Below are 116,010 nucleotides of genomic sequence, written 5' to 3'. Positions count from 1 at the left end.
TTTCTACTTGCATTTTTTACATGCTTTCGAACTGCTAGGTTGGCAGAAGCTGGGACAAGTAACGGAAGCTCATCCTGTTACACGGCACTAGGGATCCAAACTGCTGAACTGCCGACCTTTCGATCGACAAGCTCAACGTCTTAGGCACTGATCCACCATGTCCCTTTTCCGTTAGTGCATTTGGCTGCCCATTTGAGCAAAGCAAGAAACAGAAAATACAGATAAAACAGTAAGACAAACAACGAAGATGGCACACAACAATAATCAATTTCTCAAGTAATGCAATAAGTTACAGAGACCAGGCTTCAATTACTATTCTGTCCTTACGTCTAATGGAAAAGTTGGGTTTTAAACGCCTTACAGAAAGCCAAAAGGAAAAGCCATCCTGACTGACTGAGTAGGCTGTTTCACAGGACACATACCAGGACAGAAAGGACACATTTTCTATCTAAGTTCTCTAAATGACATTGTTTCGCACAAGGGTTCTGGAACATGTCCACTTTACCAGACAAAAGGTGTCTCCAATGGCACACACTGCCACTTCTGGAGCAGCTACAACTTCCAAATGATCATCATCATCATCAACTTCCATCTCATTCTGGGCACCCCTTTTTTTTTTTTTTTGAACTATTACCATCTGGCAGACGGTACAGGATAATAAAAACAAGGACAAATAGGCTGAAAAACAGCTTCTATCCTAGAGCAGTTGAACCACACTGAACTGTATAGTGCAATATTAATGCAATTATCAGGGGTTTTCAATTGTATAGAATGTTTTATGTATAATGTACACTGAAGATGGTATTTAATTTCGTTGTAAGAGGTGCAATGACAATAAAGTAAACTAACTTAACTTTCAAAGTCAGCCCCCTATAAATACATTTGAGCCCATTCAGAAAATAAGGCATGAATGGCCATAAATAGAGTCACTTGAATTGAGAACACATCGGGCACATGAGGTAAGTTAATACAAAGGTCTTCCTGGCTGTGAGGACCCCCAGATTGTGGACTAACCTGACTTGGAGAAATGGTACTCCATCAAGAAGTAGGTCTCCATATCCGGGGAGGGAACAGTATTAAAAACCCTAGTCACTAAGTTGCTAGGTTTGACGGAACCTATTTCCTCTTCATCCAGACTCTGACAATCTCAACACCAGCATCATCTCTCTCTCTCACACACACACACACACACACACACTACATACATACATACACATTGACAAACATTCTCTAGTCCAGTGATGGTGAACTTTTTAGAGACTGAGTGCCCAAACTGCAACCCAACATGGCAAAGTGCCAACACAGCAATTTAATCTGAATACTGAGGTTTAGAAAAAACAACTCATACATTAACATCTTTTGTCTTAAAACAGAGCTTTCAACGAAAGTAACAGAGCTTTCAACGAAACAAAACAACTTTTTATTGAAAGGTGAACAATTAATGTGATGTTTGCTGTCGTATGCATGCCGATAATTTGTCTAACCTTGGCTCATACTTTGTAAGTTGGAGAGAAACACATGCAGCACTCAGGTCATCTGTTAGTCTGTTTCTGCTGTCAGATTTGACATTATTCAAAACTGAAAACACCTGCTCACAAGCATAAGTTGATCCAAACAAAGTAAGGAAAGCAATCCCAAGTGCTTTCATTGACTTAAAACAATTTGGCAGAAAATTCCACACTTTAAGGATTTCATTTTCAGAACAAACTCTGCTGCCCTTTGTCATCCCTTCTATCTTCTCAAGTGTTTCACGCAGGTTACAGAATTTATTTGTCCATATAGTGTTTTCTTGAAATTCCAATAGCTCCATTTCCAGATTTTCTAAATCTAACCAGTGTAAGCAGGAAAGATCAAGTTCTTTAAATTCGACTTTATCTGGAGAAGTAAGAAAACACAGGGTTGTCCCCATCTTACGGAACTGTAAAAATCTGTTACTCAAGTTCACCTTTGCAGCTGCTACAATGCTAGAAAATTCCTTGTAGATTTCCTGATGGCTTGTAGGATTCTCTGCAAATGTAGAATTTTCTAAATGCATTTTTAGATTTGGAAAAAATTTCAGCTGCCCACTTTCAAGGTCTCTTTCAAAAACTTGCAGTTTTTCCTCAAATGCTTTGATATCACAAAACATCCTTTCTGCTGTTTTCCCTACACTTTGTAGTTGTTTGTTCAGTACACTGAAGTGTAGTGTAAAATCTGTAAAAAACATGAGGTTGGTAAGCCAGGCAATATCAGTGAGCTGTGGATATTCCTGCCCTTTTTCATTCATAAACAACCTAATTTGCTCCAAGCAGGCTACAAATCTCTCCAGGACTCGTCCTCTGCTCAGCCACCGGACATTATTGTACATAAGTAAACAATTATACTGTGCCTGAACCTCCTCAAGAAGTGCTTGAAACTGTGGAAAATTCAGAGCATGAGCCATCATGTAATTCACCACTATTGTGACGTCTTTGAGAACATCGTTAAATTTTTTACAGCTTTCCCTGGCACAGAGAGCTTCTTGATGTATAATAGAATGGAACTGAATAACTTGATGTTTTGTTTCTTTAACAAACAACTGTATGAAACCAGATGTTGTCTCCACCATAGAAGGTGCCCCATCACTAGTAATTGAAACCACTTTTTCTGGTCTTATGTCTTGTGACAAAAAAGCCTCCATCACAGCATTGTAAATATCTATCCCTTGTGTTCTTTCAGGCAAAGACACCAGTTTCACCAGCTCTTCTCTCATGATGTCACCAACAGCATAACGCAAAATTATTGCTAGCCTTGCTTGATTATTTATATCTGTGCTTTCATCCAAAAACATAGAGTAACAGGCTGCCTTTTGTAAGTCTGTGGTGAGCTGCTGATTAACATCACTTGCCATGCGCTGGACTCGATCTTCAACAGTATTCCTGCTAAGTGGCATCTCAGAGATACGTTGAATAATTTTATCCTTGTTTGGGAAATCATGAAAAAGAGAATTACTCCCAGACAACATGGCCGTTTTGATAATATCCCCATCAGAGAGGAACTTACCACGTTTTGCTATGCACAGTGACATTTGAAAACTGCTTTTAAGAAACTCTTTTCTTTCAGTTTCACTAAGCTTGACAATACTTTTGTGGTTGGTTTCAAAGTGCCGTCTGACACTTGACGTGCGACACACAACACTTTCATAACACAGAATACATAACGCTTTCCCATCGCGTTCAATCACTCCAAATGACTCTGTCCAGGCCTCTTGGAATGATCTTCCACTATCTGCTTTTGCTTTTTTTGCTGTACTCATTTTTGGCTGTTTGACTCTACAAAAACACAATAAAAAAATTAATAAAATAAAAAAGCACCCAATACAAATCTATCCCTATACAAAAAATAGCTAACACAGTAGCCCACATCTATAATAAGAAGGTAGTTTTGTTTGACATTCTTACAGATAAGCCTCCAGCGGGCAACAAGGCAGGGCCAGCAGCACGTGCAGGGCTGGCTCTGCAAAACCTGCACTGTGGCCCGAGTGCTCTGCTCCCCTCCAGCTATGCCATGCTGTGAACTATGCTCCCCTCCAACCCCACCATGAGAATCACCTTCACCACAGACTCAAGTTTTTTAATAAATGAATGCGGTAAATTATTTTTTTTCTCTTTTGCTGGGTGGAAGGTGGTTGGTACACCAGCAGAATTGTAGGCATTTTCTGAATACAGATAGTCCTTGACTTACAACAATTGATCCCAAAATTTCTGTTGCTAAGCTAAACAGTTAACTGAGTTTTGCCCCATTTTACAACCTTTCTTGCTACAGTTGTTAAGTAAATCACTGCAATTAAATCAGTAACAGTTAAATGAATCTGGCTTCCCCATTGAATTTACTTGTCGGAAGGTCACAAAAGATGGTCAAATGACCCCGGGGACCATCTTATGAGCCAGTTACCAAGGATCCAAATTTTGATCATATGACTGTAGGGATGCTGCAATGGTCATAAATGTAAGTCAGTTTTTCCAGTGCCGTTGTAACTTTGGTCACTAGATGAATTGTTGTTGAGGACTACCTGTATTTGATACGCCCAGCCCAAAAGGTTTGCCATCATTTCAGGTAGGCGGGCATCCAGCCAGTTTAAAGACCTCTGGCAAAAACTCTCAGCATATCATGTGGCAATCTGTTCCACAGACAGTAGAGGTAGTCTTCAACATACAAAAGTTCATTTAGTGACCATTCAAAACACTGAAAAAAGTGACATGACCATTTTTTCTAGATATGACCTTTGCACCATCCTCCATAATCCTGTGATTAAAAGTCACAGGCTTAGCAACCGATTCATATTTATGGCTGTTGCTGTGTCCCCAGGTCATGTGATTATCTTTTGTGACTTTCTGACAAGCAAAGTCAATGGGGAAGTCAGATTCCCTTAACAGTATTGCTGACTTAACTGCAGCGGTTCACTTAACTATGGCAAGAAATCATAAAATGGGGCAAAACTCACTTAACAATAAATGTCTCCGTTAACAACAGAAATTTTGGGCTCTTTTATGGTCATAAGTCGAGGACTACCTGTATGTAGTCAGGATATTCCTCCTAAAGTCTGGCCTGTACCTACTTCCTTCCATCATACAGCCAGAATCCACAGGTTCTGGCCCCTTGCTTTACATGAGAAACCTCCAAAAAACGTGCTATCAATTTTTCCTCACACACACACACAACCAGTCATGGCCTCTAAGAGCAGATTTTTCCCAATCTTGCCCATTTTTAAGACCTGTGGATTGAAGAAAGTAAGCACTCACCCCTCTAAGAAGAATGAAATACTTAAGGAAATATTAAAAAGGCAGAATATTATATTTTCCCTGTTGGAAAAAATGTCCATCTGGGTTCAGTTCTAAGTTGGGACAAAGACACTGGAAACATGTTTGGAAAGATGGTTTAATGGTGGATAGGACTACATGGTTTGAGGTCCTGGGCAATCGAGCACATAGATGAGAGGGAGGGAGGGAGATAGATTTATACCCTCTCTTGGGCCCCACCTTGGAGCTTCCTGTTCCTGTATAAGAAATTGTTTGTCAGACTCCCCTGGGGCCATGCAGGGGTAACTTTGCAGGTTATCTTAAGTCCCAGGCTTGGTTGAATCTTGCTTGGTGATGTAATGAAGGAGCTTTGGGCAATTCCTATTATAGCTTAATGGCTTTGTCCTGGTTTGGATCTTGAGTGAGGGCTAATCCTATCTAATCCCCTGGAGTGAAGGTCTTTTGTAGATAAGATGGCCCAGTCTTTTGTCTTGTAGACAGGTTGGCACCAGTCTTTCTGGGGCTATTAGCAAAGGTGGGGGCTGCTTTCCAAGAGCATGTTTCTCTAATTCTAATTCTAAAATTCTAAAAATTCTAATTCTCCTTTTCTCATCCAGGAAGTTAGCACCCACACCTCTCCTAGGAAAATGAGATATTTTAGGAAATAGTAAAGGGACAGAACATTTTCCCTAAAAGCCATAGTAGTGTTGGAAGAAATGTCCATCTGGGTTCAGTTCCAGGTGGGGAGAAAGACACTGGAAACATGGAGACTGCTTGGAAAGAAGCATGATGAATAGGATCAAATAGCTTGAAGATCTCGGGTGAAGAAAAAAAGGGCAGAGATGCTGAGAGTGCCTGGGTTTTATGCCCTCTTGTTGGGCTTTGAATTTGAGTTTGTGTTCTGATTGGTTGTCACTCCCATAGCAGGGGTAGGTTTGTAGGTTTTCTTTTGAGACCCAGGCTTAGTTGACTCTTGCTGGGCGATGTAATGAAAGGGCTTTGGGCAATTCCTACTATGACTCGGCCTGAAGGAAGTAGATCTTTGTTATGTAGAATAGACTGGCCCAGGCCTTAATGGCCCATTGACAAAGGGGGGTGCTGAGGGGGGTGCTGAGTTTCTGCCTCCCTTTTAGGGGAAATATTCTGCTCTTTTAATATTTCCTAAAATAGCTCATTTTCCTAGGAGAGGGATGGGTGATAACTTCCTACAATAATATTCTGCCTTCTTTAATATCTCCCAGAATATTTCATTCGTCTAGGAGAGAGATAGAATAGAATAGAATAGAATTTTTATTGGCCAAGTGTGATTGGACACACAAGGAATTTGTCTTGGTGCATATGCTCTTCAGTGTACATAAAAGAAAAGATGCGTTCATCAAGATACGTGCTAACTTCCTATATCTAAAGGAGAAACATGTTTCTAAAGATCGAAACTCAGAGACTCAGCTCTCTGCCCCAAGTAGAAACTATACAGGGGCCAAACTTTCAGAAATGCAGATTGGGTAATCCATTCAAGACAGGACGAAAGCCCCAAGGAAGCCAGCATCTAGCATTAAATGACATTTGTTAAACGAGGTTAATAAAACCCTAATAAAACTGTAGGTTGTGTTTTGAGTCCCAAGCTTGGTTGAGCCTTGCTGGATGATGATGTAATGAAATGAAATATGGCTCTGCCTGAAAGAGGTTTTGTTAGCTGCGAAGTCGTGTCCGACCCATCGCGACCCCACGGACAACATTCCTCCAGGCCTTCCTGTCCTCTACCATCCTCTGGAGTCCATTTAAACTCATGCCGACTGCTTCAGTGACTCCATCCAGCCACCTTGTTCTCTGTCGTCCCCTTCTTCTTTTGCCCTCAATCTTTCCCAGCATTAGGCTCTTCTCCAGTGAGTCCTTCTTTCTCATTAGGTGGCCAAAGGATTTCAGTTTCATCTTCAGGATCTGACCTTCTAGAGGTAGATCTTTGTTATGTAGAATAGACTGGCCCAGGCCTTTATGGCCCATTGACAAAGGTGGGGCAGATGAGTTTCTGCCTCCCTTTTAGGGGAAATATTCTGCCCTTTTAATATTTCCTAACAATATCTCATTTTCCTAGGAGAGGGGTAGATGCTAACTTCCTACACCTGCTTCACCATCAAACCATCTTTCCAAGCAGCCTCCATGTTTCCAGTGTCTTTCTCCTCACTTGGAACTGAACCCAGAGGGACATTTCTGGATTTCACAGGATTTCAATTCCCAGAATTCCCCAGCCAGCATGTATTCTGGATTTCTACCTGAGATACTTTTTTTTAAATCTCCGAGTCTTTCACCATCTGCTCTTTTCAAAAGGGGGACCTCACTTCCTTCCCTCAACAGCTTCTCTTTGGTAGTTCCACCTACCCCGCTTTTCCTACCAAAAGGAGGACGAAATTCCTCCACTACCACGTCCCTCAACCTCACCCCACCCCCATAACCTCCTTTCTCCTCACAATCACTTTTCCACAGGCTAAAATAAAATAAAAATCAGAAAAAGTGTGGCGGCAGCTGTTCCGCTTAACTAGTTATGCCAAAAGGCAAAAATTTTCCTCAGTTCTCTTCATCAAACCCGCCAAAAAATCCAACCCGCCTCCATAACAAACCTCCTCAGCTGGTAGCCCGCCAAAATGCTCCGCCTGCCTTGTTGCTACGCGGGAAGGCCCTTCTGATTGGTGGAGGCCCGCCAGCCAATCGGAAGCAGGAGTGTGGGTGGCCGGCCGGCCAACCAGCCAATCAGAATGAAGTTGCTGTAACCGTCGCGATAGTCACGTGCCTCCTTAAAGCAGTCAGGGTTGAAGATTCCACCTATAGGAAGGCTGGGAGGAGTTAGCCGAACCTATCATGCTGACATTATTGCCCGCCAGAAATATGGCCGCGCTTCGTCTAGAAAGCAACAAAGATGGCGGGCAACGGAAAAGTCGAAGTGCCCGCGACAAACATGGCCGCTCCTTAACCTCAAGCCTGACCTTTACCAAGCCGTTCGATTCTCCGAGTCACATTTTATTTTTTTCTTTCCGCTCATCAACTCAACGGATCTTGAAGGAGGAAACTCGGGAGATAAGGAACCCTTAGCGTAGGGGAGCGCCTCTCGCGAGAAACGGGAGGGGGGGGGAAAGCCGCTTTGCCCGTAACCAAGATGGCCGCGGCGGCACCGGAAGAGCGTCGCGTTCCTTTCCGGCCCGCGCTCCGTTGACGTCACCAGGCGGCCGGTTCCTCCTCCTCGGCAGCGGCCAAGCCGAAAAGGAGACCATGGCGGCTTTCGGGGCGCTGCGGCGAGCGTGGATGGCGGCGGGGGGGCTTCACGCACAGGTGGGTAGGCCCGGGCGCTGTGACGTCACGCGCCCCTGGCGTTGATGGGAGATGTAGTGCCCCGGGGCCGCCTCAGGCCTGCGCTGCTCGTCCTTTGCGGGCGGAGTGGCCGGTTTGACCCAGGAATGAGTTAAATGTCGGTCTCCTCGGGTATCGGACGTCCCAAGGACGAGAGAGAGGCTCCGCTGGCCTCTCCCTCCTCCTCCTTCTCCCCCCCTCAGGGTCTGAATTTAGGCCCAAACCTGGCCTGCGTGGGGGAGGTCGTGGAGCTGGGTTGGTTTCCTTGCATGCAGACGTTTCATGACCAGACTAGGTAACATCATCAATGTTAGAAGGGAGTGTGGGTTATGTGACGAGGAGAAGGGCAAATGTCTGCTCCTTGGGGCTCTCTCTATGTGCTGGGTTGGTTTCCTTGCATGGAGACGTTTCGTGACCAGACTGGGTAACATCATCGGTGTTTAGAAAGGAATGGAGTTTGCTGAGAAGAGGATCACTGAGACTGTTTTTAAGTTTGACTGGTTTATTGCAGGCGTTTTCCAAATGGTAGTGGGTCTCCTGCTTGAGCAGAGGGGGGCTGGACTAGAAGACCTCCAAGGTCCCTTCCAGCTCATTCTTTCATTCTAAACCTTCAAGGTCCCTTCCAGCTCTATTCTGATGATTCTGACTAAGTAACATCAGAAGAGAAGAGAAGAGAAGAGAAGAGAATGTTGGAAGGGACCTTGGAGGTCCTCTAGTCCAACCTAGGATAGGATGTTGGAAGGGACCTTGGAGGTCCTCTAGTCCAACCCCAAATAGAATAGAATAGAATAGAATAGAATAGAATAGAATAGAATAGAATAGAATAGATGGAAGGGATCTTGGAGGTCCTCTAGTCCAACCCCCTATAGGATAGGATAGGATAGGATAGGATAGGCCAGAACAGAACATAGAATAGAGTAGAATAGAATAGAATTGTTGGAAGGGACCTTGGAGGTCCTCTAGTCCAACCCCCTATAGAATAGGATAGGATAGGATAGGATAGGCCAGAACTGTGGGGGCCCCTACCCTCTGGAACGAGCTCCCTCTGGGGCTTCGTCAACTCCCCGATCTCAGGTCCTTCCGCCGCGAGCTGAAGACATTGCTGTTTCGAAGAGCAGGACTAGCTTGAACGTAGTTTTAAATTGGGGTTTTTAAATCAGGGGTTTTAAATGGGGTTTTAAATTTGTATTTAAAAGTTTTAGGGCATCAATTGAATTTAATTTTCTATTCTTTTTTGCTGTTTTATATGTATTATATGTTTTTCTGTTGTTTTATTGGCTGTGAACCGCCCTGAGTCCTTTGGGAGATGGGCGGTATACAAATATAATAAATAAACAGAACATAGACCAGACTAGACTAGACTAGACTAGACTAGACTAGACTAGACTAGACTAGACATAGAATAGAATAGAATAGAATAGAATAGAATAGAATAGAATAGAATAGAATAGAATAGAATAGAATAGAACAGAACAGAACAGAACAGAACAGAACAGAACAGAACAGAACAGAACAGAACAGAACAGAAAATATGGAATGGAATAGAATAGAATAGAATAGTTGGAAGGGACCTTGGAGGTCCTCTAGTCCAACCCCGGATAGGATAGGCCAGAACAGAACAGAACATAGAATAGAATAGAATAGAATAGAATAGAATAGAATAGAAGAATTGAATTGAATTGAATTGAAACCAGCAACAAAGTTACAGTCCTATTCTATTCTATGCTATTCTATTGGCCCCGCACCAGGAAGCTGAAGCAGACCCTGAGTCAGAATTTCTGCCCCCCCCCTCCGACCTGCACAAAAAGACCCCGAAGGGGGAGACACTCTGCAGCAACACAAACATTCATTGCACGTATCTGGCCTAGGGGCCATAGTTTGAAGGACCCCGAATTTAGTGCAATATAAAAAAATGCAAATATTTTTTCTGAGGACCGCCAAAATTTTCTCGCAGACCACCAGTGGTCCATGGACCACCAGTTGGTGACCACTGTTCTAGTCCAACCCCCTGCTCAAGCAAAAGACTCGGTTTCTTGCTATAGAAATGGCTACGACCGTGATGGTGAACCTATGGTGGCATGCGTAGCCATATCACTGGGCATGCGAGCTCAGCTCCGGCCAACTGATTTTCAGGCCTTCTGGGCCCATCAGAAGTGGGGAAACAGGCTGTTTCCTGCCTCCGGAGGGCCTCGGTGGGTAGTGGGGAAGTCCTGTTTTTCTCTCACACCTGGCTCCAGAGCCTTTCTAGGAGTCTGGGGAGGGCAAAAATGGCCTTTCCCACCCCTACCCCTCTGGAGGGCCTCTGGAAAGGGTGAGGAAAGCCATTTTCAACCCACCCACCCACGACACCTAGAAAGGTCTGGAGCCAGGTGAGAGAGAAAAACAGGCATACCAGGCCATCACGTGCCAGGAGCAGGGGGGGGGTCGCACACACGTGGGGGCGGGGCGCATAGAATTATGGATGTGGGCATGCATGCGCACGCCCCCCCCGGCACGCGATGGCAAAAAGGTTAGCCATCGCTGGGCTACGATATAAAGGTAAAGGTTCCCCTCACACATATATGCTAGTCGTTCCTGACTCTAGGGGGTGCTGCTCATCTCCGTTTCAAAGCCGAAGAGCCAGCGCTGTCCGAAGAGCCAGCGCTGTCCGAAGATGTCTCTGTGGTCATGTGGCCAGCGTGACTCAACGCCAAAGGCACACGGAACACTGTTACCTTCCCACCAAAGATGGTCCCTATTTTTCTACTTGCATTTTTTTATGTGCTTTCGAACTGCTAGGTTGGCAGAAGCTGGGACAAATAACGGGAGCTCACCCCATTATATAGCACTAGGGATTCGAACCGCTGAACTGCCGACCTTTCGATTGACAAGCTCAGCGTCTTAGCCACTGAGCTACCGCGTCCCCCTCCTGGCATGCGATGGCAAAACAATTAGCCATCACTGGGCTACGATATACAGCTGTGTAAAAGTAAAAGTTGGAAGTTGTGATGTTAGCATCCACTGTGCTAAAGAGGGTTGGAAATCGATGCCTTTTTCTTTTTCTTTTCTCTCTTTCTACATCTTTCTTCTCCCTCCCCCCCCCCCAAGTTTTCTATTACATTTTAAACTTCCTCTTTGCATTTTGTTTTTTGATAAACTAATAAAATGCATTACGGGGGAGAAAAAAACCCAACAGTGGCAAGGAAGGTTGTAAAATGGGGGGAAAACTTGCTTCACCACTGTCTCCCTTAGTGTTATGACCCAGACCCAAGTAGGTAGTAATAAACTTAGTCCGTGAAAAAACAAACTTTATTCGAACAGCTGGGAATTACTTCATTCCCAGCATCGTTCAACTAGGAAGTAAAACAAATGCCTCCCAACACAAATTCCTCAGTTATCTCACATACCTTAGTCCAATTAGGCAAACTGCCAAAGGCCCTTCCTGGCAAACGTCCAGAAGCCACAAAAGCAAAGACGTAGATGAAGCAGAAGACGCAGCTACCAACATTGTTTTCTGGCAAAGCTGAAACACCGGTGCTGGTCTGTTTTTAAGCCTTATGGCAGGGGCCAGTCATCTCCTGGCCTTACTCCCGAGTTGTCCTTTTTGCTTGAGCTGCTCTTGCCTTCTGGCAGCTCTTCTCATGCATGCATTAAGAACAGATTCCTCCTGTTCCTCTGCCTCACTATTGACAGCCTCTGGAGTCCGCAAATCACTCCCCGATGGCCCTGGCCTCATCTCAGCCTCATCAGCCAGCTCCGTAGGCGACGCTTAGCAACGTAAATTTTGGCCTCGGTTGTGGCCGTAACCCAAGGACCGCCTGGTATAAGTCCTTAAGGTCTATTTGCTGTTCCTTTCCAGGTTCACAGGACGTCCATCTCTCCGGGGTGGTCCCAAGTCAAATCCCGGTTAGCTTCTCCGCAGCATCCTCGGAACTGTTACGTTGTGCTTTTCAGACCCGCCATCCGACATCAGAGCACCGCAGCGGCGGCAGGGACGCAGGTAACACACCTGTAAGCTTGGAAGCAATGAGAGATCAAAGAGACATGTGAGTTTGGGATCCCACAACCATCTATATCAGGGGTGTCAAACTCAATTTAACTGAGGGGGCCAGAACAAGGCTGTGGTTGACCTACGGCCTGTGATGGTGGACCTATGGCACGTGCGCCACAGCTCTTTCTGCAGGCCCGCAAGCCGTCGCCCACCTCAGCTCCACCGCGCATGTGCTTCCCGCCAGCCAGCTGATTTTCAGGATGCGGGGGGGGGGGCAAAGCAAATGCAGGAGTCACACACGCATGTGCGGGGAGGGTAGGGATTGTGCACGCATGCGCAGGGGGAGCAGCGCGCACACACACACACCCTTGCGGCCTGTTTTTGAGCCCAGGAGACTGCATGGAGGCGTAGTAGGCTGAAAACAGGGTGTGGGGTGAGCGGTGCACACACTCACCCCCCCAAGGCCTGTTTTGGAGTCCAGGAGGCTGCAGTGAGGCCTTCTAGGTCCAAAACGGGGTGGCGGGGGTTCGTGTGCGTATGCATGGGGGCGTGTGTGCATGCGCAGGAACCGCATTGCATCATGGGTGCCGGCACGAAACAACAAGAAAAAGGTTAGCATGGCTGGCTGGGGAGGCGTGGCCATCTGGATGCCACTACCTAGGTGTGGCCGGATGGATGGGCGTGGCCAGCTTGACACCACTCCCCAAACTGCTGGCCCGGATGTTTCCTCTTCGCATTGGGTAGACCGGGCCGAAGCCACGCTGGCCTGATCTTTCCCCTTTGCGCCAGGTAGACCGGGCCGAAGCAACGTTTTCCAGGACGGCCCCGTAGGCCGGATCCGACGACATCGCAGGCCGGATCCAGCCGGCGGGCCTTGCGTTTCACACCCCTGATCGAAATCCTCTTTTTTGCCTCTTTTCAGGTTGCTCAAGCCGCAGCAACTGCGCCAGTAGAGACGGTCCTCCCTTTGGAGCAAATCAGCCAAATCGCGGAAGAATCGACTTTGGCCGAACTGGGTCTGGGAAGCTTCAGTCCAGTGGGTCTAATCATGAAGATCTTGGAGTCTTTGCACTTGGACGTGGGGCTGCCTTGGTGGGGCGCTATTGTAGGAGGTAAAGAGGACCGCCGGGGTCGTTAAGCAGATCGGGACACGGAAGACGTTTTTTAGCTTGATTGACAAAAATAAATAAAAGATTTGTTCGTCGGAGAATAGCAATAGTACTTAGACTTATAGATCACTTTCCAATGCTTTGCAGCCCTCTCTTAAGACAGAGGTTACCAACCGGTGGTCCACAGACAGAGAGAGACAAAGCTGGGAAGAGGAAAGAGAGATGAGAGACAGACGGGGGGGGGGGGATTACAGACAGACAAAGAGAATAGAATAGAATAGAATTTTATTGGCCAAGTGTGATTGGACACACAAGGAATTTGTCTTGGTGCATATGCTCTCAGTGTACATAAAAGAAAAGATACGTTCATCAAGGTACAACATTTACAACACAATTGATGGTCAATATATCAATATAAATCATAAGGATTGCCAGCAACAAGTTATAGTCATACAGTCATAAGTGGAAAGAGATTGGTGATGGGAACTATGAGAAGATTAATAGTAGTGCAGATTCAGTACGTAGTTTGACAGTGTTGAGGGAATTATTTGTTTAGCAGAGTGATGGCCTTCGGGAAAAAACTGTTCTTGTGTCTAGTTGTTCCGGTGTGCAGTGCTCTATAGCGTCGTTTTGAGGGTAGGAGTTGATACAGTTTATGTCCAGGATGCGAGGGGTCTGTAAATATTTTCACGGCCCTCTTCTTGATTCGTGCAGTATACAGGTCCTCAATGGAAGGCAGGTTGGTAGCAATTTTTTTTTCTGCAGTTCTAATTATCCTCTGAAGTCTGTGTTTTTCTTGTTGGGTTGCAGAACCGAACCAGACAGTTATAGAGGTGCAAATGACAGATTCAATAATTCCTCTGTAGAAAGGAATTATTGAATCTGTCATTTGATTTAGATAGATAGATAGATAGATAGATAGATAGATAGATAGATAGATAGATAGATAGATAGATAGATAGATAGATAGAGATTTAGATAGATAGACAGAGACAAATAGATAAAGAGATAGATAGATTTAGATAGCTAGATAGACAGACACAGACAGAGTTAGACAGAAAGAGGGGGGAGAGAGATGAGAAAGAGAAAGACAGGAGGGAGAAAGATGAAAGAAAGAGAGAGGGACAGAGAGATGAGAGAGAGAGAGACAAAGGGAGGGGGAGAAAGAGATGACAGACAGAGGGTGAAGAGAGAGAAATGAGAGAAAGAGCAATGAGAGAGAAGACAGACAAAGAGGAGGGAGAGAGAGAGAGATGAGAAATCCGGGCGTTTTGTTTTCTGTGGGAAACTGGTCCAGTTGGTTCTTTGAGTGTTTAAGGTTGCAGAAACAGGCAGCCAAACTAAGTGCCTGAAGGATCCCATCCCCTCATTGGGAGTCCAGGCGTTTCAGCGAGCAGCGCGCTGGATTCGTATTAGTGGTCTGCGGGATTCAAAATTATGAATGTAGTGGTCCCTGAGGACCACTAAAGATTGGTGACCCCTGCTCCCAACAATCTGGGTCCTCATTTTACTGACCCCGGAAGGACGAAAAGCTGAGTCAACCTTGAGCCAGTGAGAATTGAACTGCTGGCAGTCAGCAGAGTTAGCCTGCAACACTTCAGGTATTTATAAATCTCCAAGTGGCCTCAACGACTCTCTTAAAAAAAAGGATACAAATGACCAGCTGTCTGCAAGGAATTTAAAACCTTCCATTCCCCACCATCCGGCCAGAGCTGAAGAAGCTTCTTGGATGAGAAGCGAAACATCTTCAAAAAGAAAAACCAGAAAATCTAGTTGCTTCTTGACAAAAATAAAAATAAAAAAAAACCTTTGGGACAATCACAACCTGGATGACTTGAGAATCTCCATAGACACTTGTCCCAAAAGTCCCTAAAAACGGCGGTTTCGTCAGTAGGCTCAGGGCCCCCCGAATTGGAGACAGATTTGCTTTGTGGTTGATCTGATTGTGTTAGCTGCCATGGGAGTGAAGTGGGTTGTTTTGTTTTTTTAAAAAAGAAATGATTTTATTATACGGTGGATGGGGTTTTTATTTTTCAATTTTGTAAACCTCTCCTCGGTGTGTGTTGGGCAGCTGTATACATTTGTTTGAAAATTAATAAATCTGTGTGTGTGTATATATATATATATATATATATATATATATATATATATATATATATATATATATATATATATATATATATATATATATATATATAGGTCTTTGGTTGTTCGGGTTTTCTCCGTGTAAAATTGGAAGTGTCTTGGCGACATTTCGAAGTCTCATTCGTCATCTTCAGGCTTCAACCGTGCTTCTGGGAGCAATGTGTGATCGCAGCTGTTTCTTCCTTTTAACTGCTAGTGGGGATTTGAACTGATTGGGTGGGAGTTTGGCTGTGCTCTGATTGGATGGGGGGGGTTTTGTGCTCTGATTGGCTGGGGGTGTGTCCTGTGTTGGTGGGGGCTTGTTTGTGCTCAGTTTAGTCTGTGTTGCAGGGGGATCTGAGCCGGTGAGCTGCATAGCTGCTGTCTGGCTTCGCGGTCGTGCTACATCATCATAGTGGGTGTTAGTCTGCTGCATGTATGGATTGGAGGGGTTTGAAATGGCTAATGTTGCAGCTGCGGTCTGGCTTCTGGTCCTTGGTCGTGCTTCATGATCAGTGTGGGTTTGGGTCTGCTTTCTGGGTGGATGTGCGGTGGTGACATCCTGTGTGGACCTCGTGAGTGTGGGTCTGGTGTCATTCCTCGTGTTAGGGACTCGTTTGTCAATAAGGGCGGGTTTCCAAATGGCTGGTAGGCGGGAGGTGTCATCTCGTTTGTTCATGCTGTGTGGGCGTTTTTCTATCTCAATGGCTTCTCTGATTATTCTGTTGTTAAAGTGTTCAGTTTTGGCGATAGTTCTGGTCTTTTTAAAGTCAATATCGTGTCCTGTGACTTTAAAGTGTTGGACCAGGGAAGAAGTTGGTTCCTCTTTTTTGAATGAGTTCTTGTGTTCTTCAATGCGTGCACTTATTCTTCTGTTGGTTTGTCCAATGTATGTGGTGGGGCAGGCGGTGCATGGGATTTCATATACTCCTTGATTTTCTAACTCAATTTTGTCTTTGGGGTTTCTTAGGATGGTGGATATTTTTCTGTTTGTGCAGAATGCTGTCTTGATGTTGTGTTTGTGGAGGATCTTGCTGATTCTGTCTGTGGTGCCTTTTATATATGGGAGGAGGGCTGTGCTGTTTTCTTGTTCTCTGTCTTGGATTTTAGTGGGGGGTTCTTTTTGGATTAGCTTGGTAATCTTATTTCTTTGGAATCCATTGGATGTTAGTACGTTAGTGAGAGTGTCTAGTTCGGGTTTTAGGTGTTGTTCATCAGCTAAGCATTTTGTTCTCGAGATGAGTGTCTTGGCTACGGAGTTGATCTGTGCTGGGTGGTGGTGTGAGAGTGCGTGCAGATAGCGGTTTGTGTGTGTTTTCTTCTGGTAGATGGTGTGTCCTAGGGAGCCATTGGGTTTTCTGTAGACTAAGACATCCAGGAAGGGAAGTTGGTTATTAACTTCTGTTTCCATGGTGAACTGTATTTTGGGGTGTAGGCTATTCAGGTGTGTGAGGAAGTTGTCAAGTTTTTCTTTCCCGTGTGGCCAGATTATGAAGGTGTCGTCTACATATCTGAGCCAGAGTTTGGGTTTGTGATCAGATTTTTCTAGAGCTTGGGTTTCAAAGTGTTCCATGTAGAGATTGGCAATGACAGGTGAGAGGGTGATCCCATGGGTGCTCCTTCTACTTGTTTGTATTTTTGTCCATTATAGATGAAGTATGTGTTGGATAGGCAGTGGTTGGTCAGATCTAGGATGTGCTTGGGGGGGTTATATTTGTTTTGGATAGCTGTCAAGGCTTCTATGATTGGCACTTGGGTGAAGAGGGATATGACATCAAAGCTCACGAGTAGGTCGCTGGGCTGTAAGTTTTGTTTCTTTATGATCTCTATGAACTGGAATGAGTTTTTTACGTGTGAGGTGATGGATTCTGCATAGGGCTGTAGTTGTTTGGCGAGAAATTTGGCTAGGTTTTGTAGAGGTGAGCCTATGGAGCTGACTATGGGTCTGAGTGGGGTTCCTTCTTTGTGTATCTTGGGGAGGCCATAGAGCTTAGGGCATCTGGATGATTTCTCTCTGGGAATGATTCTTTGTTGGATTTCTTCACTGATGGGGGAGGCTTTTATTTTGGATTTAGTGGTTTTTTCTAGGTAGGTGGTGGGGTCAGACAGAATCAGCAAGATCCTCCACAAACACAACATCAAGACAGCATTCTGCACAAACAGAAAAATATCCACCATCCTAAGAAACCCCAAAGACAAAATTGAGTTAGAAAATCAAGGAGTATATGAAATCCCATGCACCGCCTGCCCCACCACATACATTGGACAAACCAACAGAAGAATAAGTGCACGCATTGAAGAACACAAGAACTCATTCAAAAAAGAGGAACCAACTTCTTCCCTGGTCCAACACTTTAAAGTCACAGGACACGATATTGACTTTAAAAAGACCAGAACTATCGCCAAAACTGAACACTTTAACAACAGAATAATCAGAGAAGCCATTGAGATAGAAAAACGCCCACACAGCATGAACAAAGCGAGATGACACCTCCGCCTACCAGCCATTTGGAAACCCGCCTTATTGACAAAGCGAGTCCCTAACACGAGGAATGACACCAGACCCACACTCACAAGGTCCACACAGGATGTCACCACCGCACATCCACCCAGAAAGCAGACCCAAACCCACACTGATCATGAAGCACGACCAAGGACCAGAAGCCAGACCGCAGCTGCAACATTAGCCATTTCAAACCCCTCCAATCCATACATGCAGCAGACTAACACCCACTATGATGATGTAGCACGACCGCGAAGCCAGACAGCAGCTATGCAGCTCACCGGCTCAGATCCCCCTGCAACACAGACTAAACTGAGCACAAACAAGCCCCCACCAACACAGGACACACCCCCAGCCAATCAGAGCACAAAACCCCCCCCATCCAATCAGAGCACAGCCAAACTCCCACCCAATCAGTTCAAATCCCCACTAGCAGTTAAAAGGAAGAAACAGCTGCGATCACACATTGCTCCCAGAAGCACGAAGCTGAAGCCTGAAGATGACGAATGAGACTTCGTCGAAACGTCGCCAAGACACTTCCAATTTTACACGGGAGAAAACCCGAACAACCAAAGACCTATATACAAACACCCGTGAAAACCTCAGAAAACATATATATATATATATATATATATATAAATGGTTGTGTGTCTCTGTGTTTGTGTATGTATGTTCCAGCATAACTCTGGAATGCCTTGAGCAATTTCAACCAAACTTGGTACACAGATGACTTACTCTTTGGAAAGAAATACTGTGGGGGTAAGACATCCTTAACACCCCTTGGGTGGTGGTGTCTGTGTGTGTGTTCCAGCATAACTCTGGAACGCCTGGGCTGCTGAAATGAAAAGGAATGAATAGAATAGAATAGAATAGAATAGAATAGAATAGAATAGAATAGAATAGAATAGAATAGAATAGAATAGAATTGTATCTATAGTGTCAAACTGCAGTACTTTTGATGGTGATAACGTGCATTTTGGATTCTGTTAAGATATTTATTTATTTATTTTATTTTATTTTTCAAATTTATATACCGCCCTATCTCCCTAAGGACTCAGGGCGGTTCACAGGCAGTTAAAATACATATAAATACAGATTAAAAACCACAATTAAAAAACTTATTCTATTGCCCAAATTTAAAATAGTATAAATAATAAAAACCCCTTAAAACCCATAACTTTAAAATCTAATCCAGTCCCGCGCAGATGAATAAGTATGTTTTAAGCTCGCGACGAAAGGTTCGGAGGTCCGGAAGTTGACGAAGTCCTGGGAGGAGTTCGTTCCAGAGGGTGGGAGCCCCCACAGAGAAGGCCCTTCCCCTGGGTGTCGCCAGACGGCACTGCCTAGCCGATGGCACCCTGAGGAGTCCCTCTCTGTGAGAGCGCACGGGTCGGTGAGAGGTATTTGGTAGCAGTAGGCGGTCCCGTAAATAGCCCGGCCCTATGCCATGGAGCGCTTTAAAGATTGTCACCAGCACCTTGAAGCGCACCCGGAAGGCCACAGGTAGTCAGTGCAGTCTGCGCAGGATACAGCCTGTTGTGCCTTAAAATGGCTTCTACTGTACAGCACAGTGGAGTTGCCACAGTAACAGCTTAACAGTACTCCGCAAGGGGGCTCCTTCTGCTAAGGGGAATTGATTTGACACTATAGATATAATTTATTCCTTTTCCTGTCTAATACAGGATTGGGATAAATCCTGTATTAAGTAAGTAAATAAATTTATTTACTTACTTACTAGCTCATAACCCGCAACGGCGGGTTATGAGCTAGTAAGTAAATAAATAAATAAATAATCAAGAAAGCGCTAACCAGAGAAATTTTGATCAGCTCAGTCAGGAATTGCATTCTCGGGAAATTCCAGCCTGCCGAAATTCTCCTGGAAAGCCAACTCTCCAGAGTCACTCCTCTCCATCTCGTTTTTTTTTTATTATTATTATTTTATTTTATTATTTTTTTAGGAACGCTCCTGGCCCGCTGTTTGGTCTTCCCCATCATTGTGAAATGCCAGCAACACGCAGTGATCCTCAACAACCATTACCCCCAAATGAGCGAGATTAATTCCAGAATCAGCGACGCCAGGAAGTCGGGGAATCAGAAAGAATGTAAGTTTAGAGGGCGGGTTAAAAAAAAAAAAAACCCGAGGATGCAGGAGACGTTCTGGATTGAATAGAAGGATTGGATAAAACTGGGGAAACCAAAAAGGGCTGGTGGGGGAGGGGACTGCCAAACCTTTGAAGGGGACAGGAGGTTAAGAGAATTGGGGCGATCTGAAGGAGATGGGGCAGTTGAGAAGGATGGAAAAGGGAGGGAGGGAGGAAGGAAGGAAGGAAAGGAAGGAAGGGAGAGAACTGGATGAAGAAAGGAAGGGAAGAAAGAAAAGGAAGAGAAAAGGAAGGAAGGAAGAAAAAACGAAGGAAGGGTAGAATGGGTTGAAAAAGGGAAGAAAAAAGAAAAAGGAAGGAAGAAAAAGAAAGGAAAGAAAAGAAGGGGGGAGAATGAGATGAAGAAAGGCAGGAAAGGAAAGAAAAGAAAGGAAGGGAGACAATTGGATGAAGAAGGGAAGAAAAAGAAGGAAGAGAAAAAGGAAGGAAAGAGAAGGAGGAAAGAAAAAAAAAGAAAAAGAAAGGAAAGAAGGAAGGGAAAGGGGGAGAATGGGATGAAGAAAGGCCGGAAAGGAAAGAAAGAAAAAGGAAGAGAGACAATTGGATGAAGAAAGGAAGGAGGGAAGAAAGAAAAGGAAGGAAGGAAGAGAAAAAAGAAGGAAGGGCAGAATGGGTTGAAAAAGGAGGGAAGAAAAAAGAAGAAAGAGGGAGGGGGAGAATGGGATGAAGAAAGGAAGGAGGGAGGAAAGAAAAGAAAAAGGAAGGAAGGTAGATAGATAAAATTAAGGATGTTTACTCATCCTGAAACTATTTCTCCTTTCATCTCCCAGTTATGAAGGCTTACACCGAGTTGAACCAGTATCAGAAAGCCCATAATCTTAATCCTAAAGTAGGATTCCTCGCACCCTTGGTCCAGGTCAGTTTCCACAAAGGGCCCACCTGCCCTTCTTAACCTGCTTGGAATTTGTATTAGCTACACGGCTTACGGGCTTGACCTCTTCTTCCCTCCTCTGTCAGGCGCCCATTTTCATCTCCTTCTTCTTCGCCCTGCGCAAAATGGCGGAGTGTCCGGTGCCCAGCATGCAGACAGGAGGAATATTGTGGTTCACAGACCTCACAGTCTCGGATCCTTACTACGCTCTGCCTCTGATAACAACTGCCACCATGTGGGCTGTTCTGGAGGTAAGACTCGGTTATGGGGCTAGACCAGAAACCGGGATGCTGGGAATTCTAGTTCTGCCGTAAGCATGAACGCTGGCTGGGTGATTTTGGGCTGATCGCCAGGCAACAGAGAGTTCAAGTCCCGCCTGAGGCAGGAAAAATGACTGGGTGACTTTGGGCCAAGTGCCAGGCGACGAGGAATTCTACTCTACCCTTAAGCAGGAAAAATGACTGGGTGACTTTGGGCCAATTGCCAGGCGACGAGGAGTTCTACTCTACCCTTAAGCAGGAAAAATGACTGGGTGACTTTGGGCCAATTGCCAGGCGACGAGGAGTTCTAGTCCCACATTAGACGTGAAAACTGACTGGGTGACTTTGGGCCAATCAGCAGGCAACAGGGAATTCTAATCCCACCTTAGGCGTGAAAACTGACTGGGTGACTTTGGGCCAATCGCCATGCAATAGGGAGTTCTAGTCCCGCCTTAGGCATGAAAACTGACTGGGTGACTTTGGGCCAATCAGCAGGCGATGAGTTCTAGTCCCGCCTTAGGCATGAAAGTTGACTGGTTTGACTTCGGACCAATCAGGACGAGGCCGTGAGTTCTAGTCCTGCCTTAATCATGGAAGCTGGTTCAGTGACTTTGGGCCACTCTCTCCCACTCAGATCAACCCACCTCACAGGGTTGTTGTTGTGGAGAAAAGAGGAGGAAGGCGGAATTTTAGTGATGTTCACTACCTTGTTTAAGAAAATTAATAAAGGTGGAATAAAATCTCTTTTTAAAGAAAGGGAGACAGTCCTCGATTTCAGCTACCCCTTAAAATTACCACAACTCCCTCCTCTCCGATATCTGGATCCGAGATCGAAATTGGCAGAACCTACCAAAACATTAACCATTTTTTTTTCTGTAACAGCCAGATCAAATTTTAGAATGATCCCATTAAAGGAGAATTCAAGGAGGGGAGTTGGAATTCCAAAGGTCTTAAAGCTAAAGGTGTGGGCTGCTGGGGGTTCGCAGAGATTCAGGAGAACCTCTAGCTAAGATTCTGTGCAATTCGGAGAACCCCCAAATCCCACTTCTGGCTGCCCTGCCCCTCCCAGGAGTCCCCATGCGGCCCGTTTTGGATGCAGGTAAGTGCAGGGCACATACAGAGGCTCAGGGAGGGCGAAAAACGGGCTTACCGGAAGTTCAGGAAGGACAGAAATAGGCCCGTTTCCTGCCTCTAAAGGGCCTCCAGAGCCTGGGGAGGCTGTTTTCGCCCTCCCGGAGTCTCGAGGAAACCCTCCAGAGCCCAGGGAGTGCAAAAAGCCCACCACCACCACCATGGTGCAGGAGGCTGACTAGACCACGCCCATCCAGCAACCGGGTATAGAACGTTGTGACTCAGGCCCAAGTAGGTAGTAATAAACTTAGTCCGTGGAAAAAACCAAACTTTATTCAAACAGCTGGGAATTACTTCATTCCCAGCGTCGTTCAACTCAAAGTAAAACAAAATACCTCCCAAACACAAATTCTTCAGTAATCTCGCAAACCTTGGTCCAATTAGGCAAACTGCCAAAGGCCCTTCCTGGCAAATGTCCAGAAGCCACAAAAACAAAGACTTAGACGAAGCAGAGGACGGAGCTACAACATTGTTTTCCAGCAAAGCTGAAACACCGGTGCTGGTCTGTTTTTAAGCCTTATCAGAGAGGCCAATCATCTCCTGGCCTTACTCCCGAGTTGTCCTTTGTGTTTGAGCTGCTCTTGCCTTCTGGCAGCTCTTCTCATGCGTGCATTAGGAATAGGCTTCTCCTGTTCCTCTGCCTCACTACTATCAGTCTCTGTAGTCCGCACCTCACTTCCCGATGGCCCTGGCCTCTGCTCAGCCTCATCGCTGTCCGATTCCGTTGCCAGCTCCGCAGGCCGCTGACAGACCACAACAGAGAACCCCTGGCTAAAATTTTTGAAGCCCACCTCTGTCTTAAAGGTGCCAAGATTGGGAAACCTGTCAAAAAAAATATCAAAACTGCCCATGTGATAACATCATCCCTCTCCTTTGCAGTTTGGGGCTGAAACGGGTGTCTCAAACCCGAGTTTCCACGTGATGAAAACCGCGTTCCGGGTGATGCCTGTCCTGCTGTTGCCGATCACGATCAGTTTCCCAACGGTGAGAAAGAAGGAGCATCTTCCTTCCTCAATACGTGGTACAAGATGCCACCGATTTGCTCGCAGGGACCACAAACCACGTGACCTTGGCATGATTTGAAACCAGCATATTTTCTGGATATGTCTGTTTATTTGGGGTTTTTATGGGGAAATGCTTGGCTGGCGCTCTATGAGAGGGGTGGGGGTTTTTGCAGACGTTTCACGACTCAACTAGAGAACATCATCAGTGCTAGTGTGTGTGGTGTTTGTAGAAAAGAGGAAGAGGAGGCAGACTGTGGGGTCCTTGATGCTCTCTGAGCTTGGTTGTTTTCTTGCAGATGTTTCACTACCACACTAGGTAATATAAGCAGTGTGTTGTGGCTCCAGCCTCCTCCCCCGCCCCCCCCGGGCCTGGCCCCCTGCCAGAGAGTGACTCAAAGAGTGAAGGGAAGGGCTGCCAGGGCTCCCCTCCGCAGGGCTGGCCTCTCTGGCTCAGCTCCAGGAGCCAGTGGCAAGCCAGGTGGAGGAAGTAATGAGGCCTCTATTTCCTATATCTTCCCCTCCCAGGCAATGCTCCCAGACCCAGCTGTGGACAATCAGTCCTGGCTAGATCCCAGGTTTCATAGACAAGAGAGGCGGAAACAACAGAAGAAGGGGTGGAGCAGGCCTAGAAAGTGCTGAGTCACGGAGCCACACCCTACAGGGTATAAAAGCAGGAGGGGCTGCTCTACTGCTTCGTGACGGACAAATCAAACTGACTGGAGAAAACTTGAGCTGAACTATTTGACTGAGCATTTGGCTTGGATTGCTGTTTTGTTCCTCACTTCCTGGTTTGCTCCGGTAACGAGCTTCTGACACACCAGCATCCAGGAAGATAAAAGAAAACCTTGGCAGACGCCAGCTGGTTTGCTGCCAGAGCTGATAGCTGCCGTGGACTAAATTGCCGGCTAATTGAGTCATTTCACGTGCCTCCCGGACTGAGGTGGGGGGACAGAACACAGTGCTAGAAGTGTTTGGAGTGTGCAGAGACGAGAAGGAGGAGGATTGTGGGGTCCTTGGGACTCAGTTTGACTGTTTTCTTGCAGACGTTTCATGACCCAACTAGGGAACATCATCAGTGTTACAAGGGAGTGGAGTTTGCAGAGAGGAGGAGGAGGGCTGTGGGGTCTTTGGTGCTCTCTGAGCTTGGTTGTTTTCTTGCAGATGTTTCATTACCAAACTAGGTAACAGCATCAGTGCTAGAAGTATGTGGGTTTGCAGAGACGAGGAGGAGGACTGTGTGGTCCCTGAGGTTCTCTTGAGTTTGGCTGTATTCTTCCAGGTGTTTCATAACCCAGCTAGGGGACATCATCAGTGCTACCATGGTCTGACCAAGGGTTCCCCAGCAGCAGGAAGCCGAGTCCTTGTCCCGATAAACCCCCTTTATTTAATTTACAGTGAATTCCTCTCCAGCAAAGTCTTTCCCACAGTTTTTCAAGATAGTTCACAATTACCGACCTTTATCAGGCTTGGCCAGGCCGATACCTTTCAGACGCCCTCACTACTTGGCAAGAATGCAGGAATGAACTAATTGTCTCCTGCAAACTCCACTCCCCTTTCGCTCCTCTTTTATTCCCTCTGGGAGGGGCCATTCATCATCCACCTGTGGCCTTACTCCCAAGTCGACCCTTGTTCCTTAACTGTCCCCTTCATCTGGCAACTCTGCGCATGCAGACACTGGGAACAGGCTCCAGCTGTTTGTCTGTCTCACTGATGTCTGATTCCAAAGGCAACTGATACCTGCATATGGCCCTGGCCAGACGCAGAGCCCTCATCAGAGCCTTCCCTAGACTCCAGGACTGGCCCATATTCCTCCCCAACCTCCTCACCTTCTGAATCTGCTGCCAGCTCCACTGGACGCTGGCGGGCCACAACATACTAGTTGAAGTGGGTGGGATTTGCAGAGTAGAAGAGGAAGACTGTGGGGTCCTTGGTGCTCTCTCAGCTTGGTTGTTTTCTTGCAGATGTTTCATTTCGTTACCCAACTGCCGTATTTTTCAGAGTATAAGACGCACCTTTTCCCCCCAGGAAAGATGGTGAAAATCTGGGTGCATCTTATACTCCGAATGTAGCCCCGCCCAGCCTCTCAAACTGAGGTTTCAGAGGCTGAAAAAAGCCTCAGAAACAAAGCTTCAGGAAAAAAGCCTCAGAAACAGCGTCAGGGGAAAAAAGCCTCCAAACAGAGCTTCAGAAAAAAAGCCTCAGAAACGAAGCTTCAGAAAAAAGCCTCCAAACAGAGCTTCAGAAAAAAAGCCTCAGAAACGAAGCTTCAGAAGAAAGCCTCCAAACAGAGCTTCAGAAAAAAAGCCTCAGAAACAGATCTTCAGAAAAACTAAGTTTCAGAGGCTTTTTTTCTGAAGCTCCGTTTCGGAGGCTTTCAGAGGCAGGAAAAAAAGTTTTTTCTGAAATGGAGTTTCAGAGGTTTCAGAGGCTGGGAAAAAAAGCAAGGCACAGAGCTCACAACCAATGAAGCTGTTGCTAAAATTCACCTCTGGGAACAGCTGATATTCTGGGAGACTGATCCATTCGCCAATCAGCTTTTTTCTTATTTTCCTCTCCAAAAACTGAGGTGCGTCTTATACTCCGGTGCGTCTTGTACTCCGAAAACTACGGTAGGTAACATCCTTAATGCTAGGTAACAAACTACAGGTAGGTGACATTATCAGGAACATTAGTTTGTGGAGTGGAGGAGAAGAAGGGGGTGGGAGGAGGAGGAGAAGGACTGGGGAGTCCTCTGAGTGTTGTGCCTCGCTCCCCCCGCCGCAGCCGGGCCCCTCTTATCTCCTGCCGGACGCTGATAGTACAGAAGAATTTCCTGGCATGCCTCCAGCCCCCAGCCCTGGCACCATGCCCGGACAAACCGAACAAACAAACCTCCCTCCGATAGCGTGCGCCTGAAGCCAGCCACGAGCTGGGATTACCAACAGCTGGAGATGAAACGATTCAATGGATAGATCCACGCTTCCGGAGAATGGAGAGGCGACGTCAGCAAAAGGAAGGGAGGGGCAGGCCTGGATAAGTGGTGAGTCATGGAGCCACCCCCCATGGCCTATATAAAGGATCTGCTTTCTGGCATTCTCTGAGTCAGGCAAAGTCTAATCTGGATTGCTGAAGTCATACCTTGGATTCCTGCCTGCCCTGAGGACTCTGATAGGACTTTGGCAGAGCTGCAGAGGCACGCTTGATACGGACTTCCCCGACTCGGCCGTCAGAGGAGGAGTGGGACACGACACTGAGCTTTGTTATTTTCTTGCAGACGTTTCATGACCCAACTAGGGAACATCATCAGAGCTAGAAAAGACTGGCATTTGTGGTGTAGAGGAGAAGAAAGGGGGATGGAACGAAGAGAGGAACAGGAAGAGGAGGAAGAGGACTGTGGAGTCCTCCGAGCGTGGTTGTTTTCTTGCAGACCTTTCGTGACCCAGCTAGGTAACATCATCCGTTGTTTCCTGTCGGATGGTTTGTTCGAGTTAGTTTGTTCCTTGATTTCAATATTGTGTTCGTTGTATTCTACTGCACTGGGTATTGTGTGAAACCCTTCACTTCCTTTACCAGCTACCGAACGAGTTCCTCGAAGGTCATAACCGTGGAAAAAACAGTCCTAAGTCACTTTTCTCTTTGCCGGGGTTGCTTTGAACAGTCACTAAACGAGGAAACACACACACACACACACACACCGGTATTTTTTATTATTACAATTATTATTTTTGCCTTTCCTGCAGGCCGTCTTCACCTACTGGTTGACGTCCAACCTGTACTCGCTGGGACAAGTGTTGCTGCTACGCGTGCCGTCCGTTCGCACTTTTTTCCGCATCCCGAAACAGGAAATTCACAAGCCTGCGACGGGACAGACGCAGAAAGGATTAATCGATAGCTTCAAAGAGGGTGAGAGAGAGAGGAGAAAAAGGGGTTTGAAAGCTGGGATGGGTTTGTTGTTGTTGTTAGTTGCGAAGTCGTGTCCGACCCATCGTGACCCCCCATGGACAACGTTCCTCCAGGGCTTCCTATCCTCTACCATCCTCTGGAGTCCATTTAAGCTCACGGCAACTGCTTCAGCGACTCCATCCAGCCACCTCGTTCTCTGTCATCCCATTCTTCTTTTTCCTTCAATCTTTCCCAGCATTAGGCTGTTCTCCAGTGAGTCCTTCCTTTTCATAAAGTGGCCAAAGTATTTCAGTTTCATCTTCAGGATCTGGCCTTCTAAAGAGCAATCAGGGCTGATCTCCTCTAGGACCGACTGGTTGGATCACCTTGCCATCCAAGGGATCTCACAGGAGTCTTCTCCAGCACCAGAGTTCAAAGGCCTCAATTCTTTGGCGCTCAGCCTTTCTTATGGTCCAACTTTCATAGCCGTACATTGCAATTGGGAAAACCATAGCCTTGACTAATCGCTCTTTTGTTGGCAGGGTGATGTCTCTGCTTTTTAGTAAGCTAAAAGGTAAAATGGAATGTTTACTGGCTGGATGCCCTTCCCGTTGCAAATGCGGAGTTATATTCAGCAGATATATTCTTATCGTGCCCAGAGAGAGAAATATCTGCCTCTACCTTAGGATCAAACTCACAGCCTCCTGATTGTGAGGTGAGAGCTGCACCCCTAGGCCATCGCACCACTCATGTCTAACCCTTGATACTGTGGTTTAGTCCTGGTTTATTTTGGGGTTTCTCCCAAGCTTCTGGCTAAGCCAGTGGTCCAAGTTAAAGAGCAGCTGGAAAGTCACGGATCCTCTATCCAAGCCGAGGTTTCCTTGGTTTTCTTTGCAACATTTTTTTTTTTGTCCTCCCTGGCAGCCATTTTGTTTCCCCATTTTTCCTCTTCAGCACGTGGCAAATGACTTTCATGTGTTACATCGCAGTTGGAAACTAGTAATGGCTAAAAAAAAAAGGACATACTGTGTAGGCAAAAGATACATTCTCACTCCATGATGTACAGTAAGATAAAGGTAAAGGTTCCCCTCGCACATATGTGCTAGTCTTTCCTGACTCTAGGGGGCGGTGCTCATCTCCGTTTCAAGGCTAAGGAGCCAGCGCTGTCCGAAGACGTCTCCGTGGTCATGTGGCCGGCATGACTCAACGCCAAAGGCGCACGGAACACTGTTCCCTTCCCACCAAAGGGTGGTCCCGATTTTTCTACTTGCATTTTTTACATGCTTTCGAACTGCTAGGTTGGCAGAAGCTGGGACAAGTAACGGGAGCTCACCCAGTTACGTGGCACTAGGGATTCGAACCGCTGAACTGCCGTCCTTTCAATCGACAAGCTCATCGTCGTATAGTAGCGGGATTCAAATAATTTAACAACCGGTTCTCTGCCCTAATGACTGGCTCGTTGGGCGTGGCCATGGTGGGCGTGGCCAGGGGTGTGTGACAGGCAGCACTCAGCCTCCTGCATGCCCCCCAGGAGCAAAAATATGACATAGGGGGGTGCCAAACACAAACACCGCACACCCTGTTTTGGGCCTAGGCCTCCCTGAAGCCTCCTGGGAGCGAAAAGAGGGCGCGCCGGGACTCCTGGAGTGGGAGGAGTGGAGCCAGCCAGGAATTTAACTACCGGTTCTCCCGAACCGGCTGAATCCCACCACTGTTGATGTACTACCTTGGCCTTCCTTCTCCTCCGCTCTCTTCTAGGGTGGGAGAGCCTCCAGGCCAAAAGACGACTAGAAGAACGAGAGGACCGCATCAAAAACCACCTGACATTAGCGGCATCAGGTAAGTCGCTTAAATGGACAGTCCTCGGTTTTACGACTGTTCGTTTAGCGAGCGCGCAAAGTTAAACCACGGTACTAGGGGGGAAAAAAGCGACTTGCCAACCGGGGCTCTCACGTAGGGTCATCGCAGCATCTCTACTGTCACGTGAGCAAAATTCAGGGCACTTGGCAACCCGCATGTGCAGGCAGTCCTCAACTTAGTGACTGTTTTGTTTAGTGACCGTTTGAAGTTACAATGACACTGAAAAATGGAGTCATGGCTGTTTTTCACAGTGACGACTTTCGCAGCACCCCCATGGTGATCGCGTCATCAAAATTCAGATGTTTGTCAATTGGCTCACACTTATGACCAAATCATGACTTATGACGGAATCATGACTTATGACCATGTCCCAGGGTCATGTGATCAAGCAAAGTCAATAGGGAATCTGGTTTCACTTAACAACAGGGTTACCTAACTTATCAGGTGCAGTGATTCCGTTAACGACTCTGGCAAGAAAGGTCGTAAAACAGGGCAAAACTCACTGAACAAATGTCTCGCTTAGCAACAGAAATTTTGGGCTCAGTTGTGGTTGTAAGTCGAGGACTACCTCCACTTACAACAGTTCATTTAGTGACCATTCCAACACAACAATGCTGAAAAATGGACTTAGGATCGTTTTTCACAATTATGACCGTGGCAGCCTTCCCCCTCCGGTCATGTGATTTACATTTGGATGCCTGGCAGTTGGTTCACATTTATGACGGTTGCAATGACCCAGGGTCACGTGATCCCCTTTGGCGTCCTTCTGACAAGCAAAGTCCACACAACCGTGTGACTAACTTAACAACTGCAGTGATTCACTTAACAAGTGCGGCCAGAAAAGTCGTAAAATTGGACGAGACTCCAGTTGACCCATTTCTCACTTAGCAACACTAAACTTTGGGCTGAATTGTGGTCATAAGCTGAGGACTACCTGTATTTAATGCTTCAAGGTTTGAAATTTGGGAAGGAAGGCGGATGGCTTGCCTTGGGGAGGAATTCCTATTTTTCACGAATGAAGGCAAATATACATCATCCTCTTTTAATGACTCCATAATCCCTTGCGGGATGGAGTCTGGGCAACTGAATGGCCAAGTGTTTACTGGTTGGATGCCCTTCCTGTTGACAATGCGGAGTTATATTCAGCTGATATATTCTCATCGTGCCCAGAGAGAGAAATATCTGCCTCTAACCTAGGATCGAACTCACAGCCTCCTGATTGTGAGCCGAGAGCTCCACTTCTAGGCCACCGCACCACTCCAGATATACTTGTCAAATATACAAATAAATAAATATATTGCTGATAAAGAAATAAAGGGAGACTAGTATAGATCTATTTCAAGCTATTTAGTTCTCCTCAGCTAGCCATACCCTTACTCGGATTCGAACTTGGGCTGCCTGCATATTAGACAGTTGTATTAACCTCTGAGCCACAAGTTTTCTGTTTATCAGCTGACCCAGGGGAAAGATTAAGGATAGCAGTATGCTCCCTCCCATATTGGGGCAGACCAGGTGCTTTGATAGAAAAACAATCTCTCCCCTGGCTCAGCTGATAAAGGGAGAATTTGTGGCTCAGAGATTAATACAACTGCCTAATATGCAGGCAGCCCAAGTTCGAATCCGAGTAAGGGTATGGCTAGCTGATGAGAACTAAATAGCTTGAAATAGCTCTATACTAGTAAAGGTTCCCCTCTCACATATGTGCTAGTCGTTCCCGACTCTAGGGGGCGCTGCTCATCTCCATTTCAAAGCCGAAGAGCCAGCGCTGTCCGAAGATGTCTCCGTGGTCATGTGGTCGGCATGACTCAACGCCAAAGGCGCACGGAATGCTGTTCCCATCCCGCCAAAGGTGGTCCCTATTTTTTCTACTTGCATTTTTTTACGTGCTTTCGAACTGCTAGGTTGGCAGAAGCTGGGACAAGTAACGGGAGCTCAACCCATTACGCGGCAGCACTAGGGATTTGAACCGCCGAACTGCCGACCTTTCGATTGACAAGCTCAACGTCCTAGCCCCTGAGCCACCGCGTCCCTTGGAAGATCTATACTAGTCTCCCTTTATTTCTTTTATTAGTAAAATATATTTGGTACAAAATAGTTTGTCGTGAAAGCGACTGCCTGAGGGCTCCTGGATTGGAGTTGAAAGGTGAAAGGGAAGCAGTTATGCTCCCTCCCATATTGGGGACTTGTCGTGTCCCACTCCTCCACTGACAGCCGGGTCAGGGAAATCCGAATCAGGCGTGCCTCTGCAGCTCTGCCAAAGTCCTAGCAAAGTTCTCAAGGCAGGCAGGAGACCAAAAAGTGATTTCAGCAAGATAAGGTAGACTTTGCCTGACTCAGAGAATGCCAGAAAGCAGATCCTTTATATAGGCCATGGGGTGTGGCTCCATGACTCAGCACTTATCCCGGCCTGCCCCTCCCTTCCTTCTGTTGACGCCGCTTATCAATTCTCCTGAAGCGAGGGTCACTCCAGTCTGCAGCTGTTGGTAATTGACCTTCCTCAGGCTGTGGGGGAGGGGGAGGGGTCTAGTTGCTCTGTTTGCCTGGGCATGGAGCCAGGGCTGGAGGCGCTGCTTCTTCCTCAGCCTGTCTGGGCATGGAGCCAGGGCTGGGGCCGGGAGGCATGCTAGGACATTCCTCAGCGTTCGGAAGCAGATAAGAAGGCCCCGGCTGCGGGGAAAGCGGACGAGGCACAACAGGACTCACGGGGACCAGAGTTTTGTCCTCTGAGCTTTTGGATTCGGGCTGGAGCCCATCTTCAGGGACACTTCCTACAAAGCTAGTTTGCCTTTAATGCCCTTGTGATTCTCAATCCTCACAATTTTCTGTATAAGTAACCAGGTTGCCTACCCAACTCACAAACGAAGGCACGTACGCGTATCCCAGCATCATGTTGCAGGAGGCCAATCTGGGTCCTGGAACGTTCAAGTTTACCTACATTCAATTTTGCAGCTACTAAGATTGTTGGCTGAGCGGGGACAAAACCAGCCAGGGAAACGACCGAAGCCTGGGAAATGTTCCCCTTGTCTGTCAACAGGAGAGTTGATTTACATCCACCTTATCAAGTACTTAGGAGCCTTAACAGCCAATGACATACTAGCTGGCTATCAAGACCCCAATCAGCAACTAAAAAGCCACACCCAGCCAGGCGCCACGTAAATACGACACATAGAATAGCCCACACACTCCACTAGAGAGAAGTTCCCTGAGGATCAGTGATGGGATTCCAAATGTTTTCCTACCGGTTCTAGGAGAGAGTGCTTGGGCCGCCCGCACCTAATGCGCGCTTTGTGCACATACGCACATGCGCAGCACTGAAAAACCGCCCTGGGTGTTAGCGCTGGTGAGCTGAGCTGTTGTTTTGCTCAGCTGAGGTGTGTCGATCCGCTCTGCTGCGCAAATCAGCTGAGCTAAACAACAAGGTGGGGGGGAAAGGCCAGCCAGAGGTGGTATTTGCTGATTCTCCAAACTACTCAAAATTTCCACTACCGGTTCGTGTGAACCGGTCCAAACCGGCTGAATACTACCTCTGCTGAGGATAGGCTCCAGTACGAGTCCGAAAGCTCAAAAGACGAAACCTCTAGTCCTGGGTGACCGGCCCAGATTGAATCCTGAAAATTCTTAATTTTTTGTTCGCTCGCAGGGCCGTTGCGTCAGACTTTTGCCGAGAACCCTTTGAAGGATGTGCAGCTCGAGGCTAGCAAACCGCCACCGAAAGAGAAACCCTGGGAAGATACGTTAATCTGAAGGCCACAGGACACTACTCCAGTTCCCCTCTAGTTCCTTGTCCCCTCGTCGTTCCGTTCATCCCCAATAAAGGATGCTCTCTTTGGTTTGGTTTTCTTCTGCCTGTCGTTGCACGCTAAGAATCTGAAGGAAGTATCTCGACTTACGACCGTGCATTCGCTGACCATTTGAAATGACTCGGATACGAGTTTCTTCCTCCAACCGGCATGCCAGTTCCTTTTCCTGCCTTGTACAGGGAGTCGACTTATGACCATTCATTTAGTGACCGTCCGAAGTTTCAATGACACTGGAAAAAGGGGACTTACGACCGTTGTTCACACTTACGACCATCCCGCATGGTTACAGGATGAAAATTCAAGACGCTTGGCAACTGATTCTCACTTATGACAGTTCGCAGTATCTCGGGGGAGAGGGGTGTCACATGATTTCCCCTTATAAGACCAGCAAAGTCAACAAGGGAAGCCGTATTCCCCTTAAGGACCCTGTTACTAAATGAACACCTGAAGTGATTCACTTAACGGGGGCAAGGAAAATCGTAATAAAACGGGGCAAAACTCCCTTGACGAACGTTTCACTCAGCAACATAATTTTTGGGCTCGATTGCGGTCGCAAGTCGAGGACAACCTGTACTGCAGTGGCTTTTGTTTCTGGGACGGTGGGTGGTGGCCTTCAGGGAAATTTGGGGAAGGGCCTGTTGTGAACCAGGCCCAAGTAGGTAGTAATAAACTTAGTCTGTGGAAAAACAAACTTTATTCGAACAGCTGGGAATTACTTCATTCCCAGCGTCGTTCAACTCAAAGTAAAATAAATGCCTCCCAACACAAATTCCTCAGTTATCTCACAAACTTTAGCCCAATTAGGCAAACTGCCAAAGGCCCTTCCTGGCAAATGTCCAGAAGCCACAAAAAGAGGTACGCGAAGCAGAGGACGAAGCAAAAGACGCGGCTACAACATTGTTTTCCGGCAAAGCTGAAACACTGGTGCTGGTCTGTTTTAAGCCTTATGGGAGAGGCCCATCATCTCCTGGCCTTACTCCCGAGTTGTCCTTTGTGCTTGAGCTGCTCTTGCCTTCTGGCAGCTCTTCTCATGCGTGCATTAGGAACAGACTCCTGTTTCTGTGCCTCACTGCTATCAGTCTCTGGAGTCCGCACCTCACTCCCTGATGGCCCTCGCCTCACCTCAGCCTCATCGCTGTCCGACTGTTGCCAGCTCCGTAGGTTGCTGACAGACCATAACAGGGCCTTCCTGGCAATTGTAAGGCTGTTCGTTGTGGAGTTTAACAAAGCAACAAAAGGAATCTTTACCGAAGCCTGCTGCTGCTTAGGCGACCTGGGTCATAACAGAAGATTGGTTTGAAATCACCCAGCTGGCTTTGGGCCGAAGGTAGGAGTCGGTCTTACAGCGTCCCCCTTTCTAACTTGATGCGTTTAATAACTACACTGACTGACGCCATCAGTGCTAGAAGGGAGGGTTTTGTGGAGTGGAAGAGAAGACTGGGAGGCGGAGAAGAGACAAAGAAGAGGCGGAAGACCGTGGGGTCCTTGGTGCTCTCTGAGCTTGCTTGCTTTCTTGCAGACGTTTCAAGACCTAAGTAGGTAACACCATCAGTGCTTGAATGGAAGGAGGTATGTGGATGGGAAGAGAGGACGACTTTGGAGTCAGTGGTGGATTTCACTTACCTTTGCTACCGGTTCGCTCGTGTGGGTGACCAGAGCATAATATGATGACGTCTGGGCGGGTGGCCAGAGCCTCTTGCCGCCGCTGCTGCTACCGGTTCACCCAAACCGGGGCGAACCGGTAGCAACCCACTACTGTATGGAGTCCTTGCTGCCCTATGAGCTTGTTTTCTTGCGGACGTTTCATGACCCAATTAGGTAACATCATCAGTGCTAGAAGGGAGTGGGGTTTGTGGAGAGGAGGAGAAAGGGGAGGAGGAGGACTGAGGGGTCGTTGGTAATCTCTGAGCTTGTTTTTTTATTTTGCAGCTGTTTCTTTACCCAACTAGTCCTTACTACGATAGGACTGATGATGTTACCTACTTTGGGTCATGAAACATCAGAAAACAGGCAAGCGCAGAGAGCAGCAAGCCCTCGGGTCACCCCTGAGCTACAAATGCTATATTGGTACTATACCGAGTTTTTGTTTTGTTTTTTAAGTTTTTTTTTTCCATAAAAAAGTTTTATTTTTACAATCATGTCAAACAACTCATCCAATGTACAGTTATATACAATTAGTCAGGCCTGCCCAGTCACCACCCCCCTTTTTAACACTCTTCCCTCTTCTACCTTCTACTTTCCAGACCTTCCTCTCCTTCTCTTATCTACATCCTCTCCTCCCTCTACCCTACACCTTCCTTCTCCCTCTTCTACCCCTCTTCCTTCCTCTTCTCCTCTTTCCTACCTCCTACTCTCTCCTCTTTTCTCCCTCCCCACCATTCTAAAATGGCAACTGGGCAGACCCGACCTTATATTAATTATATTTATACATCTTCAATAATCCCTGTACATTAACTATCACTCCATCTCTAGCCTCAACCCCCCAATTCCCCTCCCCCTTACCCCCCACCCCGACTTCCCAGAACAAAATGCAGGGTATCAAAACTAACAATCATGATCTAAAATAATTCCTAAATTATAATCTCTAGTCTCTCCATACTTAATCACACTACACCGAGTTTTAATTGCTAGTCTCTTGCACCGGGTAGAAACTTTGCAATGGTTCAGAACCAGTTCTGGATGTGATCAGAGCTTAGTTGCGGGTTCTTAGTTGTGAGTTCAACCCTGGACGTTTTTTTCTTATTTAACAACACTTTAATTTTTCATTTTTTAAAAACACTGCCTTACAATCTCCCACAGTCCTCGGTTTACAACGGCAAGGGAGCCCAACATTTCTGTTGTTTAGTGAGATGTTTTGTCAGGTGAGTTTTGACCCCGTTTTACCGGACCTCTCTTGCCAATAGTCGCTCAGTGAGTCACGTCCGTTCTAACACGGTTGTTAAGTGAATCAGCTTTCCCCTTGACTTTGCTTATCGGAAGGTCCCATGACCCCAGGATATGGCGATGGTCACATAAAATGAGTCGGATGCCAAGCCTCTGAATTTTGATCACGTGACCACGGGGATGCCGCAACAGTCGTAAGTGTGGGGAAACGGGCCTAAGTCACATTTTTCTGTGCTCTTGCAACTTCAAACGGTCACTAAACAAACTGTTGTAAGTTTACGACCACAGTGGAACCCAACATCCCTGTTGCTAAGTGAGTCCTTTGTTAAGTGAGTTATTGCCCATTTTACGACCTTTCCTGACACCATTGCTAAGCGAATGCTTGCCGTTGTTAAGTGAGTAACACGATTGCGAAGCGAATCTGGTTTCCTCATTGACTTTGCCCATGAGGAGGTCGCAAAAGGGGATCACATGATCCCCGGGATGCGACAACCGTCGTAAATGTGAGTCACTTGACAAGCCGTCTAAATTTTGATGACGTGATCACGGGGCTGCCCCAACGGTCGTAAGTGCGGGGAAACGGTCCTAAGTCACATTTTTCTGTGCTCTTGTAACTTTGAACGGTCACTAAAGGAAACATCGTTATTTGGAGGACTTCCTGTACGTTCGGGAAGAAAAAAAAAAACCCAGAGAGTACGGGTGAATATACGGCAGGAGAAATGAGGGGGGGAAAAGAGGTTTAATAGGAGTAACCTACATCTCTTCGGGCCCTCCAGATGTTCTGCATCGTGGCTTCCCGTAAACGTCAGGATTTGAACATCTGGAAAATAGATGGCGCAACTGTGGATGGCTGTGTTAAAAAGTAAAATTGCAAAAAAGGAGCCAACACTGTATTGGAGAGTTGTGTTGTGGTCCGCCAGCAGCCTGCGGAGCTGGCAACGGGAGTCGGACAGCGATGAGGCTGAGGAAGAGCATGGGCCAGTCCTGGAGGCTGGGGAAGGCCCGGATGAGGGCTCTGCGTCGGAGGCAGAGGTGGGGCCAGGGCCATCAGGGAGTGAGGTGCGAACTCCAGAGCCTCCGGAGACTGACAATAGTGAGGCAGAGGAACAGGAGGAGCCTGTTCCTAATGCACGCATGAGATGAGTTGCCAGAAGGCAAGAGCAACTCAAGCAAAGAGGACGACTCGGGAGTAGGGCCAAGAGATGATTGGCCCATCCCACAAGGCTTGAAAGACCAGCAACGGCGTTTGGGCTCTTTGCCGGAAAACAATATTGATAGCTTCGTCTTGTTGCATTTATTTTGTAGCGGTGTCTTCTGAACTTTTGCCAAGAAAGGCCTTTGGCAGTTTGCCTAATTGGACCAAGATTTGCGAGAGAACTGAGGAATTTGTGTTGGGAGGAATTTGCTTTAATTTAGTTGAACTACGCTGAGAATGAAGTAATTCTCAGCTGTCCGAATAAAGTTTGCTTGTTTTTACACTGACTGAATTTCCTACTATCTACTTGGGCCTGGGTCACAACAAGTTGTGACAAAAAACGACATTGCATCCCGAAGACCATTTTTTAAATAATTAAAAGAAATTTAATGTGGCGCGCTAAGCGTTTACTGAGCGTGTCCACCCCACACACCCCGAACGACAGGTTCACTCTGCCCCATAACAACTACAAATATATTATATTTATATATATATATCTCCCTCTCGTAAGTATAAGTCTCAAATAATAAATTAGAAAGAGTCCATGGCAAGGGATTGACGGGAGAAGCCGGCCTCTCTTTTGGATGGTCATCTTTTGCATCACTGAGATTTGATTTCGGGATCCATCTCCGTCAGAACAGACAGGGACACTAACTGGATAATCCGGGTCACACAGGCTGGGAAGGAAAAGAAAATCGGTCAGCATTCGGGCAGGGATGGTGGTGAAGAATGATTCAGTTAAGAAAAAGATGCAGAGTTGGAAATGTAAAGATCATTTATGGCAGACGTGTGATAGCAGTACAGGGGTGAAATGCTACCGGTTCAAGCCGGTTTGTCCGAACCGGTCGTAAAAAATGCTACTGGTTCGCCGAACCGGTAGTAAAAAAAGTTTTTAAAAGAAGTTCCAAAGATCAGCTGAGCGACGTGTGATCGTCGGAACTTTTTTATATATATACATTTGAAAGCATTTTTAACTACCGGTTCCGGAGAACCAGTAGTAAAAAAATGTTTAAAAAGTATTTTAAAAAAGTTCTGACAATCGTGTATCGCTCAGCTGATCTTCAGAATTTCTTTTTTTTTACTTTTTAAGCATTTTTTACCACCAGTCCTCTGGAACCGGTAGTAAAAATGCTTTAAAAAGGAAAAAAAAAAGGTTCTGACAATCACAGCTGTGGCACATGATCGTTTGAACCTTTTTAAAACTTTTTAAAGCATTTTTTACTATTGGTTCTCCAGAACTGGTAATTAAAAATGCTTTCAAAAGCTAAAAAAAAAAAAAAAAGGTTCCGATAATCGTGCACCACAACTGTGATCATCGGAACCTTTTTTTTTTTTTTTACCTTTTTAAAGCATTTTTTACTACCGGTTTTGGAGAACTGGTAGTAAAAAGTGTTTTTAAAAAGTTTTTAAAAAGGTTCCCCAGTTCGCCTGCCACAGCAAATTCCCCCCCAGCTGTTCTACCTACCTTCCAAAGCCGCCTTCTGGTACATATTGCATATGCACGTGTGCCGTGCACATTTGGTGTGCAGCACGCATGCACAGCCAGCGAACCGGTAGTAAACCGGTTCAGATTTCACCACTTAACAATAGCCCTTATATACTGCTTTACAGTGGTTTACAGCCCTCTCTAAGCAGTTTACAGAATCAGCATCTTGCCCTCAACAATCTAGGTCCTCATCGGAAGTGGGTTTCACATAATTTTACCACCAGTTTGCCGCACACCAAAACAGCACAGTGGCAACCCCTGAGATATTGGAAGACAGTTATCATGTCTCCCCTTATCCTTCTTTTCATCAAACTAGACATACACAATTCCTGTAACCGTTCTTCTAACGTTTTCGCCTGCAGTCACCTCATCATCTTTGTTGCTCTCCTCTGCATTCTTTCTGGAGTGGCGACCAAAACCGGATGCAATATTCCAATAGTTTTGCTCACTGCGATATATGTAGAAAAGATGTCGAGATCTTTGCATGGTATGGCTTAATTTGTCGAATTGTCTTGTGTTCCTCCATCCTGTTGTGGTCCGCCAGCAGCCTGTAGCGCTGGCAACGGAGTCAGACAGCGATGAGGCTGAGGAAGAACATGGGCCAGTCCTGGAGGCTGGGGAAGGCCCAGATGAGGGCTCTGTGTCAGAGGCTGAGGTGGGGCCAGGGCCATCGGGGAGTGAGGTGCAGGACTCCAGAGCCTCCAGAGGCTGATAGTAGTGAGGCAGAGAAACAGGAGGAGCCTGTTCCTAATGCACGCATAAGAAGAAGGCAAGAGCAGCTAAAGCAAAGAGGACGACTCGGGAGTAGGCAAAGAAATGATTGGCCCTTCCCATAAGGCTTAAAAGACCAGCAACGGTGTTTGGGCTCTTTGCCAGAAAACAACATTGATAGCTTTGTCTTGTTGCATTTTTTTCGTATCGGTGTCTTCTGAATTTTCACCAAAGTTGGTGATTGGACCAAGGTTGGTGATTGTATTGGGAGGAAATTGCTTTAGTTTAGTTGAACTACACTGAGTATGAGTTAATTCTCAGCTGTTATAATAAAGTTTGTTTGTATAATAAAGTTTGTAGATTAGAGTTTCCTACTACCTACTTGGGCCTGGGTCACAACACATCCCCTGCAAAGGTTGATGTTCTTTTGAATATTTGCAAGTCTGGGAAAAGTGGCCGGGGGGGAAAAAATTGCTAGCCAATCTATTCATTCTCATTTTTGCAGCTTCTTCTCCTTGTGGCTTTTTGGGGGTTTTACCATTGAATGGAGACATTAGAAATCCCTGCAGTGGAAATTCCGATTCACTCACCCGTCATTCGCCGTAAGCAGTTTGGTTTCTTTTGGTCTGGGACCCGTACCACCAGGAAGTAGACCGGAAGTCCAGATGCCGCGATAGCAATGCCGATGGCCGAATTGATGGGGTCGGTGTAGAGCGGTACAGCCACCAGGAAGATGGTGCAGAGGCAGAAGATGATGGGGAAAACAATGGTCAACTAAAGGAAACAGAAGCGGGAATTGGTTGAAGTCTTCGGTTGCCACAGAACTCACATAACTCCATCCATCATACTAAGGTCTCGCACCAAATTTCGGGCTCACTCCAGTGATGGAGCACCAAGAACTTCTGTAGGGAAGATGTGCCACTGATGAATTGTTCTCACTGTCAGGAAATTAGCCCTTCATCTAATTTTGGAATGGGACAATTCGCCATGGCCAACTGGTCACAGTCAATTTGCCGTGGCCAATCCAGCACAACCAGCTTGCCACAGTTAACTCGCTGTGGCCAACTCAGCACAACCAACTTGCCACGGTCAACTCAGCATGGCTGACTCACCGTGGCCAGCTCAACACAACCAGCCTGCCACAGTTACTGTAACTCACTGTGGCCAACTCAGCACAACCAGCTTGCTTTCACCGTGACCAACTCTGCACAATCAGCTTGCCACAATTAATTCGCCATGACCAATTTGCGTGGCCAGTTCAGCACAACCAGATTGGCATGGTCAACTCGCCGTGACCAAATTGTGTGGCCAACTCAGCACAACCAACTTGCCAGGGTCAACTCACCGTGGCCAATTCACCATGGCCAATTCAACACAACCAGCTTGCTATGGTCAACTCACCGTGGCCCAGTGACTCATATTTACGACAGTTATAGCCTCCCCGGGTCAGGTGATTGCCATTTGTAACCTTCCCAGCCGTCAACAGGGTGGAAGATGGATTCGCCTAATGACTGCGCGATTTGCTTCGCAACTGAAGCGACTCGCTTAGCGACCGTGGCAAAAAAAGTCATTAAATGGGGGGAAATTCACTTTGATTAGTAATGGAAATTTTGGCCTCCGTTGGGGTCATAAGTCAAAGACAACCTGTATAGTTAGCATTGCCAGTTTAACGGTGTCCTGTGGGAATGGAGATTTCCCACAATGGTGGGATTCAGCTGGTTCTCACCTATTCGGGAGAACCGGTTGTTAACTTTCTAAGCAGTTCGGAGAACCGGCTGTTGGAAGAAATCTTATTTTGGTTTTTTCCCCACTTTCCAGGGCTAATCCTGTAAGGAAGGCAGGAAGGAAACATTCTGGTGTTATTTCTAGCCTAATTTTTATTGCCCTGCTTACAGAAACTGCCTCTCTGGTTAACCCTTGTTACAATGCAACAGCTAAGGCGAAGCACCCATCAACGTAAGTGACGTAGAGTTGACCACGCCCACATAGTCACACGACCATCGAGCCACACCTACCCAGCTGGTCATTAGGGCAGAGAACTGGGTGTTAAATTATTTTAATCCCACCATTGATTACACAGCTAACAATCCCCTACCTTGAGTGGACGTTCTCTAGATGGTTCCTTCCAGCGAAGATACAGTTGTCCTGCAATGGACAGGCCCACAAAGAACCAGTAGCTGAAGCTGTAGTAGTTGATGAGTTGAAAGATGTCTTCCACGCAAAGATAAATCAGAGCCATGGCTCCCTGCGAAGGACAGACATCAGAAGGAAAGCTAAATTCAACAGGATGAGCAGAATATATTTTGGTTTTTCCAATAAAACATCTAGAAACGAGTCAAGTAATAACCAGACGTCAGCCACGGGTTCATTAAAAACAGATCGCGCCAAACCAATCTTATTTCAGGGTTCGACCTAGTGACTAAATTAGTAGACCAGCGAAATGTGGTGGACATAGTATACTTAAGACTGCAGTAAGGCATTCGACAAGGTAAACCACAACCTACTTCTTGGTAATCTAGAAAAAAGTGGGACAGACAGCATCTGTCCGGGTTCCAAGTAACAGTCCCAATGCAATCAAAATTCCAAGGCTGAGGTGCTCCTCAAAGTCCAAATTTTGTCCTGCTTGAGCAGGGGGTTAGACTGGAAGACCTCCGCGGTCCCTTCTGTGATTCTGTATTCTTCTTTTCAAACCATGGAACTCCCCACTTGATGGGTCACTTCTCTTCCTAGGGAACGCCTGCTTCCCCTCAGATTCCTAAAAAGCTCTGCAGTGGGTTTTGTTGTAACCCAGGCCCAAGTGTGTAGTAGGAAACTCAAGTCAGTGTAAAAGCAAACAAACTTTATTCGAACAGCTGAGAATTACTTCATTCTCAGCGTAGTTCAACTAAATTAAAGCAAATTCCTCCCAACACAATTCCTCAGTCCTATCACCAACCTTGGTCCAGTTAGGCAAACTGCCAAAGGCCTTTCTTGGCAAAAGTTCAGAAGACGCCGATACAAAACAAAATGCAACAAGACGAGGCTATCAATGTTGTTTTCCGGCAAAGAGCCCAAACGTCGTTGCTGGTCTTTTAAGCCTATGGGAGGGGCCAATCATCTCTTGGCCCTACTCCCGAGTCGTCCTCTCTGCTTGAGCTGCTCTTGCCTTCTGGCAGCTCATCTCATGCGTGCATTAGGAACAGGCTCTTCCTGTTCCTCTGCCTCACTACTGTCAGTCTCTGGAGGCTCTGGAGTTCGCACCTCACTCCCGGATGGGTCTGGCCCCACCTCAGCCTCCAATGCAGAACCCTCATCCAGACCTTCCCCAGCCTCCTGGACTGACCCAAGCTTTTCCTCAGCCTCATCACTGTCCAACTCCGTTGCCAACTCCGCAGGCTGCTGGCGGACCACAACAGGTTTGCAGGGTGAGATCATTAGAGTGGATTCAGGAAATTCAAGCGATAAAAAGTTATGGGCTAAGCCTGTGGCCTCCAGATGGCTAAGGTTGCCTTAGTTGGGAGAAACTTCAACTAACCGGCCAATTCCTACATCAGCAGGAAGAGTAGGTGTGAACAGTCAGCCGGCGGCTAAGTGAGAAACCACAACTTCAGCAACCAGGAAGGGAGATGAATATCAAAACATCTTGAGTCATTCTCTAGTGCGATTCTAGTCATCCATCATGGAGTTCCCGGCGGTGTCTTGGGAAAAGATATCAGGCAGAATGGGTGTCATGAATTGTAGCTCCTCGGATTGGTTTTATTTTGGAGACGCGTCTTGCGCTTTCTACGTGATCAATCAATCACAAGAGAGCTGGAACGGACCTTGGAGGTCTTCTAGCCCAACCCCCTGCTCAAGCAGGAGACCCTTGACCCGTGATGGCGAACCCATGGCACCAGTGGCATGCAGAGCCATATCGGTGGGCAACGCTCACTCAGCTCCAATATGCATGCACCTGCTGGCCAGCTAATTTTCGGGCCTTCCAGGCCCACCGGAAGTTGGAAAACAGGCTGTTTCCGACCTCCGAGGGGATGGGGAAGGCCGTTTTTGCCCTCCCCAGGCTCCTAGAAAGTCTCTGGAGGCTAGGGAGGGCAAAAAACAGGCCTACCACGTCCATCGTGCCATCGTGTGCCAAGAGCAGGGGGAGCGTGGGGTGGGTCACGCGCACATGTGCTGGGGAGCAGGACGCATTGAATTCTGGGTGTGGGCACGCGCGTGAGCGACCCTCCCTCCCCCCCCCCGCACTCTCCTCACTTTTGGCACACAACGGCAAAAAGGTTAGCCATTACTTTCAGACAGGTGGCTCTTCGCTCTCTTCTTAAAAACCACCAGTGATGAAGCAGCCACAACTTCTGGTGGCAAGCTGTTCCATTGGTTAATTGTTCTCACTGATAGGAAGATTCTCCTTAATACCAGGTTGTTTCTCTCCTTGATTAGTTACTATCCATTGTTTCCTGTTTTGGCCTCAGATGCTTTGGAATATAAATTTTGAGTAGTTCGGAGAACCGGTAAATACCACCTCTGATTGGCCCCGCCCCCATCTATGTTCTGCCTCCCGACTCCCAGTTGATCGGGAGGAAATGGGGATTTTGCAGTAATCTTCCCCTGGAGTGGGGTGGGAATGGAGATTTTAAAGTATCCTTCTCCTGCCATGCCCCCAAGCCATGCCCACAAGCCACACCCACAGAACCAGTAGTAGAAAAAATTTGAAACCCACCACTGGACGACACATTGAGTAGTTTGTCAGCCAGTTAGAAATCCATCTGATGGTGATGCTATCTATCCCACTTTGTTCTAGCTTACCAAGAAGTAGGTTGTGGTCTACTTTGTCGAATGCCTTGCCGAAGTCTAAACATACTATATCACATGTACCATTCAACAGTTAGGGAAGATCATTGCTTCTTCCACTCAAGGGGTCTCTGTGGCTCATGCAGTCTGTTATTAACAGCAGCTGCCTGCAATTATTGCAGGTTCAAGTCCCACCAGGCCCAAGGTTGACTCAGCCTTCCATCCTTTATAAGGTAGGTAAAATGAGGACCCAGATTGTTGGGGGCAATAAAAGTTGACTTTGTATATAATATACAAATGGATGAAGACTATTGCTTAACATAGTGTAAGCCGCCCTGAGTCTTCGGAGAAGGGTGGGATATAAATGTAAATAAAATAAATAAAAATAAATAAATAAGATAACCAGGAAAAGGGATTTAAGGCTTGGACGGGAGATTGGACTAGACCCATGATGGCGAACCTATGGCACAGGTGGCACATGAAGCCATATCTGTGGGCACGCGAGCGTTGCCCTAGCTCAGTTCCAGCACGCATGAACGTGCCGGCCAGCTGATTTTCAGACCTTCTGGGCCCACCGGATGTTGGGAAACAGGCTGTTTCCGGCCTCCAGAGGGCCTCCGCGGGGGTGCGGAAGGCTGTTTTCTCCCTCCCCAGGCTCCTACAAAGGCTCTGGAGCCAGGGGAGGGGGAAAAACGGGCCTTCTGGTCCAACCGGAAGTCAGGAAATGGGCAATTTCCAGCCTCCGGAGGGCCTCTGGGGCGGGAAGGCCATTTTCGCCTTCCCCAGGCTCTAAGAAAGTCTCTGGAGCCGGGGGGAGCGAAAAATGGGCCTTCCGGTCCCACCGGAAGTCGGGAAGCAGGCCATTTCCAGCCTCCAGAGGGGCTCCAGGAGGGTGGGAAAGGCTGTTTTCGCCCTCCCCAGGCTCCTAGAAAATCTCTGGAGCCAGGGGGAGCAAAAAACAGGCCTTCTGGTCCAATCGGAAGTCAGGAAATGGGTAGTTTCCAGCCACCAGAGGGCCTCCGGGAGGGCGGGAAAGGCCGTTTTTGCCCTCCCCAGGCTCCTAGAAAGCCTCTGGAGCCAAGGGGGAGCGAAAAATGGGCCTACTGGGGCCACCGGGCCATCGCGTGCCAAAAGCGAGGGGGGCGTGTGGGGGTCACGCGCGCATGTGCAGGGGGGCAGGGCGCATTGAATTATGGGTGTGGGCACGTGCGTGGGTGACTCCCCCATGCTTCCCTCGCTTTTGGTTCCCCCGGACTAGACGATATACAATGTCCCCTTCCAACTCTGTTAATCTGTTAAGGCTGATTCCTTTCCCGCCACCAAGCCAGCTGGATCCGTGCACACGCACTCTCACACTGTACCCTAGGACTCACATTAAAAAGCAGGGCGGGCACAGGGGTGAACCGTTCCACGTGGATCATGCAGATGGCATCTGGCAGGTGTCCTTCCCGGGAGCCAACGAAAAACAATCTGTTGAGAGAGAATGAAGGAGGGTCTTTATTTATTTATTATTTATTTATTTATTATTTAGATTTTTATACTGCCCTTCTCCCGAAGGACTCAGGGCGGTGTATAGCCAGATTTAAAACAATTCAATATACAAAATTAAAACAACAGTTAAAATACATATTTTATAAGTGGCCGAGAATTAAAACCGTCGAATTGACCCATACTAAAATACCCCCATTAAAATTATTAAAAATTCAAAAATTTTAAAATTTAAAAATCAAGCCAGTCCCGCTTGAATAAACAGATACGTTTTCAGTTCACGGCGAAAGGTCCGAAGGCCAGGTAATTGGCGCAAACCGGGGGGAAGTTCGTTCCAGAGGGTAGGTGCTCCAACAGAGAAGGCCCTACCCCTGGGGGCCGCCAGCTGACATTGCTTGGCGGACGGCACCCTGAGAAGACCCTCTCTGTGTGAGCGCACGGGTCGGTGGGAGGCATAAGGTAACAGCAGGTGGTCCCGTAAGTACCCGGGCCCTAAGCCATGGAGCGCTTTGAAGGTGGTAACCAACACCTTGAAGCGCACCCCAAAGACCACAGGTAGCCAGTGCAGACTGCGCAGGAGCGGTGTTACCCGGGAGCAACGTGTGGCTCCCTCAATCACCCGCGCAGCTGCATTCTGAACTAACTGGAGCCTCCGAGTGCACTTCAGGGGTAGCCCCATGTAGAGAGCATTGCAATAATCTAGACGAGAAGTGACGAGAGCATGAGTGACCGTGCATAAGACATCTTAAGACCCTTAAGCAGGTCTTAAGTTGCCCTGCTGACCCTCGAGGCCAATTCAGAAGGCTTCAGGGTTGACAGCATCATCATGCCGTTGCCAGCACTGAAGGAAATTAAGAGCGCATTGAAAAGAGGAAGGCAAGGGTTCTGGATAGCTCTACCCACAAGCAAAGCAAATATTGCAGGCAGAAATCCATTCAAGACAGGGTTATTTTGAAACTCCTTGGCAGAACGGTAGCCATATTGCTGGGCACGCGAGCTCAGCTCCGGGGGGCATGTGCGCACCGGCCAGCTGATTTTCGGGCCTTCTGGGCCCACCTGCAATAGGGAAACAGGCTGTTTCCTACCTCTGGAGGGCCTGGTGGGGGTGGGGAAGGCCTGTTTTTTGCTCTCCTCATGCTCCAGAGCCTTTCTAGGAACCGGGGGGGGGGGGGGGAAAGAGGCCGGAAATGGCCCATTTGCCAACTCCCAGTCCCACAGGAGGTTGGCAAGTGGGCCGTTTCAGGCCTCCAGAGGGCCTCCGGGCGGGGAGGCCATTTTGCTCCTCCCAAGACTCCTAGAGAGGCTCTGGAGCATGAGGAGAGCAAAACACGGACCTTCCGATCCCACCGGAAGTTGGCAAATGGGTCGTTTTTGGCCTCCAAGGGGGTGGGGAAGACCGTTTTTGGGGGGGCCGGCTCCTAGAAAGGCTCTGAAGCCTGATGAGAGTAAAAAATGGGCCTACCTAGCCCACCGGGCCAAAAGTGAGGGGGGGAGCGCGGGGGGACGTTGTGTGTGCATGCATGGGGGTGAGGCGCATAGAATTATGGGTGTGGGCACGTTTGCAACCCCCCACCCTCCGCGCAACCCCTGCTTTTGGCCCGCGATGGCAAAAAAGTTCATCATCACTGACCTAGGATTTGCATTTCCTCTTTTGCCTATAGAGCCAGCTATGACCTCTACCTGACCCCCATAGGAATCTGACAACAGCCAACAGAATATTAAAGGACATGTTCTTGCCCAGGAACAGGTAGCTCAAACGCAAAGCCCAAAGAAGGTATCAAAACCCATCCACTCTCAACTCCATTTGGTTCAGCTGACCCGGAATCACATGTGGTTGGGTTGGTGCAGGGGTGGAATTTAAAAAAATTCCCCTACCGGTTCTATGGGCGTGGCTTGTTGGAGGGAGGCCATGTGACTGGGTGGGCGTGGCCAACTCGACATCACTCACATCGAGGGGCTCCTCACCTGCCACTCCCCTCCCAGCCACTCCTTGTCGTGATTGGCAGGAAAACGGGGAGGGGAATATTCCTGCCTAGGAATCTGTTGTGTCTCGCCCGCTTTCACCGCAGCCGGGGCCTTCTTATCTGCTTCCGAACGCTGAGGAATGTCCTAGTATGCCTCCCAGCCCCAGCCCTGGCTCCATGCCCAGACAGGCTGAGGAGGAAGAAGTACTTCCAGCCCCCAGCCCTGGCTCCATGCCCAGACAGGCTGAGGAAGAAGAAGTACCTCCAGCCCCCAGCTCTGGCTCCATTCCCAGGCAAACGGAGCAATTAGACCCCTCCCCCACAGCATGTGAGCCTGAGGAAGGTCAATTACCAACAGCTGCAGACTGGAATGACCCTCGTTTCAGAAGAATTGATAGGCGGCGGCGACAGAAGGAAGGGAGAGGCAGGCCTGGATAAGTGCTGAGTCATGGAGCCACACCCCATGGCCTATATAAAGGATCTGCTTTCTGGCATTCTCTGAGTCAGGCAAAGTCTAACATATCTTGCTGAAGTCACTTTCTGGTCTCCTGCCTGCCTTGAGAACTTTGCTAGGACTTTGGCAGAGCTGCAGAGGCACGCCTGATTCGGATTTCCCTGACCAGGTCGTCAGTGGAGGAGTGGGACACGACAGAATCTCAGATCTGTGCTGAGATTGAGGAATGGATGACAGGCAGGAAGATCCCCTTCCCCATTTTCCTGCCTTTCACAAAAAGGGCTCCATTCCAGCTGCTCCCACCCCCACCCCCGTTCCCCTCCCTCCTGGGGACTAGCTTATAAGGGACAGGCTGCAGCAGCTCCATTCTGAATGGAGGGGGAAAAGTTAGCATTCTCTCTGCTGCATTGAACATTGAATTCTGTGGAATATCGAGCAGCCAGAAGAGGTGGGCGGCGACCAGCCGGGTGTGGGTGGGGCCAAGGAGGGGTAATTACTACCAGTTCGGTGAACTGATGCCCATAATCCCTAGCGGTTTGCCTGAACCGGTTCAAACCGGTAGGATTTCACCCCCGGTCTTGGGGGTTCTGCTTCGTCAATAAAGAGAACCTTTCTTTCCAATCAGCCTCCAGCCTCCATTTTTGTCTCTTTCTCCTGGCTTGGAAAAAGGACCTGGATTTTCCTTCCAACACACGCGTGCCCTCCGCTCACACAAAGCTTCACGTGTGTGCGCTTGCCCATTTGTCCTGCAGCCCGGTTTCGAACAGACCGCGGGGCTCAGTACTGGTTTACCTGGAAGCAGCGAGAATGGAAGCATTAAGGCCTCCAAAGCAGGACAGGGCCACAGCAAGGGGTATGGTCCAACTCATCACTCCAAAAACTTGATCACCAAAAGTCTACAAAAAAAAACACCAAAAAAGACACTTCTGTAAGCTGCCGACTTTATGCCAAAGCAAGAAACGCACAATTATGGCCGCTTTACAATCTGTGGACTTCAGCTCCCAGAATTCCTTGGCTGGCTCAGGAATTCTGGGAGTTGAAGTCCCCTACCCAGTCATAAAGTAGACATAGTTGCCCACCCCGGGCCTAGAGGAACTATTGGGTGATGTCCACCATCAACAATCTGGGGAAACCGGAACATGATGCCATTCATGTACAGGTAGTCCTCGATTTACACACAGCCTCAATCAGGAACCAGAATTTCCGTCGTTCAGCGAGCTGGGCCCAATTTTTTTTAGCCTTTTTTGCCATGGTTGCCGGCCCCTGCAGCAGCCGAATCAGATGAGGAGGCAGCGTGGGAGTCAGGGCCAGCATCAATCAAAGATTCCGAGGGGGAAGAGGGGATGGAGCTGTGAGAGAGAGAGAGAGAGAGAGAGAGAGAGAGAGAGAGGTGGAGCCTGAACTGTCCAACAGTCCCTAGGTCTGGAGGTGGCTGTTGAGGAAGAGGAGGAACAGCTGGGTCCGGTGCCTGACGCGTGGATACGCAGAAGGCAGAGGAGAGCAGCAGGAATCTGTGGGCCAGGCATAGGAGAGGAGAGCAGTGGAAATCTATGGGCCGGTCCTTGGGACAGAAGAATCACCGCTGCTAGCGAAACCCCACATTAGCTCTGGAGATAAAAGGCAGGGGGCAGAGATGAGAATTCGGGGGAATTCTGAGAGTTGGACTCCACGGGTCTTAAAGTGGCCAGAGGTTGAACAATCATGCTTTAAGGACAATCGGCTGCTGGAGTCCGGTGACCCGTCTCAGGAATGGGACGAGATGCGGTTACTAACCACAGCCACGGCATCGCTCGACAGGATCTCCATCTTGCTCAGGACCGTGTAGTAAGCCACATTGGTCATGATATAGATTACCGTGACGATCGGCATGGATATCCCAATGGAGAGGGGAAGGTTCCTACGGAGTAATGGGAAAGAGAATATTGTCACGTTCGGTGTCTCTGCTGCGGCCATTCGTACATGCTTTGATTTGGCGGCCATCCGCTTCAGAGGAGTCCAGGCAACGAGAGGCAGCTTGAAAAACTAAATATATTTATTTATTTGGTGGGGGGTTTTTTTGCCCTGCCTTTATTGTTTTTATAAACAACTCAAGGTGGTGAAGATATCCATTGCTCCTACCTCCTCCATTTTCCCCACAACAAGAACAACAGTCCGGTGAGGTGGGTTGGGCTGAGAGAGAATGATTGGCCCAAGAGAGTTGATTTTTTTTAATTTGCATTTATATCCCGCCCTTCTCCGAAGGCTCAGGGCGGCTTACATTGTGTTAAGCAATAGTCTTCATCCATTTGTATATTATATACAAAGTCAACTTTTTATTGCCACCAATAATCTGGGTCCTCATTTTACCTACCTTATAAAGGATGGAAGGCTGAGTCAACCTTGGGCCTGGTGGGACTAGAACCTGCAGTAATTGCAAGCAGCTGTGTTAATAACAGACTGTCTTAGCAGCCTGAGCCTTATGTCTAAGACAGGATTAGAATTCACAGTCTCCTGGTGATTGGCCCAAAGTCACTTTGCTGGTTTTCATGCCTAAGGCCGGACTAGAACTCACACTCTCCTAGTGATTGGTCACCCAGCTGACTTTCATGCCCAAGGTAGAACTAGAACTCACAGTTTCCTGGTGATTGGCCCAAAGTCACCAAGCCAGCTTTTGAGCCCAAGCTGGGACTAGAACTCATACTCTCCTAGTGATTGGTCACCCAGTTGCCTTTCACGCTCAAGGTAGATCTAGAACTCACACTCTCCTAGTGATTGGTCACCCAGCTGTCTTTCATGCCCAAGGTAGAACTAGAACTCCCAGTCTCCTGGTGATTGGCCCAAAGTCACCCAGCCAGCTTTCGTGCCCAAGCTGGGACTAGAACTCACACTCTCCTGGTGATTGGCCCAAAGTCACCCAGCTGGCTTTCGTGCCCAAGCTGGGACTAGAACTCACACTCTCCTGGTGATTGGCCTAAAGTCATCCAGCTGGCTTTCGTGCCCAAGGTGGGACTAGAACTCACCATCTCCTAGTCTAAATTCTAAAGTCACTCATTCAGCTTTCATGCTGAATCTGCTGAATGACTGGCCCAAAGACACCCAGCTGGCTCTCATGCCTAAGGCCGGACTAGAACTCACAGGCTCCTGGTTTTTAGCCCAGCACTTACACCAAATCAGCTTTGGCTAAATTTCTTGGCTTAAGCTCTCATATTTCTTTCACTTCTAGTGGCAATGGGTTCTCCTGGCTTTCCTTTGATTTCGTTAAAGGACGGGGAGAAAATCCCCATTGGGACTGGGAATTCATTTCTTCCTTCAGTTAAAAAATAAAATAATAAAATAAAATAAATCGCAGCTTAGTGAAAAACTCATGCTTCCTTCCATTACATATTTAGAATAGAAGAATAGAATAGAATAGAATTTTATTGGCCAAGTGTGATTGGACACACAAGGAATTTGTCTTGGTGCATATGCTCTCAGTGTACATAAAAGAAAGGATACGTTCATCAAGGTACAACATTTACAACACAATTGATGATCAATATATCAATATAAATCATAAGGATTGCCAGCAACAAGTTATAGTCATACAGTCATAAGTGGAAAGAGATGGGTGATGGGAACTATGGAACGATTAATAGTAGTGCAGATTCAGTAAATAGTCTGACAGTGTTGAGGGAATTATTTGTTTAGCAGAGTGATGGCCTTCGGGAAAAAACTGTTCTTGTGTCTAGTTGTTCTGGTGTGCAGTGCTCTATAGCGTCGTTTTGAGGGTAGGAGTTGAAACAGTTTATGTCCAGGATGCGAGGGGTCTGTAAATATTTTCACGGCCCTCTTCTTTAGACTTTCTAGTCTTCCAAGAGACCTCATCAAGGAAATCGCAACCTTTGCAAAAAGCTTTTTTTTTTTTGCTTTTTGTCACTCAAAAAAAAAATCAATTTTAGCAGAAACTGTACGAACCGTTTAGATTTCACAGCATTCTGCCAACTTGGTAAGAGCTGTGCTGCAATGCCTAGCTTCGCCCAACAGGGGGCACTCACTCTCCACCTTATTTCCTCCCAAATAAAACCCCAGGAATTTGAATTAAGGAAAGAACAAAAGCTGGGTATTTCATAGAATCATAAGGGGTTGAAAGGGACCTCAGAGGTCTTCTAGTCCAACCCCCTGCCCAAGGGGACGCTAGAGTCTGGTTCTCGCCTGGTGTGCTGGCACCCGTATGCATCGAACAAATAAATAAGTAACAATGACCCCAATCACAGTTCAATACACAGTCCTTGACTTACAAGGGAGATCAAAATTTCGGTTGCTAAGTGAGACAGGGCAGAAGTGAGTTTTGCCACCATTTTAACTCCCTTTCTTGCCACCGTTGTTAAATGAATCAGCCGAATTGCTGCGTTAGTCACACCGGTTGTTAAGCGAATCTGGCTTTCCCCAACGACTTCGCTTGTCAGAAGGTCGCAGCCTGTCCTACCTCGCAGGGATGATGTTAGGAAGGACAAGAGAAGGAGAAAACACTGCCTCAGATTTGCCTTGCGTTCCGAGACGGAAGATAAATCAAATCAATAGTTGGAAACTAATCAAAGAGAGAAGCAACCTGGAATTAAGGAGAAACTTCCTAACAGTGAGGGCCATTAACCAGTGGAACAGCTCGCCACCAGAAGTTGTGGATGCTCCATCACTGGAGGTCTTTAAGAAGAGACTAGACAGTCACTTCTCTGAAATGGTATAGGTTCTCCTGCTTCAGCAGTGGGCTGGACTAGAAGACCTCCAAGGTCCCTTCCAGCTTCTCTTCTCTTCTCTTCTATTCTATTTTTATAGTATTCTATATTCTATTCTATATTTTATGGTATTCTATATTCTATTCTATATTTTATGGCATTCTATTCTATTCTATATTTTATGATATTCTATTCTATATCTTATGGTATTCTGTTCTATTCTATATTATATGGTATTCCTGTTCTATATTTTATGGTATTCTATATTCTATTCTGTTGCGATATTATGCCATATGAACCCCTTTATGAAACTGTTTATGAAATTACTTATGTGCAAATATAAGCATGAGCAAGAAATTGCTTATGTGCAAAAATATCAGCATAGGTAAGTCTGGCTAATTGTTATCATGTAAGCAGAAATCTGTTTGATGCCAAGGTTACAAAGATGTTTGCCAGTAAATGTAACAACACCTATGAGATAGCCACAGAACATTCCTTCTCTGATAAGGTCAGCTTCATAGAGCTTCAAAAGAAGTTTGCTCCTACACACAATTATATGAGATTTATTAGTATGTAGTCAGGATGTCTCAAGATGTATTTCTGTTTGCTGTACCACGTAGGCAAAAAGCAGAGAACAAAGAACCACTTCATGGTAAAACTCCTCCCAAGAATCATGATCTTACTCCCAAAATCATAGGCTTGTGGATGTGCTTGTAGTCACGTGTTCACGTGTTGAATATATGCTAATATGTAACCACCCTGCTTACCTTCTGTAACCACCCCTAACCCCTAATCTTAATAAAAGGGTTGTTTCGAGCTAGCTCGGGCTTGCTCACCCCGAGGAGAATTGGACTCTGCTTATTCATTTCTCACTCCGTCTGGCGCGGGGATTGCCCAGACCCTTTCGTGGCGAGCCCGCTGGCCGCGAGAAAAGCCACAACTGGTGACCCCGACGTGATTTGATCCCCGGTCCTGGTTGTTCGCCTTGATGCCCCCGTACTTTCGCCAGTGAGGCGCTCCAGTCGTAAGACTTAGTAAGTATGGGGAACGGGTTGTCCAAGGGCCAGGTTACGCACCTCCAAGAACTTGGAGACCTTATTAAGGCTGCAAAAATTATTTGTATGAACCATGGCAAACCTTTACCCTCAATTTCAGCAAATGATCTAGTCAAATTATTGAAATTCATTTGGCAAAAATATCCCAGCTATCCCCCTTCAGGGGATATTACATCTAAAAAATGGAGGCGCATATTGAAATATTTAAATGACCCCCCTAAAGCCAATCATGATTTGATTGTAACTTGTCAAGTAATTGTTATTAGCCTGGAGATTTATGAAAAGGCTATCAGAGATTCGAGCGATGCCATGGCGCTCAACGCTGCATCTCCACCTCCATACGAGGATGCCTCCACGCAGCAAAAATCTCTTGAGGTAAAATGTTCCAACATTGCCTCTTTAACTGAAACATCTCCACCATCTGCCCCCCCTCCGCCTCTGCTAACTGCGGACGGGGAGACCTCGTCTCATTCTGCTCTCGCAGCTGGACTGAAGAGAGCGATGGCAACGGGGGACCTTTCCTTAGAGGATTTGCAAATGTTTCCTGTTGCCCTTATAGATGACCCGCAAAATCCTAATCAAAAAATTCGAGGTCATCAACCCCTTGATTTCAAAATGGTTAAAGATCTTAAAAGGGCAGTGGCAGAATATGGGATTCAGAGTCCTTATACCAGGGGTTTGCTTAATTCCATGGCCAATGGTCATGAATTGATTCCGGAAGATTGGAAAAATATTGCCTCTATGCTTCTTTCCTCTTCGCAATTTCTGATTTTTGAATCTGTTTGGCGGCAAGGGGTAAGAGTGGCAGTGGCCCGCGGGAACCTCCCGGCCGGCATCACCGCTGACCAACTTCTAGGGGAAGGTGCTGTTAACACCATTGCATTGCAAGCTGCTTCCCCCCGTACCCTGTTCCCTCCACTTAATGCCATAATCTTATCTGCCTTTCTCAAAGTGGATGACCCTAAGTCATCCGTCTCCTCTTTTGCTTCTATCCGCCAGAAACCCAATGAGTTGTATTCTGATTTCATTGAAAATTCTCCAACCTTTTCGTTCTTTGTTCCCTTCTTTTCTTGTGTATCATTATATGGATGACATTCTTGTCGCTGCACCTGGGCCCCCAGGCACAGTCAAACAGCAATTGCCAAAACTATTACACACCCTTCAGAAGGGTGGCCTTACTGTTGCCCCAGAAAAAATTCAATCCCACCCCCCTTTCTCTTATTTAGGATATACGGTTCTCAGGTCAGCGGCGGCCCCAAATGTGCCAACCCTCTACCTTTCAAACAAGCCCACTTTAGTTCAGCTACAGCAATACTTGGGGACACTGAATTGGATTCGCTCTTACACAGCTCTAACCACTGCTCAATTATCTCCACTGTTCACAGCCCTCACACAAGGCTCTCAACCATCAGACCGTATACAACTGACCGATCAACAAACGCATGCCATGCATCAAGTCAATCTAACCCTAAAACACATATGGGTAGACAGACTTGCTCCTAACATCCCATTTGGCATGCTCATTGTCAACACTGTAATGCTCCCTACTGGGGCATTAGTTCAAAAGGAGGAGAAACTTCTAATCCTAGAATGGTTTCATCTTCCTCACACTTCTCGCACTTCTTTAACTTCAAAGCCTACACAATTAGCGCAGCTCATTACAAAGATTAGATCTAGGAGTAAACTCCTCGCTGGAATAGAACCATCTATTTTATATGTTCCTTTTTCTTTGTCCATTTGGGAATCTTTGTTGTCTGTTTCTGATGAATTGCAATTTGCACTTGCCGAATGGCCAGGAGAAGTCTCCTGCCATCCGCCACCAGACCCACGACTGCTACTTCTAAGAACCATTCCTTTTTCCTGGAATTCCCCCTTCTCTCCCCAACCACTACCTAATGCCCTCACTGTCTTTGCTGACGGCAGCAAGTCTTATGGTGCCTGTGCTTGGCAGAAAGGTGGTCAGTGGTACACTAAAATTACTCCTCCTCAAAAATCTGCCCAAAGAGCAGAACTCTTTGCTTCTATATTGGCTTTTCAAAACTTTTCTGATGAACCTTTCAATCTCATCTTAGACAGTCTATATGTCACTCAAATTATTAGCTCTCTCTATGAGTCATATCTGGCTCCCTCCCTCGATGCAGAACTGCTATCTTTGTTTCTCAAACTACAAACACTCATTTCTGCTCGACATCTTCCTTTTCATGTTTCACACATTCAAGCCACCAGCCTCTGCCTGGAATACTTCAAAAGGCAATAATGTGGCGATGCTGCAGCTGCCGCTGCCTCTGTTAGTACTTCACTATCTGTTCTGTCTCTCTCCCCAATCTCCTGGGAGAGTCACGCTTATTTTCATCAAAATAAAAAGGCGCTCATGAAACAATTTGGTTTAACGGTTGCTGAGGCATCTGCTATAATACATCAATGCCCTACCTGCAGCCGCCAAGGTAACTCTCTTCCGATGGGGTCAACCCCAGAGGAACAGTGGCCTGTCAACTTTGGCAAATGGATGTTACTCAATATCCATCCTTTGCTCCATGGAAATTCTTACATGTATCAGTGGATACCTTCTCAGGCTTCATCATGGCCACCCCACAAAGGGGAGAAGCCACTAAACATGTAATCAATCATTGTATTCGGACCTTTGCATCGCTGGGATGCCCCAAAGAACTAAAAACAGATAATGGTCCTGCCTACACCAGTGCTGCATTTGCAGACTTCTGCGACGGTGGAACATTACTCACAAATTCGGAATTCCATACAACAGCCAAGGTCAAGCTCTGGTAGAACGCGCCAACCAGACATTAAAAACAGCCCTTGACCGATACACCAAACAACAGGGGAAAAATGCCCCTGGCCTCCCAGCAGTGCAAGATACCTTGAATCGTTGTTTATATGTGTTGAATTTTTTAAACTTAACTGGACAACCGCTCGCGACCGCTGCAGAGCGACATTTTTCCCCTCCCCCATCTGCAGGTCTACCCAAACCACAGGTATACTACCGCGAATTACCTGACCTGACATGGAAAGGGCCTGCTGATCTCATCACCTGGGGTCGAGGTTACACAGCCATCCAGCTGCCGGACCGAGTGCTTTGGGTTCCAGCCAGACACACCAGACCGTATTTGGTTAAAGACGGTCCCCTTCAGCCATCCCTCAACTAGAAAGAATGCTGTAGTTCCCTGTTGCCTTTCAGCTACTGGACACTGCCTCCCTTCCCCCAGAGCACCCCTCCTTTTCCCCCATGGGTGCGATAGCTCACACTATTTTTAAAAGGTTTTTTTTCTCTCTCTCTCCTCGCTGGCTTATCTTAACTACACCCCCCCTTCGTTCCTTGTAGTGCCAGGGAAAAGGGTAGGCTACGGGGGAGAACCATTCACCCCCACTCCATTTTTTTCTCTCTCTTCTTTCTTGTCTGAGAAGGGAGGGACAATTAGGCTTTTTGGAAGCATTGCTTTTGCAAAAAGCTATGTAAAAATTATGCAGACATATTTTCTTTTTAACCCTGAAAACAATTTTGATTTTAATTTTTAATCATGCATACAATTTTGCTTTTGATTTTAATTTTTAATTTTCCTTTTTCTGGAACTTTTTGAGGTTTAAACTGCCTGATTAAACCTAGCTTTGTATTTTTGAAGCTGTTAACATACATAAAGAGAGTTGAAAGGGACCCTTGGAGGTCTTCTAGTCCAACCCCCTGCCCAGGCAGGAAACCCTATAGCATTTCAGACAAATGGCTATCTTCTTATGTATGGACACATTTTTTTAAGCGTAAATCTGTTTTTTGGAAAATGCACTCAGGTTTTCCACATAAACTGACTCACCCAAAAGTTTAAACCCTTATTTGCTGTTTGTATTGTTTCTTTTTCTTTTTTAGCAGCACAATATGTGCCCTGTTTTAGGAACTATTTCAGAGATGAGTTAGAAAGTTATAGGATGTGATAAGTTAGAAGGTTACAGAATGTGAAGAGAGAGTTAAGAGGATGTTCAGATATTGGTACTGAGAATTTTAATTTGTTAAGTCAAGCTTTGAATTTTAAGCTTGAGGCATAATGGAGCTGCAAGTTAGGAGGAGGAGTTAGAAAAGTATGAGCAAAGTAAGACAGATGGTGATTTTGCTAAGATATCATGTGGTTTGTTTTTGAAAGTTTTTGATAGCATGGTTTTGTTAGTGACCAACTTCCACACATAAATAAAAAGGGTGGGAGTTGGGTCTTTATTGATTGATTGTCTTTTTCTCTATCTTCCACATAGTACCTTTGTTAAAAAACAAAACTGAGATTTGTATGTTTGTTGTTTCTATTTCAGTTCTACATGCAAGCTATCTATTCCCCCTTGGCCCCCTCCCTAATCCTCCAACAATGCCTTTTTTCACCCAGAAAGGGAGGAGGAGGGGACCCTTTCTCATGTCTTTTAAACATGTAGACTTTTTAAAGACTTTTTAAGACAGTTTGGTTTTTTCTTGTTTTATGTATTCATGTAAGGATTTGTATTTTGAGATTTCTGTCAGCAGCGAACATCCACATCAACGGTGAGACCTTGAGGCCCTGGTCGACATATCCGTCCCTACCATCAAAAGATTGATGGCAACTGACTCTTTTCTTCCTACAAGAGACATTTATCGCTCCTTTGGCCTTCTCTTTCTCCAAGAAGGTGGATTGTGTGTGGTTTTAAAGGAAGAATGCTGCTTCTATACTGACCATCTGACATTGTACAGGACTCAAAGAAAAAACTAAGGGACTTAACTTTGATATGGTTTACAAGCTATTATAGTTGTAGTTGGTATAATTGCATTAGGATGTATAATTTTACCTTGTATTCTACCTATTTTTGTTCGAACAATTTCTAAAAGTTTATCTTTACTGGCTATTGAAGAACTCGAAGATGATTACACCCAAACTGCACCTAACAATTCCTGCCTGGTTGACGAAAAAGAAATAGACAAGGATAGTATGGCTAATATCTGTGTTTACACCACCATGAAACCGACTGATTGTCTGGTCCTAAAAAATAAAAACAGAGGAGATGTTGCGATATTATGCCATATGAACCCCTTTATGAAACTGTTTATAAAATTACTTATGTGCAAATATAAGCATGAGCAAGAAATTGCTTATGTGCAAAAATATCAGCATAGGTAAGTCTGGCTAATTGTTATCATGTAAGCAGAAATCTGTTTGATGCCAAGGTTACAAAGATGTTTGCCAGTAAATGTAACAACACCTATGAGATAGCCACAGAACATTCCTTCTCTGATAAGGTCAACTTCATAGAGCTTCAAAAGAAGTTTGCTCCTACACACAATTATATGAGATTTATTAGTATGTAGTCAGGATGTCTCAAGATGTATTTCTGTTTGCTGTACCACGTAGGCAAAAAGCAGAGAACAAAGAACCACTTCATGGTAAAACTCCTCCCAAGAATCATGATCTTTCTCCCAAAATCATAGGCTTGTGGATGTGCTTGTAGTCACGTGTTCACGTGTTGAATATATGCTAATATGTAACCACCCCTGCTTACCTTCTGTAACCCACCCCTAACCCCTAATCTTAATAAAAGGGTTGTTTCGAGCTAGCTCGGGGCTTGCTCACCCCGAGGAGAATTGGACTCTGCTTATTCATTTCTCACTCCGTCTGGCGCGGGGATTGCCCAGACCCTTTCGTGGCGAGCCCGCTGGCCGCGAGAAAAGCCACACTATTCTATATTTTATCGTATTCTATTCTATCCTATATTTTATAGTATTCTATTCTATATTATATGGTATTCTATCCTATTCTATTCTATTCTATATTTTATGGTATTCTATTCTATTCTATATTATATGGTATTCTATTCTATTCTATTCCATTCCATTCCATTCCATTCCATTCCATTCCATTCCATTCCATTCCATTCCATTCCATATTTTCTATTCTATTCTATTCTATTCTATTCTATTCCATTCCATTCCATTCCATTCCATTCCATTCCATTCCATATTTTCTATTCTATTCTATTCTATTCTATTCTATTCTATTCCATTCTATTCCATTCTATTCCATTCCATTCCATTCCATTCCATTCTAAGCCAGCCAACGTGGCTTATTTCCACATAGTTTTTGACGCCTGCTTGGGTATCGGATTGGACCAGAAGACCACCGAGGCCCCTTCCAGCCCTAGGATTCCATGAAAAAATTTTTTTGGGGTGGGGGAAATTCTATATATTATACGACCCGGAGAAACTACACAGTCCAGTTGGGATGGATACCTGTAAGTACGTGGTGAGAAACACGGGGCTAGGCCATGTGAATTCCGGCACCCAAGGAAGAGAAGAAGCCTTCAGCCCAACCAGGGACTCTTGCCAACTTTAATCTCCAGCAAGGAATTTATTGACGGGAGAGACAAAGTCTGAAGAACAAGGAAGGGCCAGTTGATCGGGTTCAATTTCCCGCTTTGGGAGAGGGGAAGATAAAAATCCTAAGGTTGTTCCAGGAAAACTGGGGGCGGTGGGGGGCGGGGAGAGAAGCCTTCTGGATCTGGGGTGTGAGCATGCCAAACCCAGTGATCTCAAAGGCCTGGAGTCCAGTGGTAGGATTCAAATAATTTAACAACCGGTTCTCTGCCCTACTGACTGGCTGGGTAGGCGTGGCCATGGTGGGCGTGGCCATGGTGGGCGTGGCCAGGGGTGCGACAGGCAGCACTCGGCCTCCTGCACCCTCCATGGGAGCAAAAACGGGCTACGGGGGGGGGGGATGTGCCCGGTTTATTTATTTATTTTATTTATTTATTAATCACATTTATATACCGCCCTATCTCCCAAGGGACTCAGGGCGGTTCACAGGCAAGTAAAAAGCACATATAAATACAGACTAAAATAACAATTAAAAAACTTATTCTACAAGGCCGAATTATTAAAAAACAATATAAATAATAAAACCCATTTAAAACCAATATAAATTTAAAATCTAATCCAGTCCTGCGCAAATGAATAAATGTGTTTTAAGCTCGCGACGGAAGGTTCGGAGGTCCGGAAGTTGACGAAGTCCTGGGGGGAGTTCGTTCCAGAGGGTGGGAGCCCCACAGAGAAGGCCCTTCCCCTGGGTGTCACCAGATGACACTGCCTAGCTGACGGCACCCTGAGGAGTCCCTCTCTGTGAGAGCGCACGGGTCGGTGAGAGGTATTCGGTAGCAGTAGGCGGTCCCGTAAGTAACCCGGCCCTATGCCATGGAGCGCTTTAAAGATGGTTACCAAAACCTTGAAGCGCACCCGGAAGGCCACAGGTAGCCAGTGCAGTCTGCGCAGGATAGGTGTCACACGGGAGCCACGAGGGGCTCCCTCTATTTGGTTTGGGTCTAGGAGTTCTCCCTGCACTTACCTGGCAGCCAAAATGGGGTGTATGGGGACTTCTGGAAGTGAATTTAACGACTGGTTTGTCCGAACCGACCTGAACCGGCTGAATCCCACCAGTGGCTTGGACCGAGTGAAAACCCATCCGGCTGTTCGCGGGACTGACCTTTCGGGGTTCTTGATCTCTTCCGTGACAAAATTTAGGGTGTCCCATCCGGAATAGGAGAAGAGGGCGGAGTAGAGAGCCAGCGCGATGCTGCCCACGTCCCACGCGGAGCCCTCGAAGGCGTCCGTTAAGTTCTCCGAATGTCCTGCGGGAAAAGAGCAAGGGTGTGGCCCAAAGTAAACATAAAACGCCAGTAGTCCTCGACTTACGACCCACAACCGAGACCTCCAAGTTTCCGTTGATAAGTGAGACATGCGTTAAGGCGAGCTTCGCAAACATTCGGGGGTTTTTCTCGGCCGCAATGGGCTAAGCAGTTCGCCGGTTAGTAATGCAGTTATTAAGAGGATCCGGGCTTCCCCCCGTTGACTTTGCTCGTCAGGATGGTCACAAAAGGGGATCATGTGACCACCACCCCCACACCCGGGAAAACTGAGACTGTCGTAAATACAGGTCGGTTGCGAAGCGTCTGAATTTTGATCGCCTGACCGTCGAGGAAAGCTGTGATGGTCGTAAGAGTGGAAAATGGTCATAAGCCCCCTTTTTTTCAGTGTCGTTGTGACTTTGAACGGTCACTGAATGGGACTGTCATGAAGTCGAGGACTGCCTGTAGAATAATCGGGTTGGAAGGGACCTTGGAGGTCTTCTCATCCAACCACCTGCCTATGGCAGGAGACCCTATACAAATGGCTGCCAATTTTCTTCTTGAAGAGGAGGAGGAGGAGGAAGAGGAGGAGGAAGAAGAAGAACAGAACTGGAAAGGACTTTCCTATGGTTTAATCTCCAGGCCTTTGTTCAGAGCCACCTGGTTTATTCAGCTGGTTAGTTTATTAGTTTATTCAGCTAGTTCAGACTGGTTCGGACGAACCTGTAGCGGCGACTGTGGGTAATGCCGTCCTATTTATCCAAGTCTTGGAGGTCGGGCGCATGCACGGAATGCTGGTGCACGAGCAAAGCGTATGCGTGGAAGGCGCATGCGTGCACAGTGAGTGTACGGATGGCCGGGTGCATGCGCGGAAGGTGTGCACAGGCAGCGAACCGGTACCAAGAATATGGGAGACCCACCGCTGCCTTTGATCGTCTCAGTTGCTCTTCTCTGAACTTTTTCAAAGTCTCAACGTCTTTTTTTGTAGGATGGGGACCAAAATTGGTTGCAGTATTCCAGCCTTAGGAGGGGGTTTTTGATTAGCGGCACTAATGCTAATGATGTTGGTCAAACCCTTGAAAGCCCTGCCTGCACGAGTCCAGGCTACCTGAAGGTTCGTCTCAGCCAGTGGTGAAATCCACATTTTTTTTACTACCGGCTCTGTGGGCGTGGCTTGGTGGGCGTGGCTTGGTGAGTGTGGCAGGGGAAGGATACTGCAAAATCTCCATTCCCACCCCACTCTGGGGCCAGCCAGAGGTGGTATTTGCCGGTTCTCCAAACTACTCAAAATTTCCGCTACCGGTTGTCCGAACTAGTCAAAATTTCCGCTACCGGTTCTTCAGAATCAGAGGTGGGTTTCAGCAGGTTCTGACCAATTCTGGAGAACCGGTAATGGAAATTTTGAGTAGTTCAGAGAACTGGTAGCAAAAATTCTGACTGGCCCCGCCCCCATCTGTTCTCTGCTTCCCAAGTCCCAACTGATTGGGAGGAAATGGGGATTTTGCAGTAATCTTCCCCTGGAGTGGGTAGGGAATGGAGATTTTACAGTATCCTTCCCCGTCATGCCCACCAAACCACATCCACAGAACCGGTAGTAAAAAAAGATATAGAATTTTTTATTGGCCAAGTGTGATTGGACACACAAGGAATTTGTCTTGGTGCATATGCTCTCAGTGTACATAAAAGAAAAGATACGTTCATCAAGGTACAACATTTACAACACAATTGATGGTCAATATATCAATATATTGAATTTGAAACCCACCAGAACCTGCTGGATTTCACCCCTGATCTCACCCCAATGGGATTGGGCCAGCCGACCCGTGCTGGCGGGTGGGGGGGGGGGCATACCCCAGATCCCATCAGCCAAGGAATTTTGGATGTCTGGGTCCAGGAGAAGGGCCTTGTCCACCATGGTTCCCTGCCCTCTGGAACATCTTTACCACCCCAGAGTTGAGATTGGCGCCCACCTCCTGATGTTTCTAGATAGCTACAGATCTGGCCTGCCTTTGCCAGCTGGCTCAGGGACCCCATGGAGAGGTTCATATTGGAGGTGATCGACTAGTTAAAATTCAGGACCACTTCTCCCCCGCGCCTCCGGCTAACTGTTGTGTCTCGCTCACTTTCCCCACAGCCGGGTCCCTCTTATCTCCTGCCAAACGCTGAGGAATGTCCTGGCATGCCTCCAGGCCCCAGCCCTGGCACCATGCCCAGACAGGCCGAACAAGACGAAGGGCCTGACGTGCCTCCAGCCCCCAGTCCTGGCTCCATGCCCAGGCAAACGGAGCAACTAGACCCCTCCCCCTCCCCCACAGCATGTGAGCCTGAGGAATGTGAATTGCCAACAGCTGGAGCCTGGAGAGATCCTCACTTCCGGAGAATTGATAGGCGGCGTCAGCAAAAGGAAGGGAGGGGCAGGCCTGGATAAGTGCTGAGTCATGGAGCCACACCCCATGGCCTATATAAAAGATCTGCTTTCTGGCATTCTCTGAGTCAGGCAAAGTCTACCTTGGATTGCTGAAGTCACTTCCTGGTCTCCTGCCTGCCTTGAGAACTTTGCTAGGACTTTGGCAGAGCTGCAGAGGCACGCCTGATACGGACTTCCCTGACCCGGCCGTCAGCGGAGGAGTGGGACACGACACTAACACCCCTCCACCTCCCTTCTCTACTTTGCCAACTTATCTCCATGGTTTTATCTCTTCACGTTTATTATCTGTTGTGTTTTTGTAACCAGGGATTTTAATCTTTTCAATGTTTTTTTTTCTACGTTGAGTTGCCCAGAATCGTTGAATATGAGAGAAGGAAGGAAGGAAGGAAGGAAGGAAGGAAGGAAGGAAGGAAGGAAGGAAGGAAGGAAGGAAGGAAGGAAGGAAGGAAGGAAGGAAGGAAGGAAGGAAGAAAGAAAGAAAGAAAGAAAGAAAGAAAGAAAGAAAGAAAGAAAGAAAGAAAGAGGATGGGGAGGGAGGGAGAGGAGAGAGAGAAAGGAAGAAGGAAGGAAGGGAGAGAGAGAGTGAAAGAGAGAAGGAGAGAAAAAAGAGGGAGAAAGAGAAAAAAAGGAAGGAAGGAAGGAAGGAAGGAAGGAAGGAAGGAAGGAAGGAAGGAAGGAAGGAAGGAAGGAGGAAAGGAAGGAAGGAGGGGGAGGGAGGGAGAGGGGAGAGAGAAAGGAAGAAGGAAGGAAGGGAAAGAAAGAGAGAGAAAGAGAAAAAGAGAAGAATAGAAAAAAGAAAGAGAAAAAGAAAGAAAGAAAGAAAGAAAGAGAAAGAAAGAAAAAAAGAAAGAAAGAAAGAAAGAAAGAAAGAAAGAGAGGGAGGGAGGGAGAGGAAGGAAGGAAGGAAGGAAGGAAGGGAGAGAGTAGAAAGAGAGGGGAGAGAAAGAGAGAGAGAAAGAGAGAGAGAGAGGGTGAAAGAAAGAGAGAGAGAGAAAGAAAGAGGGAGGGAGGGAGGGAGGGAGGAAGGAAGTTCTCATCTGTGGTGTGTGTGATGGGTCCCCCGTTCACACCTGCAGGTTTTCTCCTCAAACTGCCAGTCATCAGTGAGAACATTCAAGCGTGTGAATTAGCTCCAAGAGGTCACCAGAATGAGAAAGATGATTGGAAAACTTGGTTCCATCTCAGTTTGAACCTGACCCCTGACAGGGACTTCCTTTTATCACCTGGGGTAGCCCAGGTACCCCCCCCCGCGGCCTCCTACCCCCTCCCACCCCCTAGAGGTTAGAGAATAGAGACACCCCACAGCCAGAGTGTTCGGTACCTTGTCCAATGCGGACAATGCCTGCAATGATCACGACAATGAGGGCTAGCACCTTGGCATAGGTGGACAGGTCCTGGACTCGGGTTCCCCACTTCACGTAGGCGCAGTTCACAAAAGTCAGGAAGCCTGAAATCCAGAGAAGGAGGAAACAAAGCTGAATGACTTAGAAGGAAGGGTGTAACTTCCTTCCTCCAGGGGTGAAATCTACTTACCTTCCTTACCGGCTCGGAAGTCCACATGCCCCCCTGCGCGTGTCACACGCGCGCACAGACCTTCTGTGCATGCGCAAAACCTTCTACGCATGCCCAGAAGCTAAAAGACACATTTCTTCCTGGTTAACACCAGGAAGTAATGACACCCAGGCGGTTGGTGTCGTCGGTGGTTCGGCGATCGCTATCGGATCGCTGAACCACTGGCCATGATCGCTACTGGATCGCTGAATCACCGGCCATGATCGCTACCGGATTGCCAAATCATCGGCCACAATCGCTACCGGATCATGGGATCCGGTCAGAACTGGGAGCATTTCACCCCTGCCTTCCTCCCTCCGAATTGCGGGTTTGTGGACTTACGATACCCATTCCCAACTATAGATGGTCCTCAACTTATGACCACAATTGAGCTCAAAACTTCCTGTTGCTAAGCAAGACATTAGTTAAGTGAGGTTTGCCCCGTTTTACGACCTTTCTTGTCACCTTTCTTAAGGGAACCCCTGCAGTTCGTAGATTAGTAACCCTGTTGTGAAGTGAATCGAGCTTCCCCATTGACTTTGCTCGGTTGGAAGGTCTCGATAATGTGACCCTGGGACCTTGCAACTGTCGTAAATACGAGTCCGTTGCCAAGCGTCCGAATTTTGATCACGTGACCACGGGGATGCCGCAACGGTCGTCCGATGTGAAAAAAGGTCATAAGTCCCCTTTTTTCAGAGCTGTGTGACTTCGGTCACTAAATGAACTGTTGTAATATTGAGAACTACCTGTACAGCTTAGTGGCCAAGCATCCGAATTTTTATTTTAGTATTTTATTTCATTTGATCTTTTTAAATTTAATTTTATCATTTATATTTTTTATATTTTATATTTTTTTGTTTAGTTTAGTTTAGTTTTTATTGTTTTATTGTTTTATTATTTATTTTATTTATTTTATTTTTTTATTTTAATTTATTTTGTTTTATAACTTATTTTATAATTTATTTTATTTTACTATTTTATTTCATTTTGTTTTATATTTTATTTCATTTTACTATTTTATTTTATTTTATATTTTATTTTATTATTTTATATTTTATTTCATTTCCTTATTTTATTATTTGTTTTATTTGTTTTATTTCATTTTTTATTTTTATTTTATTATTTTATTTTTATTTGTTTTTTAATTTATTTTATTTTTTATTTGCTTTGTTTTTTATTTGCTTTATTTTATTTTATTATTTTATTTTTATTGAGTTTTATCATTTATTTTATCATTTATTTTATTTTATTATTTAATATTTTATTTATTTATTTTATTTATTTATTTATTTATTTTACTTAATTATTCTAATTTAATTTAATTTAATTTAATTTAATTTTTCTTTTTCTTTGTCTTCTTCCCCCAAAGCAGCTCTTGAATAAGATAAGTGTTTGTTTTGGTCACATAGGGGCCGGGATAGCTCAGGCTGTTAAGAAGCCTGTTATTAGAACACAGTAGCCTGCAATTACTGCCCAAGGTTGACTCAGCCTTCCATCCTTTATAAGGTAGGTAAAATGAGGACCCAGATTGTTGGGGGGGCAATAAGTTGACTTTGTAAAAAATATACAAATAGAATGAGACTATTGCCTTATACACTGTAAGCCGCCCTGAGTCTTCGGAGAAGGGCGGGATATAAATGTAAACAAAAAAAATAATAATCAAAGATCGATGGGAGCTATTTCTGGACTTAAAAGTCCTGCCCGCAGAGCCCTGGACTTTTATCTTGGATTTCTTCCTGTCTCTGAGTCATTCTGAATTACGAAGCAATCCCTCAGCAAAGACAGGGAGCTGAATAAGTCAACCAGCCGGTTAAGAGGAGTAGGTTGAACTCCGAGAGATAACTGGTAAGCCGGGTTGATAAAACCCAAAGTCCCAGATAAGAGATTTTTTTTTTCCCCTCTCTGAAGCACAGCAGTTACTTATCCAGCCTCGGGGTTTTCTCAATGGCGTGGACTACAAGTCCCATCATTGGCAGCAGGGGTGAAATGTAAAATTTGTAACTACCGGTTCTGTGGGCGTGGCTTGGGGGGGGTAACGTGACTGGGTGCGTGGCCATTTTTTTTTTAACTTTTAAAGACATTTTTTTCTACAACCTCTTCGCCGAAAATGCTTTTAGAAGCCTCTGATGATCAGGCAACTCAGCTGGGATCACCAAAGGAGCCTTTTAAGAGCATTTTTCCTACAACCTCTTCGGCTGAAGAGGTTGTAGACAAAATGCTTTGAAAGGGTTCTGATGATCCCAGCTGAGTTGCCTGATCACCAGAACTCTTTAAAAGCATATTTTTTTTACAACCTCTACAGCCAAAGAGGTTGAGAAAAAATGCTTTTAAAAGGTTCGAATGATCCCAGCTGAGCCACGTGATCATCAGAGGCTTTTTTTTTTTTTACTTTTAAAAGCATTTTCTCGGCCGAAGAAAAAATGCTTTTAAAAGGTTCGAATGATCCCAGCTGAGCCACGTGATCATCAGAGGCTTTTTTTTTTTTACTTTTAAAAGCATTTTCTCGGCCGAAGAAAAAATGCTTTTAAAAGTAAAAAAAAACAACCAAAACTCTGATGCTCATGCAGCTCAGCTGGGCAGGCGGGGGGCGGGGGGGAAGGGATTTTTGCTACCAGTTCTCCGAACCACCCACTGCCATCGCTACTGGATCGGGCGTGGTCTTACTAGGGCTTTGTAGAGTGGTGTTAGTACCTCACTTGATCTGGATTGTATCCCTCTGTTGATAGAATTTAGGATAGCATTGACTTTTTTGGCTGCCGCCGCACACCGCTGGCTCATATTTAGCTGGTTGTCCGCTAAGACTCCAGGATCCCTCTCACAGTGGGTGCTATTACTATTATTATTATTATTATTATTATTATTATTATTATTATTATTATTATTATTATTATTATTATTATTATTATTACGGAGAGGGCTCGTAATCTGGGCGTCCTCCTGGATGCACGGCTGTCTTTAGAAGATGATATGATAGCCGTCACCAGGGGAGCTTTTCATCAGGTTCGCCTGATACGCCAGTTAGGCCCCTTTCTGGATCGGGCTTCCTTATGCACGGTCGCTCATGCCCTTGTTACATCCCGCCTGGACTACTGTAATGCTCTCTACATGGGGCTCCCCTTGAAGGGTACCCGGAGACTCCAACTGGTCCAGAATGCGACTGCGCAGGTGATAGAGGGAGCACCTTGTGGCTCCCATGTAACACCCCTCCTGCGTAGTCTGCACTGGCTCCCGGTGGTCTTCCGGGTTCACTTCAAGGTACTTGTTATCACCTTTAAAACGCTCCATGGCCTAGGGCCGGGATATTTACGGGACCGCCTACTGCCACCATTAGCCTCTCACCGACCAGTGCGCTCTCACAGAGAGGGCCTCCTCCGGATACCGTCAGCTAAACAATGTCGGCTGGCGACCTCTAGGGGGAGGGCCTTCTCTGTGGGGGCCCCTACCCTCTGGAACGAGCTCCCTCTGGGGCTTCGTCAACTCCCCGATCTCAGGTCCTTCCGCCACGAGCTGAAGACATTACTATTTCGAAGAGCAGGACTAGCTTGAACGTAGTTTTTAAATTGGGATTTTTAATAAAAGGGGGTTAAATGAGGTTTTAAAATTTATACTTATAGTTTTAGGGCATCAATTGAATTTAACTGTCTATTCTTTTAGCTGTTTATATGTATTATATGTTTTCTGTTGTTTTTTGGCTGTGAACCGCCCTGAGTCCTTCGGGAGATGGGCGGTATACAAATATAATAAATAATAATAATAATAATATTAAGCCTGGCTTCACCCAGTCTATACGTGTAACTTTTGGTTGTTCTTGCCTAAGTGTAAGACTTTCCTTTTCTCTACACTGAATTTCTTTTTTTTTTATTTCATTTGTCACAACAGTATACGAACATCGATATAAAACAACAACATATCATATAAGAATATATATATATATATATATATATAAGGAAAAGAATGCAATAACTATGTTAATTTGATATAATGAAAAGGAACAATAGGACAGGAACGGTAGGCACTTTTGTGCTCTTATGCACGCCCCTTATAGTCCTCTTAGGAACGGGGTGAGGTCAAAGGTAGATAGTTTTTGGTTGAAGATTTTGGGATTTTGAGTAGAGACTATAGAGTCAGATAATGAGTTCCAAGCGTTAACAACTCTGGTGTTGATTATCACCTTTAAAGCGCTCCATGGCATCGGACCGGGATATTTACGGGACCGCCTGCTGCCGCCAGTTCCCTCCCATTGTCCGGTGCGTCCAGTCCGCTCTCACAGGGAGGGCCTCCTTAGGGTGCCATCAGCCAACCAATGTCGGCTGGCGGCCCCCAGGGGAAGAGCGTTCTCTGTGGGGGCCCCGGCTCTGTGGAACGAGCTGCCGGTGGGATTCCGTCTTCTCCCTGATCTTCGGACCTTTAAACGCGAGCTCAAGACTTTCTTTTTCCACCAAGCGGGGCTGGCCTGATTGATTGATTTTAATAATAAGGGATTTTTAGCGGGTTTTTAACAGGGGTTTTATCTTTGTATTTTTATTCTAATAGTTTTAAGTATACAGCAGTTTAATAAGTTTTTTAATTTTGTTATGGTATTTTAAATGGTTTTTGTATTATTGTCGTTTTATTTACTGTACACCGCCCTGAGTCTTCGGAGAAGGGCGGTATAAAAATGTGAATAATAAATAAATAAATAAATAAATAAATAAATAAATAAATAAATAAATAAACAAACAAACAACTCTGTTACAGAAGTCATATTTTCTGCAATCAAGTTTGAAGCGGTTGACATTAAGTTTGAATCTATTGTTTGCTCTTGTATTATTGCGATTGAAGCTGAAGTAGTCTTTTACAGGAAGGACATTGCAATAGATGATTTTGTGTGTTAAACACAGGTCATGTCGGAGTCGGCGGAGTTCTAAATTTTCTAATCCCAGGATTTCAAGTCTGGTGGCATAAGGTATTTTATTGTTTTCGGAGGAGTGAAGAACTCTTCTAGTAAAATATTTCTGGACGCGTTCGATTGTATTAATATCAGAGATGTGGTATGGGTTCCAGACGGATGAGCTGTATTCAAGAATAGGTCTGGCAAATGTTTTGTATGCTCTGGTTAGTAATGTAGAGTTTTTGGGAAAGAAGCTGCGTAAAATTAGGTGTACAACTCTTAGAGCCTTTTTTGCTATGTAGTTGCAGTGGGCTTTGGCATTTAGGTCAACTGATATGAAAACTCCAAGATCTTTGACAGGGTGGGGGTCGTCAGTTTTTAGTTTTTTTGTTAGAGAGGGCCCGGTATTCGAGTCCATCGAGATCCATCTGGATCTTGAAGCTATCATAGAGGGCCGTGAAGGCGACCCTATGGCACGCCTGCCCAGAGTGGCAGACGGCACCATGTCACTTGGCATGCGCGGTGTTGCTCGTTCCTCTTCTGGGTTTCTGGCACATGCACCCTATGCAGCTCCTCTTCTGGGTTGCGGCCCAGACAAGCGCGTATGCCCTCACTGATCTAGGGCAACAATGGCTGACCTTTTTGTCGCCGCGTGCCGAAAGTGCGCGGGGTGGCGGCCCGTTTTTGGTTTTAGGAGGCTGCAGGGAGGCCTGCTAGGCCCAAAATGGGCCGCGGAGGGGGGGCGCTTCCCTCCCACGCTCTCCCCTATCCCCACGCTGGGCACGTGACCCAACCCCACACTTGCAGATGCATGCGCGAACCCCCGGGCATGCGCGCACATCTCCTGCATGTGCCTCACCCCCGGGCATGCGTGGCAGAGAAAATCAGCTGACCAGCGGGAGGCGCGCGCATGCATACGGGCTGGAGCTGAGCTGGGCGACAGCTCACATCCCCGCAGAAAGGGCTCTGCATGCCCTAGGTTCGCCATCGCGGATCTAGGGTGCTGGCTATTCCTGCCAGCTTAGTATCTTCTACAAATTGGGTAAGTTCCCCTTCGATAGCCTTCATCCCAAGTTGTTGATTTTCCCAACCTGGTGCCCAGAATCCCCAGATGGCCGTTGCCGGTGAGTGCCGAGAAGTGAAATCCAGGCCAAAGACGCCAGAATCTTCCTGGATATCGCCCAAAAGTTCAAAGACGAGGAACAGAAATTAACTTGTTTATCCAGATCTTATTGCTTTGTGTTCTGCTCTTCTGACCTTGATCTTTATCCCCAGGAAACGAGTCGTTGTGTCTCAGGAGCTTCTGGGAGATTTGGCTTGGAGCCAGATGGCCAAACCCACCTATTTCCACCCCTACCCGCCCCCCAGGACAAGAAGAGCCTGTGTTGAACCAAGGACCACCCTCCAAGCTATACTTCCAAGTTTAAGACCCCCGCTTTCTAACTGCAGAAATGGGATTTGGGATTCAGGGCGCTTTTCTTTTTTCTTTTGATAAACACGGCAATAAATTCCTCTTCGTTAATATAGGTCCTTGGAACGAGCCTGACTCTGAGCAAGGCAGAGATACGAGGACTCGTTTCCCAACGGGACCAGCTATCCTTCGGTGGGAGATGGCACAGGGTGTCCTGCCAAGTTTTTCTAATCACGCCTTTCGGTTCGGTGCCAACCTCTCGTGCTACTGATCGAAGGGAGTATTTGTAGCTCGGGGTTGAGGCCTGGAGGTCCTTGTTGCTCTCTGAACTTTGGTGGTTTCCTTGCAAGACGTTTCGTGACCCAACTGGGTAACATCATCAATGAAGGAGGAGGAGGAGGAAGAGGAGGAGGAGGAGGAGGAGGAAGAGGAGGAGGAGGAAGAGGAGGAGGAGGAGAACAACAACTGTGGAGTCCTTAGTGCTCTCTAAGCTCGATGTTTTCTTGCAGACATTTCATGACCCAACTTGGTAACATCATCAGTGCAGGAGGAGGAGGAGGAGGAGGAGGAGGAGGAGAACTGTGGAGTCTTTAGGGCTTTCTGAGCTTGATGTTTTCTTGCAGATATTTCATTAACCAACTAGGTAACAGCATCAATGCTAGAAGAAGAGGACGACTGTGTGCTTCTTGGTGCTCTCTGAGCTTGGTGGTTTCCTTGTAAACGTTTCATGACCCAACTAGATAACGTCATCAGCGCTATATGTGAATGGGGTTTGTGGAGAGGAGGAGGAGGACGACGACGACAACAACAACTGTGGAGTCCTTAGTGCTCTCTGAGCTTGATGTTTTCTTGCAGATATCTCATTACCCAACTAGGTAACATCATTCGTGCTAGAAGAAGAGGAGGAGGACTGTGTGCTTCTTGGTGCTCTCTGAGCTTGGTGGTTTCCTGGCAGACGTTTCATGACCCAACTAGGTAACATCATCAGCGCTAGAAGGGAGCGGTGTTTGCTCTCTGTTTATCTACTACATATATCAAGGTTTACCATCAAGGGACCATCAAGAAACTCTCACCAACACTGCCAAGGCAAGCCGTGTGTATATAAACAGAGAGCAAACACTGCTCCCTTCTAGCGCTGATGACGTTCCCTAGTTGGCTCACGAAACGTCTGCAGGAAACCAACCCAGCTCAGACAGCACCAAGGGTCTCACGCTACCTAACACCCAGCCACGTAACTAACACCCAACCTCAGTTGCATGTTGTGTGTGGGGGGGGGGGGCGCTCAGACCCGACAGATGGTCTCTGACCACGAACAGAGGGCCTCCTGCTCCCAAGGAAGCCAGCTTTCGTCTTCAACTCGGAACGAAGGCCTACGGTGGGCGGGCCGCCTCGAGTCAAGAGGTTTGCTCTGCGGTGAATTCCTAGACCAGCTTTATCAAGTGACAAGACTCCAGAGGTCAGTGTGGAGGACGCGTTCAAAACATGAGCTCAGGGTTATCTGAGGTGACGAGAAAAAGATCTTTAATTCTACCTTTTGCAGCGTGCAGGGAGCGTCCCGGGATCAGCCTCCACTTTTGGTAACTCCGAAGTGAAGCTAAAGGGGTCGGTTTGCTTTTCAGAGCTAAGGTCAGGGACGTAGGTGGCTTTAGAACATTTCTGCTGTGGTTGGCCTCACCCCACGCTAACTCGGCTGCCATCCCAGGCCCGGCTCCGAGCATCCGTCCTTTTCGAACAATCGATCCGAACAGAGCTGGAAGGGACCTTGGAGGTCTTCTAATCCAACCCAGGGGTGAAATCTACTTACCTTCCTTACCGGTTTGGAAGTGCACATGCACAAAACACATTACTTCCTGGTTAAAACCAGGAAGTAATGACACCCGGGCGGTGAGCGGAGCTTTGCTCCGCCATTGCTACCGGATCGCCGAACCACTGACCACAATCGCTACCAGATCGTGCGATCCGGTCTAAACCAGGAGTATTTCACTCCTGGTCCTATCCCCTGCTCAAGCAGAACCTCGACCACGGGGGGTGGGGAGAGAGGGGGTCAAACTCGATTTCATTGAGGGCCGTATCAGGGTTGTGTGTTTGACCTCAGGGGGCTGGGGTGGGTATGGCCAGCTTGACGTCACTTGTGTCGGGGGGACGCCCCTGTGGCCCAAGCGCTCTGCCAGCAAAAACGGGGTCCCGCGCTCCATTTTCGGCTGCGACGGCCTCCTGCAAACTTCTGCCAGCGAAAATGGAGCTCAAGAGGGGCGCACGTTGCCCTCTTGAGCTCTGTTTTTGCTGGCAGAGGCATCGTGGGGCAGTCCTTTGCCATTTCCAGGGTGGCCCCACGGGCCAGATCTAAGCACCGTGTGGGCCAGATTCAGCCCCTGGGCCTTGAGTTTGATACCACTGCTCTACCATTCCAGAAAAGCGGCTCTCCAATCTCTTCTTAAAAACTTCCAGTGATGAAGCACTCACAACGTCTGGTGGCAAGCTGTTCCACTGGTTAATTGTCCTCGCTGTTAGGAAGTTTCTCCTAAATTCCAGGTTGCTTTTCTCCTTGATTTGAGTTTCCATCCATTTTTCTTCTCCTGCCTTCTGGTGCTTTGCACAATAAGTTGACTCCCTCTTCTTTGTGGCAGCCCCTCAAATACTGGAAGACTACTATCATGTCCCCCCTAATTTTTCTTTTTTTCTAAACCAGCTATACCCAATTCCTGCAACTCTTTGTATAGTTTTTATCTCCGGGCTTTTAATCCTCTTAGTTGCTCTTCTTTGCACTTTTTCTAAACTCTCAATGTCTTTTTTTGCTGGTGACCAAAACTGGATGCAGTATTCCAGGTGTGGTCTTACTAAGGCTTTACAAAGTGGTACTAATACCAAGAGGACAACAGGATGGCAGGATGGAAGACCTAGCCAGAGTAGCTCACGCCGCCATTATTACCCAGTTGGATTTAGACTGGAATAGAATAAATGAGTTGGAAGGGACCTTGGAGGTCTTCTAGTCCAATCCCCTACACCACTTCAGACAAATGGTTATCCAATCTCTTCTTAAATGAATTCTTCTGAATTTCTTCAATATATTTTAGGCGGGGCTGTTTTTTTAGCACTATTCGGAAACTTGAACAGGTCCGAAATGTTTACGGCCGTGTTCTTTGTAATCTTTGTAATGGCGGTGATCAAAATTGGATGCAAGTACTCCAGGCATAGTCTTACGAAGGATTTACAAAGCTGTTGGAAGAAATATCCCTCTGGTTTGGTAACTTCGGTTCCAAGCTGGGAGAAAGATGCTGGAAACAACATGGAGGCTGATTGGAAACATGGTTTTTATGAGGAACGGAACCCCCCCCCCAGCAGTCTGGGGTCAGCTGACTGATTGGTTTGTGGAGCGTGTGGATTTTTTTTTAATACAGTTTTGTTCTGCGGCGTTTTGTAATTTAGAGGCTCGTTTTGGGTATTTTGTTACTCGGTTTTAATTCGTTTGTCTCGGCAAATGAGTCTTAACAACTGTTCCCTGCCCTAATGACCAGCTGCGTGGCCGTGGCCATGGTGGGTGTGACCAGGGGGTGTAACAGGCAGCACTCGGCCTCCTGTACCCCCCCCCGGGAGCAAAAACGGGCCACGGGGGGAGGAATGCGCTGCCCCCCTGCCCCTCGTTTTGGGCCTAGGCCTCCCTGCAGCCTCCTGGGAGTAAAAATGGGCCAGGAGGGGAATGCGCTGTCCTCCCATTTTGGGCCTAGGCCTCCCTGTAGCCTCCTGGGAGCAAAAATGGGCTGCGTGGCCACTCCTGCAAGGCCAGCCAGCAATTTAACTATCTGGCCCGAACCGGCTGAATCCCACCACCAGGTGTCTTCCTCGGATTTTCAAATCTTGATTAAACAAATGTTAATTAATCCTAAATGCTGGCTTCCTTGGGGTTTTAATAATCCTGTCTCGAACGGATGACCAAATCTGCATTTTTAAAAACTGCCTCCTACCTCTTTAAAAAAAAAACAAAACCAAAAACCCCATGTTTCTTCATTTTGTCGTTTAGGGAAATATAATATTCTGCCTTTTTAAATAATTCTCGAAATATTTCATTCTTCTGAAGGGGCGGGTGGGAGAGGTTTGCCTCAATACTTCACCCGATCTTGATTCTACGCCTCTTGTTTATTCAACTAAGGATTTTATCAGCGGTTTTGTTTTGGTTTTTTTTTTCCAGCTGGATGGCTTTAGAAGAGACAAGAGACATCGCTGCCGGTTGGCTTCCATTCTAGCCTTCACCCCACACGCACTTGGGTGCTATCCCAGCTCCCATTCCCAGCATCCACCCTTCCCCTTCCTCCCACCCGGTGGCGGGCCTGAAGTTTTTTTTCTGCCTAGCCCATCAGCCCACGCCGCCCGGCACATTCCTGTGTTGCAACCGAGTGGTTTTCGGGGGAGCCTGACGCTGCACTTCTCGCCGGCTGCTTCAGACAAGCACGTGCCAATTCAGCAGGCTGCCTGGCCCTCGTCTGAAGAACACAGGCTTCCCGAAAAACAAGCCCGGAATTAACCCGCCGGTTAAAAGAAGGAAGAGAAACACGAGCAGCAGAAAAAGAGCCGTGAGGTCACCAGACCTTGAGTCACGATGGAAAGAGGGCTCCTCGGAGCAAGGAAGCCCTGTTTGCAAAAGTCTGTTGAGATTCGCCAGTCATCCAGGTTGTCTCAAAGGTGCCCACCTGCAGGTCACAACTACCAATTCTCCCGAATAATAATAATAATAATAACAACAGAGTTGGAAGGGACCTTGGAGGCCTTCTAGTCCAACCCCCTGCCCAGGCAGGAAACCCTACACCATCTCAGACAGATGGTTATCCAACATTTTCTTAAAAATTTCCAGTGTTGGACATTCACAACTTCTGCAGGCAAGTTGTTCCACTGATTAATTGTTCTAACTGTCAGGAAATTTCTCCTAAGTTCTAAGTTGCTTCTTTCCTTGATTAGTTTCCACCCATTGCTTCTTGTTCTACCCTCAGGTGCTTTGGAGAATAGTTTGACTCCCTCTTCTTCGTGGCAGCCCCTGAGATATTGGAACACTGCTATCATGTCTCCCCTAGTCCTTCTTTTCATTAAATTAGACATACCGAGTTCCTGCAACCATTCTTCATATGTTTTAGCCTCTAATCCACTAATCATCTTTGTTGCTCTTCTCTGCATTCTTTCTAGAGTCCCAGCATCTTTTTTACATCGCGGCGACCAAAACTGAACGCAGTATTCCAAGTGTGGCCTTACCAAGGCATTATAAAGTGGCACTAACACTTCACGTGATCTTGATTCTATCCCTCTGTTTATGCAGCCGAGAACTGTGTTGGCTTTTTTGGCAGCTGCTGCACACTGCTGGCTCATATCTAAATGGTTGTCCACTAGGACTCCAAGATCCCTCTCACAGGTACCACTATTGAGCAAGGTACCACATATACGGTACCTGTGCATTTTGGGTTTTTTTTTTTGCCTAAATGTAGAACCTTACTTTTTTCACTGTTGAATTTCATTTTGTTAGATAGCGCCCAATGTTCAAGTCTGTCAAGATCCTTCTGTAACTTGAGCCTATCTTCTGGAGTGTTGGCTATTCCTGCCAGCTTGGTATCATCTGCAAATTTGATGTGTTCCCCATCTATCCCCTTGTCCAAGTCATTGAATCTGTACAAACTGGCTGAATCCCACCCCTGCCCAAGCAGGAGAGCCTATACAATTCCAGACAAATAGTTGTCCAATTTCTTTCTTAAAAACCCTCCAAGTGTTGGAGAATTTTTTCAGGAGACAACTGGACTTTCTAGTTTTGTTTTGTTTTTTTTTCCTTTTGAAGACGTTTCGCTTCTCATCCAAGAAGCTTCTTCGGCTCTGACTGGATGGTGGGGAACGGAAGGATTTCTCCTCTTTGCAGACAGCCGATCGTTTGCATCTTTTTAGAGCCGTGATGGCAAACTGATGGCAAGCATGCCAGAGGTAGCAGGCAGAGCCCTCTCTGTGGGCACACACGCCATCGCCAGCTGCTTTTTTGGCTTCTGATGCGCTTTGCAGCCGCTGGAGCACCAGAAAACAGGCTGAAAAATGGCCAAAACCCAGGCCGTTTCCAGACTGTTTTCACTGCTGTTTTCAGGTCATTTTCTGGGCCTTTTCCAGGCCATTTTCTGGTCTGTTTTCCGGGCCGTTTCAGAGCTGTTTTCAGGCCATTTTTCAGGCGGTTTTGGGGCGGTTTCCAAAAAATGGCCTGGAAACAGCCTGAAAACAGTCCAAAAAACAGCCAAAAAATAGGCATACGCGCACCAGCCAGTTGGTTTTAAGGTTTCCGATGCTCTGGCGCATGCGAAGACCATCTGGCTGGCATGCGTACACATGTCGGAAACCCGAAGACCAGCTGGCCAGCGGGCGCACATGCACACACATGCCCGCACATTCCGGTTTGGGCACTCGGTTCCCAAAAGGTCCACCATCACCATTTTCGAGGGTCGTCAAAGCATTTGGAGGTTTATCAGGTGTCCTCGAGTCACCTGAGTAGTGCCAATGGTCCCTGTAGTCTGCAAATTTTTATTTTTTTTCCCCTCTGGAGATCCATTCCAACTCCCACATCATTCGAAGGGTCCTCATCCCAAATTGCGTAGCTAAAAGTCGGTAGAGATTCTCAAGTCATCCAGGTCACGGCTGCCCCAAAGCACTTTTTGGGTTTTGTTTTTTTTTGTTTTGAAGACATTTCGCTTCTCATCCGAGAAGCTTATTCAGTTCCTTGACGCTCTTTTTAAAAACCTTCAGTGATGGAGCACCCACAACGTCTGGTGGCAAGCTGTTCCACCGGTTAATTGTTCTCACCGTTAGGAAGTTTCGCCTTAATTCGAGGTTGCTTCTCTCCTGGATGAGTTTTCCTTGTTTCTTGTCTTGGCCTCTGGTGCTTTGGAAAAGAAGTTGTCCCCCTCTTCATCTTTGTGGCAGCCCCTCAAATATTGGAAGACTGCTATCACGTCCCCCCCTCCCAGTCCTTCTTTTCTCTACCCAAATCCAGCAACCGTTCTTCATATGTTTTCGTCTCCAAGCCTTTGATCCTCTCAGTTGCTCTTCTCTGCACTTTTTCCAAAATCTCAACAACTTTGTTTGTGTGTGTGCGTGCGTGTGTGTGTGTGTGTGTGTGTGTGTGTGTGTGTAATGTGGAATTCTCAATTCCTGGCAGATAGATGGGGAAGAAATGGAGGTAGTGACAGATTTTATTTTCCTGGGCTCCAAGATCACCGCAGATGGGGACTGCAGCCAAGAAATTAAAAGACGTTTACTCCTAGGGAGGAAAGCTATGGGAAATCTAGACAGCATACTAAAAAGCAGAGACATCACCCTGCCAACAAAAGCATGTATAGTCAAGGCTATGGTTTTCCCAGTTGCAATGGATGGCTGTGAAAGTTGGACCATAAATCGAGGCCTTTGAATTCTGGTGCTGAAGAAGACTCCTGCAAGTCCCTTGGACTGCAAGGCGATCAAACCAGTCAGTCCTAGAGGAGATCAACCCTGACTGCTCTTTAGAAGGTCAGATCCTGAAGATGAAACTGAAATACTTTGGCCACCTAATGAGAAGAAAGGACTCACTGGAGAAGAGCCTTATTCTGGGAAAGATTGAGAGCAAAAGGAGAAGGGGACGACAGAGAACGAGGTGGCCGGATGGAGTCACTGAACAGTCGGCGTGAGCTTAAATGGACTCCAGAGACCGATAGAGGATAGGAAGGCCTGGAAGAACGTTGTCCATGGGGGTCGCGATGGGTCGGACACGACTTCGCAACTAACCACAACAAGTATAATGTGGTGACCAAAACTGGACGCAGTATTCCAGGTGTGGCCTTCCTTTATACGAATACTTCACGTGATCTTGGTTCTATGACTCCGTTTATACAACTAAGGATCGTGTTAACTTTTTTGGCTGCTGCCGCAGATGGCTGGTTCATGTTTAAATGACTGCCCACTAGGATTACAAGGTCCCTCTCACAGTTTCTCCGGTTCTCTGCCCAGTTGCTGGGCGGGTGGGGTCATGGGGGTATAGCCTATTCGGACTCCTGCACCACGTCAGAGGGGGCGTTTTCGGCGTCCCCAGGCTCCAGAGGCTTTCCTCGAGCTGCCAGGAGGGTGAAAACGGTCTCCCCTGGGCTCTGGAAGCCCTCCGGAGGCTGGAAATGGGCCCGTTTCTGGACTTCCGGAACATCCGGGAGGCCCATTTTTCACTCTCCCAGAGCCTCCACGCGGGCCCTGCACTTACCTCGCACCCAAAACGAGCTGCGTGAAGACTCCTCTGAAGGGAAGGGCAAGGTGGACGGGGCCAGATATAAAATTAGCATTCGGTTCACCCGAACTGATCCGAACCGGCTGAATCCCACCCCTGCCTGCTTCCCTCCATCAGCTGGAGCAACAAAGATGATTAGGGGACTGGAGGCTAAAACATATAAAGAACGGTTGCTGAAATTGGGTATGTCTAGTCTTATTAAAAGAAGGACTACGGGTGACATGATAGCAGTTTCCCAATATCTCAGGGGCTGCCCCAAAGAAGAGGGAGTCAAGCTACCATATTCTCCAAAGCACCTGAGGGCAGGACAAGAAGCAATGGGTGGAAACTAATCAAGGAAAGAAGCAACTTAGAACTAAGGAGAAATTTCCTGACAGTTAGAACAATTAATCAGTGGAACAATTTGCCTGCAGAATTTGTAAATGCTCCAACACTGGAAATTTTTAAGAAAATGTTGGATAGCCATTTGTCTGAAATGGTGTAGGGTTTCCTGCCTGGGCAGGGGGTTGGACTAGAAGACCTCCAAGGTCCCTTCCAACTCTGATATTATTATTATTATTATTATTATTATTATTATTATTATTATTATTATTATTATTATTATTATGTGTCGCACGCGAGCGCTCACATTTGCAAACTGGAATGGATGGAAACTAATCCAGGAGAGAACCAACCTAGAACTAAGGAGAAACTTCCTAACAGGGAGGACCATTAACCTGTGGAACTGCTTGCCACCAGACGTTGTGGATGCTCCCAATGCTGGAGGTTTTGAAGAAGAGACTGAACAGCCGCTTGTCTGAAATGGTACAGGGTTTCCTGCCTGAGCAGGTGGTTTCGTCTAGACCAGGGGTCTCCAACCTTGGTCACTTTAAGAGTTGTGGACTTCAACTCCCAGAGTTCCTCAGCCAGCAAATCTGGCTGAGGAATTCTGGGAGTTGAAGTCCACAAAGTGACCAAGGTTGGAGACGGCTGGTCTAGAAGACCTCCAAGATCCCTTTCCAACTCTGTGATTCTGTTATTCAAGAAATCCAAAGCAGGCACTTCTCTGGGCGCTTGAAACTTCGTCAAAACTTTGCCGGATTTGAACCATCCTCAAATCCAGGCCCGATCAAAGAAAAAAGCAGAAATGCCTTATCGCAGATGCCTGACTCATAGGCCCCACCAGGAGAATGGGATCAGGATAAGGGGGAACCTAAGCAGGTCCTGTCTGAGGAAAAACTTCGTATTATAAAGAGGCGAGGCAACGACAATTCTGTTCCCACCACGCCAAATTCAAGGGAAACATATTGGTTCAGAGATGCAACTCTGCGTGGGTCCGGTTTCAAACAGAAGCCAGTGTGTGTCGTTGGGCAAAAGTTGGCATCTGAACAATTTCAGGATTCGACGTCGCAACAAAAGAAGCTGCAGAGAAAGAGTAGGAAGGTCAGGGCAAGATAAGAGTGAAGAGGAAAGATTAGATACCAGCGGGCGGTAATCTGCCCTTCGCCCTGCCTGAAATCAAGCTTTGGCAGAGCCAGGGATCTATCCGGATCCCTCGCTAGCAAGATGTCCGGCCTCGGTGCTTGGGAAGCTGAGAGACCTTCTCGAGATGGTCCCTCAAGGGCTGCAGAAATCCGAACTGTTGGAACAGGGGTGAAATCCACTTACCTTCGCTACTGGTTCGCAAATGTGAGCACGCACACCTCCTCCATGCATGCACAGAGCCTTCTGCGCATGTGCAGAGGGTCAAAAATGGAACATGATGACGTATGGGTGGGTGGGTGGACAGAGCCTACCGATGCTGGCAGCACCGGTTCTCCCGAACCGGATAGAACCAGCTGAATTTCACCACTGCGTTGGAAGCGATATGTTTGAAATGGAGGCAGTGGCCTGGGTAGAAATTTTAGAAACTAGGCAGCGGAAGTGGGTAGAGGTGGGAGGAACACGTCGATTGGATATCCAAGAAATAGACATACATGGAGATTTAAGAGAGGAATTTGGGAGGCAAGTCAAAAAAAAAAAAAGCATAGCAATTAAAGTATTGAAGCGGGCAAGAGACGATGGATAGATGATTTTCTTGTTTATTGCTGTTCTGATTTGCTTTTTCCTCTTTCTTTTAAAGCATATTAAGGGATATTAAGGGATATTAAGGTATACATTTTTAAGGTATACATTTTTATTTTATAAAATGAAAAGTAATAATGAGAAAATGTGGAATAATTAAATAATGATAGACTGCAACTTAATATAGATGTATATTGTTATTAGAAATACTCTGTTTCCCCAAAAATAAGACCCAACTGGAAAATAAGTCCTAGCATGATTTCTCAGGATGCTCGTAATATAAGCCCTACCCCCAAAATAAGCCCCAGTTAAGATTGTCAGCCAGGTGGACGTATTTAGTATCGTATTTTCCCCAAAATAAAACCTAACCCGAAAATAAGCCCTAATGCATCTTTTGGACCCGGTCTTATTTTTGGGGAAATATGATATATAAGTTGATTGAGTGTAATAATTATGTTTAATCTGATCATTTGTGTTGAAATGTATGGCGCCCAGGCGCCACACTGTTCATGCATTGATTGGACATTTTTATAAAAAAATTAAAAACTTTTTTATAAAAAAAGAAGTCCAAACCGTCGCCAGAGGAGAGCAGGAGGTCATCCCCCCCACTCCCCGTGACCTCAACTCACCTACCCACCCGCATCGCCAACCCACCCCCGATGGACACTCACATATGCACATGGCAGCCAGGAGACGTCCGGCCAGGTACGGCGCCTCGCAGGACGGGAAGAACGGCTGGACCAAGTAGTTGGCGAAAGTGATGGCGATGATGGCTTGGCTGGTGGGCTCGATGATGAGGAGGGAGGTCCAGAGGCGGATGAAGGCTGGCAGCTGGCCGAAGGCTTCCAAGATGTAGGCGTAGCTGGCCCCCGATTTTTTGATGGTGGTGCCCAGCTCGGCATAGCAGAGAGCCCCGAAGACGGAGAACAGACCCCCTACGGCCCAGATGACGAGGGACAAGCCGTAAGACGCGCTGTAGGCCAAGACCCCCTTGGGCGAGACGAAGATGCCCGAGCCGATCATGTTGCCCACAATCAAACAGACGCCGTTGAGCAACGAGATCTCCTTCTTCAGCTGCATGGTCTCCTCCTCGGATGAGGCAGAAGCCGGCAACTTCCCATTAGATGCCGTCTTGGCAGGGGCATCCTCTTGAGTGCCCGCCACCACATACTGGCCGGACCTCGTCATGGCTGGGGAAAGGAGAAAAGAGCTCGGTTACTGCCATGGTTGGAAGGAACATCCTTTCTCCCGGCATCCCAAAAAGTGTGTGTGGGTGTGTGTGTGTGTGTGTGTGTGTGGTTTTTTTCCCCCCTTTGGGGAAGCGAGTCAGACAATACAGTAGTGGCCAAGATTGTGGAAACCTTTTGGGAAAAGTGTATTTTCTGAAACGAGCTAATAAGACTACTTTTGTGGGGAGTAGTGCCATAAAACTATATCTCAATGGAAAGATAATTGAATCAAGAATGTAATGCAATCACTTTTATGAAGGATTGGCTATTAGAATAGCAGTTACAGTATAAAGGCGAAAAGTAGAAAACGTAGAAAAAAAACGAGAGATACAAAAATGATCCCCATGTCAGTTAATATTTCGTTGGGTAATGTTTAGCGTGAATGACGGCCTTACAACGTCTTCCCGTGGAGTGAACCAAGTCTTTTAGTTCTGCAGCTGTTCTAATGTGAAACCAAGATGGAACGATGGTTTCGATTAACTGGGTTTTATTGCTTGGTCGCTTCTGACTAACAAGTTTCTTGAGTCGCCTCCATAGATTTTTCAAACGGGATTTTTCAAACGGGCTATTCCCAGGCCATTCCAGCCGTGGAATAGGATGATTTCGAACCCCCCCCCCCAAAAGTGGTGTTATTAGCCATCAAACCTCAAAAATACACTTTTCCCAAAAGGGTTTTTACAAGTTTGGCCACTGACTGTATAGTCGGGCCAGAAGAAAGACAGCACATGGAGCAGAAGCAACGGCAAGAAGGCAAAATTTGGGTTTCTGATTGAATGGGGGCAGATGTCCTAGTGATGGCTGGAAGCCAGGGGTCTAACCCAGTGGTGGGATTCAAGTAATTGAACAACCGGTTCTCTGCCCTAATGATTTCTTCCAACAACCAGTTCACCAAACTGCTCAGAAAGTTAACAACCGGTTCTCCTGAAGTGGTGCGAACCGGCTGAATCCCACCCCTGGTCTAACCCCCTTCCAGCCAGGGGACAGAAAGGGACAAGGGTGAAGAAGGAGAAGCCGCCTAAGAGATGAACTGCGATAGGACTCACCAGTTCCGGGCTTGGATTTCTCCCCTGTTGAAGTGCCCGCCTGTCCTCACACCAGCTTAAGGATAAAGAATCAAAAGCTGTCGGGACAGCACTTTTAACTTGAGGAACTGAGCAGGGTGGCTGGGGGAGGAGTAAGGATGGGGGGGGGGGGGATGTGAGCCATCGAGTCCAAGGTCCGTCTGGTGCCAGGTGGGGGCAGGGGGGGGGAAGCCTACCTCATCCTTTGGATGATAAAGGGCTGCCAGCTTCCGCACATTTTCTCAAAGCTGTGCCCAAGAAGAGAAGCAGCAGCTTCTTGAAGGACAGCCTGTCGTGGGTTTCCACCCTCCCGAGTCTTATTTCCTGCATCTGCTTTCTCCATCTACGCTCATATATATACAGGAGGTCTCTGGGTTGCCCCCCAGCTCTAAAGGAAAGGGGTATTTCTCTGCAAATCCTACGATTTGGGCTCCCTCATCAGCTTAATCTTAATAGGGTCCACCTAAAGAGCAGCTGCAGGGATGCGGTGGCTCAGCGGGTAAGACGCTGAGCTCGTCGAGCGGAAGGCCGGCAGTTCGGCGGTTCGAATCCCTAGCGCCGCGTAACCTGGGTGAGCGCCCGTTCGCTTGTCCCAGCTTAGCAGTTCGAAAGCCCGTAAAAAAAAACTAGGGACCACCTTTGGTGGGAAGGGAACAGCGTTCGGTGAACCTTTGGCGTTGAGTCATGCCGGCCACAAGACCGCGGAGACGTCTTGGGACAGCGCCGGCTCTTTGGCTTTGAAACAGATGAGCACCGCCTCCTAGAGTCGGGAACGACTAACACATACATGCAAGGGGAACCTTTACCTTTACCTTTACTTTAAGAGCAGCTAAGATGATCAAAGGCCTGGAGGCTAAACCATATGAAGAAAGGGCTGCAGGTTTGGGGTCTGGCTAGTCCAAAGAAAAAAGAATAATTAGGGGGTGACATGATAGCAGTATTCCAGTATTTGAGGGGCGCCCACAAAAAAGAAAAGGGTCAAATTATTCTCCAAAGCACCAGAGGGCAGGACAAGAAACAATGGCTGGAAACTAATCAAGGAGAGAAGCAACCTGGAACTAAGGAGAAACTTCCTAAAAGTGAGGACAATGGACAGTGGAACAGCTTGCCACCAGATATCATGGGCACGCCATCACTGGAGGTTTCTTTAAGAAGAGACTGGGCAGCCACTTGTCTGAGATGGTAAAAGTTCTCCTGCTTGAGCAGGCGGCTGGACTAGAAGACCTCCAAGGTCCCTTCCAGCTCTATTCTATTCTATATTCTATTCTCCAAAGCTCCGGAAGGCAACGGATGGAAATGAATCCAGGAGAGAAGCAACTCAGAATTTCCTGACCGTGAGGACAATTCACCAGTGGAACAGCTTGACTCCAGAAGTTGTCGGTGTTCCAACGCTGGAGTTTGTTTTTTTTTTTGGTTTTTTTTAAAGAAAAGATTAGACAACCATTGGTCTGAAATGGTATAAGCAGTGGTGGGATTCAAATGATTTAACAAGCGGTTCTCTGCCCTAATGATTTCTTCCAACAACCAGTTCAGCAAAACTGCTCAGAAAGTTAGCAACCGGTTCTCCTGAAGTGGTGCGAACTGGCTGAATCCCACCACTGGGTTTAAGGTTTCGCGGGTTGGACTAGAAGACCTCCAAGGTCCCTTCCAATTCTGTCATAACTATTCATAACTTCCAAGTTTAAAGACTCAGCCCAGTGGTGAAATGTAAAATTTGATACTACCAGTTCTGTGGGCGTGGCTTGGTGAGGGGGGGTGATGTGACTGGCTGGGTGGGCGTGGCCAACTTTTTTTTTTACTTTTAAAAGCTTTTTTTTTTTTTTTGCCTTTAAAAGAAAAAAAAGCCTCTGGCGATCAGGCAACTCAGCTGGGATCGTCAGAGGAGCCTTTTAAAAGCCTTTTTTCTATAACCTCTTCGGCCAAAGAGGTTGTAGAAAAAATGCTTTTAAAAGCCTCTGACGATCCGAGCTGAGCTGCGCGGTCATCAGAGGGTTTTTTTTTTTACTTTTAAAAGCATTTTAATGAAGCATTTTTTTAAAAGCCTTTTGATGAAGGTATCTTTTCTTTTATGTACACTGAGAGCATATGCACCAAGTCAAATTCCTTGTGTGTCCAATCACACTTGGCCAATAAAAAATTCTATTCGAAGCTATCGAAGTGCTGTCCCGGTGTTTGGAGGCCGTACGGGTCTGGATGGGGAGAAACAGGCTCAAGCTCAATCCCTCCAAGACAGAGTGGCTGTGGATGCCGGCATCCCGGTACAGTCAGCTGAGTCCACGGCTGACTGTCGGGGGCGAGTCACTGACCCCAATGGAGAGGGTGCGCAACTTGGGCGTCCTCCTGGATGAACGGCTGTCTTTTGAAGATCATTTGACGGCCGTCTCCAGGACAGCTTTTTACCAGGTTCGCCTGGTGCGCCAGTTGCGCCCCTTTCTAGACCGGGATGCCCTGTGCACGGTCACTCACGCCCTCGTGACGTCTCGCCTGGATTATTGCAATGCTCTCTACATGGGGCTCCCCTTGAAGGGCATCCGGAGACTGCAGTTAGTTCAGAATGCGGCTGCGCGGGTTATAGAGGAGCCCTCGTGGCTCCTGTGATGACACCTATCCTGCGCAGACTGCACTGGCTACCTGTGGCCTTCGGGTGCGCTTCAAGGTTCTGGTAACCACCTTTAAAGCGCTCCATGGCATAGGGCCGGGCTACTTACGGGACCGTCTACTGCTACCGGATACCTCTCACCGGCCCGTGCGCTCTCACAGAGAGGGACTCCTCAGGGTGCCGTCAGCTAGACAGTGTCGTCTGGCGACGCCCAGGGGAAGGGCCTTCTCTGTGGGGGCTCCCACCCTCTGGAACGAACTCCCCCCAGGACTCCGTCAACTTCCAGACCTCCGAACCTTCCGTCGCGAGCTTAAAACACACCTATTTATCTGCGCGGGACTGGACTAGTTTTTTAAATTTTCTAAATTTTAAATTTTTAAATTTTATAGGGGTTTTAATTGGTTTTAATATTTATATTATTTTTAATAATTAGACTTTCTGAATATGTTTTCTTAATGCTTTTCTTAATTTGTATATATATGTTTTTTATCTGCCTGTGAACCGCCCTGAGTCCTTCGGGAGATAGGGCGGTATATAAATTTGAATAAATAAATAAATAAATAAATAAATAAATAAATAAATATTCTATTCTATTTTTTCAGCCAAAGAAAAAATGCTTTTAAAAATTAAAAAAAACCACTGATCGCACGGCTCAGCTGGGCATGGTGGGGGCGGGGGCAGGGATTTTTGCTACTGATTCTCCGAACCACCAGCCGCCATCGCTATCAGATCGCGTGATCCGGTCCGAACCGGGAGCATTTTACCCCTGGGTCAGCCCCAGAGATAGCCCCAGACTGTAAAACGTATGTTTCGATACCGAAAGAAGAAAATCTCCGCAGCTCGGGGTTGAACCGTGGGATCCTTGATGCTCGCCGAACACGGCGGTTTGCTTGCAGGCGTTTCATGATCCTGCTTTGGCGACACGTTTATCCACTGGGTTAGCGCTAGCGTGTAGTACGATTAAGTAAACATGTTTTGAGCAGAAATTCCTTCTCATTTCCTCTTTGTGGCAGTGAGGGCTCTCAGCACGAGTCAACCTTAAAAGAAGAAGAAGTGGTGGGGGAGAGATATAAATGTCAAACAAGGAGGAATCAAAAGCAGTTCCGAAACTTTTCTTTATTTTCGCCAGCTAAACATAAAATCATTGGGCCGCCGTTGGCCAGCGGCTCACTCACAACACGCCCTGCGTTTTCCGTTATTTCATTGTTAAATTGTAGAATATCTTTATGCAATGAAGAATGCTGGAAAATTCCCACAACTTATGTACTCTTTTCATGGATCCTTTCTATTTTATTTTTTTAGTTGATTATTGATTAATTTAAATTAATCAAATTTAGACACCTCCCATCTTATTGCAGAGAGAGAGAGAGAGAAAGAGAGGGAGGGGGATAGAGAGAGAGAGAGAGCACATTGAAAATGACTGGCTGAAAGTGATCTACAGCCAGTCACTTTCTCTCAGCTGTAAGAACTTTGGAAAAACCTTGCCAGTAAAATTATAGCGACTTCTCCAGGCAGTCTGACCTTGATGGTCAGAATGGGGAAAATATGTCATATATATTTATATATACATGCCACCTATATCTCTTTGTCTCTCTCTGTCTGTCCGTTTATGCCACATACATTTGTACAATATATAAAATAGTTTTATTTATTGATTTATTTTGTCAAATACATATTAAATAATATATATAAGCATGAATTGAATACATATAATGAATATAACTAAAGGGAACATTAGGACAGGGACAGTAGGCACGCTGGTGCTCTTATGCACGCCCCTTATAGTTATATAGTTACATATGTATGCCTCACGTAGTTATGTATATGCCACATATCATAATTATACATATGCCACAAAGTTTTATATATAGTTTTATATATATATATATTTATACATATGTCATGAAGATAGATAGATATAGCATATATATATACACATATGTATATGCTATATATATGTAGCATATAACATATATATGCCACATGTTGTTAGATATGTGCCATACATGTCATATACATGCCGCATGTAGTTATGTAGTATATGCCACAAAGTTACGTTTGTGCCACATATATATACTATGCGTGCGTATATGTATATATATGTTATATATGCATACTATATATATATATAGAATAGAATAGAATTTTTTTTATTGGCCAAGTGTGATTGGACACACAAGGAATTTGTCTTGGTGCATATGCTCTCAGTGTACATAAAAGAAAAGATACCTTCATTAAGGTACAACATTTACAACACAAATGATGGTCAATATATCAATATAAATCATATACATACATACATACATATCAATATATATATATATATATAAGCACGAAGCTGAAGCCTGAAGATGATGAATGAGACTTCGTCGAAACGTCGCCAAGACACTTCCAATTTTACACGGGAGAAAACCCGAATAACCAAAGACCTACATACAAACACCCGCGAAAACCTCAGAAAACATATATATATACACACACACACACACACACACACACGTGTGTAAGCATATATATAATTATATATGCATACACTATACACACACACACATATATACATATACATATACAATACATATACATACATGTATGTATATGTATATATATACATTATATATGCATAACTATATATACATACAATACACATACATACATACACACACATACACACAGAGACTATACACACTATATATAGCCATACGCTATATGTATGTGTGTGTGTGTATATATATATATACACATACACTATATATACATTATACATACACTATATATGTATAATGTGTGTGTATATATATATAGTATATTATATTATATTATATATATATACATTATACATATATATATACATATTATACATTATACATATATATATGCTATCTGGATATATATATATATATACTATATATACATTTATACTATATATATAAATGTATCATTTTATATTGTGCTTTTTTTTTTTTTTTGCATTTATATCCCGCCCTTCTCCGAAGACTCAGGGCGGCTTACACTATGTCAAGCAATAGTCTTCATCCATTTGTATACTATATACAAAGTCAACTTATTGCCCCCCAACAATCTGGGTCCTCATTTTACCTACCTTATAAAGGATGGAAGGCTGAGTCAACCTTGGGCCTGGTGGGACTAGAACCTGCAGTAATTGCAAGCAGTTGCTGTTAATAATAGGCTGCATTAGCCTGTTGCACCACCAGAGGCCCTTTTTCATTATCGTAAGCCAGTCACTTGACAGTGAGATGGGCAATTAATGAATTTAATAAATAAAATATAGTATACACACACACACTGAGGAAAAATACTTCCTTTATTCTTGAAATAAAGGAAGAAGAAAGAGGAAATCCCCACCCCCCTTCATCTAATGCTCTGCCTGGGCAAAGGGTCCACCTCGCATCCCATCATTCCCAGCGGGCGCCGCCTGGGCCCGATGGGGGAGGAATGGAGAGCGCCAGGTTGGGGAAGGCGGCTATTAAGAGAAAGGCGGTCATTTATTCCTCGTTCACTTGCATCAATCCGGGCCTCCCTCCGCCATCCTTAGAGGCGGAACTGTTCACATCAGTCGCCAAGGGCAACGGCTACCTTAGCAACCAGCATCCAAGATGGCGCCAGGGCCCTTAGCGACCGTTTGAAAAATGGCCGACACGCCCTTTCCGCCCCTAGGAAACATGGCCGCCAAGATTGCCCTGAAACGTCACGAAGGCGGCATTTGAACCTAGGAGAGGCCTTTCTCAAAAGTGGGAGATTTTTTTTTCCTTTAAAGAAACAAGACGGCGATTTAATGATTGTTATTGTTTATGCGACAGGGTAGGCGAAGAAGGCGATGCCTCATCCAAGATGGAAGCGGATCTTCGTTTCCCTTTGCAAAATGGAGTCCGGTTTAGCTTCCGGGTCACGCCCCTCCGAGTCCTCTCAAGGCCGAAAATGGCGGCTCGCACAGACACATGGAACTTTCAATATCCGGACAATATACCCCGCGTGGGTTTTCCGAAAATGCCGGCCGGAGGTGGTGCCCGCAGAGTAGCTCCAGCGGACGCCACGACGCTTCCCCTCCACCCCAATCCACTGTTTTTGCCCCTTTCCCTACGAGACTTTCTCCAACCTTGCAGTCGCCATCCGTACAAAATGGCGCCTCCCGCTGACCGGATGAGGCGCTATAACTTCCGTTTGGACGTTCCAAGATGGCGGCCCCCAGGGCTTTTTTTTTTTTTTTCCTTCGATCCGGGAACGAGCGTCGCCACGCGACTCGGTTTCTTCTGAATGGCGCTTCCCGTGAACCCGAGGCTGGGTATGGATTAGGGTTTGATTTCGAGTTGGAGATCATCATCCTTGGAGGTCATCTAGCCCAACCCCCCCTCCCCGGAGACCTCTACTAGGGATTCGAACTGCCGACCTTTCTGATCGACAAAGTTCAGCGTTTTAGCCACTTGAGCCACCCTCCCCAATTAAGGATCCAAAGGAATTTCGCGCACGTTTGAAGGACGCCCTTTATAGCAGGGGTCTCCAATCTTGGTCCCTTTAAGACTTGTGGACTTCAACTCCCAGAGTTCCTCAGTCAGCAAAGCTTAAAGCGTTAAAGTCTTAAAGGGACCGAGGTTGGAGACCCCCTGCTTTATAGGAAAGGCTGAATTCCTCATTTCAAATGGCTAATTCAAGAAAGGTCCAAACTGCTCTATAAACTCCATAATGCAGGGCAAGGGGTGGGGTGCGGGGCTTGGATAATGTATTTCTTAGGCTTGGCAACTTTTAAAACGTGTGGGCTTCGACTCCCAGAATTCCCCTCAGTCCCAGGAGAACAACATTATAAATGCTTCTTTGTTAAAAGGGGTTTTCCCTGCCGCCTTGAAAGAGGCGGTGGTGAGACCCCTCCTTAAGAAGCCCTCTTTGGACCCGGCTATTTTGGGAAATTATCGGCCAGTCTCCAACCTTCGCTTTGTTGCGAAGGTTGTAGAGAGTGCTGTGGTGCGTCAGCTACCCCAATACCTGGAAGAATCCGTCTATCTAGATCCGTTCCAGTCCAGCTTCCGACCCGGTTACAGCACGGAGACAGCTTTGGTCGCAATGGTGGATGATCTCTGGAGGGCCAGGGACAGGGGTTATTCCTCTGCCCTGGTCCTATTAGACCTCTCAGCGGCTTTTGATACCATCGACCATGGTATCTTGCTGCGCCGGCTGGGGGGATTGGGAATGGGAGGCACCGTTTATCGGTGGTTCTCCTCCTATCTCTCCGACCGGTCGCAGACGGTGTTGACAGGGGGGCAGAGATCGACCGCGAAGGCCCTCACTTGTGGGGTGCCGCAGGGGTCGATTCTCTCGCCCCTTCTGTTCAACATCTACATGAAGCCGTTGGGTGAGATCATCAGTGGCTTTGGGGTGAAGTACCATCAGTACGCTGATGACACTCAGCTGTACTTCTCCACCCCAGGTCACCCCAATGAAGTTGTCGAAGTGCTGTCCCGGTGCTTGGAAGCCGTACGGGTCTGGATGGGGAGAAACAGGCTCAAGCTCAATCCCTCCAAGACGGAGTGGCTGTGGATGCCGGCATCTCGATTCAGTCAGCTGCAGCTGCAGCTGACTGTTGGAGGCGAGTTATTGGCCCCTAAGGATAGGGTGCGCAACTTAGGTGTCCTCCTGGATGAGCGGCTGTCGCTTGAAGATCATCTGACGGCCGCCTCCAGGGGGCCTTCCACCAGGTCCGCCTGGTTCGCAGTTGCGCCTTCCTTGATCGGGATGCCTTGTGCACAGTCACTCACGCACTGCTACCTCTCGCTTGGATTATTGTAATGCTCTCTACATGGGGCTCCCTTGAGGTGCACTCAAGGCTTCAGCTAGTCCAGAATGCAGCTGCGCTGGTGATAGAGGGAGTGTCGCACTCCCATGTAACACCCTCCGCGCAGACTGCACTGGCTACCTGTGGCTGGGTGCACTTTAAGGTTTTGGTTATGACCTTTAAAGCGCTCCATGGCTTAGGGCCTGGGTACTTACGGGACCGCCTACTGTTACCATATGCCTCCCACCGACCCGTACGCTCTCACAGAGAGGGACTTCTCAGGGTGCCGTCCGCCAAACAATGTCGGCTGGCGGCCCCCAGGGGAAGGTCCTTCTCTGTGGGGGCTCCCACACTCTGGAACGAACTTCCCCCGGGTTTACGCCAAATACCTGACCTTCGGACCTTTCGCCGCGAACTGAAGACACATCTTTTTATTTGCGTGGGGCTGGCTTAAATTTTATGGATTTTATAGTTTTTATTATTAATTTTAAACGGGGTTTTAGTTTCTATATTTTTAAATTTTTAGGCAAATTATAATAAGTTTTTTAATTTTACATTTTATATATAGTGTCTTGTTTGTTTTTATTTGCCTGTACACCGCCCTGAGTCCTTCGGGAGAAGGGCGGTATAAAAATCAAATAAATGAAATGAAATGAAATGAAATGAAATTCCCCAGCCATCAAATTGATAATTTTAAGATGGATGGACTTCGACTCCCAGAATTCTCCTTAATCCCAGGAGAACAACAATTCTCCAACCGGTAAATTGCCAATTTTAAGATGGGTGGACTTCAACTTCCCCGCCTTGCAGGAATGGCCCGCCGCATTATCAAGGGCCGGCCTCAATGACGGGTCTTGGGACCCACAGAGGTGGCATGCGAAAAAAAAGAGCCTTTGGGGGTTTTTAGATAGGGCTTTTTTAAGGGGTGGGAGGGTTAGGGCGGGCGTTGGGGGTAGCCCGTCGGGTGGGGAGCCAGTCCTCGCGCGTGCTCGTGACGGTTCTTTAATGGGTTCGGAGGTTAGGGGGGGAGACTGCGTTCCTGTTGGTGAGGGTGGTCTGATTTGCACGGTAAGTGGGAGGGGCAGATATGGCGGAAGGGGGATCATATCGTTCTGGGGCGCGCTCGATGTTTGCAGGCGATCGCGCCCGATCCTCGCCCTTTTCCCTGCTCCCGGATGGTCAAGACCTCAGAGCCTGGGCCTTCGCTGATGTTATGCAACGCACGGTCCAGAGTTAATAAGGCCCCTAATATACGACCTTATTCAGGGGCGCCATGGACCTTATAGGCGACGGAAACCTGGCTGGGCACGGAAGGGGCGTCCCCCTTGTTGAGATGGCCCCGCGGGGTTTCCGCGCATTCCATCAGCCGAGGGCTCAGGGTAGGGGTGGGGGGGTGGCGGTTGTGATTAGAGAGAGTCTAGAGCCGAGGGAGACCACTGTACCTCAGATTGCCGGGTGCGAATCCTCTTGTGAGATGGGGTCATAGGTGTCAGATGGGTTTGCTGGTCACGCACCTGGCTCCTTGCTGCGTGACAGCTGCCCTGCCCGAGCTCCTGGAGGTGCTGGTTAACAACCGTCGGCAAAAAAGGTCATAAAATGAGGCACTGAACTGTCTCACTTAGCAGCAGAAAATTTGGGCTCGGTTGTGGTCGTAAGTCGAGGACTGCCTGTAATAACCTCCCCTCTTGCAAAGCAGATCCGAAGTTTATAAACTTTATAAACAAAGATTATAAACTAATCCAATTGATATATAAACCTTATGGTGTGTGGGGGGGAGAGAGATAATATGTGTTTTTGTTCTTTTCTTTTTTTTAATTCACACTTTTTCCAATTTTTTTGTTTAGTTCTAATTCGTCTCTGATTTTTTTTTAATGAATAGAATAGAATAGAATTATTTTTTTTTATTGGCCAAGTGTGATTGGACACACAAGAAATTTGTCTTGGTGCATATGCTCTCAGTGTACATAAAAGGAAAGATACGTTCATCAAGGTACAACATTTACAACACAATTGATGGTCAATATATCAATATAAATCATAAGGATTGCCAGCAACAAGTTATAGTCATACAGTCATAAGTGGAAAGAGATTGGTGATGGGAACTATGAAACGATTAATAGTAGTGCAGATTCAGTAAATAGTCTGACAGTGTTGATGGAATTATTTGTTTAGCAGAGTGATGGCCTTCGGAAAAACTGTTCTTGTGTCTAGTTGTTCTGGTGTGCAGTGCTCTATAGCGTCGTTTGAGGGTAGGAGTTGAAACAGTTTATGTCCAGGATGCGAGGGGTCTGTAAATATTTTCACGGCCCTCTTCTTGATTCGTGCAGTATACAGGTCCTCAATGGAAGGCAGGTTGATAGCAATTATTTTTTCTGCAGTTCTAATTATCCTCTGAAGTCTGTGTTTTTCTTGTTGGGTTGCAGAACCGAACCAGACAGTTATAGAGGTGCAAAGGACAGACTCAATAATTCCTCTGTAGAACTGAATCAGCAGCTCCTTGGGCAGTTTGAGCTTACTGAGTTGGCGCAGAAAGAACATTCTTTGCTGTCCTTTTTTAATGATGTTTTTGATGTTAGCTGTCCATTTGAGATCTTGCGATATGATAGAACCCAGAAATTTGAAGGTTTCTACTGTTGATACTGTGTTGTCTAGTATTGTGAGAGGTGGAAGTATGGAAGGGTTTCTCCTAAAGCCTACCTAATTTAAATTTTTGTGGAATACAATAGAATTTCAGGATCCAATCCGGCAGTAATATACAGATCGGTTGCTAAGCGTCTGAATTTTGATCACGGGACCATGGAGATCCTGCGTCGGTCATAAGTCCTTTTTTTCAGTGCCTTTGTCACTTCGAATTGTCACTAAATGAACTGTTTTAATTCCGGGGCTACCTGTATTATATGGATTACAATACGAGCAATAAAAGGGACGTGGTGGCTCAGGGGCTAGGAAGCTGAGCTTGTCGATTGAAAGGTCGGCAGTTCAGCAGTTCTAATCCCTAGTGCTGCCGTGTAACGGGGTGAGCTCCCGTTCCTTGTCCCAGCTTCTGCCAACCTAGCAGTTCGAAAGCACGTAAAAAATGCAAGTCGAAAAAATAGGGACCACCTTTGTTGGGATGGTAACAGCGTTCCGTGCGCCTTTGGTGTTGAGTCATGCCGGCCACATGATCATGGAGACGTCTTCGGACAGCGCTGGCTCTTCGGCTTTGAAACGGAGATGAGCACCGCCCCCTAGTGTCGGGAACGACTAGCACATATGTGCGAGGGGAACCTTTACCTTTACCTTACGAGCAATAAAATTCTAACTGTCGCAAAAGCTGAACAATAAAATTGTTTTAAAAAAATACGAAATCGAAGGCTTCTGGGAAGCGAACCCCACACAAATTCTAGTAACCCTCCTTTGGATATTACTATAGAGTTCAGCCCTGTGTTTTGCCTCTTGATCGTTTCTCCACTCACTCAACTGGGGAGACCATTTCAGCTAATACTTTTATTAACCACCAGGAGGCAGTGCAGGACTGGTTTCATTCTGTTTGAAACTTGTCAAATATAGGTAGCCCCAATACTGTAGCTACATACATCTGATGAGGTCCAGACCAAATAAACTAGTTGTGTATTGCCTCCTTAAAGTCAATATACTTTTTTTAAAAAAAAATCAAGAAATGCTCTTTCCCAAGAGGGGTAGTAGATACAGTACTTAGAACATTGTTAAATGAAACTTAATATAATGTATAACATCTCTCTCTTTCCCTCCCTCCCTGTCTTTCTGTCTGTCTATCTGTCGTATCTGTCTATCATATCTATCTGTCTGTCTGTCTATCTATCTATCTATCTCTATATATATCTCTATCTATTATCAATCTAATCTAATCTAATCTAATCTAGTTTTTTCCCCGAACGCCATCACCCTGCTAAACAAATAATTCCCTCAACACTGTCAAACTATTCACTAAGGCTACATTACTATTACTATTAATCTTCTCATCGTTCCTATCACCCATCTCCTCCCACTTATGATTGCATGACTGTAACATGTAGCTCGTATCCTTACAATTTATATTGATTGTGTCCTAGTATGATTTGATTACTTATTTGTACCCTATGACTAACTATCATTAAGTGTTGTACCTTATGGTTCTTGAATGTATCTTGTCTTTTTATGTACACTGAGAGCATATGCGCCAGAGACAAATTTCTTGAGCGTCCAATCACACTTGGCCAATAATGAATTCCTTCTTTCTTATTTAAATAATATTTTTTTTATTTTTTAACCAAAAAACCCCCCGACAAGATATAACAAACATTAACATAAAACATATACTCCTTCTTTACTTCAGCTTCGTTTCGGTATTCCTCTATTATTTACATTTTTTTCCCTTCTCATTTCCTTTAATTATACTTATCTTTTTTGTCCCATTATCCCTATATATATTCCATCATACCTATCATTATAACAATTCATTTTCTTTCATGCACTACCCTGTTTTGTATGTGTAGATGTGACCCTTTCCCCGTTTTTCGTCATTTACCGTTTCTAATTTCCATCCAAGTATACAATTCATTCCTTACTATATAATATTCTGTATTTTCTTTTATCTCCTTTGTTATTTTATCCATCTCAGCACAGTCCAGGGTTTTCCTTATCACTTCCTCCTCCAGTTCTATCTATCTGTCTACCTACCTACCTACTTACCTACCTACCTACCTACCTAACTTGCTTTCATCTCAATCTCTATCTTCTATCTATCTATCTATCTATCTACCTACCTACCTACCTACCTACCTACCTACCTACCTACCTACCTACTTACCTACCTACCTATCATCTCAATCTCTACTCTCTATCATCTATCTATCTATCTATCTATCTATCTATCTATCTATCTATCTATCTATCTATCTGTCTACCTACTTACCTACCTACCTACCTGTCATCTCAATCTCTACTATCTATCATCTATCTATCTATCTATCTATCTATCTATCTATCTATCTATCTCTATCTATCATCTCTATCTCTATCTTCTATCATCTACCTACCTACCTGCCTATCTTTCATCTCAATCTCTATCATCTATCTATTTATCTACGTACCTACCTTTTATTATTATTATTATTATTTATTAAATTTTTATACCGCCCTTCTCCCGAAGGACTCAGGGCGGTGTACAGCCAAAATAAAAACAGAATATATACAATTAAGACAACATTTAAAACAAAGCAAATTATAAATGCTGATAATTAAAAATTTAGATTTAAAATTTTAAAATATTAAGAAAACCCAATTAAAATTCAACACTATTATGCCAGTCCCGCTTGAATGAATAAATATGTTTTGAGCTCACGACGGAAGGTCCGAAGATCAGGCACTTGACGTAGGCCAGGGGGAAGTTCGTTCCAGAGCGTCACTGCCCCCACAGAGAAGGCCCTACTCCTGCGGGCCGCCAGCCGACACTGTTTGGTGGACGGCACCCTGAGGAGAGCCTCTCTGTGTGAGCGTACGGGTCGGTGGGAGGCAAAGGGTAACAGCAGGCGGTCTCATAAGTACCCGGGTCCTAAGCCATGGAGCGCTTTAAAGATGGTAACCAAAATCTTGAAGCGCACCCGGAAAACCACAGGAAGCCAGTGCAGACTACGGAGCAGTGATGCCTACCTATCATCTCAATCTCTATCTTCTATCATCTATCTACCTACCTACCTACCTATCATCAATCTCTTATCTTCTATCTATCATGTAGCTAGCTATCTATTTATCTATCTATTATCTCAATCTCTATATATCTTCTATCATCTGTCTACCTACCTGAGTCCTTCGGGAGAAGGGCGGTATAAAAATCAAATAAATAATAATACCTACCTATCTTTCATCTCAATCTCTATCATCTATCATCTATCTACCTACCTACCTACCTATCATCAATCTCTTATCTTCTATCTATCATGTAGCTAGCTAGCTATTTATCTATCTATTATCTCAATCTCTATATATCTTCTATCATCTATCTATCTATCTATCTATTATCTCAATCTCTATCTTCTATCATCTATCTACCTACCTACCTACCTATCATCTCAATCTCTATTTTCTATCATCTATCTATCTATCATCTCAATCTCTGTCTGTCTGTCTGTCTGTCTGTCTGTCTGTCTGTCTATCTATCTATCTATCTATCTACCTACCTACCTACCTACCTACCTATCTATCATATTTCTTAACAGCCCATCCCCCTCAGAGATGGGATCTGGGCGGTCTGAAGTATAATCAATAACATTATCATTAGAATCAGAATAATTTCTTAAGGTTTAATCCTTCAGACTAGGCCTCTCGAAAAGCATACGGAAAGGAAGGAATCATTTTTAAAGTTTGCCTCAGCTAGCAGGAGTTTTTGAAGTCTGACCATGACAACACGTGTAAATCGTTGGCTGCTCCAAGGAACACGCATCATTTAGGCAAAGCATATCATTGTTAGAAGGTTTGAAAAGGTTGCTAGGCCAACCTTCTGGTTCAGCCGTGCATTTATTTATTTTTTTGGTCTGGTTTCTCGTCCTGTAGGACCCCAGCTTGTGAAATTGGCTCGGAGTTTCCATTGCAGTAGCTTGAAGTATGCCGGAAGTGCATGGAGAATGAAGTGAGTACCTGCTATCTAATCTAATCTAGCTATCATCTATCTACCATCTACCAATTTATCACCTGTCTCTCTGTTTGTATCTAGAGAATAGAATAGAATAGAATTTTTTATTGGCCAAGTGTGATTGGACACACAAGGAATTTGTCTTGGTGCATATGCTCTCAGTGTACATAAAAGAAAAGATACATTCAAGAACCATAAGGTACAACACTTAATGATAGTTAGTCATAGGGTACAAATAAGTAATCAAATCATACTAGGACACAATCAATATAAATTGTAAGGATACAAGCTACATGTTACAGTCATGCAATCATAAGTGGGAGGAGATGGGTGATAGGAACGATGAGAAGATTAATAGTAATAGTAATGTAGCCTTAGTGAATAGTTTGACAGTGTTGAGGGAATTATTTGTTTAGCAGGGTGATGGCGTTCGGGGAAAAAACTAGATTAGATTAGATTAGATTAGATTGATAATAGATAGAGATATATATAGAGATAGATAGATAGATAGACAGACAGGCAGATAGATATGATAGACAGATACGACAGATAGACAGACAAGAAAGACAGGGAGGGAGGGAAAGAGAGAGATGTTATACATTATATTAAGTTTCATTTAACAATGTTCTAAGTACTGTATCTACTACCCCTCTTGGGAAAGAGCATTTCTTGATTTAAAAAAAAAAAAAGTATATTGACTTTAAGGAGGCAATACACAACTAGTTTATTTGGTCTGGACCTCATCAGATGTATGTAGCTACAGTATTGGGGCTACCTATATTTGACAAGTTTCAAACAGAATGAAACCAGTCCTGCATTGCCTCCTGGTGGTTAATAAAAGTATTAGCTGAAATGGTCTCCCCAGTTGAGTGAGTGGAGAAACGATCAAGAGGCAAAACACGGGCTGAACTCTATAGTAATATCCAAAGGAGGGTTACTAGAATTTGTGTGGGGTTCGCTTCCCAGAAGCCTTCGGTTTCGTATTTTTTTAAAACAATTTTATTGTTCAGCTTTTGCGACAGTTAGAATTTTATTGCAAGAAGGTAAAGGTAAGGTTCCCTCGCATATGTGCTAGTCGTTCCCGATACTAGGGCGGTGCTCATCTCCGTTTCAAAGCGAAGAGCCAGCGCTGTGAAGCGTCTCCATGATCATGTGGCCGCATGACTCAACACCAAAGGCACGGCGCTGTTACCATCCCAACAAAGGTGGTCCCTATTTTTCGACTTGCATTTTTCGTGCTTCCGAACTGCTAGGTTGGCAGAAGCTGGGACAAGGAACGGGAGCTCACCCCGTTACACGGCAGCACTAGGGATTAGAACTGCTGAACTGCCGACCTTTCAATCGACAAGCTCAGCTTCCTAGCCCCTGAGCCACCAGGTCCCTTTTATTGCTCGTATTGTAATCCATATAATACAGGTAGCCCCGGAATTAAAACAGTTCATTTAGTGACAATTCGAAGTGACAAAGGCACTGAAAAAAAGGACTTATGACCGACGCAGGATCTCCATGGTCCCGTGATCAAAATTCAGACGCTTAGCAACCGATCTGTATATTACTGCCGGATTGGATCCTGAAATTCTATTGTATTCCACAAAAATTTAAATTAGGTAGACTTTAGGAGAAACCCTTCCATACTTCCACCTCTCACAATACTAGACAACACAGTATCAACAGTAGAAACCTTCAAATTTCTAGGTTCTATCATATCGCATATCTTAAAAAAGGACAGCAAAGAATGTTCTTTCTGCGCCAACTCAGGAAGCTCGAACTGCCCAAGCCAAAATAAAAACAGAATATATACAATTAAGACAACATTTAAAACAAAGCAAATTATAAAGGCTGATAATTAAAAATTTAGATTTAAAATTTTAAAATATTAAGAAAACCCAATTAAAATTCAACACTATTATGCCAGTCCCGCTTGAATGAATAAATATGTTTTGAGCTCACGACGGAAGGTCTGAAAATCAGGCACTTGACGTAGGCCAGGGGGAAGTTCGTTCCAGAGCGTCACTGCCCCCACAGAGAAGGCCCTACTCCTGGGGGCCGCCAGCCGACACTGTTTGGACGGCACCCTGAGGAGACCCTCTCTGTGAGAGCGTACGGGTCAGTGGGAGGCAAAGGGTAACAGCAGGCGGTCTCGTAAGTACCCGGGTCCTAAACCATGGAGCGCTTTAAAGATGGTAACCAAAATCTTGAAGCGCACCCGGAAAACCACAGGAAGCCAGTGCAGACTACGGAGCAGTGATGCCTACCTATCATCTCAATCTCTATCTTCTATCATCTATCTACCTACCTACCTACCTATCATCAATCTCTTATCTTCTATCTATCATGTAGCTAGCTATCTATTTATCTATCTATTATCTCAATCTCTATATATCTTCTATCATCTATCTACCTACCTACCTATCTTTCATCTCAATCTCTATCATCTATCATCTATCTACCTACCTACCTACCTATCATCAATCTCTTATCTTCTATCTATCATGTAGCTAGCTAGCTATTTATCTATCTATTATCTCAATCTCTATATATCTTCTATCATCTATCTACCTACCTACCTATCTATCATCTCAATCTCTATCTTCTATCATCTATCTACCTACCTACCTACCTACCTATCATCTCAATCTCTATTTTCTATCATCTATCTATCTATCATCTCAATCTCTGTCTGTCTGTCTGTCTGTCTGTCTATCTATCTATCTTTCTATCTATCTACCTACCTACCTACCTACCTACCTACCTACCTACCTACCTACCTACCTACCTATCATATTTCTTAACAGCCCATCCCCCTCAGAGATGGGATCTGGGCGGTCTGAAGTATAATCAATAACATTATCATTAGAATCAGAATAATTTCTTAAGGTTTAATCCTTCAGACTAGGCCTCTCGAAAAGCATACGGAAAGGAAGGAATCATTTTTAAAGTTTGCCTCAGCTAGCAGGAGTTTTTGAAGTCTGACCATGACAACACGTGTAAATCGTTGGCTGCTCCAAGGAACACGCATCATTTAGGCAAAGCATATCATTGTTAGAAGGTTTGAAAAGGTTGCTAGGCCAACAACACAACACTTCTGGTTCAGCCGTGCATTTATTTATTTTTTTGGTCTGGTTTCTCGCCCTGTAGGACCCCAGCTTGTGAAATTGGCTCGGAGTTTCCATTGCAGTAGCTTGAAGTATGCCGGAAGTGCATGGAGAATGAAGTGAGTACCTGCTATCTAATCTAATCTAGCTATCATCTATCTACCATCTACCAATTTATCACCTGTCTCTCTGTTTGTATCTAGAGAATAGAATAGAATAGAATAGAATTTTTTATTGGCCAGGTGTGATTGGACACACAAGGAATTTGTCTTGGTGCATATGCTCTCAGTGTACATAAAAGAAAAGATATGTTCATCAAGGTACAACATTTACAACACAATTGGTGGTCAATATATCAATATAAATCATAAGGATTGCCAGCAACAAGTTATAGTCATACAGTCATAAATGGAAAGAGATTGGTGATGGGAACTATGAGATGATTAATAGTAGTGCAGATTTAGTAAATAGTTTGACAGTGTTAATGGAATTATTTGTTTAGCAGAGTGATGGCCTTCGGGAAAAAACTGTTCTTGTGTCTAGTTGTTCTGGTGTGCAGTGCACTATAGCGTCATTTTGAGGGTAGGAGTTGAAACAGTTTATGTCCAGGATGCGAGGGGTCTGTAAATATTTTCACGGCCCTCTTCTTGATTCGTGCAGTATACAGGTCCTCAATGGAAAGCAGATTGGTAGCAATTATTTTTTCTGCAGTTCTAATTATCCTCTGAAGTCTGTGTTTTTTTTGTTGGGTTGCAGAACCGAACCAGACAGTTATAGAGGTGCAAAGGACAGACTCAATAATTCCTCTGTAGAACTGAATCAGCAGCTCCTTGGGCAGTTTGAGCTTATTGAGTTGGCGCAGAAAGAACATTCTTTGTCGTCCTTTTTTAATGATGTTTTTGATGTTAGCTGTCCATTTTAGATCTTGCGATATGATAGAACCTAGAAATTTGAAGGTTTCTACTGTTGATACTGTGTTGTCTAGTATTGTGAGAGGTGGAAGTATGGAAGGTTCTCCTAAAGTCTACCACCATTTCTACGGTTTTGAGTGTGTTCAGTTCCAGATTGTTTTGGTTGCACCACAAGGCTAGTCGTTCGACCTCTCGTCTATATGCGGATTCGTCATTGTCTCGAATGAGACCAATCACTGTTGTGTCATCTGCGAACTTCAGTAGCTTAACAGATGGATCGTTGGAGATGCAGCCATTGGTATACAGAGAGAAGTGGGGAGAGCACACAGCCTTGGGGGGCCCCTGTGCTAATTGTACAGGTATTTGATGTGATCTTGCTTAGCTTCACCTGCTGCTTCCTGTTTGTTAGGAAGCTTGTGATCCACTTACAAGTCTGTTCCGGTACCTGTAGCTGGTTTAGCTTAGTTAGAAGAATGTCTGGAATGCTGAATTAAAGTCTACAAAAAGGACCCTTGCATAGGTCTTTGGAGACTCAAGATGTTGTAGGATGTAGTGCAGAGCCATATTAACAGCATCATTTGTTGATCTATTTGCTCGGTATGCAAATTGCAAGGGGTCTAACAGCAGATCCGTGATGGTTTTCAAGTAGGAAAGCACTAGCCTTTCAAAGGTTTTCATGACTACAGATGTTAAAGCAACATCTTTAACATAAAGCAACATAAAGGTTTTCATGACTACAGATGTTAAAGCAATCTATCATCTTTCTATCATCTGTCATCTACTTTATACCTATTGTCTGTCTGTCTATCTATCTATCTGTCTATCTATCAGTCATCTACTACAGTGGTCACCAACTGGTGGTCCATGAGAAAATTTTGGTGGTCCGGGGAGAAATCTTTGTATTATGGCTGGAAGCTGTAGGAGCGAAGCACTACTTGCACTTGCGCAGCATCAGCATTCCGCCTCGATATATTTGCCCAGCCAGTGGCGCAAAGTGGCCTTCATCTCCTGCCGCTTGGGACTTGGAGCGGTAAACGGCATCTGGTCCAGGGAGCAGCCGGATTTTGCTCTCCATTGCGGACGCCAGATCGGCCCCCCTGCAATTTCTTGAGGAGCGCTCACTGAAGCGGGGCAGGAAACTTCAGCCGGGCTCCTCGAGAGATGAGAGCTTGCAGGGAGCTGATTTGGCGTCCGCAATGAAGAGCAAAATCCAGCTGCTCCCCTGACTAGATGCCGTTTACCGCTCCGAGTCCCAAGCGGCAGGAGACGAGGGCTGCTTTGTGCCACCAGCTGGGCAAAATATACCAAGGCGAAATGCCTATCCTGGTCACACACCAGTGGGGGGGTCGCTCTCAATTCTTTCTGGTTCTATAGAACCGGTAGTAAAATCGGCGGGAGGCTCCGCCCGGACGTCAAAAATGATGATCTGCGCATGCACAGAAGCGCAAGAGCCCCCCCCCCACGTCGCAAACCAGTAGTGAAGGTAAGTAGAACCCAACCCTGCTACACACCCCTGGCCCCCGAGATCAAATGCAGCCCTGATGCGGCCCTTAATGAAATCGAGTTGGACCCCCTTGATTTACACTATTAGTAGAGGCGATCTCAAATCTTTTTTGATCTGTTGGCGATCTATTTCATTTCTGAGAGCTGCACAAACTATTTTGTCTTCTTTTTTTTTTCCAGGCACGGTCTCCCTGCAAACCCATCCGATTACGGGCTGACTACCAATTTACCGGATTGGTCTTTTGCGGGTAAACAAATAAACTCACCAGGGCGGGGAGAAAAGTATCTGTGGATGTTTATATAGACTGCTTTTATGAGTGGTGCGGTGGCCTAGAGGCAGAGCTCTCGCCTCACAATCGGGAGGCTGTGAGTTCGATCCTAGGTAGAGGCAGATATTTCTCTCTCTGGGCACACTGAGAATATATCTGCTAAATAAGACTCCGCATTGGCAACAGGAAGGGCATCATCCGGCCAGTAAACAGTCCACTCCATTCAGTTGTCCAGACTCCACACCCGCAAGGGATTATGGGGTCACACTTAACGACCATCTCTCCAATCGGGTAATCATAATTTGGATGCTTGGCGACTTAAGTCCGACAGGTAGTCCTCAACTTACGACAGTTCATTTAGTGACTGTTCAAAGGGATTGTTGTGGTCCGTCAGCAGCCTACGAAGCTGGCAACAGAGTCGGAAAGCAATGCAGCTGAGGTGAGGCCAGGGCCATTGGGAAGTGAGGTGCGGACTCCAGAGCCTCCAGAGTCTGATAGTAGTGAGGCAATAGTGAGGCAGAGGAATAGGAGGAGCTGTTCCTAATGCACGCATGAGAAGAGCTGCCAGAAGGCAAGAGCAGCTCAAGCAGAGAGGACGACTGAGGAGAAAGGCCAAGAGATGATTGGCCCCTCCCATAAGGCTTAAAACAGACCAGCAACGGTGTTTCAGCTTTGCCGGAAAACAACATTGTAGCTGCGTCTTCTGCTTCGTCTTCTGCTTCATTCATTTGTCTTTGTTTTTGTGGCTTCTGGACATTTGCCAGGAAGGGCCTTTGGCAGTTTGCCTAATTGGACCAAGGTTTGCGAGAGAACTGAGGAATTTGTGTTGGGAGGCATTTGTTTTACTTTGAGTTGAACGATGCTGGGAATGAAGTAATTCCCAGCTGTTCGAATAAAGTTTGTTTTTCCACGGACTAAGTTTATTACTACCTACTTGGGCCTGGGTCACAACAGGGATCCTGCAACTGTCGGAAGTACCTGCCAGTTGCCGAGCGTCTGAATTTGATCACGTGGTTTTAAGTTGAGGAGTCCCTGAGACACAGAACATTTTTTACGTGTTTTTTTTTTTACATTTCTGAGGTAAATACAGATAAAACAGTTCATTTAGTGACCGTTCGAAGTTACAACGGCGCTGAAAAAAGGGGCTTACGACCGTTTTTCGCACTTAACAAACCCTTGCAGAAATCCTTATGCGATCAAAATTCAGACCCTGGGCAAGTGACTCGGATTTATGGCGGTCATGCGATTCCCCTTTCGCAGACCTTCAATGGGAAAATCCAGATTCGCTTAAAAACAGTCTTACCAACTTAACGACTGCAGTGATTCACTTAACAACCGTGGCAAGCAAGGTCGTAAAACTCAACCAAGGTTTTTGCTGAACCACATACATTTGGGGCTCTGCTGAGGTCATAATTCGAGGACCACCTGTGTTTGTGACGGTTTTTATGATGGAATGGAATGGAAATAGAAAGAACAGAATAGGAATAGGAATAGAATAGAGAATAAATGGAATGGAATAAAAATAAAATTAGAATAGAATAGAATAGAATAGAATAGAATAGAATAGAATAGAATAGAATAGAATAGAATAGAATAGAATAGAATAGAATAGAATAATTAGTAGTAGAATTAGAATAGAATAAAATTAGAATAAAATGAAATCAATAGAATAGAATAGAATAGAATAGAATAGAATAGAATAGAATAGAATAGAATAGAATAGAATAGAATAGAATAGAATAACAGAATATAGAGTATGGAATATATGGAATGGAATGCAATAGGGAATAAATGGAATGGAATGGAATATCATATTTGAATAGAATAGAATAACAGAAAATAGAGTATAGAATATATGGAATGGAATGGAAAATAAGAGTAGAATAGAATATGGAATATGGAATGGAATAGAACCGAACAGAACAATATAGAAATCTTTTTTTATTGGCCAAGTGTGGACGCACAAGGAATTTGTCTTCGGTGCATAAGCTCTCATTTTACATGAAAGCTATGATGTGATAAATCATGATCATGGTCATCATAAAAATACATTTTCATTATAATGTGCCACACTTTTTGATAGTCGTAGGATACTAAATAAGCAATCAACATAAATCGTACGAGGAAACTATATAAAACAATATAAATCGTAAAGATACACGCAGCAAAGTTATAGTCATAAGTGGAAAAGGAGATAGGTAACAGGAAAGATGACAAGAATAATGGTAATACATTCTCATTGAATAGTTTGACAGTGTTGCGGGAATTAGTTGTTTAGCAGAGCGATGGCATGGCGCAAATTGCGGTCATATGACCACTGGGCGCTTCTATATTTGTGTGTGTGTGCCATTTGCCAAGTGTCTGAAATTTTATAATGGGACTGCAAAGTGACTGGGAGTAGATGTCAGAATTCCCACGCTGGGTTGTAAGACCAGTTTTCGGGCTGCGTTGTAACTCTGAACAGTCGCTAACCAACCGGTCGTAAATCAAGGACTCCCTGCCCTTCGGGAATCATTAGGGTCGTTAATTCTGCATTAAGCAAGCTTCACATCTGCCCTCCTATGTCTTCAATAACCATTGTGCCTTTCTTTCGTCCATCTGTCATCGTCCCATGTCCGTCCGGTCCCCCCAACTCCCCGCAGATGGCAGACCTGCTCCTCCCATGATAGGCCAACTCCGACGACAGGAAAAGAACCGGGAGATAGTGGTAAGTGCCCTTTTTGGCCACGTGGCAAAAAATGGGGCATAACTTTTTCGGACTATAAGACATACCGGAGTATAAGGCGCACCAAGGTTTCGAAGAGGTAAACAAGGAAAAGAAAGTTTTTGCCCTCCCCGGCCCCCAGGAGTACTCTGCAGGCCTCCCAAACTCTTTGCGCATCCCGTTTTTCTCAAGGTCTTCAAAAAAAAAAAACAAGTCCAAAAAGTCCAGGGGCCTCTTGGAAAAAAAGCACTTTTTGGACAACCATGACCTGGATAACTGAGAATCTCCATAGACACAGGTTAAAAGGGGTGTCTTTTTAACGTTCCCTTCTCTGATTTTTTGGTCCTTCAGAGACGCATAGCCCAGCTCTCTTCGGAACTGGACCACGGGATGAAAAAGTGGGAAGCGAAAATGAAAAAGCAGGAAGACAATCAAGAAGAGAAGCGACGCAATAGACTTCACCCCAAAGGAGCCTCACTCCAGCAGCTTCCGAAATAATTGCTCTTTACTCCCTCTGCAATCTTGAGTTTCAAAAAAAAAATTTTCAATAAATCTATGTTTAATAAATCCATCAAGGTATAAATCTATAGAGGAAGACCGGTTGCAGGTATTGGGTATGGCCAGTCTAGAGAAGAGAAGGACTAGGGGAGGGATAGGATAGCAGTATTGTCAGAGTTTCTTGCAAAAATCAAATCCAGAAGCGCACACAGATAACTGAATCAACTGGATTCATTAACTTCTTTATATTCATAATAACACATAAAAGTATATTTACAATACCAACAGTTGATTCTTCAGCTCAGATTAGCAGACATGTTCACACACACACAGTACAGCCGAGAACTTAACAAAATGCTGGTTTCAGTTTCTCTTTCTCTGCACAGAATCAGAAGCTGAAGACTAAGACACGCTCTGGCTCCAGTCTGTCTCAGCTTCCAATTGGCTGACTTAGTTGCGATGCCTATTCATTGGCTGACCTTGTTACCATGTCTTCCCAGTCATGAATATTCTGACAAGTATTCCGGTATTTGAGGGATTGCCACAAAGAAGGGGAGGGGTCCACTTATTTTCCAAAGCACTATAAGCACCATGTAAAATTTTGTTACTACCCAGCTGAGCCGCGCAATCAACAGAGGCTTTCTTTTTTTCATTTTAAAAGCATTTTTTCAGCCGAAGGAAAAAATGCTTTTAAAAGTAAAAAAACCCCAAAACCTCTGATGATCGCACAGCCTAGCTGGGCATGGGGGCGGGAGGGATTTTTGCTACTGGTTCTCCAAATCACCCGCCACCATCGCTGTCCGAACCGGGAGCATTTCACCCTTGACCAAAAGGCAAGACAAGGAGCAACGGGTGGAAACTCATCAAGAAGAGAAGCAACCTACCAGTAGAATTAAGGAGAAACTTCCTGACAGAACAATTAACCAGTGGAACAGTTTGCCACCGGAAGTTGTAGGTGCTTCGTCGCTGGTGGTCTGTAGAGATTCTCCGTCATCCAGGTCATGGTTGTCCCAAAGGTGTTTTTTTTTCAGGAAGCAACTAGGACTTCCTTGTTTTTTCTTCGTCCAAGTTACCTTCTGAAAAAATAGCATCTTTGGGACAGCCTGTGATCTGGATGATTGAGAATCTCTACAGACTTCAAGCTACTCAATTTGGGATGAACACCCTTGGAATGGTGTGGGAGTAGGAATGGATTTCTAGAGGGAAAGAAAATTGCAAGAACCAGGAGCACTACTCGGGTGACCCTGAGAACACAGATGTTCTGTCTCCTTCCCCACTTCAGACCCACCAGCTGGCCTTCAGCCAGTGGATTCACGGCTCTTATCAGTCCTGGCAGAGAAATCACAGCTGCCTGCCAAAGTTCAAACAAATGACTCACAGAGTAAGACTTTCAGCTCTCTCTGAAACGGTTCAGCTAAACTTTGCTTCCCGTGGAATGAGAACAGTCCCAAAGCTCCTTATATATCCTGTGGGGTGGGGCTCCTGCCTCACCCTTCCTTTTGATGACGCCGCCTCTCTAATCTTTTGAAGCATGGGTCAAGCCAGGCTTGATTATTATTAGCTGGGTCTGAAGGCGTAGCCTGGGGAAGGGAGGAATCAGGGGATGACAGCCTCATTACGTCTTCCGACTGGTCTGGTTCTGGCTCCTGGAGCTGAGCCAAAGGAATCGGTGCTCCCGAGGTAAGCCTTACCGGCCCTTCCCCCTCACTCTCGGAGTCACTTTCAGGCATGGGGCCAGGTTCGGGGGCTGGAGTCACAACAACGATAAGCCACCAAGGGCTTCACCGACCCTCTTAAAGAATGCAAACGGCCAGCTGTCTGCAAGGTTTATAAATCCTTCCATTCCCCTCCATCCAGTCAGAGCTGAAGAAGCTTCTTGGATGAGAAGCGAAAAGTCCTCAAAGAAAAAAAACTTAAGAAATTCCAATTGCCTCCTGAAAAAAATTCTCCAACTCCACTGGAGTTTTTGGTGTTTTTTTTTACAAAATTTTATTAGATTTAAAAACAAACAAAAACAGTGGACATTGCTCCACGTCTCTGGCTTCTAACATTTATGTCAAACTCAAGTTACCATATCATATATTCCTCAGTCTATAGACCAATTTACATATCTCCTAATTCCTTGTATATCAAGTATAAACTATATTATTACTACTACTACAACTCTATACATATTTAATAAATCTTTTATACCCTTACAAGTACAATATACATTGATATATACCAGCGATGACTAACCTTTTTGCCATCATGTGCCAAGAGCGTGGGGAGTGTGGGGGGGGGACGGACACGCGTGTGCCCACACCCATAATTCTATGCACCCCCGCCCTCCCTCCATGCACGTGTGACTCCCCCGCCCCGTGCTGCCCCTGCTTTTGGCACGTGATGGCACGATGGGCCCGGTAAGCCTGTTTTTTCCTCTCCCCAGGCTGCAGAGCCTCTCTAGGAGCCTGGGGAGAACGAAAACAACCTTCCCAACCTCCCGGAAGCCCTCCAGAGGCCGGAAATAGCCCTTTTGCTGATGGGACCAGAAACCTAACCATGGCTTAGGACCGGGCTATCTACGGGACCGTCTACTGCCGGCCTCTATCTCCCATCGTCCGGTGCGTTCCCACAGAGAGGGACTCCTCAGGGTGCCTGCTGGCAGGCCACAACAGTGGATACCTAGGACGCTGTCAGCAACCCGTATCAACCATTAGGACCAGTCAATGGTATTTCGTCAATGGTCTCATTCGAGACAATGACGAATCCGCATATAGACGAGAGGTCGAACGGCTAGCCTTGTGGTGCAACCAAAACAATCTGGAACTGAACACACTCAAAACCGTAGAAATGGTGGTAGACTTTAGGAGAAACCTTTCCATACTTCCACCTCTCACAATACTTGACAACACAGTATCAACAGTAGAAACCTTCAAAACATCATCAAAAAAGGACAACAAAGAATGTTCTTTCTGCATCAACTCAGTAAGTTCAAACTGCCCAAGGAGCTGCTGATTCAGTTCTACAGAGGAATTATTGAGTCTGTCATTTGCACCTCTATAACTGTCTGGTTCGGTTCTGCAACCCAACAAGAAAAACACAGACTTCAGAGGATAATTAGAACTGCAGAAAAAATAATTGCTACCAATCTGCCTTCCATTGAGGACCTGTATACTGCACGAATCAAGAAGAGGGCCGTGAAAATATTTACAGACCCCTCGCATCCTGGACATAAACTGTTTCAACTGCTACCCTCAAAGCGCTATAGAGCACTGCACACCAGAACAACTAGACACAAGAACAGTTTTTCCCGAAGGCCATCACTCTGCTAAACAAATAATTCCATCAACACTATCAAACTATTTACTAAATCTGCACTACTATTAATCTTCTCATCGTTCCCATCACCAATCTCTTTCCACTTATGACTGTATGACTGTAACTTGTTGCTGGCAATCCATATGATTTATATTGATATAGTGACCATCAACTGTGTTGTAAATGTTGTGCCTTGATGAGCGTACCTTTTCTTTTATGAAAACTGAGAGCATATGCACCAAGACAAATTCCTTGTATATCAAGTATAAACTATATTATTACTACTACTACAACTCTATTCATATTTAATAAATCTTTTATACCCTTACAAGTACATTGATATATACCAGCGATGACTAACCTTTTTGCCATCATGTGCCAAGAGCGTAGTGGGGGGACGGACACGCGTGTGCCCACACCCATAATTCTATGCACCCCCGCCCTCCCTCCATGCACGTGTGACTCCCCCGCCCCGTGCTGCCCCTGCTTTTGGCACGTGATGGCACGATGGGCCCGGTAAGCCTATTTTTCCTCTCCCTTTTGGTACAAAATGACATTTTTTTTCCATCCTGGCTTTTTTCTCACTGGAAAATTACGCTTTTCACGTGTGTGTGTGTGTGTGTGTGTGTGTGTGTGTGAAAAAAAGGTTTTTCTTTGCTTTCTGCAGAGGCGAAAGAAAAGGGGCACATTCAATTAAACCCAATGATTTAAACCTAAAAAGTGGGTACAAAAATTTTCTGACAGTGAGAACAATCCACCTAATGCAGTGACAGCTAACCTTTTTGTCATCGCGTGCCAAGAGTGCGGGGGAGTCCCATGCGCACATGCCCACACCCATAGTTCTATGTGCCCCACCCCCCGACACACACATGCTCACATGACACCCCCATGTTCCCCCCACTTTTGGCATGTGATGGCACGGTGGGCCCGGTAGGCCCGTTTTTCGCTCTCCTCAGGCTCCAGAACCTTTCTAGGAGCCTGGGGAGAACGAAAAACGGGCCTTCCCCACCCTCCTCAGAGGCCCTCTGGAGGCCGGAAACGTCCTGTTTCCCAACTTCCAGTGGGCCCAGAAGACCCGAAAATCAGCTGGCCGGAGCTGAGCTCGCGTGCCCATCAATATGGCTCCACGGACCTAACGGAACGGAAGTTGCCTTCGGACGTTGTGGGAGCTTCATCCCTGGAGGCTTCCAAGAAGAGACTGGGCTGCCATCTTGTCAGAAACGGTTGGGTGGGGGGGGGGTTGGACTAGATGACCTCCAAGGTCCCTTCCAACTCTGTTAATCTATCTATCTATCTATCTATCTATCTATCTATCTATCTATCTATCTATCTATCTATCTATCTATCTAAAGTTTCCAAGGTTGAGAAACACCAAACAGCAGTATAGGTGGGCCTCAAGCATAGGGAATTCTGGGCGTTGAAGTTGTGGGAGCTGGATTCACTGGGGTTTTCAAGAAGAGATTGGGCTGCCGTTTGTCAGAAACGGGCGGGGGTTGGACTAGATGACCTCCAAGGTCCCTTCCACCTCTGTTTATCTATCGATCTAAAGTTTCCAAGGTTGAGAAACATCGAACAGCAGGATAGGTGGGCCTCAAGCATAGGGAATTCTGGGCGTTGTGGGAGCTTCATTCATTGGAGGCTTTCAAGAAGAGAGCGGACTTGAAATCAATCTAAATCTAAATCGACTCAAATGCCCTCAATTTTGACCTCAGCCCGGCTGTCAAAAGAGTCTTGCCAGGTTGAATCCATCCTCCCTGCGGCTCAGCACGATGGGCTTTGTTGCTAAAGGCCCTCCCTGCCAGCTCCTTCCCTCCCCCCCCCTCCTCGCTATCTTTGCAATTCCCTTCCTGTCTCCATTGCTCTCAACATCTGGAGCCTCCACGGGCGTTGTTGAGCTTGTTGAATGCAGGAATTCAGGATGCCAAATTTAAGTCAGCTTGGCTCAAACGGGAGAATTTCATTGCTTCGCTCCTTCTTTCCCCCATCCTGCAATTTTTTTTGGTGGGGGGGGCGGACAGGGGAGGTGGTGAGGTGCAGGAGAGGACAATCTGCGTGGCTGCCAAGCCCTAAAGGAACTTAGGGGAGAGGGATGGTGGAAAAAAAATACCTTTACTTTGCCCCTTCGCCACCCCCCCCCCACCTTCTTGGTTCTTTCTCGGTCATTCCCTGCCTTGCGAATTCCATCTGTGTTTTGAACACAATTTTTTTTTCTCCCCCTCCTACAAGAGGAGGAGAAGAGTGTGTGGGGGAGCCTCTATAATGGATTCCAGATGTGACCGCCGCAAACTTGCAGGGATGAGATCAGCCCTTGGAGCCTTGGGCCAAGCGCACGAGACCCGCCAGGGACGGCCAAGCCGGGGAGGGCCGCGAAGTTTCGCCTCTCGGCCTCCTTGTTGAGGTTCCACACGCCCAAGGAGGGCCAGCTCAGCTCTTCCAGGGACGATTCTCTCCTTTCCTTCCCCCCCCCCCGCCACCAGCTTTCTTCTTCTCCCAGTCCCCCCAAATTTCACCTCGGTTGAGTCCTGGCTGGTCTTGATGAAGAATCTTGAACTGATGCCCCCCACCTCCTCGGCCAGATTATCCCTGAGTCAGTCGAATTGAGGGCGAAACTGCGGTTGCCTCAGCAAAGACAGGCTACAGCGGCTGTGTGTGCATCGCGCTCTGCAGATCTGCTTTTTAAAAAAATGGATGATGATGATGATGGGCAGAGAGATATATTGACCATCATTTGTGTTGTAAATGTTGTACCTTGATGAATGTATCTTTTCTTTTATGTACACTGAGAGCATATGCACCAAGACAAATTCCTTGTGTGTCCAATCACACTTGGCCAATAAAAAATTCTATTCTATTCTATTCTATTTGTCATGCATTTTTGAATGTTCAGTTGACTGAGTTTCGTGTTTAATGAATAAAGTATACTACTACTACCACTAATAATAATAATAATAATAATAATAATAATAATAATAATAATAATAATAATAATAATAGCCAATTGCTTTCCCCACCAGCTTGCTTAGTGAGGGGATGCCTGGGGGAATCGAGGTTTTCCACAGAAGTTTTTAAAAAGTTTAAAACTCCTTGGCCCGGTCTGGATGAAAAATCAGGGGAGAGGCCGAAAATCAGGATGCTTTGCCAGGAAAAAAAAAACAAATATCCAGTTGGCCAAAAGGAGAACAGATTCTGGAAACGGCGAGGAGATCCCATCTTGGCTGAAAAAATCAAAATGCAGCCTCAGCCAATTTCGCAGGAATGTTGGATTCTTTTCTTGGAAAAGACCCGCCTGAGTTCTCTCTCTCTCTCCATCCATGGGGGTGCCTGTAAGCCGCACACACCCCACATCTCCCGCTCTGGCCCTATGGGAACCTCTCCTTGCCAAAACTCAAGTCACAAGACCTTATGAAGGAAAATCGGGACGAAGCACGCATTCTTCCCAAATCCTAAAGGGTCTCTTCAGGTTTCTTTTTCCTCTCCCTTTTGGTACAAAATGACATTTTTTTTCCATCCTGGCTTTTTTCTCGCTGGAAAATTACGCTTTTCACGTGTGTGTGTGTGTGTGTGTGTGTGTGTGTGTGTGTGTGTGTGTGTGTGTGAAAAAAAGATTTTTCTTTGCTTTCTGCAGAGGCGAAAGAAAAGGGGCACATTCAATTAAACCCAATGATTTAAACCTAAAAAGTGGGTACAAAAATTTTCTGACAGTGAGAGCAATCCACCTAATGCAGTGACAGCTAACCTTTTTGCCATCGCGTGCCAAAAGTGCGGGGGAGTCCTATGCGCACATGCCCACACCCATAGTTCTATGTGCCCCACCCCCTGACACACACATGCTCACATGACGCCCCCATGTTCCCCCATACTTTTGGCATGTGATGGCACGGTGGGCCCGGTAGGCCCGTTTTTCGCTCTCCTCAGGCTCCAGAACCTTTCTAGGAGCCTGGGGAGAACGAAAAATGGCCTTCCCCACCCTCCTCAGAGGCCCTCTGGAGGCCGGAAACGTCCTGTTTCCCAACTTCCAGTGGGCCCAGAAGACCCGAAAATCAGCTGGCCGGAGCTGAGCTCGCGTGCCCACCAATTATGGCTCCACGGACCTAACGGAACGGAAGTTGCCTTCGGACGTTGTGGGAGCTTCATCCCTGGAGGCTTCCAAGAAGAGACTGGGCTGCCATCTTGTCAGAAACGGTTGGGGGGGGTTGGACTAGATGACCTCCAAGGTCCCTTCCAACTCTGTTAATCAATCTATCTATCTATCTATCTATCTATCTATCTATCTATCTATCTATCTATCTAAAGTTTCCAAGGTTGAGAAACACCGAACAGCAGTATAGGTGGGCCTCAAGCATAGGGAATTCTGGGCGTTGAAGTTGTGGGAGCTTCATTCACTGGGGGTTTTCAAGAAGAGATTGGGCTGCCGTTTGTCAGAAACGGGCGGGGGGGTTGGACTAGATGACCTCCAAGGTCCCTTCCAACTCTGTTTATCTATCGATCTAAAGTTTCCAAGGTTGAGAAACATCGAACAGCAGGATAGGTGGGCCTCAAGCATAGGGAATTCTGGGCGTTGTGGGAGCTTCATTCATTGGAGGCTTTCAAGAAGAGAGCGGACTTGAAATCAATCTAAATCTAAATCGACTCAAAAGCCCTCAATTTTGACCTCAGCCCGGCTGTCAAAAGAGTCTTGCCAGGTTGAGTCCATCCTCCCTGCGGCTCAGCACGATGGGCTTTGTTGCTAAAGGCCCTCCCTGCCAGCTCCTTCCCTCCCCCCCCCTCCTCGCTATCTTTGCAATTCCCTTCCTG

At 46.1% G+C, this 116,010-nt stretch overlaps 4 protein-coding genes across 5 annotated transcripts; 2 read left to right on the top strand and 2 right to left on the bottom strand.

Annotated features, from left to right (window-relative positions):
- Positions 1 to 1,438: 1,438 nt before the first annotated feature.
- On the bottom strand, positions 1,439 to 7,387 carry LOC131196951 (general transcription factor II-I repeat domain-containing protein 2A-like). The gene is made up of 2 exons (XM_058180469.1): positions 7,373 to 7,387; positions 1,439 to 3,290 (listed from the first exon to the last, which is right to left on the bottom strand). Exon 2 carries the CDS (start codon positions 3,272 to 3,274, stop codon positions 1,439 to 1,441), a length of 1,836 nt encoding a protein of 611 aa, XP_058036452.1. The 5' UTR covers positions 3,275 to 3,290; positions 7,373 to 7,387.
- Positions 7,388 to 7,956: 569 nt separating this feature from the next.
- On the top strand, positions 7,957 to 32,780 carry OXA1L (OXA1L mitochondrial inner membrane protein). Its single transcript, XM_058181282.1, has 10 exons — positions 7,957 to 8,078; positions 11,935 to 12,075; positions 12,989 to 13,178; positions 19,761 to 19,904; positions 20,735 to 20,820; positions 20,922 to 21,086; positions 23,106 to 23,210; positions 26,950 to 27,112; positions 28,850 to 28,930; positions 32,592 to 32,780. Exons 1-10 carry the CDS (start codon positions 8,019 to 8,021, stop codon positions 32,693 to 32,695), a joined length of 1,239 nt encoding a protein of 412 aa, XP_058037265.1. The 5' UTR covers positions 7,957 to 8,018; the 3' UTR covers positions 32,696 to 32,780.
- Positions 32,781 to 36,402: 3,622 nt separating this feature from the next.
- Positions 36,403 to 84,006, bottom strand: SLC7A7 (solute carrier family 7 member 7). Its single transcript, XM_058181280.1, has 10 exons — positions 83,910 to 84,006; positions 82,309 to 82,827; positions 64,824 to 64,949; positions 60,933 to 61,077; positions 49,470 to 49,593; positions 48,489 to 48,592; positions 45,164 to 45,260; positions 41,122 to 41,271; positions 39,617 to 39,800; positions 36,403 to 37,506 (listed from the first exon to the last, which is right to left on the bottom strand). The coding sequence occupies exons 2-10, from the start codon at positions 82,823 to 82,825 to the stop codon at positions 37,430 to 37,432; spliced, it is 1,524 nt and encodes a 507-aa protein (XP_058037263.1). The 5' UTR covers positions 82,826 to 82,827; positions 83,910 to 84,006; the 3' UTR covers positions 36,403 to 37,429.
- A 6,672-nt stretch (positions 84,007 to 90,678) lies between these two features.
- Positions 90,679 to 107,991, top strand: MRPL52 (mitochondrial ribosomal protein L52). 2 transcript variants are annotated; one of them, XM_058183336.1, is made up of 5 exons: positions 90,679 to 90,826; positions 98,858 to 98,933; positions 104,626 to 104,693; positions 107,357 to 107,421; positions 107,770 to 107,991. In XM_058183336.1, the coding sequence occupies exons 1-5, from the start codon at positions 90,799 to 90,801 to the stop codon at positions 107,914 to 107,916; spliced, it is 384 nt and encodes a 127-aa protein (XP_058039319.1). In that variant the 5' UTR covers positions 90,679 to 90,798; the 3' UTR covers positions 107,917 to 107,991. The 2 variants fall into 2 exon arrangements, with proteins under 2 accessions (XP_058039319.1, XP_058039318.1); XM_058183335.1 differs by lacking the exon at positions 98,858 to 98,933 and adding an exon at positions 102,075 to 102,150 and having other exon boundaries at positions 90,745 to 90,826.
- Positions 107,992 to 116,010: the final 8,019 nt, after the last annotated feature.

The sequence above is a fragment of the Ahaetulla prasina genome, chromosome 4, assembly GCF_028640845.1.
Source record: "Ahaetulla prasina isolate Xishuangbanna chromosome 4, ASM2864084v1, whole genome shotgun sequence".
NCBI lineage: Eukaryota > Metazoa > Chordata > Lepidosauria > Squamata > Colubridae > Ahaetulla > Ahaetulla prasina.
This window is presented reverse-complemented; position numbering and strand designations above follow the sequence as displayed.

Bases quoted from the DNA above. Each gene is read 5' to 3' on its own strand.
- SLC7A7 (XM_058181280.1), bottom strand. From the start codon at position 82,825: ATGACGAGGTCCGGCCAGTATGTGGTGGCGGGCACTCAAGAGGATGCC. The intron at 64,950-82,308 runs GTGAGTGTCCAT...TCTGGATTTCAG, and splicing joins CCTGGCTGCCATGTGCATAT to GCTTCCTGACTTTTGTGAAC. The intron at 49,594-60,932 runs GTCAGTCCCGCG...ATTACTCCGTAG, and splicing joins GAGATCAAGAACCCCGAAAG to GAACCTTCCCCTCTCCATTG.
- MRPL52 (XM_058183336.1), top strand. From the start codon at position 90,799: ATGGCGCTTCCCGTGAACCCGAGGCTGG. The intron at 98,934-104,625 runs GTGAGTACCTGC...TTTTTTTTCCAG, and splicing joins GGAAGTGCATGGAGAATGAA to GCACGGTCTCCCTGCAAACC. The intron at 107,422-107,769 runs GTAAGTGCCCTT...TTGGTCCTTCAG, and splicing joins AAAAGAACCGGGAGATAGTG to AGACGCATAGCCCAGCTCTC.
- LOC131196951 (XM_058180469.1), bottom strand. From the start codon at position 3,274: ATGAGTACAGCAAAAAAAGCAAAAGCAGATAGTGGAAGATCATTCCAA.
- OXA1L (XM_058181282.1), top strand. From the start codon at position 8,019: ATGGCGGCTTTCGGGGCGCTGCGGCGAGCGTGGATGGCGGCGGGGGGG. The intron at 8,079-11,934 runs GTGGGTAGGCCC...GTTCCTTTCCAG, and splicing joins CGGGGGGGCTTCACGCACAG to GTTCACAGGACGTCCATCTC. The intron at 20,821-20,921 runs GTCAGTTTCCAC...CTCCTCTGTCAG, and splicing joins TCCTCGCACCCTTGGTCCAG to GCGCCCATTTTCATCTCCTT.